This window comes from Hemiscyllium ocellatum, chromosome 4 (assembly GCF_020745735.1).
Source record: "Hemiscyllium ocellatum isolate sHemOce1 chromosome 4, sHemOce1.pat.X.cur, whole genome shotgun sequence".
Classification (NCBI taxonomy): Eukaryota; Metazoa; Chordata; class Chondrichthyes; order Orectolobiformes; family Hemiscylliidae; genus Hemiscyllium; species Hemiscyllium ocellatum.
The window spans coordinates 85,944,263-86,088,441 of NC_083404.1; the positions used below are offsets into that span (position 1 = coordinate 85,944,263).

General features: G+C 39.9%; 1 protein-coding gene across 1 annotated transcript; it reads right to left on the reverse strand.

Moving 5' to 3' along the window:
- Nucleotides 1-38,440: 38,440 nt before the first annotated feature.
- kcnk9 (potassium channel, subfamily K, member 9) lies at nt 38,441-90,361 on the reverse strand. Its single transcript, XM_060824371.1, has 2 exons — nt 90,064-90,361; nt 38,441-39,282 (listed from the first exon to the last, which is right to left on the reverse strand). Exons 1-2 carry the CDS (start codon nt 90,344-90,346, stop codon nt 38,441-38,443), a joined length of 1,125 nt encoding a protein of 374 aa, XP_060680354.1. The 5' UTR covers nt 90,347-90,361.
- Nucleotides 90,362-144,179: the final 53,818 nt, after the last annotated feature.

Consider the following 144,179-nt stretch of genomic DNA (forward strand, 5'->3'; position numbering starts at 1 on the left):
TGATGATTAAAGGAGTGTGAGGAAGGTTTACTAGATTAGTTGGCAGGACTGAGATTCAGGGAATGACTGGATCAGTTAGAACTATCTTCAAACTTCTAACATTCTAGTAGGATTACATAGGGAAGATGCCTGGGGATGTTCTCTGACCTGGAAATCCAGAACCAGGGTTCAGAGTATAAGGTTAAGGGATAGGCCTTTTAGAATAGATGAGGAGAAATTTCTTCACAGTGATGAGCCTGTGAAATTCTATCCTATAGGAAACTGTTCAGGCCAAAATATTAAACACTTTTCAGAAAGTAGTAGATGTGGTTCTTCGGACAAAAGGGATCATTGGCTTAAGGGAGAAAGCAGGAACAGATTCTCAGTTGGATGATCAGCCATGATCATATTGAATGACAGAGCAGGCACAGGGCTGAATGATCTATGCCTATTCCTATATTCTGTGTTTATATGTGTACTATGTTACCATCCTGATTTATTACCTTAGTTCAGACTTTCTATTTCTACAGACCACCAATTAAGAATACACCAAATTGCCTGAATTATTTCTGTCTGAGATGATCTAACACAATATTTCAGTGCTCTCTGAATCTGAGAGTCCACAATCTTGAGCAAAACCCATTTCCTTGTACACAATGCAATCAATTGTGCAGAAAATTGGATCTAATTGACATACATTCCAGAGCAGGAATATCACAGAGAAAGCACTTAGATATTTTGCCTGTGGACTGTTTATAATGTCTACAGCATAGAAAGCCAACCAGCCCCTCATGTCTATGCTGGCTGTCTGCAACAGCAACACAGCTATCTTCTCATCCCTTCCCCACAGCTCTGCAAATTTCTCCTCTTCAATTAGTCAAATACTTCCTTTTGAGAGCCATGACTGAATATGCCTTCACCACACTCCCGGGCAATTAATACCCACCACTGCTTAAACAAAAAATTAAATAGAAGTCATGTATAATTAACACTTCCATCCTCCCAGTGCTAAAATATTACATACGGGAATTTATCACAATTATTTTAATCGGTATATGAAAAATAGTGCAGAAAAAATGAAATTCTTGAGTATTTAAAATAAGAAGGAACTTTGTGTAGGAAGGCTGTATGCTTTGCTGTGTTAAGGTGAATCAAAGTATGTATATATTTGAGTTTGTATCCTGGATTATTGATACTTCATGCTATGTTAACCAGTTATTTCATCATGGTATAAATTTAGTTTTGATAAACTAATAATGATCTTTTACTAAAGAAACCTGGTTGATAGAGCTTTTATTTACTTTAAACCTGAAATAGATGTCAATTAATTGGCCATTTCACTATCTGAAAACTGTTTTTATTTTGTGTAGTGTAGTGGAACCAGAGGGAAATATACTCAAAGCCTTGATCATAATCTAACAAACTTTTTAATCATTATAACACCTATCCTGGTGGTTAGTGCAGAAAGAGCCTATTTGGCCCATCATGCCTGGGTTCTATTACCTAGTGCCATTCTCTTGCCTTTTCCATGTATCCCTGCATACTATTTCTATTCAAAACATAACCCAATGCCCTCTTGAATGCTCCCAATGAACCTGCCTCCACCACACTTGCAGGCAGTGCATTCCATACCTTGACTTTTTTCACACAGCAAGTAGTTCTTTCTCACATACCTTTGTTTCATTTCATATCTCAAAGTCTATGCCCTAACATTCCTTTAATATTTCTGGGTAGGGACAATTACTCCTTATTTATTAATCCAGCCTACCCATGATTTTGGAAAGCCTCTATCTAATTTCCTCTTAACTTTCTTTTCTCCAATGATTACAGTTTCAACTACTTCAATCTATTCTCATCATTGAAGTTTCTCCTTCCTAGAATCATTTTTTAAAATAGTTTCTTCATTTTCTCCAATGCATTCGCATCTTTCCTCTAATGTGGCACACACAACTGTATACACACTTCAGCTGAAATCTAGGAGTCTTAAAAAGTTCAATATATCACCTGCTTGTTCTTACTCTACGTAGGAAAAAGTGAGGGTTACAGAGTCTGGAGATCAGATGATGAAAAGCTTATGCCCAAAACGTCGATTCTACTGCTCCTCAGATGCTGCCTGACCTGCTATGCTTTTCCAGTGCCACACATTTTTGATCTATAGTTCTATGTCCCTATTAATTAAGCCAAGAGCACTATCTGTTTTATTAATTTGCTCTCCCCAACTGTCCTGGCACCTTTTAATGATCTGTGAAGGTCATCACACCAAAGTCCCTCTGATCCTACACCCACTTTAGCATTACACCCCCTGTTTTACATTATCTGTCAATGATCATTGATCAAAGTGCATCACCACATTATTTTTTGCATTGACCCCATCTGCCAAGTATCCGTCCACTCCTCCAACTTGTCTTTTTGGATTTCCACCCTGTTCTCTTTGTATTTACAATTCTTCATGTTTAGTATCATTATGAAACTTTGAAATTGTCCTTTGCACACCAAGGTAATTAATTAATCACCTTAGTTCAAAGAACCAGGCCCAAAAGTGCATCCTCTTGAGTTTGCCTAGACATATATAACTGTAATTTATTTCTGAATGGAATTGAGGAATGTTTGCCCCTCTCCACCCTTTACACTACCACTGTCACAGTCCATTTAGGATGAAGGTCCCCATTAAAACTACTCTTAATGTTGGCATCTCCCTAATTACCTCATAGATTTCTTCCTTTTCATCCTTCCCTTGTCACTAGTATTTAATATATAGATTACACTGAGCAATGTAATTCCATTATATTAATTCAATTCCAGAGACAGATAAGTCTGCCATGGTGAAATTTGTATTCAATAAAAAATCATCTGGTATTAAGAGTGATAACCATGACACTGACACTGTTATCAATTGTCAGAAAAAAAAACTTCTCATAAACAAATGTCCTCTAGGGGGGAGCTGCTGTCTTTCATGGACTGGACTTCATGTGACTCCACCCACAGCATTGTGTTTGACACAGCTAATTAAGGATAGGCAATAAATACTATTTCTGTTGCTCATTGAACTGCTGTTTTTAATGAGGAAGGTATAAGAAATCTCCCAAAACTAGAGATCCAAGTGGCTAGAGAGATTGAGAAGTTGAAGGAAATTAGTATTATAACAGTGAAATTAATTGGACTGCAAGTTGTTAAATAACCAGGACCTGATATTCTATAGCCTCTCTTTTAAAACTCTGATGTAGACTTAGTCAATGCATTAGAGAGGAATCATTCCAAAATTGTATACATAATGATTCCTACAGATGGGGAAAGTAGCAAACATGACCCCACTATTTAAGTGGGAGCAAAAGAGAAATCATGGCTGCAGACCTGTTAACCTTACATTAGTAGTAGAGAAAACTAGAATCTATTATAAAGGATGGGATTCATAAATACCTGTTTGATAATGATGTGTTAGGGTATAGTCAGTGTGGATTTACAATGGGAAATTGTGTTTGATTAACCTGGGAGATTTTTGTTCCCCACAAGATATTACAAACAAAGTTAATGGATGTAGTATAGTTAGATTTTCATAATACTTTTGATGAGAGGTAATGTATTGGCCTGGATTAATGACAGTCTAACAGACAGAAACAATAGGAATAAATGGGTCATTTTCACATTGGCAGAATGTGACTACTGGGGTCCCATAAGTACTTGGGCTCCATCTGTTCACAATATGTATCAATGGTTTAGAAGTGGGGACCAAATGTAATATTTCTAAATTTGCAGATGATACAAAGTCAAGTGGGAACTTGTATTGCAAAGAAGATGTAAAGCAGATTCTAGGGGATTTAGACTGACTTACTGAAGGGGCATGAACATGGTAGATGGAATATAATTTAGAAAAATGTGAGGTTAACCACTTTGGTAAGCTGAGCGAATATGCAGTGTATTTCTTAAATGGTAAGAGGTGAGGAAGTGTCGATGTACACAGGTGATTGGCATTACATCCGCAAACATTCATCCCTTCCACCATAAGATGTTCAGTAGCAGCAGTGTGTATTATCTACAAGATGCACTGCAGCCATTCACTAAAGCTCCTCAGAATACACTTTCCAAACCCATGGGCACTACCATCTTTCACGGACAAGAGCTGCAGATACATAGGAACACCAGCATGTATGCAAGTCCCTCTTCAAGTTACTCGCCATTCAGACTTGGAAATACATCACAGTTTCTTCAGTGTTGCTAGGGTCAAAATCATGGAACTCCCTCCCTAAAGGCTTTGTGAATGTATCTACATCAAATGTACTGCATCAGTTTGAGATAGAAGCTGTTCACCACTTTCTCATAGAATCACAAAATCCCAAGAATGCAAAAAGAGGCCATTCGGCCTATTGAGTCTGCACTAAACCTCCCACCCAGACTCAAACCCCTATCCTATCCTGTAGCCCCACATTTAACATGACTAAACTATCTATCCTGCATATCCTTGTACTCAATGGACAATTTATCATGGCCAATCCACTTAACCTGCACATCTTTGGACTGTGGGAAGAAAACAGAGGAAATCCATACAGACATGGGGAGAATGTCCGTGTGGAATTTGCAAAGTCACCCAAGGCTGGAATCAAATGCTGTGAGTCAGCAGTGCTAACCACTGAGCCATCATACTGTACATGAACAAGGGCTCAACAGTAACTGGGGGTGGGCAAAAATTCTGGTCCAGCCAGCCATGTCCGCATCCAGTAAATGATTTTTAAAAAAGGGAACTAAGTGCTTGTCAATAAGTTATTGAAGACTAGAGTAAGGTATCACATGCTATTATGAAGGCTAGTGAAATGTTAGCCTTTATTGCATGAGAATTTGAATACGGGATTAATGAAATCTTGCATCAATTGTATAAGAGTTTGGTTAGATATCACCTGGAGTACTGTGCAGTTTTGGTGTCCTTATTTCAGGAAAAATATCATTTACATCAAGAGGTTAACTGCAACAAAGGTTAACTGGACCTATTCCTGAGATGGTGGAACTCTCCTTTGAAGAGACAGATTGGACAATTTACAACTTATTAAAAGCATAGCAAGGCTATATGCAGAGAGTTGTTTCCCTGGTTGAGAAGTCTAGAACCAGTGACGCAATTTGAAAGTAAGTGAGATCCAAAGTCCACTTAGGTCCAAGGTGAGGAGTTTTTGTTTTGTTTACTCAGTGTTGTGAACCTTTGGAATTGTTTCAGAGAATTTAGCCAGAGAAGGCTATGGAAGCTTAGTCTTTGAGTCTTTGATAGATTTCTGGTTCCTGATAGGGTATAGGATAATGGAAATGAGGTGGGTAAAAGGCATTCAATTGTTCAATGAGCCATGATTACTTTGAATGGCAGGGCAGATACAACGATCTCCGGTTCCAATGTTGCTATTTCAGGAACAAAAATGACAAAATAATAGAGAAGAGCAGAAAACCAAAAGTTGTGTCCACTATTTTCTCAGTTCATAAAATAAGTGCAGTTTCAGCACACTGACTATCAAAGATCAAGAGACAGGAGTATCCTAGTTATGTGGTGACACAATTAAATATTAATGACCCACATGTCCCTTTGCCCTCAATCAGGTTGGGATTATTTCAGAGGTGAGTGAAATATGATAACTTCATAAAAAGTTGCCACATTCTTACCTTGCCAATACTAATTCATGGAATACCCACATTGTCTTCACCTGGACAGCAGACATCGCTAGAGGATACAGATGCCAATTGATCAGAGGAACTGAGCCCTTGGTTTCTTTTCCCCCTGAGTCAAGCATTTTGGAAATGTCATAATGTATTTCTGTGGACATTCTGAGGTCGTACTTTGAATAAATATGGGTAAACTCTCTTGTAGTCAGGACCCTGAACAGAGTTCGATAGTTGCCCAGCTTCAGATCAAGAAATTTTCATAAGATAGTGACTAGAACTTTTATGATTTGCAGAGCTCTGGCAAAACAATGAAGACTGTTAGCAGATGGAGAGATCGAATGGACATGGAAGAGAATGGGTGGGTTAGCTCAGTCAGCTAAATGGCCAGTTTGTGGTACTGGATAACCCCAATAGTACGGGTTCAATTCCTGCCTTGCCAAGATTAGCCTCCTTGCCTTTCCTCAAGAGCAAATTGTCACGGCAAGTTCCCCCTGACATAACAAAATTGTGAAAGGATGGCTGTATCCGCTGACAATAAGCAAAGAACCTGCCATTGACAGAGATGATGGGTGAATAAATAAATTTCAGTGAAACCAAATAAAAACAATAGAATGGATACAGTAGAACAATATGCTGTGGTTAGGTGAAGGAAAGGGGGAGAAGGTTCATGTGGGGCATGATGACATGAAGGGCTGAATGGCCTGTTTTCTGTGCCATTAATCTTCAGAAAAGCAAACCTTTCTCATGGAAGGCTTCATGGCACCTAATCTAAAGAGGAGTTGCTTCATCTAATGAGAGAGCCACAGTAAGCCCATTAATAAGAAGCATTAGACTGGTTTACAGTGTTTCAGTCCTAATGAAGGCAGCTATTAAAATGTTAGAATGAGGTACTGCTTGACTGGGTTAGGCTTTGACCTTGTTCAAAGAGGAATTTAGCAAGCTTCTGCATCTACATTGAATGCTGGGAAGATGAACTTTCTGAAATATTCCACTACCTCGTCTTTTAAAGGAAATTATAGCTATGGGCATTCAGTGGCACCAAATTGCCTTTATGTAGCCTTTTTGACACAAAATATTCCAAAGTGCTTATCAGGCTGTTATCAAACTAAGTTTGACATCGAGCCACATTATGAGACATTGACCTGGAATGAACAGACAATGGTGCAAATACTCAGCAGTTTGTGTAGAAAGAAACAGAGATAGTGGATAGAACCTTTTAAAGCCCTGAACAATCCTGAGGTGTAGATTCATAATTCTTTGAAAGTAGAGTCACAGGGACACAGCGTAGCGCTTGCCTTTGTTGGTCAGTTCATTGAGTATAGGAGTTGAGAGATCATGTTGTGGCTGTACAGGACATCGGTTAGATCACTTTTGGAATACCTGAATTCAGTTCTAGTCTCCCGGCTATAAGACAGTTGTTAAACTTGAAAGGGTGCAGAAAATATTTACAACGATGTTGTTAGGATAGAGTGTTTTAGCTATAGGGAGAAACTGAATAGACTGGGAATATTTCCCCTTGAGTGTCAGAAGCTGAGGGGTGGCGTTATAGAGAATTATAAAATCATGAGGGGCATGGATATGGTGAACAGCCAAAGTATTTTCCCCAGAGTGGGCTAGTCAAAAAGTAGTGGGCATAGGTTTAATGTGAGAAAGAAAAGATATAAAAGGGACCTGAGGGCAACTTTTTTCACAGAGGGTAGTGCATGTATGGAATGAGCTGCCAGAGGAAGTGGTAGAGGCTGTTACAATTATAACATTTAAAAGGCATTTGAGTAGGTACATGAATGGGAAGGGTTTAGATGAAAATGGTGGCAAATGGGACTAGATTGACTGAGGATATCTGGTCAGCATGGACAAATTGGGCCAAAAGGTCTGTTTCCATGCTGTCCAGCTCTACGTTCTGGGAACATGAATTCAATCTCATTGTGCCAGGTTGATTTCAATAAAATGTGGAATTAAAAGTGAATCCAATGACATCTGGTTCACTTAGAATCATAGAATTCCTATACTGTGGAAGCAGGCCATTCAGCTCATTAAGTCCACACCAAACTTCAGAAGAGCACCCTACCCAGACCCAGCCCATCCCTCTGTTCCTGCATTTCCATAGCCAATCCACCTAACCTGCACATCTTTGGACTCTTGGAGGAAACCGGAGCATTCAAAATATGCAAACTCCATACAGACAGTTGTCCATGGTTGGAACTGAAACCAGAATCCTGGCACTCTGAGGCAGTCATGCTAACCACTGTGCCACACTTAAGTTCTTCAAGGAGGGAAGTGTGGTGTTATTATCTGCTCTGGGACTCCAGATCCGCAACCATTTGGTTGACACTTAACTGCCCCCTGGGTAATTTGGGACAAGGAATAAATGCTGGGCTAGCCAGCGATACCCATTTATTTAAATGTTCACAACCTTATTATTAAAGTAATTTAATAATCCAGCACAATTAAATAAGGTGCAAAAGATTTTGTCACACTGGCCCCCTGAGAGAAATCTTACCTTGGAGAAATGCCTGGATTCTGCTGGGAGTAGAGATTTAATAGAGACAAAATGCAAGTGCTTCAGGCAATCCGCTCCAGCTCAGCAACTTCCCTATTTAGCACAATGAACTCAAATTAGTATTTCAAATTAGTTTTACATTTATGATTGTATTCAGAGGTTTCCTGGGCATTCCAGTGCCTCGCTGGTGAAAACAGGTAGAGAACAAAAAGGCAGTTGAAGAGCCTTCATGATGAAAAACATTAGTTTCATACCAGAACCTCAAGAGTCAGGAGGTAGAGGTGAATGCAGTGGCCATCACTAAGGAAAAAGAGTTGGTGAAGCTGAAAGTTCTGATGGTGGATAAATCATTTGGACACGATGGACTACACGACAGACATTTGAAGGAAATAGCTCAAGAGATTGTGAAGGCATTGGTGGTGATATTTCAGGTGCGACTGCAGTCAGGGAGAATCCCAGCAGACTGGAAGATCAATCTATGTAACAGCCATGTTAAAAAAGTTGGCGGGGTAATGGGGGGGTGGGGCGCGGGGGTGCGGGGGAAGCAGAAGACAGAAAACTATAGGCTGGTTAGCCGGCCTTGGTGATTGGTAAAATTTTAAAGTCCATTTTCAAGGCTGAGATTGTGGAGTACTTGGAAGCACATGGTAAAATAAGGTTGAGTCAGCACAGGTTTGACACAGGGAGCTGCAAATGTGTTGCTGGTCAAAGCACAGCAGGTTAGGCAGCATCTCAGGAATAGAGAATTCGACGTTTCGAGCATAAGCCCTTCATCAGGAATAAGAGAGAGAGAGCCAAGCAGGCTGAGATAAAAGGTAGGGAGGAGGGACTAGGGGGAGGGGCGATGGAGGTGGGATAGGTGGAAGGAGGTCAAGGTGAGGGTGATAGGCCGGAGTGGGGTGGGGGCGGAGAGGTCAGGAAGAGGATTGCAGGTTAGGAGGGCGGTGCTGAGTTGAAGGAACCGACTGAGACAAGGTGGGGGGAGGGGAAATGAGGAAACTGGAGAAATCTGAATTCATACCTTGTGGTTGGAGGGTTCCCAGGCGGAAGATGAGGCGCTCCTCCTCCAGCCGTCGTGTAGTTGTGTTCTGCCGGTGGAGGAGTCCAAGGACTTGCATGTCCTCGGTGGAGTGGGAGGGGGAGTTAAAGTGTTGAGCCACGGGGTGATTGGGTTGGTTGGTTCGGGCGGCCCAGAGGTGTTCTCTGAAGCGTTCCGCAAGTAAGCGGCCTGTCTCACCAATATAGAGGAGGCCACATCGGGTGCAGCGGATGCAATAGATGATGTGTGTGGAGGTACAGGTGAACTTGTGGCGGATATGGAAGGATCCCTTGGGGCCTTGGAGGGAAGTGAGTGTGGAGGTGTGGGTGCAGGGAGGTCAGGCCTGACAAATATGTTAGCATGTTTTGAAAGGATAACAAGCAAGTTAGACAAAGGAGAGCTGTTGGGCATGATCTATTTGGATTTCCAGAAAACCTTTGATAAGATGTTGCAGTGGATGCTGCTAAATGAGATAGGAGTCCATGGTGTTAGGAAGAAGGCACTGGATTAGCTAGTTGGCTGGCAGAAAGCAGAGAGTAGCAATGAAGTGGTCTTTTTCATGTTAGCAACTGGGATCAGTGGAGTTCTGCAAGAGTCCGTGTTGAGACCTCAACTATTCACAATACATGTTAACATTCTGAGGACATTGTTGCTACGTTTGCAGATGACACAAAGATAGGCGGAGGACAGATAGCTTTGAGGAAGTGGAGAGACTTTATAAGGAATTGAACAAGCTGGAAGAGTAGTCAAAAAAGTGGCAGATGGAATACAATGTGGGAAAGTGTGTGAGGTTAGTCACTTTGGCAGGAGAAAGAGGCATAGGCTATTTTCTAAATGAGGAAAAGCTTCAGAAATGTAAGAGAATCCTGAACCAGGACTTCTAAAGTTAACATGTTGATTGAGTTAACTTATTGGCAGTTAGAAAGGTAAATGCAATTTTAGCATTCATTTTGAGAAAGGTGGAATACAACAAGAGATGTATTGCTGAGGTACATAACTTTCTAGTCAGACTCCCTTTGGAATATTGAGAGCAGATTTGGGCCACATATTTAAGGAGAGATGTGTTACTGTTGGAGGTGGATCACAGGAGGTTTTTAAGAATGATTCTGGAATGAAGGGCTTGTCATATGAGAAGCAGTTAAGGACTCTGGGCCTATAGTAGTTAGAGTTCAGAAGGATGAGAGGAGAATTGAAATTTACTGAATACTGAGAGGCCTGAATACAGTAGATGTATAGGAGACACTAGGACCCAAGAGCACAGCCTCAGAATGAAGGACAACCATTTAAAAAGAGATGAAAAGGAATTTCTTCAGCCATAAGGTGGTGTATCTATGGATCGTATTGCTGCAGAAGCCTGTGGAAGCTAAGTTTTTAAGACAGAGATAGGTAGGTTTTGATTAGTAAGGGGAATCAAAGGCTATGGAAAATGGTCAGAGAATGGGGTTGAGAAATAGGTCAGTCATGATCAAATGGCAGAGCAGACTGGATGAGCTGAATGGCCCAATTCTGCTCCTATATCTTATGGTCTCTGGTCTTATGAATGAATCAAGCTCATACGAACACTGCAAAGATTCTCAGTACTCTGAATTATTGTTGGTGATTCCATTAATTGCCACACAATCTGATAAGAACACCATAGGAACCTAGAAATTGCGCTTGATTTTCTCTGCAAGGGAAAACATCCTGTCCATATCTACCTATTGGAATTCCATTAGAATCTTGAACATTTTGATAAGAAATATACCAACTGGTCTCCTCATAGCCTTCATAACAATGTTGAACAAGTTAATGTAGATATTTTTGAATCGACCTGTTCAGAGATTTTAGGACACATCTCTGGAGAAGGTGGGGTTTGAACTCATGCCTCCTAGCTCAGAGGAAGGCTTCACAGTGCCACTTGAGTCTGCAAAATAGTGTTAGTAGAAGAACACTTAACATGATTTTAAAAATCCTTCCATTCTCCTCTTTACCAATCATAATGAGCCCCCAGTGAAGTACAGATACTTTCAGTTAACCGGTTCAGTGATATTATGACACATTTCTGAGCAGCTAGGCCTCCTGGCCCAAATGTGGTGACACTATCACTGTGCCACAAAAGTTCTGTGTGGCTATATCTCGCCATCACTCGAAAGAGTCAACTGCACTTATGGCAATTTAATTGAAAGATCATTTTAGAAAGAAGGCGCTGCTGTGAAATTTGTACCTAGTTACTCCCATGCAATAAACATTGGGGCTGTTGTGGTGCAATGGTAGTGTCCCTGCCTCTGAGTCAGGTTGGAGTCCCACATGCTCCAGCCTGATTAGAAAACCTTCCTTCCCTGAAGAAGTGATGTCCTTGGATTGAGATAATTCACCTCAAACAGCTACAACCAATTGTCATCAAGTAGAATCATGCAATAAAATGCATCTTGTTAAGACATGAACTTCTTCTTATTGATAATCAATAGTGGTTGATACTGTGCTGATATAAACCAAATAGGCCGTTAGCCCCAGACGAGAAAAGAGAATCAGTAACTGCTGTATATTGCCATGATTGTATTATGGTGAGTACCCTTGGGTTGTGGTTGCAAAAGCCTTGGTTCAATGTGGCAGTACAAGGTATTGACCAGAGTAGAGCTGATTGAAAAATTACTGTCAATTAGGGAAACCACATTGCTGTAAGTGAAAAGAATCTGGCAGTAGTGTCCCTATATCTGAGCCAGAAGGCCTGGATTCAAGTTCCACCTGCATCAGAGGTGTTATAGCATTATCTGGTTTAAAATAACTACATGACAGACAAGGTTTCAGGATGGAATGCTTCTATCCATTATTTATTTATCATTCAATCAATATCACTAAAGCAGGTGATCTGATCATAATCTCACTATGGGATCTTGCTATGCACAAATTGCTAAATTCCAACAGTGTCTATCCTTCAGAACCTCTTCATTTACTGTTAAGTGTTGCAGGGTGTCCAACATTCAAAAAACCGAAAGATTTAGGAGGATTAGACCATTCATTTGTCCAACTCCACCATTTAGTAAAATCGTGGCTGATCCTATTGTAACCTTAATACCATTTTCCCTCCTGTCCTCATAGCCTTTGACTTCCTTAACAATCAAAAATTATTTGGCCTTGAAAAAATCCAATGACCCAACCTCCACTGCTCTTGTGGAGAAAATTCCAAATGCTACTGACCATCGGAGTTGAAATTCTTCCCTGTCTCCTCAAATAAGAGAGCCTGTATTTTGAAACAATGCCCCCTAGTTCTTGATTCCAATACAAGGAGAAACATTCTCTCAACATCTCCCCTCATAAACCCTACTGGAATCCTAAATGTTTCAATAAGATCAACTCTCATGGTTCTAAGCTTCCAACCTTTCCTCATAAGGCAACTTCTTCATCTCAGGAATGAGACCAGCAAACCTTCTCTGAGCTGCTATCAATGCAAATATGTCCCTGAGTAAGTAAGTGGAGCTAAACTGTGCACTGTATTGTCGATCTCATCAATGAACAGATGGAACACGTGAACAGTGAATTTTTAATGCCAGTTGGTCTGAATTTTGGCAGCATTGGAATAGTTTTTTGTCTACCCTGGATTGTTACCGTAATGACACCGCAAAGGGCTTCTTTTGTTTATCCTTCTCCTACAGAACAGTGGAGGATCAGTTAGTGGTAAAGGCTGTCATGTATATCCTTCCTCTTTGTGAAAAAGAGCCATGGGGAAGCACGGTGGCTCAGTGGTTAGTACTGCTGCTTCACAGCTTCAGGAATCCAGGTTTGATTCCAGCTTCACATAACTGTGTGGAGTTTGCACATTCTCCCTGTGTCTGTGTGGATGTCCTCCCACAGTCCAAAGATGTGCAGGTTAGGTGGATTGGCCATGTTAAATAGCCCTGTAGTATACAGGGATATACAGTCTGGATGGAAAATGGAAAATGCAGGATTTCAGGGAAGTTCTTCAGAGGGTCGTTGTGGACCTTGGCTGAATGGCCTGCTTCAACAATATAGAGATTCTATGATTCTGTAACAAAATATAAGATTTAATGTCCACGAAATGTACATTAAACTGATATGATAATTAGGTTTGCTTCATCTCTTACATTAAAAACGACAGGATGCATGACTGAAAGTTTTATATTTGCTTTCCTTGAACCTTATTAGCATTATTATCTTAAGCATTTTAAAATAATTGCATTTTAAGGAAAAATGAAAACCTGGTAGACGTCTAAAAACAGGATTTGCATTCTAGCTTGATACTAGGCAAGCAGAAATATTTGAAAGTCAAAATGAATATTTAAGTGGATATGTCAGGAGTTTTGCACTGTGTTAACCAACCAAAGCATTTCCATTGATTCAGCGGTGATCTAATCACCACCTGTCATTGAGCCATTAGTCACGGCAGTTACTGCTGCAATCTGAGGAGTAACAACACAAGCAGAAGGAAGTAATGACCCTGCATCATGCTGATTTCACACATCAAGATGAGTTCTACCTTTCATCACTGAACAAAGAAATATTAAACTTATTTGAAAAGAACGCAGGATGTCAAATGGGCAGTCGATTTACTGTCAACCATTTTATGCCTAGTGAATACATTACAATAATCCCCTTTGTTCTGGTTTTATTTTATCTCTATTTCTATAAGTCTAGTTTATTTTTCATTTGCTCCTTAAGTGCTTCTTTCCCCTTTTTTTGGTATGATTTGTGTATGAAACACCATTCTCACTAAATTCTATATCTTTATTAATCTCTCTTTTTCTTTTGGTCTCAGGGTTCTAAAGATAAAAATAATCTTATGTTGCACCAAGTGCAAAATCTCCACATTTATCCTAAACACCAACTTAATCTTCAAAATAGCACAAAAGTTATTTTAGTCAGACTGTACATCAAATATCTCCTTATTACCATCAATATCAATGAAGGCATTTCACAATTTTTGGCACCATCTAGTTAAAGACATTTATATGTGTATGGATGTGTATTTACCAATTCCTGGGGCAAATCACTTCTGACTACATTGACAGATTTTGTCTTGGACCTTAACCTTTGCTAAATCTACAAACTAATTCATCTTCTCTTTGATATGCTGGAGCAAAGTCATGGTTTTGCTGAACTATCCAAATAGCTGCTAATTTGCTGAAAGAATAATTGAGTCAGTAAACTTGCTTTAATGCTGCAATTTTCATGTTCTTCCTAGTCCTAAGATGTTTCAGCTCCAAAGGATAGAACCTTATAGGGGTCTGAGCAACATGGACCAGTTCGCTTCACTGATATTCAGTTTTGTGTCTTACCAAGTGCACCAAACAAGCCACATGTTGAAAAACACAACATGGAAACCAATGTGGGAACCTGACAGATTCAGCTGACCACATGCTTCAAAGGACCTCCATGCTACTTAAGACCAGACTACATACTACTCAGGCCAGTTCACATATAGTACAGGGCTTTACCATAATCAATTGCTCATGGTCAGCGATTCTACCCCATTGCAGTCAGGGGTATGGACAGCAGCTTTTCCTGGAGGGCCATGTCAAGCAATGAGGGGAGCTGCAAACACTGGTCAAGGCACTGGCCTGTAGTGTCTAGGGGCTAATTGTAGAAATTGGTTATAGGCACAATCCATGTGTACCAAACACTTGTATCCCTTGCCCACTAATATTCATATGCGTTATTTGCCAAACTCTAAAAATCATCACACCTCAGAATACAGGGTGCACTAGTAACTCGTATTGAATGACTACAGCTGGAGCACTTTGTACACACACAGGTAATCAACTCAAGAATTGGACCAGGCTGCACCACTGAGTTAAATAATTGCTTTAATAGAGCTTGCTCACCTAGCACCTACCTACATATGGGTAGTATCCATGCTTTGCATTGCCTGATCATGCCTGGCCTGCACTACATTAGTGTTTCAGATAGAATCGACAGCTGTCAGTGCTGCCATCCTGAGATGCTCTTTAATTCAGACACAGGTTACATATCATACTTGTCCAAAAGTGTCAAGATATCTTGACATATGGCACATCAAGATATCAATCTAACATGTAACAGTTGCCTGTGCAGAAAACACACTGCATGTTTATTCAACATAATGTGGGCGGCACGGTGGCACAGTGGTTAGCACTGCTGCCTCACAGCGCCTGTAGACCCAGGTTCAATTCCCGACTCAGGCGACTGACTGTGTGGAGTTTGCACGTTCTCCCCGTGTCTGCGTGGGTTTCCTCCGGGTGCTCCGGTTTCCTCCCACAGTCACAAAGATGTGCGGGTCAGGTGAATTGGCCAAGCTAAATTGCCCATAGTGTTAGGTAAGGGGTAAATGTAGGGGTCTGAGTGGGTTGCGCTTCGGCGGGTCGGTGTGGACTTGTTGGGCCGAAGGGCCTGTTTCCACACTGTAAGTCTAATCTAATCAATAATGACTGTCGAAACTGCTTGAAGGGCTGAATTACTTACTCCCATTCCTATTTTGTTCCTATGTCCTTGAATCAGTCAAGTGGGCAATGGGGCCACACCTGGCTGGAGCCCCAGTACCATCATTCATGAACACATCCACAAACAGTTCAGGAGCGTTGCCATAATCAGACATACATCAGAATGCTCATGGTTAGGGGTTCTGTCCCAGTACAGTCTGAGTTTGGCCAGCAATCTGTCCTATACGGCCATTGCAAGTAATCAGAGGAGTTGCAAACAGAGTGGTCAAGCCACTAGTCAGTAATGTCTAGAGGCTGCTTGTAGTAGTTGGTCATAGGTTTGGGACAAGGGCAGAGTTAGGTGAATTGTGAGGGTGGAGTAGTGGGGTCTCCAATATAGTCTGGACAGTGTGTGCCATATCAAGGAACACTGAAGTGCTGTCTCAGCAGTTGTTTAAAGAGATTGAAGCTTTGAACAGCTAAATAGTGCAGTGTAGTGGTTATGCAGTGATTAAGTGGAGAAAATGAAATCATATCTGCAAAGCTGTGTCAGCCATGTGCTATGGGTAATGTTATCTAAATGGTGATGCATTACAGAACTCTGAGATGCAGCAGGAATTGTTTGTCCGACTGCGTGCATCACAAAAGGTTTATTTTCAATTTCAGCAATAAAAACATTGTTAATGTTTATTGTGAAGGGAATTTGATACAAAGTAGAGACGTTATGCTTCAATCATAGAGCACTTATGAGTTCACATCTGATGTATTGTGTATAGTATTGAATGACTATAGCTATTTAAGGAAGTGTGTAACTCTGTTGGAGAGAAGGTTTACCAATATTGAATTTTGAATATACAATGCCCTATGTGGAAAAGTTAGTTAGGCTAGGCTTGTATCCACTGGAGTTTAAAGGAGCGAGTCACGGGGTGGATTCCAGATGGCGGCGATCTAACAGGTCTGCCTTGCTGAGCTGTGCACCATAATCCAAGCAAAGGGGTGCTTTCACCTTCCCCTTACTAGTCATTTTTGTAAATAATCGGTAAAGTCCCCAGAATCTCTAAATATTAATTTTAACTCTCAGGGAAGAAGAAGAAGATGACAAAAAGAAAGGGATTGCGTGGATCGCAACGGACAGGGCACTCCCCTATAGCAATGGACGTGTCTGCAACGCCGGCTCCCACGGAAGCGCCTTTACCAGAGCAGCAGAACTTGATCTTGGAGTTTGTCAAACCCCAAGAGAAGATTGAGTCAGCACTGGAGGAGTCTTGCACTAGACTAGAACTGATCTCTGCCATGCTACAAAAGCATGAGCAGGAGATCCAACATCTTGATCAGCGCATGGAGGAGGTCGGACAGCGAACTGTGGCATCAGAGACCTCAGCGGGGCAGATCCAGACCCTGGAAAATCAGCTGCAGGCTTTAATCCATCAGGTCAATGAACTTGAGAATTGAGGTCGAAGAAAGAATGTTCGCATAATCGGGCTCCCAGAACGAGAGGAAAGTGAGCAACTGGTCAGCTTCCTGGAGCAATGGCTCCCACAGCTCCTGGGACTGGGGGTCGAGTCAGGCCATGTACCAGTGGAGCAGGCTTACCAGATTGCAATGCGCAGGCCCAGGTCAGACTATTGCCTTTGCCCGGTTCTAGAGTGATTCCAGTGATACAAAGAGAAACAAATGGTTATGGAAACTTCCAGAACACTGGGGAAAGACTCACAGGCCCTGATGTACAAGGGGTCAAAAATCATGTTTTCTCAAGACTTTTCTGAGGTATGAGCAGAAAGAGGAAATCTTATGATGAAGTAAGCAAGAGGCTGAGAGACTTGAACATTTAATATTCTGTAAGGTACCCATCACGATTACTCTTCAGCCATGGGGGATCCATGTATAACTTCGACTGAGCAGAGAACGCAAAGGATTTCTTAAATACTTTAAAATAGACTGGTTGGGTCAAATGTTATGGACAATAGTGTATCCTTTGCTCTCTCGGTTGTTTATTTTTTTGCCTGGCTGTGGTCCGATAATATGTGGCATTTGGTTGTGTTTTCTTTCTTTCCTTTTCTTGTGATTTTTGCTAATCCCTGTTATTCCCTTCATTTTTCATGGTTTGAGATGGTCATTTGTTTTATTAATGACAAGTGGGGTTGACATATGGGAGGGATGGGTTGGATGTCCACTTTTAATTTCTATTTGTATAAGACATATGTTTTCTGTGTTTTTGTATTGCTTGGGTTTGGGCACAGCTCTCGCATGGCGGTGCTCAAGAATAGGATGAGTGCCCCCTACGGGCAAGGGAGGAAGTCTACAGTTATCTGTCATTTGCTCATTTTAGGAGTAGTCATAGAGTCATAGAGATGTACAGCATGGAAACAGACCCTTCGGTCCAACTCATCCATGCCGACCAGATATGCCAACCCAATCTAGTCCCACCTGTCAGCACCTGCCCCATATCCCTGCAAACCCTTCCTATTCATATACCCATCCAAATGCCTCTTAAATGTTGCAATTGTACCAGCCTCCACCACATCGTCTGCCAGCTAATTCCATACACGTACCACCCTCTGCGTGAAAAAGTTTCCTGTTAGGTCTCTTTTATATCTTTCCCCTCTCACCCTAAACCTATGCCCTCTAGTTCTGGACTCCCCAAACCCAGGGAAAAGACTTTGCGTATTTGTCCTATCTATGCCCCTCATAATTTTGTAAACCTCTAGAAAGTCACCCCTCAGCCTCCGATGCTCCAGGGAAAACAGCCCCAGCCTGTTCAGCCTCTCCCTGTAGCTCAGATCCTCCAACCCTGGCAACATCCTTGTAAATCTTTTCTGAACCCTTTCAAGTCTCACAACATCTTTCCAATAGGAAGGAGACAAGAATTGCATGTAATATTCCAACAGTGGCCTAACCAATGTCCTGTACAGCCGCAACATGACCTCCCAATTCCTGTACTCAATACTCTGACCAATAAAGAAAAGCATACCAAACGCTTTCTTCACTATCCTATCTACCTGCGACTCCACTTTCAAGGAGCTATGAACCTGCACTCCAAGGTCTCTTTGTTCAGCAACACTCCCTAGGACCTTACCATTAAGTGTATAAGTCCTGCTAAGATTTGCTTTCCCAAAATGCAGAACCTCGCATTTATCTGAATTAAACTCCATCTGTCACTCCTCAGCCCATTGGCCCATCTGGTCCAGATCCTGCTGTAATCTGAGGTAACCCTCTTTGCTGTCCACTACACCTCCAATTTTGGTGTCATCTGCAAACTTACTAACTGTACCTCTTATGCTCGCATTCAAATAATTTATGTAAATGACAAAAAGTAGAGGGCCCAGCACCGATCCTTGTGGCACTCCACTGGTCACAGGCCTCCAGTCTGAAAAACAACCCGCCACCACCACACTCTGTCTTCTACCTTTGAGCCAGTTCTGTAGCCAAATGGCTAGTTCTCCCTGTATTCCATGAGATCTAACCTTGCTAATCCGTCTCCCATGGGGAACCTCTTACTGAAGTCCATATAGATCATATCTACTGCTCTGCCCTCATCAATCTTCTTTGTTACTTCTTCAAAAAACTCAATCAAGTTTGTGAGACATGATTTCCCACGCACAAAGCCATGTTGACTATTTGTGAGTAGAACTATTGTTTTGTTCGTGTTTGTAGTGGTATTTTCTCGATTTTACGAATCCTTTTCTGTCTCCACTCAACACACCATGAGTGTATGTCTTCCTCTCTGGAGTCATGAACCGCTTTGGACGGTTATGGCTAGTTGTTCGTTTAGATGATGCACCTGGAACATTAAAGGGGAGTCTCTCATTGGTCAAAAGAAAGAGAGTGCTCGCAAATCTCAGAAAGGAGAAGGTTGATATTGCTTTGCAGCAAGAAACACACTTGAATGGTAAGCATCTAAAATTACAGCAGCGAGGGTCTGGCAAGGTGTTCTTTTCATCTTCTAACTCTGAAAGTAGAGGAGTGGCTATATTAATACAGAAGAACCTTCCATTCTAATTGATAGATCAAATTAAGGATAAACATGGGCAATTTGTTATCCTCAAAGCCCTAATATGTGGGGAGGAATATGGCATCATTAATGTCTAATGCCCTCTGACACACCCCCTCAAATTTTTAATTGATGCACTTTCTAGATTGATGGCTCTTGGTGTGCGCTGCATGATAAAAGGGGAAACTTTAACTGTCCTATGGATCCCGAGATGGATAGGATGCCAAGGGGTCTCTCTGGCATCTGCCCGCAGTCCAAACAGTTGGTAGACCTGTTTGGGTAGTTAGGGCTGGTGGATGTGTGGAGATGTCTTCACCCAAAAAGTAGGGATTTTACTTTCTACTTCTACCCACACAAGTGTCACATCAGGAATAATATGTTATTTGTTCCATCGATCTTTCTGAATTCAATGCTACCCTGTAGAATTGGGAATAAAGCCATTTCAGACCACGTAACAGTGTATTTGGAGTTCAAGATCAGGGGTAATGGAATTGATACACAGCATTGGCGCATGGATCCAATTTTTTTTGAAAGACAGTAAGTTTATTGAGTACTTTACAAGAAAGTTTAAGACTGTTTGGGACATTAACTTGGCTATGGTCAGTAATCCAGTGGTGCTCTGGGAGGCTGCCAAGGCTTATTTAAGGGGAATAATTATTTTGTACTCAGCAACCAGGAAGAGACAGAAGGGCGAGCAGCATCGTATACTTGAGGGCTGACTAACGGCAGCCAAGTCGGCATATTATGACAGACTGAATGAGACTAAGTTACAACGGGTTATGGCTCTCCAGGCTGCTCTGAACTCTGTACTCACTCAGGCAGCAAAGAGAGAAGTCTCCTTCATGAAGCAAAGAATATTTGAGTATGGTGATAAGCCAGGTAGATACTTGGCATATCTGGACAGGAAGAAGAGCACCTCTCTATCTATCACGACCATTAGGGAGGGTGCTGGTTCTCTCACTCGTGAATCTAAAAAGATCAACGCAGCATTTAAGAAGTTCTATGCAGAGATAGACTGGTTGTGAGGATGGGTCGGCGATGGGTCCTTTTTTGAGAAGGATTCCCAGGGATAACTGCAGAGAGGCTTCCCTTTTGAATGCCCCTCTGACAACACGAGATACAAGCAGCAGTAAGGCAACTCCAAAGTGACAAAGCACTGGATTCCTGAGCGAGTTCCATAAGGAGTTTGTAAATGTTGTTGTCTGAGTCAAGGCTGGGTATGTATAACCATTCGTAGCAGTCAGGACTGCTTCCCACCCTCTCTCAGGGAAGCTAATATCTCCCTTATTCTTAAGGGAGGGAAATATCCTGAGGACTGTACCTCCTACAGGCCAATCACGTTGCTGAATGTAGACTTTAAAATGCTGTCTAAATCATTAGCATTGATACTGGAGAAGGTACTGCCCTCAATTATAAAGGTGGACCGGACAGGTTTCATTAAGGGTCACATTTCCTCTAACAACATCAGAAGAGCATTGAATATGGTACAGGTGTGCCAGGAGAGGTCAGTCCCAGGCTTGGTGGTCTCCTTAGATGCAGAGAAAGCATTTGACCAGATGAACTGGCCATATATCTTTTATGTGCTGTAACATTTTGACCTTGGCAGGTTAGGGCCTTCACCAGGTGTGTGCAGTGTTATACAACGCAGTGGTCCTTACGAATGAGATAAAATCAGATGACTTTAGTATTGGGAGAGGCAGCTGACAAGGGTGCTCCCTTTTGTCGCTGCTATTCACTTTAGTGATCAAACCGCTGGCAGATGCTATCCGGAAGGACACGAAAATAGCTGCCGCAAAAGTGGGAATAGGGGAGCATAAAATTACTCTCCATGACTGGATGCGAGCATAAAAGGTACAGTTAGTAAGTTTGCAGATGACACCAAAATTGGAGGTGTAGTGGACAGTGAAGAGGGTTACCTCAGATTACAACAAGATCTTGACCAGATGGGGCCAATGGGCTGAGGAGTGACAGATGGAGTTTAATTCAGATAAATGCGAGGTGCTGCATATTGGGAAAGCAAATCTTAGCAGGACTTATACACTTAATGGTAAGGTCCTAGGGAGTGTTGCTGAACGAAGAGACCTTGGAGTGCAGGTACATAGCTCCTTGAAAGTGGAGTCGCAGGTAGATAGGATGGTGAAGAGGGCGTTTGGTATGCTTTCCTTTATTGGTCAGAATATTGAGTACAGAAATTGGGAGGTTGTGGTTGTACAGGACATTGGTATGGCCACTGTTGGAATATTGCGTGCAATTCTGGTCTCCTTCCTATCGGAAGGATTCAGAAAATATTTACAAGGATGTTGCCAGGGTTGGAGGATTTGAGCTATAGAGAGTGGCTGAACAGGCTGGGGCTGTTTTCTCTGGAGTGTCAGAGGCTGAGGGGTGACCTTATAGAGATTTAAAAAATTATGTGGGGCATAGATAGGGTAAATAGGCAAAGTCTTTTCCCTGGGTTCGGGGAGTTCAGAACTAAAGGGCATAGGTTTAGGGTGAGAGGGGAAAGATGAAAGAGAGACTTAAGGGGCAACTTTTTCATGAAGAGGGTCGTATGTGTATGAAATGAGCTACCAGAGGAAGTGGTGGAGGCTGGTACAATTGCAACATTTAAGAGGTATTTGGATGGATATATGAATAGAAAGGATTTGGAGGGTTATGGGCCGGGTGCTGGCAGGTGGGACTAGATTGGGTTGGTCTATCTGGTCGGCATGGATGGGTTGGACCGAACGGTCTGTTTCCATGCTGTACATCTCTCTGACTCTGTTCTTCTTTTTCTGGCTAACCCAACAATGTCTGTGCCCTGTCTAATACAAAATATTAATTAATTTTTTTTGTGTGATATAAAATTAATTTTATGAAATTGGAAGCCAAGCCCTTAGAGGGCTTTGTGGGAATAACTGACCTGAAAGATGGGACTCAATTTCATTCTGGGTGATCACAAGATGGTTTCCTGTATTTGGATATTTTCATTACACCTGCTTTTCACCAGTTGTACAGAGCTAATTTTGCACAATTATTTGACAAGATAAAACAAGACTTTTAGCGTTGGGAGGAGTTACCAATATCATGACTAGGTCGAATAGCTCTGATTCAAATGAATGTTCTTCCTCGCCTACTATACCCCATGAAAATGCTCCCGTTGTTGCTGCATAGACAAGCGCTGCAGAGGCTTAATAGCTGGCTTGGATCTTTTATTGTGTACTGTAAAAGAATGATGCAGCAGAACAAGGATAATCTACGTAAGACCTCCTCGTTTACCCCTTTAGTAGGAACACCAAGATTCAGGTCGGGATTGATAAATTCTGGTTTTTAAGATATGGGAGGCCAGGGAAGTCTCCTGTTGGGAGATCTATTTGAGGGAGAAGTTTTGATGTCTTTTGATCAGTTGAGCCATAAATACGGGTTATCTAGTAGGGACCTCTTCCCCTACTTGCAGGTCAGGGACTACATACAGAAAAGGACCATGTTTTTGGCTCAGCCATATAATTCAAGACAGAGAGAAGAGTACGTCGGTGTACGATTACCCTCTTAGTCAGTATTCCCTATCATTTACAGAGAGGAGGTGGCTCAAAAGATATGGAAAGGCTTTACAGAGCTGAAAATGTGTTGCTGGAAAAGCGCAGCAGGTCAGGCAGCATCCAAGGAGCAGGAGAATCGACATTTTGGGCATGAGCCATTCCTGAAGAAGGGCTCATGCCCGAAACGTCGATTCTCCTGCTCCTTGGATGCTGGCTGACCTGCTGCACTTTTCCAGCAACACATTTTCAGCTCTGATCTCCAGCATCTGCAGTCCTCACTTTCTCCTAAAAGGCTTTACAGAGGCTGAAATCAGCAATTGTGAACAGAAATATTGTTGGTAGCATGGGAGAATATCTGGGAGAATGTGAAAAAGATTTTGATTTGCAATAAAGCGCAGGCACGCAACTAAACATTCTCCATAGTGCCTATTTGGCCCTGGAGCAGAGAGCAAAATTTAAGAAAGAAACATCTGCAGGGTGCCCTAAATGCAAAACAGGCATCGCTATTCTCACACATTGCTTGTGGTCACGCTAGAAGATCCGTAGGTATTGTGGTGCCATAGTGAATGTGTTAGAGGGGATCTTGGGAACTGAAAAGTTAAGGCAGATCTGAGATCCCTTCTTCTGGGATTGCTGAATCTGCCTTCGCTAGATGAAGCTGGGAAGAGACAATTCAACATTCTCACATATTGCGCAATGAAGAATATTCTTATGAGCTTGATCTCGGTCACCCCCATCCCCCCCCCCGCCACCCTGGGTCTTAAGCTTTGGCATAGGTTCGTGCTGGACATGTCCTCCAGGCTTTCTTGTGACATGGTGCACCAGAAAACAAAGCTTTTTTTATAAGATGTGGCAGCCCTTTTTGAATCATTTAGACATTGACTTGTCAGCAATATAGATTAGGGCCTTTGTATTGCCATGAAGATGGGATTTGACCGTCCAGGGTTGCTGAGAGGAAGAAGCCTGAATAAATATGTGTATATTAATTGATGCTTCTGTTGATAGGAGTTACGGTGGGGGAGCGTCAAGTAGTGTAAATTAAATTAAATTAATTTAGTTTAGTTCAATTTGAGTTAATTTAATTTGTTATGTTTAATTATTTACTGAATTGTAATGTGGGAAGATTGTTCTGTGTCTTTGCGATAGTTTTGGATTGTTCTGTAATGGAGTGTAATAGGTAAATTATTGTTATTGTTGTACCATAAGATTGTTATATTGTCTTTTGTACTGTTATGATTTTGTAAAAACTAAAAACCTTTCTCAATTAAAAAATGAGCAAGTAATTGACTTGATTATAATATACAAAGATCCTGAGCAAACTTGTCAGGGAGAAAATGGAAAGGATGATACTCTAGTGGGATCATCTAGAGCTGGGGATCACTGTTTAAAACTTAAGGGTCACCCATATAAAATACAGTTTTAAGAAAGATCTTTTCTCTGCGAGTTGAGATTCTTTGGTGCCTTCTTCCTCAAAATGGTGTTGGAGGCAGAAACACTCAACATTTTTAAGGCAGAGGTAGGTAGATTCTAGATAGGCAAAGGGGTGAAAGGTTATCAGGACTAGACAGGAACATGGAAGTGAAGTTAAAATCAAATCAGCCATGATCTTAGTCAATGGTGTAGCAGCTCTTAAGGCCAAGAAGGACACTCCTAGTTTTTATGTATGTATCTTCATGTTGCATCCACTTCTAACCTCTCTTCTGTGCTCTCAAATTTTGCAACCAATGTGTTCAAACTGACTACTTCTGCACAATTATTCAAATAGATTGTATGGAATAACCAAATGGTTATATGCATTTCTGCATTAATATGGTTTATGCTTCGTATCCAAGTCACAAGTTCAACAGGAGTTGAACCCTGATGAGCACGTGGTGAGACATCTGGTATAATATTCCTGGATGAGGTCAATTAAATAGATTCTGTTTAGATCATATCAATGTATGGACTACAGACTGCCCAAGGATCAGGGGGGTTAATCAGTATTTGAAGTGAAGGACATCTAGCAGACTGACTGTGAATGTTATGTGCTGTTCACGTGGGTGGTGATAAAGAGGAAAGCAAGACTGGAGGTACCAGTCTTGGTTAAACTGTTAGCCAATTGCCAGAACCCAACATTATTAATTGGATATTTTTACAGATAAGAAATGCTTGCATTTCATAAATGAACGCCCTGAGAATTGCCAATGTTGTCCTTGAAAGTTACCACTGCAGATGAATCTCATGATGCTCTGACTTCTATTCTGCTCTTACTACGTAGCACAACAGGCATCCCATGTGTGGACTGCGAATTTCTATGAATTTCAAGATGTATCCAACTACTCATTCTTATGATTACATTATAGGTTCTCCTGCACTGCTGAAAGGGGCAGAGAGTATGGTGTTCACTGAGATTTCCCAGCTCCCCCCTGGGAAAAGTGGGACATGTCAGAGAACCAACCTGATTCTTTGTTCAAGTTTTGCTTGCCCGACTAGATGTACCCAATATCTGCTTCATCGTCAAGAGATACATTTAGGATTGAAATACCTAGAGAAGCTACATGAAGATGTGCATGATTGAATGATGCTGATTAAATCGGAATGTCTTAACAAGTGCATATTAGAATAAACTTTGACTTCACCCCCTGTCTTTACATTGTTGGAGGTAGGATCATTAAATATTTTTAACAGAGTTAGAAAGATTCACAGCAGTGAATCAAATGTTATTGGGATTGAAGGAAATGCAGTATTAAAACACGAACAGATCAGCCATGAGCTTGCTGAGTGGCAGAGTGGGCTGAGTTATCACATAGTCACGTGTTTGTATATTCACAATTTTAAAAAAAACCTTCATGGATACAAGCATTGCCGGCTGGGCCAATATTTATTGCCCATCACTAGTTTTCCTGGCTAAGAAAATGGTGAGCTTCCTTTTTGAATTGCTGCAGTCTATTCGCCAACAATGCTGTTAGGGAGGAAGTTCTAGGTTTTAAATCCAGCATCATGGAAAGAAAGGGAAGGTATTTCCACGTAGGCACTTTGACTGGTTTAGACAAGAACTTGCAGGTGTTCCTGTAAATTCACTGGTTTTGACGTTTTAGATTAGCCAACATGGATATAGAAAGTGCTGAGGAGCCATGGTGAATTTCTGCAGCACATCTTGCTCATAATACTGAATGGTTGGTGGAGAGAATGAATGTTTGTGGAAATGGTGCCAATCAAACAGGTTGCTTAGTCTTAGATGGTGTCAAGCTTTTTTGAGTGTTGTTGTTTGAGTGCAGTCAGCTAGGCAAATGAAGAATATTGAATCATTCTCCTGTCTTCTGCCTTGTAAATTGGATAGACTCTGCAGATTTAGGAGGACAATAACGTGCTGCCAGATTCCTAGTCTCTGACTACTCATTTAAGCCATTGTATTTACATGGTTCTGAGTGGCCCTGACAGAACCCAAGTTGAGTATCAGTGAGTTATTTTCCAGGAAGTGCTACTTTATAGCACCTTTGATGACTCTTACCATTGCTTTTCTGATGATTGAGAATAACCTAATAAGACACTAATTGGCTGGGTTGCATATGTCTTGCTTTTTGTGCGAAGGACATAGGTTGCAAATTTCTCACATTGTTGAGTAAACAACATTATTGTAGCTGTGTTGGCACAGCTTGGATAGAAACACAGCAAGTTCTGGAGCACATCCTCAGTGCAATTGCCAGAATGTTATCAGGCCCCTTAGCCTTTTTTGGTAGCCAGTGCCTTCTGTCATGTCATGATGTCATACAGAATAAATCAAATCGTCTGAAGACCAACATCTGTGATACTGGGGACCTTACAGTCAGAAACAGGGTAAATGTATTATTAGAAATAGCTGACCAACTAATTACACACTTTAGTTCTCTGTTCACAATGGAAGACATATGTAACTTAGCAGAAATGTTGAAGAACACAGGGTTCAATGAAAAGGAAGTACTGGAGTAACCTGTATTAGTAGGGAAATTGTATTGGTGGATTTGATGGGATTAAAGGCCAGTAAATCCCCAAAGCCCTGATAATCTAAATCCCAGAGTACTTAACAAAGTAGCTCAAGAAATAATGGATGCAGTGGTGGTCATCATTCAAGATTCTATCGAGTCTGAAACAGTTACTACAGATTGAAAGGTAGCTAATGTAGCACCTCTCTATTTATGAAGGGATGCAGAGAGAAAACCAAGAATTATTGATTAGTCACCTTGACATTAACAGTGGGGAAAATGCTAGAGTCCATTATAAAGAAATTAATAACTTTGCATTTGGACAACAGTGACGTGATCAGATAGTCAGCATGGATTCATGAAAGGAAAATTGTGCTTGACAAATCTACGAGAATTCTTGTAGGATGTTACTAGTAGAGATGATGAAGAGGAGCCACTGGATGTGGTTTATTTGGTTCATTTAAGAAGATTTTTGACATATTCCCACATAAGAGATTATTGAGAAAAATTAAAGTGCATAGGATTGGAGTTAGTGAACTAACATGGACAGAAAACTGGTTGGCAGACAAGAGTTAATGAATGCAAATAAATGGGTATTTATCCGATTTTCATTATTCAGGTCAGGGTTGACAAGGCTGAATTTACTGTTGTCATTTCTGGTGCTTAGGTCAATTCTCAATGGTCCATCTCTTCTTCATATTTTGAGGTTTTTAAGTAGTTTTGATACAAATATCAGGCTCTTTCAGAGTTAAAAGTTAAACACATTGTTATGAATCTAGAGTCAGCAGTATAGATGTTTCTATGCATCAGAGATTGTGAAGAATTCCCATGACATTTTGATCCAGAAGCTAGTCAGATAATGGTCTGGACTTACTAATAGTGAGATAAAAGGGAATGCGATTGCATCTCGGGAAGAGATTCAATGCAGTTCTGTCAGCTTTTGTCATTGTTCCAACAAATATGAAGTACTTGTAACTGGTGTGGCAAGAATACACACTGCAGGGAGTAAGAGCAAATTGACCATAGCTCAATGGCACAGAAGGCCATTCAAGTGAGAAAAGAAAAATTAATTTGGCAGTTATAATGTCGTCAGGGGCTGAATATTGACCTTTGCAGTCATAGCTAGGCCTTTTAGTTGGTGTCACAAACTTGTTGAGGAAGGGGCAAATATTTCAATGTCACGGTTTACGTAGAAATCAATGAAACAGGTAGATCTAGGAACAATATTCTCCTGAGAGAATTTGAGAAGTTAGGATACAAATACAAAAGCAAATCCTCAAATGATGATAATCTGTGGCTTACGACCTGTGGCATGCCTAAAATGGCAAAGGGAGAGACAGATTAAAGTTTAAACTTTAGTTTGAAAGAATAGAGTTGAATGCAAGCTTTACAATTCATATGGTACTGGCATGAGTGCTGAGGAAGAGGGAGCTGCTCCCAAGGGGTGAACACCCTTAAACTGGAATGACCCTACTGCTATGAAGAATCAAATGAGTGAAGATGTTAAATCAGATTTTAAACAAATAAGGGCCAGGGAGTATTCAGGTAAGAACAAACATGTGAGGTTGAACAGAAAATTTCAGTCTATAAAGAATCCTTATGCTTTGGGTAAAATCAGGCAGTTTGTTAAACTTTTGTTCTTTTCTGACACAGTTGTACTAAAACATTTGTAACTTAGGCCACTTCAGGGAAAAGAAAATGTTTTAATAAAGTTATAAAATTAATAAGGTGCTATATACGAAAGCAGTGAGCACTCTCAACTTTCATGAAGTAACTGTAGAATTGAGACAAATAGGTTTGTTCCAGTAGTCACATAAAATGCTCCCTGCACTGGAGGCCTGATAAATATTGTGAGCAATAAGAAGGAACAAAGAGGAATCCAGCACCAATTTTCAATTGGATTTTATGAAGACATTGTAGTCTGAACTTTTGTAGTCAAAACAATTGTTTTGTTGTCTGAAATATCAACTGTCTTTGCGAAAACATTCCATATAATAGTATCTGTCATGATTCAAACTTGCCTGTGAACCCTTACAATTAAACTTCAAAATTATAAAAATTTCAACATTGACTTATCAAAATTTATTAAAATAATTTACAAGACAATGGAATGAGACACTACAGTTGTAATAGTTCATATTCCGTTCTGTAGAGGTTGATCGGCAATCATTAATGCTTATCACATCAATAAAGGACATGGTTCTAATTACTTGTAACTACAATACTAAATATCCGTGGCAGATTTCATCCATGAAAATACCCCAAATTAATGGCATTTAATGCATGTCAATCCTGAGGAAGACATCAGAGCATCAAAACAACATCTTTTGGATATTCACAATGAATATTCTGCTCTTTTCCTTACTGCACCATTAGCCTCACCATTATTTTGAGAGTAAAATGTGGCCAATAACAGTTTTCAGCAACATAAATCATTAAAAGTTAGTACTTCTATTTAAAAAGGATAATTGAACTTGAAGGTGAACCTCCTTAACTGTGAAATGATTTTGCTTTGCTAATATTGCAAAACACAGTGATAATAGAAGAGGAAGCAGATGTGCAGCACTTTGAAGGTCATTAAGGAATTAATAAAAACTGATTGAGAATCTCATCATCAAGAGTCAATTGGCAGATCAGTTATAATGAATTATAACTTAGTTAATCCTTTTTATTGCTTGAAGATTATTTTTGGTGAGACATAGTGACATAATTGTAGCTAACTGGTTTGCACATATGTAGTCAGCACTGAGTCATCCCCAAGTTTATGACTCTATCTCTACTCAGGTTATTTAGCATCCTTGCAATTAGTGTCAGTAAATGCTTCAAGTCAGTACTCAATGGTGATATCATTACCAGTTACTGCTCAGCAGAAATAATTGAAGGAAAAAAAACTGTCAGAAATAGTCAGAACTATTGCATATCATGCTTCATTATAATTTTGTACTTATTTGACTTTTGAAAGAATCTCAAGTGGTGTGATTTAAACATTACTAAAAAGAGACAAACTGAAACTTTTTGTCTTGCACTCATCAGAACTAGAATGCAAAAAACAAACTTGGAATGTAATTTTATATAAAATGCTGTGTGATTTCCACTTCGATTATTTTGTTTAATCCTAGTCATTTTGTCTGGCAAAACTTTATTAGACCAAGAATCACATATAAACACTGTTACAATTTTAAATCCTTTATACAAGTTGCTTGGACCCATTGGTCTTGTTGACCTATAATTTATAACATAGAGGCCCTGCGCTTCTGATAGGAAGATAGCTGTTGTGGACAGGAGATGCACATCTGACCACACTAATATTCCACGATACCTAACTATACAATATTTACTCAAGAAATTAAAACTTCTGATGAGCAATTATTCAACAACAGGACCCACTGAAAATACCTTTAAGGTTGATTCCAAAATTTCAGACTGTCTGACTCACTTTATCAACAGTTAGCCATTGAGCCCCTGACTCACACTGATATCCCTGACACCACTCTGACTCAATGTCACCCCACCCTGACATCATCCCCAATCTTGCCCAGCAGCTCCTGACCTGACCTCACCCTATTTCAACTTAACATCATTTCCCTAGCTCTACCCCAGACTCTCCCTTCCTCCACCAAAACAAAAATCTCCATTTGACACCTGCTATCCTTCCTATCATTATTCCACCCAGATACCTGACTGTCAAGTTGCCACCTTACCCAGATCTTTCTCAATGCTCCTCCCAATATCCCCCGCCCCCAACAATTTGACTTGCCTGATGATGTCCCTGACCTGATCACCCAATTCTACTTTACCTATACTCAACTCACCATCACCCACCTGTCAACCCACCAGCCTATCATATAACACCCTACTTAATTGCCAACCTACCATATTATCCATTTATCACCCTTGCAACCTGCCACCTTACCCATCTATTACCCTACTACTCTAGCAATGTACCATCTTACTCATGATTTCCCTACCCAGGTGCCTGCCTTCTCAGATGTCACCCTCTCTTGATGCCATCTACTTACCTCACTCACCAAGAACTGTGAAATAGCATTGAATCTTGAATAAGAAAAAAGTAGTTACATTTAAACATAGTGGCATTCTTATTTAATGAACAGGAATATTGAACAATAATATAAAAATGTTTAAACAAAAGAGAATGTAATTATTACAATGGCTTTAAGTAACTTAAAATGGTATGGAAGTTTCATTAAACTCATCTTACAGTTTAAATCTGCTGCTATCTTTAGGGCTCTTCCCAGTTCCTCTGTATTAAAGGGGGAGCCTTACTTTCCAATTGCTGCATCAATGTCCACAGGCATTAAGAGGCAGCCAGCATGGAAAGCCCAGTTGTGAATAGTATGGACAAGTAAGTGGGTAGTTTTTAAGATCTGAACCTCCAGGGGATCTCTTGGTTTCACGATCAGTCAATAAACACACCTGTAAACGACTCTTTGTCAATCACACAAGCCATCGTTTATTCTTTGATATGGTCAGGTCGGTAGGCTCTGATCTGCCCAGACGTATGAGTACTTCTAGATCACCAAAACAATCAAACAACTTACAGAGTTTGCATAGGGTTTATATACGTTGTTCATAGTCAGGCATGAAGCATGATCGCATAGTAACAATCAATCAAATTCTCCAACGTCTGCATACACGTTTGCGTTAGCCTATCATGATTTCTTGTAAACAACCTGTTCTCAGAATTATATTCATCCTACCTTGTAGTTAGGGTTAAAACGTTACTTCTGCAATTAATCAGATCTACATCAGTCTGCGGATTCTTGTTTCTGTCTGGTTCACTGCAATTTAACAATGCAGAAGTCATTTTGTGCAGCTCCTTCATCCATTTTATCCTACCTTCCAGATGCCCAGATCCTCAGTTTTTCCTACAATTCTGGGTCAAAGTCTTTTGGTTTCGATTGATATTCCCAGTACTGTGAAGACACAGCTGGAGGTAACCGAACTGAGAAAATAACAAGGAGCCACATTGCTGTGCTTCTCCAATACAATTTTGCCACTGAGAAGATTCTGCAGGTGTGGGTTGAGAAGAAGAGAATCTGCCCATAACATGGAGGCAGACAGCCAATTCAGGTGATTGAGCTCCCAGTTGAGGTTGATTTTGCAGCCTCACCAACGTCTAGCTGCTGGTGCCTGCCAGTGGAACCCACCTAGTTTTAGATAGTAGTACTGTCAGGGTGTCAGAAATGTTATGTTGGACCTTTGATTAAGTTTGCAGAATTGACAACCCTGCTGCTTTTCTTAATAAGACAGTGAACTCAGAGGCCCCTAATTAATAACTGCCTCCCATGATGGGATTGCTGAGCCAGACTTGTTGCTGGCAACTGTGAGCTTGGAAGCCACTATTGGTTTTAACATTATGGCCCTAAAACCACGGAAAATCCCAGCGGTAAAGTAACAAACATCATCTATTTCAATGCAGTTGTCACTTAAATTATAATAAAGCTGACTAGGGCAAAACAGTGATTTTTTTTTCATCAGCTATGTTTCTGCACAAGCAATGCAATTATACTCATTTTCCACTAAACACAGACCTTTTGAAGATTGAGAGTTTGTTGCAATGGCTGTGGTGTTCAGGATATTTCTATAATTGAATATTTGCACTAAAGCAGGCATATGTAAAATGTGATTTTTGAACTGGAATGCATTACATTGACATTGTTCTGTCAATTCAGTGGCTATCGCATTGAACATACACATCTAGCAGAAAGTATATAAATTTAACAGTAGCAATCTACAGGAGTGTGAATCTGGATGCAATGGATGAAACATTAGCACATTGCTGATTTACTGCTGCTGCACAAGTATAATTTTTGTATAGAAATCCAGAGGAATAAATCACAAATATCAGAATATGACACTGAATTTGTATAGAGCATTGATGAAATACTCAACAGAAACTATAGACTTATGGTCAATTGTACTGCACTGGGGAGATCTGTATCCCAAATTTCCTGTCAGACTGTGCCATCTGGACAAGACAGTAAAACTTACAGGACCAAAGTACAGTGTCCCAAACACCTTTAATTTTTACATTTTCTATTGGAAAATATCAGGCATAAAATACATCCCCCAAATTTTATAAATAGAAGTTAATTTGTCAGTTGCATCAAGAAGGTCACCATAATCAATAATAAGAAGAATGTTTTCCTTAAATAACTGTAGAGACTCTAGGATAAAGGTGAGCTGCAAAACAGGATTTTGGATTTGGGGAAGGCAGATTTTATTAAAATAAGTCAGGATCTGGACAAGCAAGCTACTTTTGGATAAATCACATCAGGACAGTGGGCAGCGATGGCATTCCAAATGGAATTGATGAGAGTACAGTTCCATCATTTTTCTTTACGGTGAAATGTTGGAACAACAAGCCCAAAAAATCTCAATACCCATGAATATTGGGTAGCAGGTACAAGGGGAGAAAAACAACAGGGGCTCTACTGGAGTACAGAAAGTGCAGACAAAAATTTAAGAAAGCAATTAGGTCAGCAAAGATGGGGCATGAATAAACACTGGTGGGCAAGGTTAAGGAGAATTCCAGGATATTTTGTAAGTATATTAAGGGAACGAGGATAACCAAGGAAATAGTAGGATCTGTTAGGGACCAAGAGAATAATCTATGCATGGAGCCAGCGGACATTGGTAGGGTGTTAAATAAGGACTTCATGTCAGTCTTTACTTTGGAGAAGGAAGGTATACATACAGAATTCAAGAAGAGAGATTGTGATTTTCTTGAGCAGATGGACATAGGGAATGAGGAGTTATTGGAGCTTTGGCAAGCTTAAAAATCTCCAGTTCCACATAAGTTGTTTTCCAGTCTGCTGAGGGAACAGAGAGAGAAAATTGCAGGAGCTTTGACCCAATTTTTTAAATTCTTCTCTAGTCACATGGGTAGTACCCTGAGGACTAAAATACAGCTAATGTTGTTCCACTTCTCAAATTGTGGCCGAGCTAAACCGGGGAATTACACTAATCAGTATCACACCAGTGGGAGGGAAACTATTAGAGGTAATTATTATGGAGTTAATTAATCTGCATTTGGAAAGGCAAGGTTTGATCAGAGATAGTCAATATGGTTTTGTTAGAAAGAGGTCATGCCAAACGAATTTGGTTGAATTTTTCAACGAGGTGATCAGATATTTCAATGAGGTTTGTGCTGTTGCTTAAGTTTATAGGCCTTATAATCCAAGGTCCCACATGGGAGACTGATAAAGAAGATAAATGGAATCCAGAGTAACTTGGGAAGTTGGATCTAAAATTAGCTTAGGAGACAGAGGCTGGTAGTTGAAGGATGTTTGTGACTCAAGGCCAGTTTCCAGTCACATGCCACAGGGATCAGTGTTGGGTCACTTATTGTTCAAGATATATAAATACTACAGAAGAAACAAAGCAAGGGACATTCAGTAAATTTGTGGATGACATGAAGATTGGTTAGGTGGTTGACAGTGAAGGAGAAAGTATTAGGTTATAGAAGAACATATTGATCAGATGGTCAGATCAGTGTAAAATGGAATTAACCCTGATAAGTGTGAGCTGATGCACTTTAGACGAAGTGGAAAGACAAGGGAGTTCTCATTGAATGGCAAGACACTTAGAAGCTCAGAGGAACTGAGCAATCTTGTGTGTTTGTTCCACAGATCCCTGAAGGCTGTAGGACACATTATTATGGTTATTACGAAGGCATATGTGACAATTGCTTGGGATGGTAGTTGAGGCAGGAATCCTCACAACCTATAAAAAGTACTTGAATGAGCACTTGAAGTGTCATAACATTCAAGGTTATGGGCCAAGTGCTGGAAAGGGGAACTAGTGTAGTAGTTTAGAGTAATTTCTTTCATTCATGCAGACTCAAAAGGATGAAGGGCCCTTTCTGTACTATGTAATTCTATGAGAGTACACTTTTCCAAGATAATGCAATGATTGCTTTCCCTCTTATCTGAGGTAGATAGTACAGGGCATTGTTAATGGCCCAGTCACACTGATCTCCTTCCCATCCATCCACCACCTAAACCCACTCCTGATCTCTTCTCCAGAAAATTTCAATCATCCTCTCTCCAGGACTATACAACATTTCAACCTTCCTCTTGCTTGCTCAACATCCCCATCAAGTTTTACTCCTCAACTAGTTCTGGCCTCCAGTGTAAAATTGGGAGAGCTGCCTCACAAACTAGTCAAGCAATAGTGCATAGTGGCAGCAGTGTATCAACCACAAGATGCACAACAGTAACTGACCAAGACTCCTTCCAAACCAGCAACTTCCATCATTAGAAGGACAAGGCAGCATTCTTTCACTGTTAATGGGTGAAAATCCTGGAAGTCCCTATCTAATGTTATTGTGAATGTTCCTAGACCCCAAGAACCTCAGTGGTTTAAGAAGGCAGTTCCTTATCACCTTTTTCGTGGCAATGGCCCAGTGGTATTATCACTAACTTGTAGTCTAGAGACCCAGGTAATGTTCTGGGTTTGAATCCCACCATGCCAAATTGGTGGAATTTGAATTCAATAAAAATCTGGAATTAAAGCCTAATAATGACCATTGTCAATTGTCAAGAAAAAAAAACATCTGGAGTTCACTGATGCCCTTTAGGGTAGGAAATTGCTGCCCCTCTCTGGTCTGACCTATATGTGACTCCATTGACTCGCAACTGCTGCCTGGGCAATTTGTGTGGACATAGCCAAAGATACCCGTCTCCCATGAACAAATGAAAAACACTAACTTTACGTCTCAAACTGCCTAGGTTTGTTACTTAAGTATCAATCAAAGCATAATTTGATAATACAAATGGAATTCAAGATTTTAAATGAACACAATATGTAATATGGCCCTGACCTTCTGCAGACTTTGTCACTGTTGTTGTGCCCGCGATTGTAATTTTGCATAAACCTACCTTCACTGAATATCTCTCCAATGAAGTTATGGTAATTGAGTAAGAACCTGCAGCAATTCAGGGCAATATACCTTCATAAAAATCATACTTCAGTATATATCAGTCCAACTCTCTCTGTTCTGTATCTCCACAACACTGACAACCGTCCTTGGACTGAGCATCCTCGCATTGACCATTCCATCTTCTTATTTGGCAACACCAGAGAGATTGACTAGTGATGATTGTGTTCACTGTCAGGATATTTTAACAGAGGTGTTAACACATTCATTTTAACCGTTTAATGCCTCCATTAAAATAGCAGACAGAAGTATTAGACAGTCAGGTATTCAACCACTGACATCACAAATGCCAAAAATGTTTAGCTCAAAATGGGAAAGATGAAGATACATTTTTAAATGAAATTATTTTACATACAGGATAGGGAAGTTATGAAATAGAAGGCTGTGGTATATTTAAACTCATTTGACCAGGTACTAGTGAAGGAAATGAGTAATAGAGATAAGAGATAGATTTGTGGATAATATTTCATAATCTTTCAGAATGATTTGAAGCTTTTTGACCAATAGGGCTCAGCTGTACATTGGGCCATCAAAGGAATAATATAAGGTTAATTTATTGAAGCACAGACAGCAGTAAATAATAGAAAGGTGTATAGTAATATCTGAAGTTCATCATTTCAAATCTTTTATGAAACAAATCTTTGATGTAGTATATGATGGCTGATTAGATTAAGAAATGTGACTTAATATCTTTAGGCCATTACTATGAACTGTAAGTGTATGGCAATCTATGTATGTTACAATAAGCTTAGAAATCTAATTGCAATCAATCCTTTGTGCAAATGAAGCTAACAGAGGTTCACTTTGACTTCATTGTGAGGCCCTTATTGATTGTATTATGTTATTGCACTCAGGTGGAGAAGAAAATGCAGATTTTCTCTAAAACCAGCTGTCACTAGTCACCTATTGTTAAACAATTAAACAAAAACATTATGTAACGCATTAATAATTTTAAATATCAAACTCTCTAGACTGGTTTCATTTGGTGACACCAATGCTGCTACTATATTGCATAGAAGGGTGGGTTCAGCATGAGAACAGTTTATTGTTACCAACATGTGTATTTGTCCAGCATAGTAAGTTTTTATTTAATTAACTATAAGTCTGATTTGGAAAATGTTGTGAATGTCACTTTGCACATAAGAGTTGTCAAAAATGTAATTTTTATTGCATGCAAAATATTTGGCATTTATAACATCTCTTTATACGTAAATTCATCCGTTAAATCTTCTCTGTACATTTTCATTCAAATTTGAATATATTATGTATTCATAAATCTCTATAGATGTCTGTACTTCTGTACAAAATATGACCACTGAAGTTAGCTTCTGTGATACAAATTTACATGATTTTCCCCTAACCATGTACATTTGTTATAAAAGCAACAATGTACATTTTGAAACGTGCCATATTTTAATGAAAAATATAGAAAAGTGCATTATTTTACAACACTGCAGTAATTGTAAAGACAATGTAAAATATATACATGTTAGTGCAATCATTACAAAAAAGAAGCAACCCCATTAATTACATTTTGTACATGAGCATAAAAGCTTCCTTGAGTTGTAAACATTTTGTTACAGCTTCCTGTCACTTGAATTATGTCATAGAACAGCAAAAAAAAATGGTTTTTGGAAATAACAGTTAAAATCACTTAAACTGTTAGATCTTCTGAAGAGGAAAATCTTTTTTGTTGCTGATTTTCTAGACTTTTTGTCCTTATCCAGGCATTCACAAACTAATTCCATGTCATGCCAATTATAACTGCACTTAAGTTATGAAATGCAACCTAGCCATTCATTTTTACTCTTCTTCCCTCTGTCAAAATAACCACAGAAGCCAAGAAAGAACAAATGGCCAGAATTGCTGCAAAAGCATAAATACTATTCATAAATCAATAAATATGAATCGTTTTATTAATTTTGTTGCTAATTAATTTATGTTCTCAAGTAAGTTATAATGCATACCAGTTGTACAAAGCGCATGCAGTTAAACTGGCATGCTAAAATTATCTTTCAGCATTTTACAATCCAGTAATAAAGAGCCAGCTGTTGAAAGTACAATGGCACATCCAGTATACCAACTGCTTCATTTACTAATGCGCATGCTGTTTTGGCAATAGGATTTGGGTTCTTCTGTTTGTCAGATTTGAAACTCAGTTAAATGATTTTACAAAATTAATACCTGATGCATTGTATGCCACACACATCCCCACTTTCACCAATAACACTTCCTCATTCTAACAGTTTACAATCACTTCCAAGCAGAATACTGCCAATAATACCAGTCCTCTTGCTTAAGTAGTTCCAATGGATGCCCAGCATTTTGCTTGTTCCTAAAATTCCATTTGCCGTCGGTAAGGCATATTGTCGCTGATGTAGAGCTTTTATTAACCATGCTTCATGCTTGGTTTCTGAGTCCCAGAGAAAGATTACTGTATTTTCCTCATCTTCTCCAGCACGCTCAAAAACAATGAAAAAAAATATTTCAAATAGACTTTCTCCTTCTCATGAGCCTGTGGTTCTCGTTGAAGCTGTGTAAACCCGGTGACACAGAGCTCACGGGGGATGGGAACAGACTGTTCTTCAATGTGCTTGGTGAAATCTCTTCTATCTTGTAAGATACAGAGTGAAAGTACTGGGGATTAAGTTGAGAGCTGAACGAATTCTGGTGCGATACCACCTGATTGGTGTATTCGTGAGACCTGTAGCACATGCAGGAACAAACAGACTGCAAATCTGTCACTTCGGTTTTGTACCGCTGACGGCCTTGTTGGGGATCCTCCTGGATGTGAATAATCATGCTGTTCCTATTCCCTGCCAAAGAAGCTCTCTCTTCGGCATCCCGTCGCTCATCTTCACTGTTCATGGTCAAAAACCTGAGAACCACCAGGTTGAGGAAAGCTCCAATAACCGTCAAACCCACTAAAATATACATAAAGCTAAAGGCTACATACAGTGGTCTTTTCTGCAGAGCCTTATCTTTTTGGAGGGCAACAAAATCTCCAAACCCTATTGTAGTCAATGTAATGAAGCAGTAGTAATATGCATGAAAAAAGTTCCAGTCTTCATAATGTGCAAAGGCAGCTGCTCCAATGCACAGGGTGCCCATGCAAGAGAAGAATCCCACGGTCACCATGTTCTCCATAGACACGTCTGTGCTTTTCATGCCGAGGCATTTCTTTATTCTTTTCAAAAGGTATTTGACAAATGTGTTCATCCGTTCTCCCAGACTCTGGAACATAACTAGGGTCAGTGGTATTCCCAGCACAGCATAAAACATGCAAAAAGCTTTACCTGCATCAGTGTCTGGAGCAGCATGGCCATATCCTGCAAAGCAAAAAGAAGCACTCATCAATCAAATTGCTGCCAGAATCTGCAAGTATTTATCAAAAATACGCAGGATAATAAGTATCCTCCCTTTCTGACTGAGTTTTCTATTTGAAAATATTTAACATTATTATTTCACATTGCCCTTTGGCATCTAAAACAGATATTTTGCTATCTACCTTGTAACTTGTTTGCTTTTAAAAATAGTTAAAATGTACACACAATCATCACAGAGAAACATGGGGTTGGGCAATGCTCAGATATATCTTTCATTAAAGCAGGAAATAACAAAAGTTGTTCATTAAAGTAAGAGAAGCAGAGTCACATTGTTTCTCTCAGATGCTGCCAAACCCATTGCAGTTGTCCAGAATTTTGTTTTGCTTTTTATCTATAATTTCTAAATAAGTTCATCAATTTTGAATGGCAATGGCAAAAGAAAACATAGAATTATTGTAAGTTGAAGCAATCCAGTGTTATGAAGATGTGGGTGTACTGTCCCTTTAAGAGAGTTAAAAGCTGGCAGGGCTATTAGACAGCACCAAGTGTTCTCAGTAAGGTAACAATGTAACAATTGGTCAAAAGCTAACTTAGCTGGTTGCCTGGAAACAACAAAACAGATTCAAATTAGGCCAATCAGTTTAAATTATACCCTGAAAAATACCAAATTCCAAACAAGTTTGAATTGATTATACCGAGAATCTTGAAAGCCAATGACACAATCTGATGCTTTGGGAGTATTAGTCCAGGGAAAATCAAACAGTTGAGAGGAGAACTGCCCAGCTACCATCATGTAAAAAGACAATATCACGATACTTTTAAACATGTACTCTTCAATCCTTATAAATATATAACTGAATTGCCAATATTTGAACTGGGATTTCTATATGGCAGAGATAAAAATAGCCTCCAATTATACTTTCATTCAGTCTGCAATTCAAATATATGTGGCAGAAAATGCTAAACCAAAAATATTTCTGCTTCTAAACTCTGGTGCCAATTCTGGGTTAAATGTAACCTATGAACTTGTAATAAGGTGAGAGAGAAATTTATTTCTGTTTTGTCTTGTTTGGTTATTCCAAACAATAGCAAAATTGAACAGGTTTTGATAGAAGTATATTTTGAAGTTAGATCCTCTACAGTGAACAAAGGTTATACAAGTTCTAATAATACTAGAACAACCATGCCAGAATACATTGATTGTTAGAGAGTCAACCTGTCCCATTCTACTAATTAAAACAGAAAGTCTAGTTGGTGTGTGGGATGGGAGAGGGAATACACAGTAAAATCTGCATTAGGAATTCCTTAAATGAAGACAAAGTTACTTTGAAGAAGTTTGAGTCCTTCACTTTGTGGGATTCCAACATCGAAAAGTAATACACTGGCCAGAAATTTCCTGAAAAGATTTGTTATAAATACAGCATGAAGCAACTATATTTGAAAGCTGTATCTTGGACAGTTGCATTTTACTGATATGCTAGTTTTTAAATGATTATTTGTATCACTCGTTAGTTATATGTGCCAAAGTCCCAGTTACAGCCCAGGAACAGGCCCCTCGGCCCTCCAAACCTGAGTCAATCCAAATCGACTGTCTAAGCCTGTCGCCCAATTCCTAAGCATCTGTATCCCTCTGCTCCCCACCTACTCATGCATCTGTCCAGCTGCATCTTAAATTAATCGACCATGCCTGCCTCTATCACCTCTGCTGGCAATGCATTCAAGACACCCACCATCCTCTGTGTAAAGTAACTCATGGACATGGATAATCCTGTTCAAATATCCAGAGAATGCAGGTTTTTCTGTAGTTGTACTGAATGAGCATACATTTCTTCCAAAGGTTTACATGCAACAGGACTTGTAGTCACATTTGCTGGTGTTTTTTTTCTAATTTCTCCATGCTGAGACCTGCACTGCATGTTGTAAATCTTTTGAATGTTTTTATTCAGAATGTTTAACTTCAGAATCTGTAACAAGAGAAAATGTTACACTATTGCATTTTCTTAGATATGCAATGCTTAAAATGTGCTTAAGTGATTGTGATAGTTTCAAACTTTATTGTTCATCACATTAGTAAGATAAACTAGGAACTTAAGCAATGAAAGGCACCTATATTCTGCACTTTCCCTTGAGAAACAATTGCTTACACACCTGTCTGCCTACGTTTTACCATTTTGAAATTGTACCAATGAGATTTCTGAGGAAAGTTTGGCATAATTTGATTTCTTCGACCTCAGCATAATTGCTGCATGAGACAATGAAGGAAATTCACAGCCATTAGGTAGCTGTTCATCTGATTGGTGTTTGAGGGATCCTCATCTGTGTGAACTAGCTGCAGAATTTGTCTACATAACAATTAAAAACTTAGCCATTAGTTTTACTACATCAACAGCTTTTAATAAATCAACATTACCATTGCAGATATTCTACTTCACATGAAGTCAATGTTTGAAATATTTAAAGAAATGTCAGGAGCTTGAGTGGGCGGCACAGTGGCACAGTGGTTAGCACTGCTGCCTCACAGCGCCTGAGACCTGGGTTCAATTCCCGCCTCAGGCGACTGACTGTGTGGAGTTTGCATGTTCTCCCCGTGTCTGTGTGGGTTTCTTCCGGGTGCTCCGGTTTCCTCCCACAGTCCAAAGATGTGCGGGTTAGGCGAATTGGCCATGCTAAATTGCCCATAGTGTTAGGTTAGGGGTATGGGTGGGTTGCGCTTCGGTGGGTTGGTGTGGACTTGTTGGGCCGAAGGGCCTGTTTCCACACTGTAAGTAATCTAAAAATCACTCTTTATCTTTCAGCAAGATAAGTTTTCCCTCCTCATATCTGTCAAAATAAATATAGAATGAGATTCTACCATTTGCTAAACATTTTTTATTTGTAATAGGAATGTAGAGCAGAATCTTCCAGGCCCGATGAGACAAAGAAAGAAGCAAGCCGCCTGGAAAATTAAGTGGGTTATTTTCAGGACAGACCCCTAAAGCCTTGCCACCTCTGTCCCAAGTAATTTCTGGGCAGGAAGGTCAATGGCCTATCTTCCTCTCCAGTCTTCACTCAAGTCCCTTAAGTGGTCAACTGATGATCATTAATTGTGAAATCACTCCAAGAGGGCCTGTATCCTGTCACCAAGTCATCTTTTTATTTGTGCATGGAAAGTCCTTTACAATGATTCAACTTTCTCAGTACCAGCTCTCAGAGTGAACAGGATATCTGACATTCTTATTTTTATCTGTCAGCCAGGGTTTCTTGATTGGGGATGTTAATCTGGACTGATCAGATCCACCTGGCTGACCTCATTGATATAACTACAAATTGAGTTGTAATTTTTTTTATCCATTTGAGGGCACCGCTGGCTAAACCAGCATTCATTACTCTTGGTAAATCGTCCAGAGGGTGGATGAGAGACAAACACGTTAGTGTAGGTCTAGCGTCATATGTTGGCCATATCAGGTAAGGATGGCACTTTCCTTCACTAAAAGGACATTAGTGAACCGGATGGTATTTTTTTCCTGACAATCAGCCATCATTAGACCCACTTTTTTAAAAAATTCAAATTCTACCATGGACATGAAATCTGTGCTGTTGACAATGGGATCCAAAACTGAATGCACAGAACATTACCTTGCTCTTGGGATTAATAGTCTTGTGATAGTAGATAGTTAGTTGTTAATTATAAATCTGAGACAGATATGTTTTTGTTAACAAAGGTATTCAGAGATATGGTCCAAAGGTAGGCATACGGAGTTGTATCAGAGATTAAGTATGATCTCATTGAACAGTGGAACAGACTCAAGGTTCCAGTGTTCCTATCACACTTTTAGGTTGTCAGGTCCCCAGAATGATCACGACTCCAGCCAAGATAAATGGTGCAGCCCTCAACCTGCACTACAAATGTCCATGCCCTTAAATGTGCACTAAGATGTGGCAACAGGGTGATCTCTGATTTCTATGGTGCCCCTCCAACTATGAACTCATTTTGTGTGACTACCCTAAAGCAATGCCTACCTTTGGCCCAAGTTGTTCCTCCACCTGAGAGCCCACAGGCTCCTCATGGCACTGCCAAGTTCTGAAGATGTTGGCTTGAGCGGCCAGCAGATGAGTCAGACATGACATTTTATCATAAGGTCTTCAGCTGGGAGGAAGACCTGCCACTGTTGACCCAAGCACTTGGTGGTCACTATATATGGTAGCCTTCTAAGAGTCAATAAAGATGTCTCGGATCTTTTGCAGGCAGCACACCAAACATCTGCCTAACTCAAAAGATTCTGCTCATAAAAACAGGCATCGGTAATTCAGCTGCTCAAATCTGTTCTATCATTTGAAGAGATCCTGACTATTCTTCTACTCAATTTCATTAGCATGCTTTCCACATGCACTTTGTCAAGGCTTTTCAGGATGTCAGAGAGGGTTTGCCAGACCAATATCTAGAATGGGTAAGTCGTCTTATGAAGAATTGAACAGCCATGCATCTGCTACAGTCTAAAATAAGTGGTAACTTGATTGAAACATAAAATTCTGAAGGGCCTTAACAGGTTGCACATAGAAATCATTCTTCTTCTTGTAGAAGAATCTGTAACTAGAATTCACTGTTTAAACATAACATAGAGATAAGAATTACAATTTTTCCTCATCAGCCATAAGTCTTTGGAACTCTGTTCCACAAAATGGTACAAGCAGCGTCTTTGAATATTTTTAAGGCAGAAATTATTGATAAGCAAGGGATGATCAGCTGGACAGGAATGTGGAATAATCAGAGCAGCCATGACCTTACTGAATGGCAGAGCAGGCTTGAGAGGCAGAGTGATCTCCTGCTGTTTCTAATTTGTATATTCAAAAGACAGGCAGGTAATTGGTCGACTTGGTTTTGTCCAGCTAAAAATGGTTGTCTTCAAACAAATTGATTGGTAGTTTATAAATCCTTCCAATAAGCCTATGGCGGGCAGGAATGTTTTCTGTTTTGCCAGAACCATGTGGTAACTGCAGAACAATACACTCCTGTATCAAACAATGCCACATGAGATCTTTCCAAGTGCAAGTATCATCCTCATTCCAAGGGACAACCATATGCATTCATAGAAGGATTGCACTTAAGTAACGTAAATAGCAAAGAAGGTAAATTGTCTCAAATTGCAATATGTTTGTAGTCCAGTAAGAAAGATGACAATGACAGATCTAGTTCTATGAAATTAATTAGAGAACTTTTTAATATAAAGGAATGATGAGCATCTAGAAATTAATAAACAAAATATAAATAGGAAATGGGCCAGTAAACTCAGTCATTTGGACAGCTAGCATATTGTTCAGATTAACATCAACAGCACATTGCGGCTAAGGTAGATTTAAGATTTGCCACATCATATAGCTAAAGTGGAATGCAGATACTTTGGATGACACTTCAGACAATCAGCCAAAACCCTGGAGCAGATGAATAAGCAATACAATTAGGTTCGAGATAAAAATTGAAAATAAAATTTGGAAAGAGACAGTTTTAATGAGAAATGTTGAATTTATTTTGATAAAGCATTGGCGGGTAAGGTAGTGATTAAACTATGGGAGGCTGTCAAACAGGAAATACTTGCTGTACAGATCAAATGTATTTCCAAATGGAGCAATGAAATCTGCAACTTTAAATTCTCATTCATTTTTGAAATGATAATCAAGGTGTGGTTGACGGTGTGGAGGTGGATGGAGAGAGAGAGAGATTCAGGTGGTAAAGCCATACCAAACAGTCTATTCTTGTCTTGATTTATTTGAAATGAAACAAAAATGGAGATCATCCAGATTAAGAAATAGAAGTTATATCTCGATAATCAGGCAGTCTCAGGGCCATCAACTGTCAAGAAATTTGACACCATCCAGGAGAAAGCAGCTTACTGGATTGATACCCCATCCATCATATTTAGTAATCACTTCCTTCACCACCAACACAGAGTGATGTAACTTACCGAAGCACCTTCAATATCACCTTCCAAACCTACAATTTCTACCCCATAGAAGGAGAATGGTAACTGATGCATGGGAACACCAGCACCTGCAATTTTGCCTCCAAGCCACACGCCATCTTCACTTCAAAATATACTTGCCTTTCATTCACAGTCGCTTGGTCAAAGTTATGGAATGACAGTACTGTCGATGTCTGTACTTCCTAAGGATGGCAGCAATTCAAAAAGGAGGCTCAATTATTTCCAAATTATGATATTAGAGATATGTGGGTACACATGTCAAGAAAAGAATCAACAGATTTGGTTTCTTTCTGTGTTGGGATGGGGAGCTCTCAGGGTGCCTATAACCATGAGTCCCTTCATGTTTCTGGTTTGTTTCAATGGCTGTGCACCTTGCAAAGATGGTTTTTGGGAGACCAGGGCTAACATTCACAACTATGGCTGATGACTCCATTACAGAATGAGGTTAAATGTAGATACAATGCAATCCATTCTTTGATCCTGGCCATCATGGAACAGACAATAGGTTTGCTGAAGAGGGGTTTCTAATATTTGGATCAGTTTGGAGTGGGAGCATTGCATTGTGGCTCAAACAAAGTGTGCTGCATAATCCTAGCATTCTGTGCTCTGCACAAATGGACAAGGAATGAGAGGTAGTGATGGACTCTGAATAACTGAGAGAGCAGAAGTAGTATCCTAAGAAGGAAGATGAGTACACTGGAGGAACAATACCTTCTGTGTGATAAAGCACTTCAACGTCAATTGTAGCAAGCCAGACAGGACTCAATTGACAACGCGTTCCAATAGAAGTGAGCTAGATGCAATGATCACACATTTAATGTAAACCTATGTGTCTCAAAAGGCAAGCAATCTCCTTCTGTGTCCAGTGGTGAACACAGATTTGTTTGTATATTCTCCTTTTTTGTTGCTGATCAAAAGTGAGAGTTTTTAACCATTTGATGGTTTTCCTTTATGTGACAGCCCCACATTGAATAGTGAGAAGGTGTGAGGCTCCACTACCTATTTGGAAAGGAGGAGCACTCCCTTAGTATCATGCCATTTTTGAATCCTGTCTAAGGATGTGTATGGTGCACAGATTGGTATTACATTGCAACCAATTTACAAAAGTGAACTTCCAATGAAGCGACAGCATTTGTTTTTGGTTCCCCTCCACCCTGTACAGAGTGAAGGGCAACTTCCGGCTGGCAACATTTCACTGATTTCATGGCTGGGTTTTAAAAATAGTGCCAGCATCAGAGATCCTGGAAGGTTTTGGCAGCAACAGGACTTCCATCTCTGAGAGAGAAGATTGAATGAGTGAAGTATCATCGAGGCATGGTGCATAGGAATAAGGAAATAGTGTGAGAAATCTCACTAGGCCTCAGGGAGACAAACCTTCCATGAAACATGCCAAGATTGAGATTTGGCCAATTTCTGGTTAAATTTAGCCATAATATTTAACCCTCTAAATAATCCCAAACATAGACACACATGCATATTTCAGAAAAAGGCAAAATAAAACTCAGCAGAATGGCTTCTGAAAAAAAAACCACTTTGACCAATGGATTATTCTTGAATGAACAGAGTGTAGCATGTCTTGACATTTGTCACACGTTCCAGCATATGTGGTCAAGTTACTGATCATGTACAGATCTTCTGCAATCTTGAAGACAGATCTTGCTTAAGAAATTTAAGATGTGAAGATCCTGCAATCCCTCTTTTAGAAGAATGAAAAGTTACACCCTGTACTCAACAGAAGGGTTGTCTTTTCAGAAATAGGTGTGATGAGCTGAGCAGCTGTTCCTCAGGTGAATCTTGTCCCTCAATCTAAGACACACATAACTTGAACATCACCAAACTGATATCGATTCAAGCAACTCCAGCAGGAGTCTATAGCAAAGCAAGCAGTTATCATGAGTAACATGATTCTTTTTTTACTTGTTCATGGGATATAGGTGTTGCTGGATGCATCACATTTATTACCCGTGAGATAAAAACAATGACTGCAGACGCTGGAAACCAGATTCTGGATCAGTGGTGCTGGAAGAGCACAGCAGTTCAGGCAGCATCCAAAGTGCAGCAAAATCAACATTTTGGGCAAAAGCCTTCATTTATTACCCATGTCTATTTGCACTGGGGAAAGTAGAAAATTCTTGACTGGATTTTTTGGTGACTATCTTACATTAATTGGCCTTAGATAATTAGCCCCACCCCCCCCACATCCCCACTCACTGACTACTCACTCTATCAAAGTCTTCCATAAATTTGCAAATCTCTCCTTCAAATATCATTACAGCCTTCACGTTCCTCCACACCTGCACAGGTTTCTAGGGTTTGGAATCAATGATCATTGAGAACTTGTGCATTGATGGAGTCCAACCCTTTGCTCATGATGGGGTTAGCTGTTATGACATGACACTCTCAATGCCAAGTGTACAGGCTATAGGAAAGCCAGCTATGATGGCGAAACCTACTGCAGCACTGATCTCGTCACAGGAAATGAAGCAGTTTAATCAGGCACAAATCAGTTACAGTCATAATACACTAATGGATCAAGGGTTGTGAGATCCCACTCAGTCCGCATTGGCCTCTTGGAGGTAGCCAGCTGTTTAAAGTTTTAGCATAGCTGTCTCCTTGACAGTCATTGGGAAAGGATAGACCCCCCACCCCTTCATACCACAGGCCCTAATCCAGCAGTCGCCATAGTTTTGTGGCATTTCCCCAGGATGTCCTCGGTCTGCAGTGACACTGCACCTCATTCAGCCAGAGGAAACAGCATTGAGGATGATAGACTCTGGGTATCCCACACATCCTGAGGGGACATTCAGCTGTAACTCCTTCATAGAGTTAATGGATGTTGTCTTTTCCCTTGATTAGAAGATTCAAGACCGGGGGCACGCTTTTAAGGTGAGAGGAGAGAGAATTTAAAAAGAGATAAGAGACAAAATTTTTACACAGAGGGTGGGTTCACGAGTGAAATAAACTCTAAGGAAGTGGTGGATGTGGGTACATTTACAATGTTTAAAAGACATTGGGACAAAAATATGAATATGAAAGGCTTGGAGGGATATGGGCCAGGGTAGGTGGGTGAGCTAGTTTAGTTTGGGAGTATTTTTGGCATGGACTGGTTGGACCGAAGGGTCTGTTTCCGTGCTATATGACTCCATGATTCTATGTGAATGTTTTCGGCTCATGCTTGGGGTTGCTTCTGGCACCTCTGTTCTTCCTCAGTTTCTCTGTGCCTTTGTTGCACTGCAGCAACAGTGAACTAACCTGACTATGGCTGGATCCATTGGTTATGCTTTCAATAAACCTATGTAGCAATTATAAGAAGCAGAATAGATCCTTAATAATGAGTAGTCAGCATTCATGTCACCCACAAATGATGATTTAATATACTCCTCCATACAGTCGGACGTGGAACACTCCAACAGAGAGGACTGTGGAATGCCTCAATATGGACTTTTGAAATAGATACCTTATTACAGTGAACACAGCACAATCTATATCATACACATACTGTAGAAGATTGTAAGTGTTGTATGAGTATTGAAATCATGACCCCCCCCCTCCCTTTCTGTTCCCTACATCACCCAGGAAAGGCAGAATTGCATACAGCAACGTGTTAGCAAATACTTACAGTTCAAGGTGAGAGGGAATCAGCTTCAGGTCCTTGTACAGCTTATGAAGTCTTGGAGTATCTTTGTGAATAGTGGCCTGCAGGTGCTACTTTTAAGGTCGCCTGTGATTACTTCTGCTTCACAGAGATGACTATCTTCAATCTGCAATGACCAATGACATGGTCAAGGTTGCTTATGGCCAGGAATAGTATCTGACTCAGTTGGACACTGAATGAATTTCACATACAGGGTGCTATTTTAACAGCTGACTTCAACCTATACTGTGCAAGTGCCTGATTAATGTAGTTGCCCCTTTAAGTGTGTCACATCACTCACAAGTGGAGCATCCATGCTCAGAGACACCATCACTTTCCTCAGGGCAATTATTGAGCAGCAAATTGGCAATAAAACATTAGCCTCACCAGTAATGCTCACAGTAATGCTTGGAAATCACTATCTCCCAAGTTGACCCACCATTTTCAATATTACCAAGTTGCATGAATATCAACACCTAATTCAGCCAAGCTATCCCTCCACTTTAACAGACACAGACTGAATTTTAAGTGGTGCTAGCCAACCACAATATTGATCTTGCGATAATATATTCAGCCACTCAAAGCCTGGTTAGTTCTGAAATGACTGGCAGCACAAGGTTGACATTGCATTTAACAAGCAAGAATTTATCACTGACTAGCATTCCACACCTAATTTTTGAGATCCATCAACTTAAGTTTCCAAGAATTATGGCCTTCACCTTTACAGCTGAAGAATATGCTAATAGTCACTGTTTAGGTTATACATACAATTAAGGATAGATTGGTATATGTATACAAGGACAGTACTTTATCAAAATCATAAAAGCCAATGTCTTCTAGGCAAGAAGGAAGCTGATATTTGATTTGGAGTGAATTCTAAAAAAACAGTTTTTTTTTAATGCTCCAGAAATTTATCAAGTGCAAACCACAATATGTGGTTAATTAAAAGAAAAAATGTTTTTCTTCCCCTATGTCATAATACGAAGACATGACATGCTAAAGATATCAATGGCAAAATTAATTTAGAACTCTTCTTGCTTAATATTGTTCTGTATACTGTCCAATTTCAAAATTGATCGCAAGTTACTGTTATAATAATATTTATCTTTCAAGTGGGATGAAACTGGACACCATTTATTTATGCAGAAACAGAAGAGAAAGAATATACGCTTAATATTATTGAACAGGATTGTATAGATGGCAAGTACTTCAATCTGTTGTAATGTTGCTTCAAAATAAACATATCAAATCACGTAAATAAAGAGGTCATTTTTCTTTGTAGTTCAATTTAATTGCACTCACTGCCAATATATGCACTATATTTTATCGTAATGTTTCTTGTAAGTGCAATGGCAATTCAGGTTCAATACATTGTGGTCTGCAATTTAACTAACAGCCTGATCTGATGTAATCAAAAATCTGTGTCCATTTCCCACATGTATATCATCAACATAGTTGTCACAGCAAGAGAGTTTTCAAGTTGAACCATGATCCAAGTAATGTGGCACATTTTACAGATAATATGTTATTCTGAATTGGTTGCAGTGGTGTAAATGCACCATGTCTGCAGCTGCACTGTGTCTTATTCTGTAGCACATGACCAGCGGATAAGGAAGTCTCAAGACCTGACAGATCCACTGAAGCAAGAGAAAGAAAGAGCAGTGTTGAAGTGAAATAAAATGACAAGGCAAAAAGCTAGACAGTTCCAGATATAAATAAGGAAAAATGAGAAGTGTCAATACTTTTAAAAGTAAGGCTCAACTTAAAATACAAAGTAAAAGGAATATTGTAGAAAAGTATTTGGGACCATGGAAAGTTTTTTTCCTCTTACCAACTAAACTAAAAAACATTGTTGTGCTTGTTTAGAAGGTAGCTACCACACTCAAGCATTACTAGCCAATATACAGAAAAAAAATTACCTTAAAAGTTCAGTCTCTAAATTAGAAATAATTCAAATATTTGATGGTTTTTCTTGGTTTGGATTTTGAGATCATTTGAACCAAACTAAAAACAAAAGGATAAAATAAGACCTTTACAATAGAAATGCAAAGCTAGCAAAATTAGAAAAGGAGCAAAATCTAAACAGTATTTTTATATGAGAAATACTTGAAGACTAGCTGCCTTTTACCAAGCCAAATAATGGGCAAGATTTCACCCTCCGCTAAGTCAAAATATTTCAGATTTTAAGCTGAAATTTCTATTTTTAAATCTGTTCACTTAAAAAAACAGAAATGATCCTTCCTTCACTGCCTTAAAAGGATTATTTCTGATGTTTACAAATACAAATTCAGACCTCATTACATTTTGTTCATGAGGTGAGGAAAGAATTTCTTCACCATTATCTTTGACCTTCATTTACAACAGTTATTCCCTTGTGAGGTCTCTAGACTGTTTAAATAGAACTTGCAGTATAGAAACAAGATATTTGTTCCAAGTTCCATATGGAATTTTTGTCTTCTGTACATAGATTTGTAAAATTCTTACATAAAGTATTATAGTATCAGAAACAACTTGAATGGCTTGAGTTCACAGACATCATATTTTTTAATGTCTATCTATAAATACCATTTTCCTAAGAAATAAGGTATGCAAACAGATGACTTTATCACTTTGTTTGTTACTAAAATCCTATATAAATCAATTCTGTCATAACTCTCCTACACCTTTCTAATCGTCTCTCTGAGTAAAACAAAAATCATTTTGTTCTATGGTACACAGTGGAACTGCGAATGACATATAACTGACAATGAAGTCAGATCACCTGTTGCCAATTACTAATTCAGCACCATGTTCACATTATAAATATTACAAGCTAGCCATCAATTTGCTTAAGATACCAATCTAGTCAAGGGATTTAAATGGCTTGTCAATTGTTTCACTTTATTGCATTCTCTTAACTGTTCCTTTGGGTCCGTTGTCTTATTCAGCAACAGGTGATTTGGATCATTCCCACAATTTTAACATAAAGATATTTAATTGAGATTACTGACTGATTGCATGTTATTTTAACTTATTTCCCAAATCCAATGAATTATTAATGCTTAAAACAAATTATACAGCACCTCTTACAAATGCAATTTGTACCAAGGGAGTATTCTTAAAATTAATGAGTTTGTGAACTATGTCAGCATTTATTGCCCAGCCCCAACAGTGAACTCTATTGCTGTAGGTGTCACATGTAGGCCAGACCAGTTTACGATGGTAGATTTATTTCTATGGATAATTACATCATTTTTGACTATATATCATAGCAAAGTTATGCCTAAAGAGGTTGCAGCCATATCTTTATACTGGATAAAATGCTATTAATTGACAAACAAACAAACAATGATTGATTGTTTACAATAATGGCAATGGAAGTCCAGAACAAAAGTTATGCACTTTGAAACCATGGGATTGATTTTAACTCTCAGATAAAAGGTAAACCAGCAAGCACTTTGTATATTCAAATATGATACTTGGGAAGTCTACCTAGTTCACTTTAATGATTAGGCCTCATTTACATTCTGTAGAATATTTTTTCACCCAAGTTAAGTGGGAATGATGAAGAAGTAGGCCAAAGAATGAAATTAACACCAAGGACCCAAGGAACTAATCTCCAACATTCGGTAAGTAAGATCCAGAGGCAGTGATGTGAAGGAAATCAAAGAACTATGGTTTCACTCCAAGCCCCAGAGAAACATTTCTGATTTTCCTTGGCCAAATGGAAATAATTTTGTTTCAAAAATCAACCTTGCTGGATCATCTCTGATCCTAATTCTGTTTGTGGCAGGTTTGGTCCAATAAGGAAACTGTACGATTTCCTCACATAGAGAAGGAAAACCAGAAAAACTTGCAAGTAACACAGACTGATCTGACACATCTTGTATACTTCAAAATGGAGTGCCAGTATGACCAGTACATTCATTTTGATGTGTTACCATTTTACTGATATGCAAGTGTTGAGTTAATGTTGACTTAATTGGAACCCAATCTGTAAATTTAAACCAGGACAAATATAGGAACTCTCACAGTCAGAGAGAAATAGAAGAGCAAACCAGTAGGCACATTTCAAAGAAGTGTAAAATTAATAGGGTAGTGATAGGGGAGAATTTTATAATTTCCCCAACATTAACTGGAATAGTCAAAGTATGAAAGCTTTAAAGAGAGCAGAATTCTTAATATGCATCCAGGGGAGCTTTTCATATCAATATGTAAAAGGCTTTACAAGTGTGGGGATGATCCTAGACTTAATGTTAGGTAATAAAGCCAGGACATAGTTGAATTATCATTGGGAGAGCAATTTTCAGACAGTGATTGTAATTTAATTAGATTCATGATTCTTGTGCAAAAGAACAAGGATTGGTCTAAAATCAAAGTTCTCAACTAGGGTAAGGCCAATTTCAATATGATCAGATATAATTTGGTCAAAGTGTACTGGGAGTAGATAATATTAGGAAAGTCTGTGACAGAGCAGAGGGAGATACAGAGTTGACAATTCCAAAGCAGAAAGGGTGGGACCAATAAATCCAGTGAACCCTGGATATCGAGGGATGTACAGGATTGGATAAAGAGAAAAAGAGACGCTTGTGGCTGATACCAAAGCTCAAAACAGCAGAAACGTTAGAGGAGTATAGAATGCGCAAAAGGAAACTTAATAAGGAAATTAAGAGAGCATAAAAATGGGGCATAAGAGGATAATGACAAATAAAATAAAGGAAAATCCAATGTTATTTTTCATTCATGTTAAGAATAAAGGATAATAAGAATAGAGTTCGTGAAGGATCACAAAGATAATTAGTGTGTGAAGCTGGAGGACATGGGTAGAAATCTAAAAGAATAGCATGGTGGTCCAGTGGTTAGCACTGCTGCCTCACAGTGCCAGGAGAACCGGGTTTGATTCCAGCAGGCAACTGCCTATGTGGAGTTTGCACATTCTCACCACATTTGGGTGGGTTTCCTCTGGATTCTCCGGTTTTCTCCCACAGTCCAAAAATGTGCAGGTTAGGTCAATTGGCCATATTAAATTGCCCATAGTGTTCAGGAATGTGTAGTTTAGTTGCATTAGCCATGGGAAATGCAGAGTAATAGGTAAGGGAATGGGTCTGGGTGGGTTACCTTTCGGAGGGTTGGTGTGGACTTGTTGCGCCACATGGCTTGTTTCCACACTATAGGGATTCTATCAAATTCTTCTATGAATACTTTGTCTCAGCGCTCACTAGTAAGAGAGATGATGTCAGGGAGAAGGACTGCAAGACAATTAAAGAAATTAGAATAATTAGCAAAGAGGTGATCTGAATGATCTGGCAGACTTAATAATAGATAAATCTCCAGAACTGGATGAAATATATTCCAAATTTTGACTGAGGCAAGGGAAGAAATAACAAAAGTGCTGGCAACTATTTTCAATTCCTCTTTGGACACAAGAGAGATGCTGGAGGTCTGAATGACAGCCAATATACTACCATTCTTCAAAAAATGAGGAAGGGATAAACCAGAAAATTACAAGCCAGTGAGTCTGACCTGGAAAAGTACTGGGAAAGCTTTTGGAAGCTATTCTAAGGGACAGAATTAGTCTATATTTAAAGAGGCAGGGATTAACCAGGAACAGTCAGCATGGTTTTGTTTAGGGAAGGCCACGTCTGACTAATTTTTCAGAGGTGACTAGTTGTATGGACGAGTGCAATAAATTTCACATAGTCCACTCGGACTTCAGCAATGCTTTTGAGAAGGTCCCCCATGGGAAACTAATAGCAAAAGTAAGAGCCCATGGGATCCAAGTAAATTTAGCTACTTGGATTAAGAATTGGCTGACTAGCAGGAAGCAGAGGGTGATGGTCAAGACATACCTTTGTGACTGGAAGCCTGTATCCAATCGAGTTCCACAGGGATCAGTTTGATTGATTGATTTATTGTCACGTGTACCGAGGTACAGTGAAAAGCTTTGTTTATGAGCAGTACAGGCAGATCGTAGTGAGCAAGGATGTGTAGCTCAAAAAGACTTAGACTGAGACATATAGGTTACATTGCACAGGGTGTGCCCTAAGTGAGGTCAGTGTTAGCAAGATCAGCATTGTTTGAGGGGAGAGAGTCTATTCGCCAGTCTAATAACAGACGGGAAGAAGCTGTTCCAGAACCCGCTGGTATATGTGTTCAGGCTTCTATATCTTCTGCCTGACAGAAGAGGTTGTAAGAGATCATTACTGGGGTGTGATCAGTCTTTGATGATTTTGGCAGCCTTTCCATGGCAGTAAGCCATGTAAATAGAGACCATGGATGAAAGGTTGGCTTTCCTGATGGTCTGGGCTGTGCATACCATCTGTGGTTTTTTTGTGATCCTGGGCAGAGCAGTTGCTATATCAAGCTTTTATGCACCCAGAAAGTGTGCATCTCAATGGTGCATCTGTAGAAGCTGGTGAGCATCCTTATGGACATGCCAAATTTCCTGAGCCACCTGAGGAAGAAGAGCAATGTTGTCCCTTCTCGACTGTTGCGTCTTCGTGGGAAGTCCAGGAGAGATTGTCAGTTATCGTCACTCTTAGGAACTTGACATTCGCCACCCTCTCAACCTCCGTTCCATTAATGTAGATGGGGGCACATTCTCCTCCTTTCTTGCTGAATTCAATTATCTGTTCTTTGGTTTTGCTGACGTTGAGGGAGAGGATGTTATCATTGCACCACATCACCAAGTCCTCCATCTCCCTTCTGTTATTTGATTTGTCATTGTTAGATATCTGTCCCACTATGGTGGTGTCATCAGCGAACTTGTAGATGGTTTCATTTGGAATTTGGCAACACAGATATGGGTGTATAGAGAGTACTGTAGGGGGCTGAGGACACATTCTTGGGGGACTCCAGTGTTCTGTGTCATTGTGGATGAGGTGCAATTACCTTTCTTCACTGATTGTTGTCTGTGGGTCAGAAAGCTGAGGATCCAGTTGCAAAGGGCAGAACTGAAACCAAGGTAATGGAGTTTTGTGATCAGTCTGGAGGGGATAATGGTGTTGAAGGTGGAGCGGTAGTCAATGAACAGGAGTCTGACGGAGGTGACCGTGTTGTCCAGATGTTCCAAGGATGAGTGCAGGGCTTGGGATAAGCATCTGCTGTGAACTTGTTACATCAGCAGGAAAATTGTAGGGGATCAAGGCAGGCAGAGAGGCCAGAGTTGATGTGGGCCATGACCAGCCTTTTGAAGCATTTTATGATTATGGAGGTCAGAGCCACTTGGTGGTTGTCATTAAGACACATTGCATGTGTTTTTTTTAGGTACAGGAATATTGGTGGTCTTCTTGAAGCTGGTGGGGACTTTGGCTTGGAGGAGGGAGAGGTTGAAGATGTCAGTGAATACCTTCACCAGTTGGTATGCACAGGATCTGAGTGCTTGGCTGGGGACACCGTCCAGGCCTGGTGCTTTCCTTGGGTTGACTACCAAGAAGACCAATCTGATGGCTGCAGCAGTGACCAAGCGAATGGTTGTGTCTGGGGTTGTCGGGCATGCATCATCATGCCACTGGCATTCTGTTATTTTGCTCTCCTTCATTTTTATTCCATAATGTTGTTTTGGCCTTGCCATAGGCAGCAGGAGTCTGTTTGGGCCTCTAACTTGGTCTGGTACTGCATCTTGGCATCCCTGATAGCTTTTCAGAGGTCATATCTGGATTTCCTGTATTGGTCTGGGTCATCTGATTTGAATCTTGCAAGTTTTGGGACTCTTGCTGTTTATCATATATATAAATGATTTATACATGAATGCAGGTGAGCTGATCAATAAGTTCATATCAGATAATACAAAACTTGTTGGGCTGGTAAATAAGGAGAAATATAGCCTCAGATTGCAGGAAGATATAGACAGGATGGTCAGATGGACTGAGCAGTGACAAATGGAATTCAATCAGATGAGTGTAAGGTGATGCACTTGGCCAGGACAAATAAGGCAAGGGAACACATGATAACTGTGTGACCCCAGGAAGCACCAAGGATCAAAGGCTCTTGGTGTGCACGTCCACAGACCCCTAACGTAGTGGGATTGTTAGATAATGTGTTAGAAGGCATATGGGATAACATACCTTTATTAGTTGAAACATAGAGTTTCAGGGCAGGGACAATATGCTGGAACCATATAAAACATCTGTTAGGCCACAGCTGGAGTATTGTATGTACTTCTGGAATCTACATTTAACAATGCATGTGATTGCACTGGGGAGGGTGCAGATTTACTAGAATGTTGCTTGGGCTACAGAGTTTATTATGAAGGAAGATTGGATAGACTGGGATTGTTTTCCTTGGAGAAGAGGAGACTTTCAAGAGATATAATTGACATGTATAAAATTGTGAAGGCCATAGATAGGATGGAGAGGAAGGAACCTTTTCCCTTGGTGGAGGGGTCAATGATCAGGGGCATAGATTTAAGGTAAGAGGCAGGTGGTTTAGAGGATGTGAGGAATAATGTTTTATTCCAGACGGTAATGGGAATCTGGAACTCACTGCCTCTAAGGATAGTACAGACAGAAACCCTCATAACATCTAAGGAATATTTGGATGTACACTTGTACACAAGGCTCTGGGCCAAGTGCTGGAAAATGGGATTAGAATAGTAAGGTTCTTGTGTTTGACTGGCACTAGCTCAATGGGCCAAAGGGCCTTCTTCTGTGCTGTAAGCTGCTATGATTCTATGATATTACTCGCTCCCAATATATTCCCTTAGCATCTTCAGTTTAAATTCCAGTCTGTAGGATCTGGGCATGAAAAGCCATGGTAATATTCCTATTCTATTCTAATTGTTTAAAAATTGGGCAGAAAGGTTGAAATTTGTCCACCCATAACTCTTATTACCTTTCCTTTAAAATTACAGAATTTTCACAGTGCAAAATGAGGCAGTTTAGTAAATAACATTATTTAAGGTACCATACACACAAAAATGTCATTACCATACACTTAAAGTGCTCTTAAAATGACATACTCACACTGCTATATACAGATAATTATATTATTATGCATTTAGAACAAGTAAGTGTCATAAAAAAGAATAAGAGAAAAGTCTTGACTTAAAAATAAACAAACCTACACAGTTAAATGAATCAGTAATTGAGGCTCTCTTTTGAAGTATACAATTACTCATGATTGTTTTCATCAGTTAATGTAACTTGGATTTCAAAAGGTAATACCCAGTTGCCAATTTTAACTCATTTTTAAATACCTATTAATACACTGGAGTGCTAGCTTTAACAGAAGGCTACTTTAGTTATCTTTTGAAAGCTGAGGGAAGTGCATTTCACCAAAACTAAAATATTTTGCAAAGCCTCAATAGTTCCTTAATCACCTTACAAAGTACAGTTGAGTTTTGCTCACTAGGGGATAACCTGATTATTTTCAGAAAGTTTATTCCAATGTAATGGCCTATTTAATTGACTTCAACAATATTTCTAAATGAACAGGTTCTATAATTGTTTATGAACCACAGTTAAGGATTAAAGGAGATGACATGACTGACAAGAAAATCTTGATTATCACAGCTACTCTGTGACTAAAATTACTTGCTATCCACAATGTTTTTCAATGATTTGAGTTACACGTATCACATTACATGCCATGGCTGAGAAACCTACTTCAGGCCAACTTATAATAGCTTCAAATATATTGTTGCTAGGCTACGCTACATTAGAATCTGGATGGTATCAGTTTTTTTTACTTTAACACCAAACACTGATTTGAGTAAAGTGGCAAGTTTTGTTACAGTGAAAAAAAAGCATTGTATAAATTTATCACAACTTCTTGTATGCGAAGGCCCTATTTATAAAACCTAAAAGATGTTTCCAAGTTATGGTTTTACTTATCCTCTGTCAGGTTTTCAGGAATTGTGTACTTTCATCCTTTGCTACCTCCGCTCCTCTAAATATATCAGTGCCTTTCCATAACTGCTTTTTCCTTTTAAAATGCATTGCCTCACCATATTAAATAGCATCTACCACCAATCTATTCATTCTAATTTATCTATGACTTCCTAAAATCTGCTACCACCTTTCTCACACTAAATTTGCAACATTTGTGTTGTTCCCAGATTTCAATATGCACTTCCCAATCCAAAGGTATATTGAAGACCTAAGTGATGGCTGCATTAAACCCAAAATTACATTACATCTAACTCTTGTCCAGTTCCTAGGGCTAGGTTTCAGTTTATGATTGATATATGTGAACTGAAGTCCATTAACAAGGATCATTAAGTGATAAAAAGAAAATTATGTCAGAGGAATTGTAACATATTTTACAGAATTACTTGTAAGTATTCAGAACTACCTCTCAGCCAATTCCATCCCTACCCTGCATACATCAGAACTCGTATTAAAAGCAGTCTGTAATCATTTCAACCTTTAAAGAGTTAATTTCATTTTTAGTAGAATTTGAAACAAGGCAAAAATCTGAAGCTGAATTCCCAAACAGACTTGTGCTGATGAGTGGTTTTACTTTCTGAAATTGAAATGCAATCTTGCAGAAATTTTGTACAAAAGCCTGTGACCTATAATAATTTTTTGAAAAATGTTTTATTAATTTCCTTTTTACTCATTGCAATTGAGTTAATTGATTAAAAGCTGTTCTTAAATTACTTAAAGGATGTTTTTCTATATCTTAAGCTAAGTCCATGACTGCATAAGTGATGAGATCAAAATCTGCCCATTCTTGCATGTAGATCAGAAAATGGCCTTTCGTTATAATTTTCATGATACACATTCTAACCTTACCACTTTGTTACTTCTAAATATTAATCAATGATCATTATCTCAGTACAGAGGATATCAACAGGAATTTCCTTTTACATTTGCTGCAACACCAGTGATTGAGATGTCAACATTACGCATTAAAATGAAGCATTGCATGTCTCCATCACTGATTAAGATTATGGGTTACACTTACACTCAAATCCTGATATTCCTTTCTATGTTGTTCATTGATATAGAATTGGTGAATAATTAAATACAATTGATTTCTTTCTCTCTTTTGTACAAGTGAAAAGAGCATTTTCATCCAAAAACAAAGACATACTTCATTTTTTGTTCCATTTTCCTTTCAAAATGTGGTGTTTCACTGAGCTAACAGATCCACAGCTACCTTTATTCTCTCACCACTCAGCAAGTAGCATTAAAGGTGTTGAGGAATATGGAACAAAGGCGAGTTTATGGAGTTAGACCATAGAATCATAAGGATGTACAAAACGGAACAGACCCTTTGATCCAACTCGTCCATGCTGACCAGATATCCTGAACTAATCTAGTCCCATTTGCCAGAAGTTGGTGCATATCCCTCTAAATCTTCCTATTCATATACCCATCTAGATATCTTTTAAATATTATAATTGCACCACCCTCCAACACTTCCTCTGGCAGCTCATTCCAAACATGTACCACCCTCTGTGCGAAAAAGTTGCCACTTAGGTCCTTTTTAAATCTTTCTCCTCTCAGCTTAAGCCTTTGCCTCTCATTCTGGACTCCCCCACCCCAGGGAAAAGACCTTGTCTATTTACTCTATCACCCCTCAGCCTCCAAAATTTGAGGGAAATCAATCCCAGCCTATTCAGCCTCTCCCTATACCTCAAACCCTCCAACCCTGGCAATATCCTTGTCAATCTTTTCTGAATTCTTTCACATTTCACATCATCCTTCCTATAGGATAGAAAGGGGGGCAAGAGAGGAAGGGGAGTGTCATTTTTGAATAGGTATAACATTGCAGCTTTACTTCAGGAGGATATTCCTGGGAATATGTCCAGGGAATTTATTTGGGTGGAACTGAGAAAAAAGGAAGGGATGATCACCTTATTGGGATTGCACTATTGATCCCCCAATAGCCAATTTGAAATCGAGAAACAAATTTGTGAAGGAGATTTCAGTAATCTATAAGAATAATAGGGTGGTTATGGTCGGGGATTTTAACTTTTCAAACATAGACTGAGACTGCCATAGTGTTAAGGGCTCATATGGAAAGGAGTAAGTGTGTACAAGATCACAAATCAACCCTGATCTCACTGAATGGAGGAAGATACCTATTGCTGTTCTTTTGCTATGTAAAGAATTGTAAAGCACTTTAGACAACATTATTCAGTCAAGGATTTCAACTGCATTAGATGCTAATGATGAGATGAGTGATATTAGGATTAGAATAGGTGTTAAACATTTGGTGTTCTGGGGTCATAGATGTACTTTATGCACAGATAATTTTAATACAGTATGTGCATTATTTCTGTACAGATGTTAGGCTATTTCAAAGGAAGTCTATTTTAAGGAAGTCTCCCACGTCAGTACTTTATTATATTTCACTGCTACATAATTAAAGAGCCCTGGAATGTGTTAAATTTGTTTTTTTGTTTACTCATCTGAGTTACATAGATTTTTTAAAAAATATTGAACCAAAGTTCATGACTGATGTTCAGACATGAACCAGCCAATCATTACTTAAAAGATTGACTGATTTTACAGACACTGGCAAGGAATGGTATTTGTTCACTGTTCTTTGAGCTAACAGATGCCCGCACAGATTTTTGCAGACTTTTAAACCTTTGAGTCTAAATTAGAACTCTGCAGCCCCCGCCCGCCAAGGGAACTATAGTATATGTGAGCAGGGTGTGAAGCAGTATGACTGCAACCAATCAGAATGAAGAATACTCACTAAGCATGTTGGGTTGGATTTTCCCTGTGGATTTCTGATCCATTCTGTCAGAGTCAAATAGGTACAAAAAAGCCTGCATAGTGTGGGAAGCAATCACCGATCTGTGCTTTACCCGAGGTGGTCAATTGGATGCAGGAGAATGGGCTCAAAACCACTGGTAGTGGGCAGCTTCTGGAAGCTGAATGGTCCATCATCTTGAAAGCAGGAATAGGGTATTATGGCATTTAAAAATGGCTTCCTATTTACTAATGCTGGGAAAGAGCTGAATGCCTTTTGAGGGGTGGCCTGTAGCTAATACTGCAGTGAAGCAAGCCAGGAGGATCTCTACGCCTGCCTGAAGTGCTGGCTCCTGGACTACCACAATTAGGTCACCTCAGGCTGTTAACTTTGCCTTTACTGCATGCAGGAACCTGGAGGAAAACTGTAAAATCTTCATCAATGATCCTTAATGACTTAATTGGTTACACACCATTTAAGGGTGGCAGTCTGGCCTCACAATTTTGTCATCCAGGAAAATGACTCAGGCTTGGGATTGTGCTGGGAAACTGAATCACAGGCTTGAAGAACTCACTCATATCCATTCCTGGCTCCAACAGGGCCTAAATCCAAACCCAGCATAATCTAGTAATTATAAATTGGTTGTAATTCATAGACAGGAAATAAAATAAGGAGCAAAGGATTAGATTAAGACAGAGAAATGAAAGAGACAGATAATGTTTTTAAAAATCACTCACTTTATATAAACTCACTGAACGAATGGGGCTCCAGACATGTAAAATTATGCTTTCGTAACCAGGGAAGTTGTTTGTTAGTCATTATGACTTAGCACACTATTGAAAACAAATTTATTCTTGAATGCAATAGCTTGTCTTTTTCAGCAATGTTGAGTAATTAGCAACTGGCTATGAGCCATAACTTCTCACCCTTACATTGATATCAGTGCCAAATCTATTGGAAATGTATTGTTACAGTGCAGCCAATAAGATAGCAGGATGATTAGTCAAAGATAACGATGAAGTGATAATGCCACTGGCTCATAATCCAGAGTCGAAAAGTGTGGTGCTGGAAAGGCACAGCAGGTCAGGCAGCATCCGTGAGGCAGGAGAATAGTTGTTTCAGACATAAGCCCTTCATCAGGAATGTAATGGGGGAAGGGGGCTCAGAGATAAATAGGAAGGTTGGGGTTGGGCTGGGAGGAAGGTAGCTGGGAATGCGATAGATAGGTGAAGGTGGGAAGTGATGGTGATAGATTGGTGGGAAGGGTGGAATGTATAGGTGAGAATTAAGATGGACAGGTAGGACAGTTCAAGAGGATGAGTTGGAGGGTTGGATTTGGGATGAGATGGGGGAAGGGGAGATGAGGAAACTGGTGAAATTGACGTTGATGCCATGTAGTTGGAGGGTCCCAAGGTGAAAGATGAGGCATTCTTCCTCCAGGCATCGGGTGGCTAGGATCTGGTGGTGGAGGAGGCTCAGGACTTGTATGCCCTTGGCAGAGTGGGAGATGGCATTGAAATATGACCCACAGGGCAGTGGGGTTGTTTAGTACATGTGTCCCAGAGATGTTAGCTGAAATGTTCCACAAGTTGGTATCCTGTCTCCTCAGTGAGGAGGAGACCACATCGAGAGCAATGGAAACAGTAGATGAGGTGTTTGGATGTGCAGGAAAATCTCTGCCAGATGTGGAAGGATCCTTTGGGAACTTGGACGGAGGTGAGGAGGCGAGGTGTGGGTGCAGGTTTTACACCTCTTGCAGTGGTGAGGGCACACGCTGGGAGGGAAGGATGGGTTAGTGGGGTGAGGGTGGACCTAACGAGGGAGTTGCAGAAGGAATGGTCTCTGCAGCATGCAGATAGGAGTGGGGAGGGAAATATATCTCTAGTGGTGGGGTCTGATTGTAGGTGGCGGAGGATAATGCAATATATCAGGAGATTAGTGGGGTAGAAGGTGAAGATGAGGGGGATCCTATCCTTGTTGTGGTTGGAAGGGTGGGGTTCAAGGGCGAAAGGTGCAGGAAGTGGAGGAGATGCGCAGTAGGGCATTGTTGACCACTTCAGAGGGAAGTTGCGGTCCTTGAAATAAGAGGCCATCTGGGATGTCCTAGAGTGGAATTGCTCCTGCTGGGAGCAGATACAACAGAGGTGGAGGAATTGGGAGTAAGGGATAACTTTTTCATGAGGTGGGGGAAGTGGGAGGAGGTGTAGTCCAGGTAGCTGTGGAAGTCAGTGGGTTTGAAATAGATGTCTGTGTTGTGTTGGTCACCAGAGAGGGAGACAAAGAGGTCCAGGAAGAGATCTGAGATGGTCCAAGTAAACTTGAGGTCAGGGTAGAAGGTGTTTGTGAAGTGGATGAAATATTCAACCTTCTCGTCGGAGCATGAGGTGACACCAATAACGACTTTGATGTGCAGTCAGAGAGAGAGACTCACTGAGATCCTTGTGGAAGGAAGAGGAAAACATCTTCAATGTGGACATCCTTGGAAGAGATTTTGCAATAACGTTGAGCAACTAGGAGAAAGTGGGGACTGCAAATGCTGGAGATTGGAGACCAGCAACACACTTTTGGACTCTGATCTCCGGCATCTGCAGTCCTCACTTTCTCATAATCCAGACACCTAAGCTAATGTTCTGACAATTTGGGATTAAATCCCAATATTGCAATTGGTGGAATTTGAAATAATCAGAAATTGAACGTTTGTTTCTGGTCAGTAATATTGACATTATGATCAAACGTTACATAAATTCATCTGGTTTATAATGCCGTTTAGAGATATAATCTGCCATCCCTATCTGGTCTGACCTAAATGTGACCCCAGATCCACAACAATGTGGTTGACTCTTAACTATTTGTACCTGTAGTGATTGGTATGTCAATGGCTATTAATGTGCATGTGTATCCGTGAATGCGCATGGGAGTCAATAGCTTTGAAGTAAGTACATAATTATGAATGTGTTTGTACTTATTAGTCTATACATGTTATTACAATCCCAACTGATGCTATTACTGGACAAGTCAAATTCCAGACTAAAATCTGGTTTGATAGTTTTTTCTGTTGTTTTTAATTAGTTTTTTTTCCACTGCAACACAAGCATGCAAGGCTGCAGATTTAGGTATAACTATAAAACAAACAGTTTATTATACAAAGGAAATTATAAAAATCAAATAAGATGACTATTCACATACAACACAAGTTTTAAAGATTTTCAAATACATTTTAAAATTCAACCCAGTTTATCGTAACAGCACTCTTTTTAAAATATTCACACCAGAATATTCATTCCGTTCTCTGTCATATCTTTAGGACTAAATTTAGTAGTAGCTTTTATTCTTCATCTTAAGAATCTAACAACCTTTTCCTTCAACTTAGGTTTGATATTGTCCACCTTAAATAATCCCTTAAAGATTTAACCAAACACTTCTGTCTGGAACTTTATAACCAAGTTTTGAACACTATTTCTTAATAGTCTTTTAACAGTTTCTCTCCTTTTTTGGGAGCAATTGTCTTCTGTAAGATTTTTGCAAATCTCCCAGTTTGGAGCTGAAAAGCTGTTCCAAGCTATGGGTGTAACTCCTAAACCAAAATAAACCAAACCAAATTCCACTCAAAAACCTTCTAACTAATAACTAATTAAATAATTGCTTGTTCAGTTTGCTCATAAAATTCACCTAACATAAACAAATTCCAGTTAGACTCCAAGAACTAGTTTCTCAACCTTCGAAAAAAATCACCACAAGCTAATCATTAAACTCCCTCATGTACACATACAGGCCAAATCTGACTTCCCACTAGTTCAAAATTCAGAATAGGTTATAGTAAAATATATATAAATCACACAGCTTACATCACAATATTAACAACTATGAATGTGTTTCCATCCTGTATATTTGCATGTATTTTACTATTTACTAATGTGTCTGCATTTGTGATATGCATTTCAATATCCATGAATATTTGTTGATCTGTTCGTTGTTTTGTTGAGGACATGCTTAAGAGAGAAAGACAAAGGAAACGAATGCACAGTCTGGAGAATAAAGGGAATGAAAATATTTGACATTTTTCTATTAGCAACCTGTTATTTTAAATTATAATTTAAACTAGATATTTTCTGACATTTCTAAAGGGCAGTGAATTATTGTTTTGATTTAAAAACTGTTTTGTTTCACATATCCAAATGAGAATTTCCATTACATAAGGCAATGTTACTGAAAATAATGTAACATAGGATACACAATTTCATTGTACAGGATTTGACACGATCATGCTCCACCTTATTTTTGTTGCATCTTGTACATTTATTGTAAATTAGAAACTATTTAGTCAAGAAATTAACCACATAAAAAGCAATTTTAACACAACACCATTTGTTTTAGTGATTTTCCATTTTAATATTAATGTTCTAATTTAATTGTTTTATGTTACAAAGATTGCCTGAGATCATTCTCACTAATCATCACTTTTAAATTAGTTGTAACAACATTTTTAATTTTAATAGCTATTTGATTCCTGCACATTTAGATTTTTCTCATTCAAACTTGGACAAAGTCTGGACCAGCCATATAAATATTGTAGCTTTCACAACAGGTCAGAGGGTAATAATTCTGCAGTGAGGCACTCTCTTCCTGACTCCTTAATTCTGTCTACAAATCAAGGGTGCCATAGAATACTTTTCATGAGGAATGCAGCTTCAAAAGCATTGGAGATGCTTGACATAATCCAGGACAAAGCAGTCCACTTAATTGGAATCCCATCAAAAACCTTCAACAATCATTCCCTCAATAGTACACACTGCTGCCTTTGTACATCTACAAGATGCACTGCAACAATTCAAAGTTCCTTAGACATCACTTCCTAACTTTGTCCTCATTGAGAAAGTCTTCCTAGAATTCTGCTAAGTTAATAAACATAGTATTCACGATAACCACACATGCAGTGTATTTATCTTTTTCCTCCTCCCTCTTCCACCCTTTCATGAAGCATGCCGCTGTTCAGATAGATGATAGAATTGCTTTGATGTTGATCAACAGGACATCTGATTCTGTTGTTTTAGTTGGAGAAATTAAGTCAGCATCAAAGGCCACATTGGTTCACCTCACAATAAGACAATTCAATGATAAAATGTAATGAAATCAAAACAAGCAGCCAAGGATTCTGTACATTGGTACCTTTGTACCTAAGATGGCGCTGTAAGTGGCAACTTATAAACTTGTCACTGTACCCATGTGATTACATGTGACAATAAATCTAATTCAAAGATAGGAGCTTTCCACATTATCATATTCAGATTGTGTTATGAAAATAGTATAGTATCATACTGTACAAATGAAGGCCATTTGACCTATTGTATTAGTGCTAGTAATTTGCAAGAACTATCCAATTAGATACGTTACTGTTTCTGTATAATCCTGAAAACATTTCCTCTCCAAGTATTTAGTTAATTACTTTGTGACAGTTTTGAAAGCATAATAATAATGCGATTGTGTTTTTCATTGTATGATTGTAAGGAACCTGTGAATAATCTGTGAGCATTGGGAAATATTCAAGTAAAGATCTGTCAATTCTAGAAACAATACATCTATCTCTAGCTCATCTAATACACCCCTTACAATGTAATGCACAGAAAGACAATCTGTACCATTACTTTTCATGGGACTGCAGTTTTATTGGGCCCTACATGGCCGTTACCCTACCAAGCAATCTTGTGGTTCACTAACGGTTTCTAAGGGACAATAGTTCTCAGAATGATGGTATAAAATAACATTATTAATGTGAACATTATCTATGTTGGTTCTTTAATTAAGTTTGTAATAAATCTAGTCCTTTGAGTTGTTAGTAAAGTTTTTATTTCATTAGCCTGCTGCATGACATATTATTTCATTTAATTTTGTCTAAAAATCCACAAGTTTAAAATTGATTTGGCCGTTCTATCATGATGAAATGTTATTACGATACCACAGAGTATTTTCAGCTATTAAAAAATAAATTAGAGAATAGAAAAGTATATAACAATAGTGCAGAGAAAAAAATATGAAATTGTACGAACAGATTACCAGTATACTGTGAAATGAAGAAGTCATAAATTGGTTTTGTGCCTTAATTTTCTGTATACATCATGACTTCAAGGATACTTATGCAATTTTTAAATTTGCAACATCATTATAGAGCAGTTATTTCACAATTTTTCAGACAATATTATTCATAACTATCAGCTAGAGTCTGTTGCCGAAATTGTAATGTAATTTATGATGTATCAAAAGTTCATCATTAATTTTTTCAGCTGAGACTTGTGAATTATCCAAGAAAGAGAAACATTAGTACTGAAAGACCAGATTTGATTTGACTGAAATTGGAATTTACAGATTGTTTAGTAACTAACATACGTCTCCAATGTCTATATCATGGATCAGGTCTCAGCCAAGCTCTCACAGATTTTTTTTGACCAGTTATAAAGAAAGGCTGGATAGACTGGGACTTTTTCACTGGAGCGTAGGATGTTCTTATGGAAATTCATAAATACATGAGAGGTAGATATAGGATTAATGGTAATTATGTTTTCCTGAGGATGTGGAATTTCAAGACTAGGAGGCACATTTTTAAGGTGAGAGGAGAGAAACTTAAAAAAGACATGAAGTGCAAATTGTTTTTACACAGAGGGTAGTTTGCATATAGAATAAACTTCCTGAGGAAGTGATGGATATATGTATAATAACAATGTTTAAAAGACATTTGGATAAGAACATAAATGCTAAATGTTTGGAGGGATGAGAGCCAGGAACGGGCAGGTGGGACCAGCTTAGTTTAGATTATGTTAGACATGGACTGGTTGGACTGAAGGGTCTGTGTCAGTGCTCTATGATTCTATGACTCTATGGCTCTATGAAGGCAGCAATAGGCCTTCAAGGAGAGATTTGGTCCAGCATGCTTTGGAACATTGGTTTCACTCGAATCTAACTCAGATTAGTTTGTCATGTAGATCCTTTATTTCTGCCTGCCCATAAGAATTATTTGGAGGTAAAATTGATGTATAGGATGCCTTTTCTCATAGTTCAAATTTTGCAGTCCCTAGTAGGCCAACCTTTTGAGAATTCCGTTGGCACTTCTTCAGTGCAATACAATGCTAACATTGTCTTGTATGCGGCAGTTATGGAGATTCTGTGAATGCGATTGTGCAGTCTTTACAATGCATGACAATGATTTTGCTCTTGCAAATTTTTCAATATTGATAATATTAAAATCTGTGTTCAAACCTCTGACCTGTCCTCTTACATTTAAAAAAAGATTTAAGTCTAGTTACAAAGCATTTTTCAAGTTTAATGTGATTTTTCTGTCATGAAAGTGAACAGAATGTTCAGGATCCAACTGTCTAGTGGTGGGAGTTGCTAGGGATTAGGCAAAGAGTTCAGGGATCATCAAGGTGGCATTCAGAGAATATCAATGGATTTTGGAGAAAGTTTGAAACTTGGTGGTAGCAGCATAGGTCATACTGATTGAGGCGAAAGTGATTTGTAGAAAAGTAGAAACTGGCTCTTGTAAAATACTTTGTTTTATTTCGTGCACCCAGATTAATATCAGGAACCACAAAACACACAGATTAGATTCATGTTTATTACTGAACGCAAAAAAAATTAATTATGTTCCCACAGTGATGAAACACATCTGCACTTCTATCTCTATACACAAGCATAGAACTGAGGCACTTGTTTCATTCAAATCCCAACACCAAGAGATAGTGTTTTACCTCTATCTGGGACTACAGAAATATCAAGTCCATTAATTAGAAAGCTTCCAGTTGGCTTTCCCACTTCCCAAACAATCAAATTGCTCAGATAATAGATTGCAGATCATTAGGCAGGGGCAATAACCCTAACTAATGTCACTACTTACAAGCAATTGCCCAGCAATATGAACAGTTCATAATTTACATGATCTCTTTCTCACAATAAGACTTTGGCTGATTCCATCAGAAACCACAGTGTACATCATTCTTTTTTTTCAGCAAATTCTGGGCAAGTTTTTACGTATCAGGCTAGTCAACAAGATAGACCATTCATATAATTAGCCTCAGGGAAGTTGTCATCTAAAACAACAATGAAGGATAATTATAAAGCACCTTAAATGTAATGAAATGTCATAAATTACTTCACAAGAGCAGTATAAAATAGAGTAAAATACAGAGCCATATTCCGACAGAGGTCAGTTTTATGGAGTTTCTTAAAGGAGAAAAGTGATTTAAAGCACACAGATGTAGGAAGGGAATTGCAGATCTTGGGACCTAGGCAAATAAAAGTATGGTCACCAAGATTGAAATGATTAAAGTTAGGGCAGCTCAGAATTAGAATACAGACGTCATTAAGAAGTGTGGATATTTTTTGGTATGCCTACTGCTGCTCCTGGCATGCCCTCCTGTATTCTTCATTGAAGAGTAGTAAGGTCATAGAAGAATGCAATTTTCTGTGAGTTAAGCCATGGGCATTTGGATAACATCATATTTATGGAGTGTAGAGTGGGAAACAAGAATGCATAGAAATAGTCAAATCTAGGGTCAGCAAAGGCATGAATGAAGATCATAGCAGCAGATGACCCGAGATAGGGTAACAAGAACATAAGTCACAGAAGTAGAGGTAGGTAGACCAAATTGCTAATTGAACCTACTCCACCATTCGGTATGATGATGGCTGATCTTGGGCTTCAACTCCACTTGGCAGTCATGTCCTTGTATCCCTTGACTCCCTTAGAAACTAATGACTGTCTATTCCAGCATAAAATGCATTCAATAATGGAGTATCCGAATCCCCTCTGAGGCAGAGATTTTCAAAATTTCACAAGCCTTTGAGTGAGATAATTTCTCCTCATCCCAATGGCAAACAATCAACCCTTTATCCTGAGACTTTGATCCTGTATTTTAAATTCCATGGCCATTAGAAACAACCTTTCAGTATTTGCCTTACTATGTCCCTTCAGAATCTTGAAAGTTTCAGTAACATTGCCTCTCCTTCTTTTAACCTCCATAAAATATAATCCAATTTATTCAGTCTTTCATTGTAGGATAATCCCTTCATCTTTGGCACCAATTTAGTGACCCCTCACTATACCACCTCAAATGTAATATTTTCTTAAAATGTGGAGACAGAAACTGCACACAATGCTCCAAATTGAACTTACCAGAGTCCTGTATGATTGGTAATAAGACTTTTTAATTCCTCTACAGCAACCCCCTTGCATTGAAGGCTAACATACCATTTGTCTTCCTAATTGTTTGCTGTAACTGCATACTAACTTTGTGCTCTTCCACATGTACAACTAAATCTCTTTTTGTGATAAGTGTCACAGCTTTTAAGAAGTATTCTGCACTTCTATTCTTACAATCAAAGTGAATAATTTCATAAATCCATTACAATCCATCTGTGAATTTGTTGCCCTATCTATGTCTCTTTTCAGCCTCTCCTTGTCCACTTTAAAGGTTATCTTTACAATTAGCTTTGTATCACCTGCAGACTTTGATGCATTGCACTCTGTCTGTTAATCTCATTCAATAATGTTGATTTTAAATTGATGAAACCCTAGCATTGATCCTTGCAGCATTCCACTGATCAAAATATTGCGGATGATATAACCAGAGTATAAATAGATGGTCTTACTGATAGCAAGAAATAGGATCAGAAACTTGTCTTAGAACCAAATGTGAAACCAAGGGTACAGTAACACAGTTTAAGTACTGTAATTACTTAATAACAGTAGAGGGCTCAAGTGATGGGTGATGAGGTACAGCTCGGTGTTGTCAGTATATAAATGAAAGCTAACACCGTGCTTGCAAGTCATGTCAAAATGAGGAAGCAAGTAGATGAGAAAGCGGATAAAGCCAAACTTCTTCTTTGTGAGTAGTTACTGATTCTACAGAAGCCAAACTGATTTTGGAGAAGGGAGAAATTGAATATAATATAAAAGAACAAAATTATAAAATGGTACAGTATTTTCATCAAACATCAGGGAATGTGTCAACAGTGTATTTGTACAAATTGAGAAAAGGACATATCTGTTTTTAAAAAAATCAATTTTTCCCTCATTTCAAACACAATAAGCAGACAATGGCATAGAACTGCTATGTTTTCAGTTAAATGCAAGACATAAGGCAAATGATAAATATTTTGAATCACTATTAAAGAACTCAAATTCAATCATTGAAAGTATTATTCAGAAAAGGCATTTTTGTTTGCTTAGCTTTGAGGATTTTTTTTGAATACTAGTGATTAGTTATAATGGTGGAGTTGACAATCCTTAATGTTGGATTTTTTTTTACTCTGAAAGCAAAATCTTTCCAAGCAGGTGCCTCCATTGTTGTATTCTTCTTAAGCTTAACTTCTATAAAATATTTCTGATGTTCCAAAATGAAATTACACTTGACACAATTTACTTTACCAATTTAATTACAAATTGGTCTGTTAAATATGCTTATCGAGGTGAACTGTGTTTCATATTAAGCTTTAAAGTCTTATTTTTATTAAACATTGATGTAGTATAGATGGAAATAATCAATGATAATCCACCATGACATGAAAAACATTTGGCAGTGAGGTTGACTCTGTTTTTGTTGCAATGTAATACAGAATTGCAGTTATCCTACCAGAGAAACTAATTCTTCCCCAGTTGTCAACTTTATCAGTTGGTGCTACCTTACACTAACTCTTTCTATAGTTATTTGGAAACACTGGCTGAATTTTAGCAACTTGATGAAAGGCTCCATAAAATGGCAAAGGAAAGCATCAAAAGAGGAAGCTGATTTCTTTTGACTATCTCAGAATAATTTCAATAATGGCTCCTGCCAGTTGAATTCACGTAATTTTTTTTAAACCAATTAATCCAGAATCATGGAATTGTTGCATAGCAGAAGGATGTCATTTGGTCCATCATGTCTGCACTGGCTCTCTGAGCATTTTAGCTTATTGCCAAAATCCTACCTTTTCCCTGTAACACAACACATTGTTTCTATTTAAATGACCATCCAAAGCCATCTTGAATGCCACAATTTAGCTTGCTTCCATCACAATTGCAGGCAATGCATTCCAGAACCAAACTGCTCATTGTTCGAAATGTATATTTGCAAACCACACATTTGCTTCTTTTGCAAAATATTTTAAAACTTTCTCTCTATCCACTCTGTCCAGACCCCTCATGACTTTGAATGCTTACATTGGATCTTCTCTTAGCATTCTTCTCCCCAAGGGAGATAGTTCCAGCTTCTCCAATGTTTCTAAGTGTCCAAGTGTCTCATCCCTGGAACCATATTCAAATTTTTTTTGCACTCTGTCTAATGCATTCACAATCTTCCTATAGTGTGGATCCCAGACTGTATGCAATACTCCAGTCTAACTAATGTTTTATATAAGTTCATCGTAAATAATACACTAAATACCTATTCATGAATCCTAGACTAGTGTGTACTTTATTAACAGATCTCTGTATTGTGTCTTTCCCTCATTTTATTCTGTGGTTGAGTATCTTTACTATCTTCAATGAGATCTCCATTTCCCTTATCATTTGAGGATTTCTTTTCTCCAATTTCTATTCTTCACAGATTGAAATTATTGTCATGAACCATAACAGTCTGTCATTTCTGCTGCTAATAGAGTCATAGAGTCAGAGAAATGTACAGCATGGAAACAGATCCTTCAATCCAACTCATCCATGCCAACCAGATATCCTAAACTGATCTAGTTCCATTTGGCAGCCCTTGACCCATTTCTCTCTAAACCTTTCAAATCCATATATCCATCCAGATGCCTTTTAAATGTTGTAATTGTACCATCGTTCGCCACTTCCTCTGGCACTTCATTCAATACATGCACCAACTTTTGCATGAAGAATTTGCACCTTAGGTCCCTTTTAAATTTTTTCCCTCTCAACCTAAATTCATGCCCTTTAGTTCTGGACTCCCCCACGCAATGGAAAAGACTTGTCTATTTACCCTGTCCATGCCCCTCATGATTTTACAAACCTTTATAAGGTCACCTCTCAGCTTCCAAAGCTCTAAAGAAAACAGTCCCTTCATTAGGAAGGGCTTATGCCCGAAACATCAATTCTCCTGCTCCTCAGATGCTGCGTGAACTGCTGTGCTTTTCCAGCACAACACTCTTGACTCTGAGCTCTAGCATCTGCAGTCTTCACTTTGTCCTCAAACTCTTTAACCCTGGCAACAGTCTTGTAAATCTTTTCTGAATGTTTTCAAGTTTCACAACATTTTCCGATAAGAGGGAGATCAGAATTGCACACAATATTACAAAAGTGGCCTAAACAATGTCCTGCACAACCAATCAATGCCCTGACAAATAAAGGAATACATAACAAATGCCTTCTTCATGATACCATCTACCTGCGACTCCACTTTCAAAGAACTATGAATCTGCACTACAAGGTCTCTTTCTTCAGCAACCATCCCCGTCCCCCCAACCTCCCAGTGACAATTCCACTGACAATGGACCTTACCATTAACTGTATAAGTCCTGCCCGGATTTGCCTTTCCAAAATGCAGCACCTTGCATTTACCTAAATTAATCTCCATCTGCCACTCCTTGGCCCATTGGCTCATCTGATCAAGATCCTTTTGAACTCTGAGATAACCTTCTTTACTGTCCACTACACATCCAATTTTGGTGTCATCTGTAAACTTGTTAACTATACTTCCTATGTTCACATCCAAATCATTTATATAAATGACGAAAAGCAGTGGACCCAGCATCGATCTTGCAATCAAACTTTGCTCTTCCACATGAGTTCTCACTACTTCAGGAAGCTAATTTTTTAATTCCTCCAAAATAATTGTCTCTCTAAGCATATCATATGTTTGATCTATGTTCAATGCCCTTCTCCACCTATCAAAATTACCTTGTTTGATCATTTCAATATACGTTTGACCAGGTTTCCTCATTAAATCTGTAAAACATCTGTAGGCTTTAGTACTGGGACATATGTACTTAATGTTTTCACCTTATTACGTTTTCACCTTATTGTACTCCACAGACATCTCTTCTGATAGTGGTAACAAATGCCTCACTAAATCGATCGACCAACTTAGTTTGGATCAACAATACCCACATCGTTACTGGCCACTTTATCTGTTTAGCCACTTTGACAAATGAAAAAGGCTTCCACATCCTTCTCAATGACATTTTGCAACATTTGGACATATTTAAACAGATCCCCACCAGACCTTAGCTTCAATGGGATTGTCCTCATCATTACTCCTACCTTTCACCTCTACCTTTGCCATTTTAAGTCAACTTTGAGTTTTCAGTTCCAATGTCTGAAGTTCAAAAACACTGTCTTTCTCCCATTCTTCTGCAAAGGTCTTCCTTTCCTTGTCTTCTTATTCTGCCAGGTCTATTCTTTCCTTATCTTTTTCCTCTGATACAGCTATTCTTTCTTCCTGCTTTTCTTCCGCTTTCAATCATAATTCATTCTGTTTAATTTCCTTTTCATATTCAAGATCCTTCATTTGTCATTGAATTTTAGCCATTTCCAATTATTCTGATGGCATTTCTGGCAATCTAAGTGTAGAGCTATTGCTGCTATTACCTCCCCTTTTCACATGGACAAAGGCAACCGGCTTGTCTATCAATTCCAAAATCTTTGCCTTTCTCATTTTCTGTAAACCTCCCGAAGTGATTTCTTCTATCCCTGGAAATTCTTAGTGATTGAAAGAACCATTATTACACAAGGCGCACCCTATTTAAACCAACCAAGTTCAATACCCAGAAAGAAATCACAAGCATTCACCACTCTCAGATTTTGCTTCTAATAATCTTAATCCCAATCTGGAAGTAGAGATTTTGATCCCAACAAGAGCTCCCAATTTGTTATGGACTGGACCAATTCCTCTCAAAATATATTAAAATAATATATATGTGTATGTCTGTGTGTGTACAATATATATTATATATATATATGCATTGCATTCGCGATGCAGTTTGATTGGTCAAATGACTCAACTTTAAATAAAACACTCTAGTTTTATGCTACAGTTAAAATATAGACAAAATAAAACTAAATGAAACGAATTGGCTTAACTGTAACTTAATAAAATACTTAAAGAAATAATATTTATGTTAACTGCTACTAATTTACTATTCCAATATAACAATATCCTATAATCACACCTTTGGCAAAGACAAATTCTGTAAAATAGACTGCCTCACATGCAATTCTAGCAGCAGGAAGACAAAACCAGCTCAAATAGAGAGAGACTTAAGAGCTTCCACATCCAGTTTCAATACCTCAGCAACTATAGAAATGTCAGCTAAAACTTAAACTTTTAGTTCTGTAGGAGATTGACCCCACCCATTCAGGGTTCTTCTATTATCCCAACTTTAAAAATAACTACCCTAAGGCCTCACAAGCTGTTTACTCTATTGTCTTTGACCAGACCACTCAGTACATCTATCTGAACCTTTCTTCACAAAGAAAAGATATACTTCTTAAAGCCATTATATCATCATAGATGTTCTACACAATGATCACTATCTAAAATCCTCCCAAATTCTGTGGAAAGTTTGAAATTGTCTGCTGCACATCAAAGTCTAGATCATTTTTATATATCAGTGAAAGCAAGGATCCAAACTTCAACCCAGTGGAACTCCATTACAAGCCTTCTTCCAACCTGAAAAAATCCCCATTAACCACCATTCTCTGTTTCCTATACCTCAATCAATTTTATAACAATGTTACACTGTCTCCCTTATTGCATGACCTGTAATTTTCTTCACAGGTTTGTTGTGTGGCTCTGTTTGGAATTTGGAACACATTTTATCTGTCCAGAAATATCACTCCAACAGGCTTTCTTTATCTCTTTAAGAAATTGCAGCAAATTAGTTAGACATAATTTTCCCTCCATTATATCTGTGTTGACTTTACTGAGTCAATCCACATAGTTACCATGTGATTATTAATTCTATCCCAAATAATTGTTTATATAAATTTGCCTACCATCATAGTTAAGCTCACTAATCTGTAATAGCTGGGATAATCTTTACAAACATTTTTGAAAAAGGCACATGTTGCTAATCCACTGGCATCACCCCAAAGTCCAGGAAAAATTGAAAGATAATTGCCAGTGCTTTTGAATTTCCACTTACACTTTTCTCAATATCCTTAGCTGCATCTCGTGCAGTCCCACTGCCTCATAAACCAAGTGCCGACTGTATCTTCTTTGTATCCGGGGAGCTCTGGATTTGTTTGCTGTACTTTTCCTTTTGTGGGAAATGTACCTTAACTCTGCTGAAATAATCTCTTCTTTAAATTTTCAAAAACTTTTTTTATCACCAACTTTTGATTTCAATCTATCCAACCCAGCTGTTCTTGCCCCATTAAGTCCACTGGTTGATCATTCTTACCAATGTCATTTTTCACCATCATCCTTAGCCTTACGATACCAAACGTTCCAGTATTGTCTCATGGGGATCTACTTGATTACCTTATTCCCACGAATCTGGGATAGCAGATTTCTTGTTGAGCTAGATATGTACTGCTTTAGAAGATTTTCTTGAATACAATCTAAAAGTGTATGCTCCTCACTGCACCTTAATCCACTACTATTCTAATTTGTTTGTGCCATTGTAACTACTCAATGATGTTTACACATCTTCATAATTTCCTTATAGAATTGTTTCTCTGCATCATTTCCATTAGCTGATGCTCTGTGTGTTACACAGCAAAATGTAACTGAACACCATTTATTCCTTAGCTCCAGCTAAATTCCTTCTGCCCTTGAACCCTCTAAAACATCCTCTTTCTCTAATATTATAATGCTGTCCTTATCCAAACATGACACCTCCTCATTTTTAATCTTTTCCTATCTTTTCTGAACACCTTGGAACACGGAATATTTAACAGATAGATCAGCCCTTCCGAAGGACTGTTCTTTGCTGATGCTATAACATTATAATCCCACAAAGCAATCCATACCTTTACTTACCAATCTTATTAACTTTACTCCATGCAGTAACTTACATGCAGTGTAACCCTTTCATTACTTTCATTTCATTACATTTTCCCTTATCCAACTGCACCTATTAACTCTATATTAATGCTATTTCTCTCTCCAGTATTTCATGCACCATGGTATGGCTTGCTGAGTTGATTTAAGCCCTCCCCGAAAACACTAACTGAATACCCACACAGAACTAAGTCCAAACCCTGTTCAGATGCAACCCTACTGGCTTGAATAGGTATTTTGCTAATTTTCCACCTAGGTTCCCAAAGTCCAATTGTAGGACCAAATGCCCCTTACTATGTCTTAAGCACAAATGTCAATCACGACCTCTGGTGGTTCACCCTCCTCCAGAAGATTGGCCAATTGGCAACAACTTTATGCCCCTACCATTTTACAAGCATCAGGATGAACCCGGACTATGTAGTTGCCAGCCTTATTGGCTGATCTATGGTCAATGAAGAGAACTGTTGCTTTAGTCATCCTCATGGCTCCAAATTTGCCACTGGAAGTTTCAGCCTCCCTGTTTCAGACCCTGCCTTCCTTACTCCAGCACACTAAAATGATCTTGCATGACCTTCAAGGATTCGTGAAAATACAGAAGGTGCTGGAACAGTTCCCTCAGTGGTTGCTTTTACAGCTGATGATGAATGCTTGGTTAGGATGCCAGCCAAAAGGCAATCTGTAACCAACCCTTAGCACACTTTATATGCCACAAGATGATTGATTTGGTGATGTTTTGATGACCCTGAAGGATAGAAAGATATGAAAAATGCAATAAATACAATTGTGCATCAGCAGCAGCTACTTCTATCAATGGCATTGCCAAGGCAGCTAAGGTGGCAAACTTTGGTATCAGTTAAGGTGGATCAGCAGATCTCTGTTTTAAATAGTAGTCCACTTCATGAGCATTCTTAATTGATCAGTGTCAGTAAAGTTATTCCCCAGTTCCTACCATCCATCCTGACAGATTTGAGATTCATTTTGAGCTTGATGGCAAGACAACCTGTGATTTGGTTACATTCCAGCCACTTATTTAGAAGTTTCCTAAGAACAAGAGGATAACTAGAAACCTGATGGTGATACTGGCAAGTTTCTTGGGTTATTGAGCTACTGAGCATTACAACATACTTATCTTAAATCATGACAACCAATGTGGTATTCTTTGAAGGAGTTTTTATCATCATAGAATATATACTTTAAAACATTTATTTTCTTAGGTGCTTTTAGGTTGATTAGAAATCAATGTTGTGTGCCAACAAGCTGCTTCTGTTTACGCATAACCATGAAGTAATTTTCCTTTTTTAGCAAATGCCTTAACTGTTCTTCAAACATGGGACTTCTTTTTATAAGCAAAAGCACAATTAAAATGCACATATCACATTCTTACACATGCCCTTTGTTTTCAGAAAGAGAAATGCTTCATGAATGATTGCAATTTTGCAAAGATATGTCATGAAGATGAGAAGTAATTCATTCATCCCATTTATTAAACATCAGAAATTAACATTGGTATATAATAACCACAGAATCCACCACTGCAAGACAATATATGTCACAGCCTGACACCTAAATATTCTATGATTTATAATAATGTTGCATATTAAAAGAAAAGTTTGAAAACATTTGAGTGATACAATGATGTTGGAGCTTAAAAATGTCAATGAGTGGTGGCATAAATTAGTAGCTGCACAAGATTTGCCAAAATTACCGAGTTTCTGATTTTAACCTGACCAAAGTAAGGAGGATTCTACGCAATCATATATACCAGAGCAGTGTTCACAACAACATTGCATTCTAAATATCCTCTTATGCTGTTGTGAACATAAATTAGAATATAACAGTAGTAACAGCTGACAGCAGGAACCAAGTGGTTGTGATGAATTATGCACACACATCAACATGTTACAATTATGAGGCACTGTGTTAACATTTACAATATCACGGAGCCTTTCAAGTCTACCCTCTTCCATGACTACAGCAACTCAAATGAATTGAGTAGCTGGATTTTATGCCCCCTACTGGCATATTTGAAAGCTGAGGGGTGGGATGTGTTCAACATTATTCTGTACAAATTACTCCCATCTCTGTTTGTTACTTCCACATCCTCCCCACTGGAGCTTCCACCTATTGCCCTTGCTGGGGTCTGGCTGACTTTCTTCCAACCTGACAAGAGTGCCTCACTTAATTTGGTGTCCAGTCTCCACAAATGTTCCTCATTTGGGATTACCTACACTCTTAGCAGTGGCCACTCTTCCCATGCAGCCATCTAGACAACAACTAGCCATTTGACTGAGGCAAGTAATGGCAACAACAAAAATATCCACTTGGATTTCCTTTGAAGGCTGGGTCACTCCCAACTTTTAGTTAGGTCGTGGGATATCACATCCACTCAGAATTACAGCCAAGGCTTCTGTGGAGTAAAGGAGGAAAGATTAGATAGTGCCCCTTTGACTCCCATATACCAACGATCAGTTATAAAATCAACAGTGAATCTTCCCATGTTATAGCTAAGGGTAATTTGTTAAGGTTTCACAGAGGGCTTCTCTCCATGAGGCATAGTGAGGTTTTTCAAGATTGTCCTAAAGTCACTTCATTCACCACCTACCATGTAGCTACAGCATATCTCGTCCAATGCAGTACTGATTCTCCAACATGTCATAGCTGCAAGTAATCACCTTTGTCAGAGTATGAGCATATGCTTCCCTCAGTTGAGTAAAAAATTGAAATTTAAAACTAATTTTAACAAAATCCCTGATTTGCCAGCTGTGACACTAGTTCAGAAAGAACAACTTAGGCTGCTTGATTATATCTATGTTGTTGGATGTCTGTTAATTCCCTTGACCTGCGTTAGAATCAAACGATATCAGGAAAGGAAAAATCCACACCATTGCGGTAGATGTATCCGTGGACAGTTTTCCTACATGTGTGCATTTAACACCATCATTTCACTATTAAATTGTTCAAATTTGGATGGATTTTTCAACAACATTTGTTTTGTATTGGGTCAAAAAGGATGAGATGGTAACTTACTATACTTACGTGCATGTTCAATAAATGATAAAAATGATGAATGCTCAAACATCAAAGATTAGATATTCCACAATGAATTCTTATTACTGAACCTATAAGCAATGGAATTATAGTACTGCAAATTCTTTACTGTCATACTCCATTAATCATTATATTTCAACAAATTCTGTGCTCCAGAACTTTGCACACCCCTAGCCAAGCTGTTCCAGAAAAGCTATGACACTGACACCTACCTAGCCACATGGGAAAATGCCCAGCTATGTCCTGTACAGAAAAAGCAGGGCACACACAATCCAGCGCATTACCAGCCCACCTGCCACTCTGAATCATTGGTAAAGTGACAGCAAGGGTCATCAACAGAGCTATCAAGCATCACTTGCTTAACATTAACCTGCTCACTGACATTCTGTTTGAGTTCTGCCAGGACACTCCGCTCCTAACATCATTAGTGGACAGCATGGTGGCACAGTGGTTAGCACTGCTGCCTCACAGCACCAGAGACCTGGGTTTAATTCCCGCCTCAGGCGACTGACTGTGTGGAATTTGCACATTCTCCCCGTGCCTGTGTGGGTTTCCTCCTGGTGCTCTGGTTTCCTCCCACAGTCCAAAAATGTGCAGGTTAGGTGAATTGGCCATGCTAAATTGCCCATAGTGTTACGTGAAGGGGTAAATGTAGGGGAATGGGTCTGGGTGGGTTGCACTTTGGCCGAAGGGTCTGTTTCCACACTGTAAGTAATCTAAATCTAAATCATTAAAGTCTTAGTCAAAACATGTTCAGAAAATCTAAATTCCAGAGGTGAGTTGAGAGTGCCTTCCTTTGATATAAAGGCCTCATTTGACCAAATGTGATATCAGGGAGTTCAAACAAAATTGAGTCAATGGGAATTGGGGAAAACTGCCCTGGTTGGAGTTGGAGTTGGCACAAAGGAAGATGCTTGTTGTTGGAGGTCATTTCCAGTACATCTCTGCAGGAATCCCTCATGTCCTAGACCCAACAACCTTCAACTGCTTCCTCCTTCATATGGGTAGAAGTGGGGATATTCGCTCATGGTTGCTCAATGCTCAGCACCATTCACAGCTCTTCAGTTACAGATGCACCAATCTGCTACAAGATCTGGAACATATTCAGGCTTTAGCTGACAAGTGGCAGGTAACATTCATGCCATGCAAATGCTCGGCAATGACCATTTCCAATCCATGGTCTGCCCCCATTATCAACAAGGTACAAGTCGGTAATGCAATGGTAAACTCCCCACTTGCCCAGTGAGTGCAGTTCCAACAACACTGATGCTTGACACCATCCAGGTCAAATTAGCCACTTTATTGGCACCACATCAACGTTCAGTGCCTCTACCACTGATGCTCAATAGCAGCAGTGTGTACCATTTACAAGATGCAGTGCGTACCATCTACAAGATGCAGTGCAGGCATTCGGCAAGGTTCCTTAGGCAATCACCTGTAATTTACCATGACCACTCCCACTGAGAAGGGCAAAGACAGAAAGGGCAAGCCATCATCTGCAATTTTCTCTCCAATCTACTCACCACCCTGACTTGGGAAAAATATTGTTGTTTCTTCAGTATTGCTGAATCAAAATCCTGGAATCCCCTCCATTATAGCTTTGTGAATGTATCTACAGCAAATTGACTGCAGTGGTTCATGAAGGATGCTCACCATTAACTTTCAAGGGCAGCTAGAAATAGGCAATAATTGCTGGCCCAGCCACAATGCCCATATCTTGTAAGTGAATGCAAAAGTAATGCTTGGCATTCGCCATGGTAGAGAATCTGAGCCTGAAACCTTCTGTTCAAGGAGCAACCACTAATGTTTTCAATTATGCTACAAGCAACAGAGATGAAATAGCAGCAAATATATCTGGGTTGGGCAGGGTAAGTGCTCTATTCAATGAGAGAGAAGGCTTTGATTTCAAACAATATGAGGCCCTACAATTGACAACACCATTACCTGTGAAACATATGCATACATGCTTTGAGAATCTTAGACATGTGTGGTCCAAATCCTAGCATTATACACTTTTGAGCATGTCATCCAAGGTAACAATGATAAACTGTAAAGCCTGTCAAGCTGAAAAGATGGAGTCTACTTCCCAAAGTAGCAATTGCCTGTGATATGCCATTACCTGCACATAGTGCAGGAGCTCTTCACTTCACACCTTGTCTATTTGAGTGTTGTGTAATTCTAATGATGGGTGAGATCTATATCTTCAACGATGCAGTTGTGGCTGGACAGAATTTTGCACTTGCACTTAATCGTTAAAAAAGGACATAAATTTTAAAAAGCTGGAAATTTACTTTCACAGATATTTCATCCAAACCACCTATATCTCAGAAGGTTAAAATTAATTTTTATTTCATCCACTGTGTCTTGGTGCATTCCTGTGTTCTGCAGATAGGTGGAGGAAACCTGCTCTCTAGTAGAACTTATTGGCCTTGTAAGTTTTATTGCACAACTCCAAGGGTAAGGAGGGGAGCGATTCTGTCCAGAGGGCCATATATGCCAAATGTATCCTGCCCAGAGGTTTGAACTCTCACAGGCCTGAATATAGCAGATAAAGTGAAGATGGAAAGCCTACCATCTTTGGTGTGTCTAGAGAGGAGACTTATGGGCAGTGTGTGGTTTCTCTTTCACCTGGGTGCCTACTGGCACCACCCTGTCTCTTATTGAGCAATGGGCACTAAGAGGCAAGGTCATGGTCCTACATCTCCCTGTGAGCTTGCCATTCCTGCTGACGTGTGTTCGAGTCCCAGACTGGGTGCCTTCTTTTAGAAACTCACTTTCCAAGGTGGATCCCTGCTCTTCATTCCGCTGGCAGTGTCACCACTCAAAACAGGGTATCTCTCTCTCTCTCTCTCTGTTGTGTGTGTGTGTGTGTGGACATCCAGCAAGATTTTGAGATTATTGGACCTAGTTCTTCATGACAGCTGTCAACCTGTCCATGGAGGCACCCATTCAACAGCGTGCCTGATGCGCAATCCGGAGTCCCTTGTGTTAAGTTGTCCGGTGACTTTGACAACCTTCATGCTGCTCCTGCGTCACCTGATGCAAATGTAGGAAGTCTCTAATTGCTGACACCATGAGGTACTCTCCTGCCTGGGGCTGAGTAGGTGCCTCATCTTAATAGTCATAACAAGGGCATTTCTCCCGAGGCGAGCCATGGAGTACGGCAGTGAGGAGATCAGGGCCAAGGGCCTTTGACTCTAAACTTAAAACAATGCCCATCTAGCTGTCAGTGCCTGAGATGATGGAGAAGCAGAAGGTAGCCTTGCCTGGGCTTCCATTGACGACATCTTTAGATCGTCAACCATGAAAAGATTATCTTAAGAATGCGATTCTTTTTCATCACAATGGGGAAATTTGACATTTCACGAATATAAATTACATTATCAGGGTCACTGACGCTATTGAGCGGTAAAAATCCACTTGTATCTAAATAATCAATATATGGGGGTTATAAGATCAACTGCATAGAAAGGTGATTTCTTCTCAACTTATTTTATTTTAGTACAGCCTGCAGTGACTCCGACGGCACACCATTGCTTATGAACAACGAGTGCAGGAATCCACCTGTGCACAGTTAAACATAGAATTTCGAGATCGCCTTTTTATATTTAACTGTGCATGTGCGGCTTCCAGGACTTGTTGATTGTTGTGAAAGAGTAATTACTATGAATAGAGTTTCACCATTATTACTTGGAACCATTGAAGAATATGGCTGCTGAGGCCTAAAAAAATTGCAGAGATGAACGTGTGCAAATGAAAGGAGACACAAGCTGCGTGTAGTGTGCAAGCATTTAAAATGTATGTGAATGAGATCGAGATAGAAGTATAGTGTGTATGCATCCGTGTATCCGGCGAGAGAGTTGTGCATAGGCAGTGTATGTATTTGCAAGTGTTTCTTATTTCCAATTCATAAGAAAAATAGATTAGAACAGAAAACCATTCGAGTGCCCTTTCCTAGCATGAACTGGGAGGCACCGTAATCAAAGTATTTCAACTATAATGACCAGAGCGGGAGATACCTGGGAATGACGAGGCTATCCCAGATCACAAGCAATGGAAGTTTGAAGAAGTCCTAAGTTCCAACTGGAAACCAGTGCATTTTAATGCTTTTAGTGGTGGTGGGTGCGGGGGGGGGGGGCAGAGATGGGTGCGCAAATGTACATGACGTTTATGCTTCTGATTGTGAAGTGAGATTTGTCACCGTTTTGTTCAAACGCTTTCTTTGTCACCTAGATAGATATGAAGATAAGGCAAGGAACATTAGTTTAGCGATGCATGTACTTTTCAGATGAGTTGGAGAAGACCCGCTATTCCAGTTAAAACTGTCCAACAATTACTCGGTAATGTAAATTCAGCCTTTCTTTCGACCAGTCTCCGCTATTTTGCTCTGAGAGTGGCAATTGTATGTTTTTTATACATTCTGAAACACTACCATTTTCTGCTGAAAATGAAAAACGAGCAAGATTTATGACAAAACACAATCACGAGATGGAGTGACTTAATTTGAAGATTGTATAACAGAACGAAGAGGAACGCGGAGAGATAAGGACGAGATAAGTCAGGAAAGAGGAGGAAAAGAATGTATAAGGATGAGAGGGAATAGGAAGAGACGTGTAAGATTGCAAAAAAACACTGGCTGAAATGGGATGAGGGTGATGGATGAGAAGATCGCAAAGAAAGACAATTTATTGGGTTCGAGTTGAGATGAATCCACTGGATCAGCCAGAAACCAATTCAAACAAAAGTTCAGGAGAGTATTATGCAAAACGCCTGCGTTTAACTCCTCCTTGGCTACGTTTATGGAAAAAAAAATAAGCACAAGCCATAAGTCATTTTACAGGTCTCCATCCCCAAGTAATGAAGTTCTGTTGGAACTCAGAGAGCTTCCATCCCAAACCGAAAATCCTCAATCAGAGCACGACGGAAAGTCTCCTCATCCTAAACCAATAGGGATACAGATCGACTTGAAAGCATGTCCCAATAAAGATAGCTTTTGAACGTATCACACTGGAGTGTTTATTTGTATTCAACGTATTAACTGTATGACAATGCCAGTGGGTTTAGAAGATTGGGAAACGAATCTCACCTGTGATCATGTTCAATTGAACTATTAGAATGAATCTGCTTTTCTAAATATTTAATCTAAGATAAGTTGACAGGAGTGATACTGAGATAGGACAAAATATAGAAAGAGGAAAAGAATTGTTAACCATCGACCACAATATAAACGAGGAATGGAAACTATTCTTGGATTGCCAGCATCAGAGGAAGCGATTGCGCCAAGTTAAAACGCAAAATTGGCTGGTGTTGGGAACCGGACCATTAGTTGAAGGTGAAAAAAAAGTTACGCATGATTTCAGGTAATAAGCGAGCACTTGCTAAATTGTTCTTGCAGAGAGTATAGATCCGTCAGACTTAAGGGTCTCCTCTTGTGCTGAAACCATTCTATGGTTTCATTGTAATATGAGTGTTCGTAAATCGGGGCAAAATTAAGAACCTACGCTGTCAGTTCCGGGATAAGAAGGACATGGTGACATCTGAAGGAATTCAAAAATCTGAAATGATAAAACTAATGGAGATGTATCCCTGTGCGCGCAGTTGTACCTTTAAGTGGAAAAGTACCTCTCACTTTACAGTCACCATCTTCTAATTTCAAATTTGTTGCTTTCTGCTTGTTTGATAAAGTCAAATCGTTAAACTAAAATCAAAGAAAGAATTGCGGATGCTGAAGATCTTTCTCTGTCCCACTGGGCTGTATCTCCGCCTATCCGCTCACCTTCCATTCTATCACAACCCATTCTTCAGCGTAAATACCACTTCTTCCTAGCTGCTATCAGTTCTGATGAAGAGTCAGCGGACTCGAAACTTTAACTCTGCTTTCTCCCCACAGATACAGCCAGAGCTGCTGAGTTTTTCCAGCAATTTCTGCTTTTGTTTCGAATTGTCAATTGCTACCTGATGATATGAAATAGGAGTTCTGCGAAATGTCTCCCTACCTTCCAGAACAATCGTACAAAAATCCAGGCTATCAATTTAATATTGCAATTTGCATTCTTCAAGACTGTTCGTTGGTGGAATCTTCATGTGCAGCATGGAAATCACCCTCTTCCCACTATCCTTAATCATCTATCTTCCTAACTTCCAGTTCCCTTCTTGAACAGATATTTATCTAGCTCTTTAACAAACCTATCAGCAGATAAAGTCATCAAAAGCTTACTCTAGGAATCGAGTTCACATATTTACTAAATCTTCAGTCTTCCTTTTCAATGCCTCCTGCTTTAATGATTTGGGGAGATGACGTTGAATTAGAAAAAATGCCCAGGGAACAAATTGACGTGTTAGGTCTTCTCAAAATCTGCAGTGCAGTCATATTTTCTGTATGTCTTTAGGAAGCGAGGCATTTGTCCCTGGATCTGTCCCTTTTTCATCTATTTATCAGGTCTCTTCAGCAGTTACTAGAAAAGGTTATTTATTACATAATTTCTCACGCCTAACACTTATTTGCAGCTAGCTTGAATGAGATATGGTTCAAAAAACAAAGTTAACAACGTTCCAACTAACTCTAACATTGCTCTGACAAACTGTATTATCGACAAGATACACTGCAGCAACTCAACAAGGCTGCTGCAACAGTAACTTCCAAATCATGGCTCCTGCCACCTAGTAGGAGAAGGGCAGCACATAACGCGGAAATATCACCGCCTACAAGTTCTTCTCCAGGTTACACATCATCCTGCATTGGAACTATATCGTTGTTCTTTCGTTTCCATTAGTTTAAAAACATTTGGAAAAGCACTGTACGTGTCCCAACAGCCCAAGCATCGCTGTAGTTTAAGAAGGGGGGTGGCTAATATATTTTAAAGACAATTAGAGATGGGCGAGCCATATCCTGTGAAAGAATAAAAGTGCAAGTCAGTTTTGAGATTAAAGAGAACGAGGAGAAACAGAAGTTGTCTGTCTCGAGAAGAAACAAAAGTTTCCTGAAGTTTATTAGTTCTAATCGATATCATATTTGAAATAGAAAGAGCATTTAAGATATGGGGGCTGGTGGAGGACGGTGGTTGCGGGGGGGGGGGGGGGGGGGTACATTTTAAATGTTAAATGTTCTCATACGAGGGCGCTACAGTTTTCTTACCACTCAGGTTGACACCTCTGAACCGCTTGCATTCACAAGCATTAATCATGCACGAGAATACAATCCAGGTAATTACAGTTTGTTTCTATCCTAACCTGGTTTAAATAACTAAATACGCTGATTATAGCCATGAGTTTTCAAGCGCAAGATAGTTTCTAATTTAAGTAACTGAATCAATATCTATTGAACTCTTAATCAAGTATGAAAGTAATTCTGAAACTCTCAGCTTCGTGCAGTGTATTCCAAGCAAGAAAGCATGCAACATCTATTCGATACACAGAAAAAATTAAAAAGTGCACATTGCAAGTGCGACTATTTGGTACAATGGATACACCCCCAAATCCAATAATTCTAGACGTACAAGGATCTCCAAGGTGATGAGGATACTAGAAGTCTCTAGTCAAATAATCAGCACCTGGACGTGCCTGGAAACCCCGCCGAGCTCTGACACTGTTGTGATTATGACTTAACTGCATTGCTAAGCCTCGGCTTGTTGTCGGTAATTCAATAAGCAGCGTCGGTGGAAACATTTAAAGTAATTAGGAAAAGTCAGTGGATCGAGTGACGGGCAGTCAGGAAGAAATGTCAGTTCAGACGCATAGGGTTCAGCAAAGAGGGGCAGCTGTCAGAGCAAAGACGATTCACAGGAGCTTCGGAACAAATTCCAAGAAAGATATTCATTCAGTTGGGGTTCCATCTTTCATATTCCTCAAAAAAGTATTAAAAATGTAAAATGTAACTTGCAGTGAAACAACACGAAGTGTTTATAATGTATTGCTCTGGAAGTCATAGGGAAATAAAGAACTATAACAAAATGGCTAGAATGGCCCAAATGGATGTTAAGTTGGTGCGAACACATTAAATCCAATCTAACATAAGGAAGTCAATATGTGAGATTTATATTTTTTATTGCAGTTTTATTTCACAGAAGTTGTTTCCCTGTCTGTTTATGAGATCACGGATGATATGACCGTGAATCACCTCATCCTATCACCAACCTATACCACCCACACCTTCCTCTATTCTGGTGCTTTTTAGCAAAATGTTTATTGTTGTAATTCAAGAGGCGAAATGCATATCTGATGTATCCCAGGTACTGGATATCACTGCAATACTTTATCCCAAACACTGAAGCACTGCATTTGGTGCAGTACGACGTTGATCTACCCGACTCTGGGCCTATTATTAACAAACACCTCCTTTAAATCTAAACATATCTCGCTCTAATCTATAAAAAAATGTTACTTACTCAATATCTTTCTTCTCTTATGGTTCTATCAGCAATTAGTAGGAGTTAAATGTTCAGTTTCTTTGTACAAACTCTGCAACTGTATCTTAACTAAAAACTATGTTGTGCACCTCATTGAATATCCTACTACGTGGAAGTCTATTTCCTCCTTTTCCATAGCACGTCATCTTTCGCGTTTGCTGCACTGCACACGCGGGAAGCAGTTTTATTCTATTTTGCTCACATTGCGGTTTTCTTGAAAGCGTTGCAAATCCATTTGGCTTGTCATTTTGGACTTTGCGAAGCAACAAATTTCGCAGCCAGTCAACATACTAAATGGAACTTCCCCTACCACCACAACCTGTGTCTCCCCTCTATCCTATACCGCACCGTCTCGTCTTACACTTTACAAACACGTTTGTAATCTCCTATCTGGATCTTCAAAAGACAACACGCACTCCTGCTGCGTTAAGTGCCACCAGATGGTTTAGTACTCTGAATGCAACAGGACTCAAGTTCCGTGCAAAGACTGGATGGAACAGATACGAGTGTAGTTTCGATTTGATTAGGAGTCCTGGTGCCACAAGGACTATCCATGCAGAATCACTCAACAATGTGTGTGATGACCTTATGATCTGAATGCGTTTAAACATGCACTGATGTAAATTAGGCATGATCTTATCAAGCGAATCACATTTTAGTAATCAAGAAGCCGAAAGTCAGGGTGAAAGCCAGAGTGTCTGGCTCTATAACTGAAGTAGTGAGTCTGTTAAGCAGTCTTTCAGTGAAATTGTACTCGCTGTTCATTTACAGACAATGCACAAAGACAATGAGCTCTGTTTGTAACTGCATTCAGTGCACTATCCCTATGGACACTGTTTACACCAGATTTGGAGTTTAGAGTTTGAGTAAGGTCGTATTTATCATCGGTTCCATTACGAGACAGACTTTAAATAGATTTGTATTTCTGTCGAACATTATCTTCAAAAAAAGCCTCATCCCCGTGAGAAGACTTCTGTTGCTACCCTCAGAAGTGCCAAGCTATCAAACCCCATTTTGGTTTTAGGGGTTTCCCTCCCAGTTTGTCGCTGTTCTTTCAGCACTAAGGACAGCGTCGGTCTGTATGTATGTGTGTTTCAAAGTGAAATCACAAAGCACATCCTTACCTATAGTTGTGATCACTGTAATAGCAAAATAAAAGGAACCGGCGAATTTCCATTGAACTCCTGCTCTGTGGGGCTCCGCTTGCATGATGATCACTTCCAGTTGCTTGTAATCTTCATCGCTAATGTTATACTTGCCCTTGAGCCCGATCTGCTGTTCTTTCAGCTTTCCACCCTGCTCCATTTCAAACTCGGACTCGAGGGCATCGAAGACAGCGGCTCCCACCAGCAGGTAAGTGAACGTGCAGATGATCAAGGATAGAGTTCGCACGTTCTGCCGCTTCATGGCCTCCAAAAAGCGGCTTGTGAGCGGCTCATGTCCGCTCTCCCTGCTATTCTCCAAACGGGCGAGGTCCACCGAGAAAGCCCGGGTACAGCAGCCAGGATCCCGGCAGCGGCTGGCTAAGTTATCCGCGATGTACTGGTCCTCGTCGATGGCTTTGTCGGGGGCGGACAAGCAGAGCAAGCTGCTCGATCGCCGGGACCAGGATCCCTGCAATCTAACTCTGCGCAAGACCTGACCAAACCAAGTCGTCCCAGTGCGCAGGGCCATCAAAACAGCACGCTTTAGGTGGGGGGAGAATGCTTTTCTTTCAGCGATCTGTTCACAAAGGATGCGATCGGGTGCTGGAAAGCCGTGCAATCTGCGTCAAAGCCCGCTGGTGACAGTGGAGAAATGCTGACGGGGCTTTGCACTGAGTGGGTTTGGCGGAGTCCTCAGCGATCTGGGTGGGATGCCCACCAAGTTAGGGTGGGTGTGATTGCTGGAGAGCTTTACCTCCCCCGGGTCGCCTGTGCTCGCTAACCACACCCAGTGGGATCCCAGCCACCGCACATCAGGGTGCTTGTCTTTATTTATTTATTTATTTGTTAATCTGATTTTTCCAGATGGATTTTTATAATGCAGAACCACAGCTCGCCGACCGGCTGATGTCATCCTCGTATTTGCACCATCAAACCTGAAAGATGAGAATGAAATAACCCGCTGAAGGGGAGATTAAAGCCAGGTGAATCCGAAAGAACAAGGGCGGGCACAAGCTGAGCGGAAGGCCAGCAACGGGAACTTTCTTACAAAAATTGTCAAATCTTTCAGTTCATAACTTACCCTCCCCCATCTATTTCTGATTTGACTAGGGCCCCGCAGGGATAGCTTGGGTTAAACGCTCAGGCTAACTTGATATTGATTATAATGGTAATGGGGCAGAATTAGTAGGTTTCTTTTCCATATCGTATTTAATGTGCAGTCGAGGTTGTGTCATTTCTGCTTTGAATTGTAGGGCTGCAACTGTCGCCCTCAAGCATGATTTATTTTATGAATGCACGGTCAACTGGACAGGATGTGTGTTACACTGAGCACGGCTTTGATTACCTGGTCCAAACGTATATCTATATCTATGTGCTATTAAATGGTTTTAAACATAAGTACATGGGAATCATCAGTCTCGGTAGTTTGATTCCTACAAACATGTGATTTTGATTCCCTGGCATATCATTTCGACTGAAGGAAAAACAAATATGGAATGAAACAGCAGTAAAACTGAGCCCAAAGCGGCGCGGTACCTCATTGAATTGAACAACTGGCAAGGACCTGGCTTTGGATCACAGATAAACACCAACCCAAATAAGACGTTAATGTTAGTTCAATGATAATATATAGAAGAATCCGGCAAGCAAAACCTCAGAAACATTTTGGGATGGTTGGAGAGAGCGGGGAATGATCCTAAAGTGTTGCACATAATTACTCTTAATCTGACTTCAGACTGGTGTCAATGTAACTCCTGTTCTACCAGTTTCTCCCCCGAGGTTACTTTGTTCATTTAATCTCATAGGGAAGTGAGCGAAGTCAACTTGTTCAAAAGCTACAAACTATTTTAAAAGTATGATACTTCTTTTTGTGAGAAAATAAATCTTCTTAAGACGATGTTAGATAATAGATAATTCAGTCTATGTTTTGTGTACACTCATAGAATGAAATGTAATCTCGATTCATGCTTCGCGTTCATTAGTCGCGTAATGTCTGAGAGGATGAAACAACGTTGTAGCTGATAAACTTGGTGGAACACATCTGTTGTAAATAAGGATCCAGTTTTTGCATTTGACTATTTTTACAGGAGTCATGATTCGTGCAAGATCAAAATGCAGTCTCAAAATGGCGCTGATATTTTGGAACCATGTGTGGGAACAGGTAATTAGTCTAATAATAAATTGCAGTCTAAAAAGAGTAGAAACCACGTTGTATCTTTGTTGTCTCTGAACTGTCCATGGTGCCGAAATACAGCGAAAGTCCGAGCTCCAGGGCGGGGCTTTCCTACTGCGCGTCATCGGCAGCGGAAAAATTGACATCATGGCTGGGTTAGATGAAAATGAAAAGATACAGGAAGAGGGTCGGGAAATGGTGTAGCCGAGTCAGCCTTCTCTCTGCTGAGTCAGCGGCTGCACAACGGCATTAGCCGCTAAAACTTCAACCAGTTTTAAACAGTTCGCTTCATCAGGGCAGGCTCGTTTAGGGACGCGCTGTAGATTAACAAGTTACCGTCTCCACCACCAAGGCTTTCTCTTTCTTAAAAAATGTCAGCAAACCATTCAAAATACAGCGCGCTGCGCTGTTACTTTTAAAGTGCATCTTGTGTTGGAGGGGATTGTTTGATTTCAGGTGAACAGTTCTACTTAGTTTATTGGACGCAACAGCTATTTGAAGTTGTAAAATGATCATTCTCTAGCCTAACCCACGAACAAGACCATATCCCATACTGATACTAGGTACATTTGTTCCCACATCGTTTGAATATCATTTAAGCTGAATCCATGGAGAATATATATTGACCAACATTAACAAGCGTGATCAACAAGATTTCTGTTACCACAATCATATTACTTCAAGCTAAGATTGAAATAGTCTATGCCGAGGAGTTAAATACATTTAAGTGCCTTACTGGCGGAGATATAAGACGTCCCTTTCCTTGCGTTCAGATAGCAATCCGTGCTCGCAGTGATTGTCCTTTGACTTTTCAAGGCAAGGTGAATAACTTCCAATAGCCAACGACACGGTGAGATTGATCTGCTTTTAGTTTGCTCTAGGCTGGGAAACTAAAAAAAAGCACTGCAATGAAAATTCTAAATTCCTCGTCTATCTTTGTAATCGATTGATCCATTTGCCCTTAAAAGGCTGAATTTGAAACAAATGCGGGTTTGAGTTAAAGGAATTGCAATGTTCATTAATCTGCTTGCTGATGACTATTCTGAGACCCACTCAGTCAAGTGTGGGAGAAGAGTTGTTATTTATGCATTTACAAACATGCACACGTTCTCGCAATGACCGGAGTAGATGGTGCGGCATGCAGTTTGGTATCATTGTTATTATTATATTTTCTGTGAGGCGCTTGACCTAAGGATAATTCAATTCATTTTGAATCGGATGTGTTTTTTTTACGCGCCAATGGACAGTTGCTGTGAAACATTATATAAATGCAAACGATCTCCCTTGCACCCAGGATTCAGCCCGTAGCTCCGCAAAACAAAACGGAAAAAAAAAGCGGTGTTTGTAGGGAATAATAACTGTGTGTTTTGTCTATTCAAATTACAAGATGAGAACAAATTAATAATTTTGTTTGATGAGAAGGGAGAGTTGTGTTATGTGCATTAGAGGTGCAAGGTAATCATGAGCCTGGAGGACGTCCATAGTTTTTCTCACCTTGCAAGTGCCCCTTTTTAAAAATACAGTTGTGTCAAGGAGCAATTATGCCCACACCATTGGGCGGTTTAAGGGAAGGCTTGTCTAAACATAACAAGTAAGGGGGCACATCACCCCATAACAGAAAACAAAGCTACGTATACAGGTCGAGGGGAAGTCCAGGAAGAACAATCCCCAATTTAGCAAAATTCACAACTGGCAAGTTGTTTTCAAGCTTAAGCAACTCCGTGGATTTACATCTTTTACTCTGCTGCTCATCATTTTTAAAATAGAAAGTGTGATTACATATTACCATGATGCGGGGCGTTTGAACAGATCATAGAATCCCTTACAGTGTGGAAGCAAACCATTTGGCCCATCGAGCACACACCGACCCTCTCAAGAGCATCTCACCCAGACCCACTCCCCTACTCTACATTTCCCACGGCTAATCCACTTAGCCGAGAATTTCTTAGACACCGTGGGCAATTTAGCGTGACCAATCCACCTAACCGCCTATCTTTAGACGAAATAAATTCATTCCTACAGCCAGAGCAATCAGTGAGTTAACTGCTGTAAGATGTGCGGTCAACAATGGTTAACTTGATACTTTGACTTTACATCACCAGTGTAAAATATCGGGTCGTCTTATGCATTATTTCGGGTTTGGTTGAAATAGGGGTTGGGAAGGTCTGTGCCAGGAACGAGTTACCTCAAAATCACTTGCCATGTCTTAGATTGGATAACAAAACGTGTTATAAATGTTTCTCAACATGTGTTGCTCGGGATCTCCTTATAAAGGAAGCATTTGAGGTAGGGGCAGGAATTAGTTGAGGAGGTGTATGCACTTAAGTATTTGTGGCCCAGATCTCCTTATATATAGCTAGATTAACTTTTTCTGCAAATAGAGGTAGTTCAGGGAATGTTAATAGATTGATACCTAGAATGGGGGAGGGGGAAGGGCTGTTTTATGAGGAAAGATTGGTCAGGGTAAGCTTATAAAGTCTTGAGGGTTCTTGGCTGTATGGATATGGAGAGGATGATTCCTCTTATGGGAGAATCTAGAATTAGGGGTCACTGTTTAAAAATCAGGAGCCTACTTTTAAAACAGAAAAGGTGAATTTTATCTCACAAAGGATAATGAATCTTTGGAATCCTGAAAAGGTGATGGAAGCAAATTCCATGATTATTTTTAAGGTAGAGGTAGATGGATTCTTGTTAATCAAAGGGGGTTAAAAGCTTATAAGAGTTAGGTGGGAATGTGGATTTGAGGTTACAATCAAATCCGCCGTGATCTCATTCAAAGGCAGAGTTGACTTGAGGGGTGTATTCTTGCTTCGAATTCGTATGCTTGCAAGGAGAACTTTTCCAGCGGTGTGTGTATTTAAGCAACAATTGCCTCCAACCATTCTCAAGCATATGGCAGACTGAGTAAAGTTATGATCTGTTTAAAGGCAATGATGACTTTATACCAGATTTGCAACTCTTTCATCCTGTTACATTTAAAAATTCAATGGGCCCACCATCAGTTCCCTCCCAGAAAATTTCCGAGACCTTGCATTTTACACGTATCGTTTTAAGCATACATATTGCATTTACAATATGTATTATTTTCTAATTAATTTCTAATTCAAAGATCTTTGGAGCAGCTGGAACTTAAAGCCAGACCTCCTGCTCCAGACACTACCACTGCACCACAAAGGCCCAGATATTTACAATAAATATTTTGTCTTATCTGTGGGCCTAGAAATGCAAGAGGCGGAAGATAATCATTTTCAATTTTCCAGATTAGGACTAGGCTTGTAGTCGTTAGTTTGGAAAGCTGAAGAGGAGTATGGAATTGAACCAAGAGCGCGGCTTTGTTTCTTGTACCGTCTGTGTAGACCTTGGGATTTGCTTGGGGCATTAATATAGCATCAACCGTTACCTAATATTACTCTCACTTGTTTTCCTATCTGAATTACTTTTGCTCTCAATTCACCCTTTCACGAGTTGACCAAATAACTCCAATACTAAAATAGCCAATACCAATGCGCACAGATATCTGTGAAAACAATCGATTTCCTAGTGCCCTAGTGCACATTGAGGAAATGATGTTCCTTTCTAACTTGCTGTCCTTATATTGGGTGTTGTAAACTTAACATGTAGTCTCACAATAATTTATTCTGATTGGATATGTGTATTACATCGGAAAGTGTTCCTATTATCAAATTGGTCAAAAGCGTCCTTCAAATTCTGGCGAAGAACCTTTATGGATCTTTCAATTTGTTGTGTTTTCGGAACTTTGTCTTTATATTGAATCAGAAAATTTATGCACTGGGAATTAAAATGAAACTAGATTTAATAACAGTTGTCTTTATCATCAGTTACCGGCATATAACATCATCCAGGGCTTTGCTACATGGACAATCTTAATACACAGCCTGAGGCAAAGTCTCCTCATATACTTTCGGCAAATGTTCATCCCTCAACGGGAACATCGAGATTAGTTGGAGTCCTTTCAGATGATTCAGCTGAACATAATATAAAACAGCAACAGGTCAAAGGATTTGCAGCCTTCGAAGGAGGAGCCACCTGGGAACTAAGCCGATTATTCTGACTCGTACCAGTAGGCAGCAAGATTGCATGATATTATGTTTGCATGGAATGCAACTGTGTTATTTGATGGTAGCATACACTAAAATTCTCCTCGAGCTTCTTTGTTAGTTACATGGTTATTATGTGTTTTGCTATTTGCTAACTGCCCTTCTTAAGATGCCCTGGCCAACGAGAAGAGGGTTGTGAAATACTGTACCTGCATCCTGTATGCCTACGAATACTTGGGAAGAACTTGATTTCATTTCATAGTATATAGTTTGAAGTTACGGGTCCTCTCTGACAGTAGGAAATGATTTAATGAGAAACTTTCGGAAATCATAAAGATAATTAGAAAGGAATATAGTTTGCTACTATTTGGAATAGATTTGTGGGAGAACATTCACGTTGAAGACATTTATCTAATAATAGCAATTGGAAGGTAGATTAATTGACCCATTACATTGTTCGGAGTGAGTTATTCGGTAAAATTCCATGTGAGCAAGTTATGAGATATATTGCGTTTGTAAGTAAATGATGAAACACTAGATTGGTTATGTGGAGGGGAAACTATCTCAGAGCGGGCGGCATGCTGCAAATATAGTATTTTGTCTTTACTAAAGAAGTTAACTTGGTAGAAAAATGCCTATAATCGATTTTACAAACATTGGAAAAGTAATTAGTGGGTTGCAGGTGTACTTCCTGCTAAAACGAGGTCCTCCACATATTCCAGAGGTTGTAAGGAAAACGGTAAGCCGCTTTGTTCCGATAAGTAACCGGAATACTCCAGTCAGTAGGTCATCCTTCAGGGTAACTAAAGTTATCCCAGATACTCAATTTAAATTTCAGAATGCGCCCTGGGAAATTATCAAAATGTTATACTGACTTTTGTCAAAGACTACGAAAGTCCATGTCTCCGAATAGATTCACATATTTTAGAGGTACCAGAAATACTTCAAAGGTCTATGCAAAGGAGCAAAGATTATGACAAATTTCGACTGCCGGCTTGTTAGTTAAATTATGACCATAGGGAATCGTTGGCCAAATAATGGCTATGGTCCATGTTGTTTCTTTTTATCCATCTTTTATTTATTCAAAAAGGAAGTGCAGCGGACGCTAGAGACCTGAAATAAAAACAGGAAAGGCGAGAGCTATTGGCCTGTCAGCAAGTCGGAGGAGATAATTAGAGCTAATGTTCTAGGAATGTAGCCTTCCCTTCGAACACTTGTCCCAGTACCCTCTCTTTGCCTGACGCATCGTCTTGTTTGACATTTTCAGCAGTTCACCCGACCCCGAACTTCTCGTCTATTCTTTACCCCTGCCCCAACTTTTTCCAACTCTGTAGCTCCTTAAAGTTGGTTACTTCTCCAACTTTTTCTCAAGTCCTGACGTAGGCCATCGATCTGAATCGTTAACCCTTTTCTTTGTCGTTGATGCTGCCTGGCTTGTTGAATATCTCCAGATGTTTTTTTTTCACATCAGATTTACAGCGACTTCAGTATTTTGCCCACTGTATTACTTTCTATCCAGCTTTCCTCATGGCCTAGAGAAGAAATAGTGAAAATTGTTATCCCAGTGCTACATAACTTGAGGTATTCTTGCAACAATCGACCTACCTGTATATTTTGATGGCATCAGAATGGTTGATTTCCGTTTTAGAATTTAACCAGTAGTTGCAATTAATTAAAGGCTATTCTCCAAACTAGATTTTAAGTGATCCAATATAACGTTCCCATTACGCGCATTTGTCAGAGAAAACAAAAATGTTCGGTAAGAAAATTGTACCATAGGAAGTTTGTGGGCTCGTCTACATCTTAATTTGTTCTCAAGAATTTATTGCTATATGCCAAACTACCTCGATTACACAACAAGTGAGAAATGTGTAAAACATTATCAGAAGCAGTTTTTGCTTGTAACCAGCGTGCGCTTTTGCGAGATGCTGTGGTGCTCTGGCCTAACTGATCTGCTCCTCAAATAAGTAAACTGTATTAATTTGATATTTCACTCAAACACTGTATTGAAGAAATTATTTTCTTTCCCTCCTTATTAAGCCTTTTTTCAGCTTCAAGAAGACGGCAAATCGATGGGCTTCAAAACAAAAGTGGCGTCTGCACACCCGCCAATGGCAAAGCGACAATCACAAGGAAATTCCTGCTTTGGCTCATCCCCATTCATCTATGAAAGACGACCATAGTAGAGCATTCAATGATTCTCAAATTAATCAGGTGTTTTGACTATCATAACGCTAATAATCTTTTCCGCATTGATGACTCTGGCTACTGTTTTAAAATTGTCACTCCATGATCTATTTTAGCAATAAACTTTACAATAATTGTCAGAATTGACCTTTTCTATGTTTGTCCACTGTTTTTCATAGTTCTAAAACCACCTCTTAGAAGTTTTCTTCATAGCGAAGGAACTCAAGGCTAGCTGTTTACTTATAACCTCTTCGGCAGGGATCAGTCTTGCCTTCTTTGTACCATCTCCAGGTAGTGAATACAAACCAAACCAAACCATCCCTCATTTCGTGTCTTGGTGTCCAGAGTTTGAGCAATGCACTTTACAATTTAATCACAATTTCCTCTAAGTTGTATTTTGATGTTTTAACGAGCTAGTACAATATTTCATCAGTTTTGCTGATTACTGCTTTTGGAGTTGCAGTGGTGAGATGTTTTTGAGCATTGATTCTACTAATCCTCTTGTTTGTGTTCGACTTCTTTTGATTAATTAAGCCATTTAATGTTATTTTTAATGTGTAGATGTGCACATATTGAGAGTTGAAAATTTTCACTTCAAAGAAATGTTTTTGACCAGTCTCTTCCAATTGATTCATTTGTCTGTTTGAAATTCATTATTTTATTTCTAGATCCAAGAACATTTTCAATATTATCAGCATCGACACCCTGCCTTGCCACGTTTTATAGTTTTGGATCATTAATAAATATCAGGTCTTGATGAGCCTAGCCACTCTCAGTTTTTATAACATGCTGAACCATGAATTAGTTCTCCATTGACCAGCTGTCAGGAAAGATCCCTTTAGTTTGATTAAGGCACTTGTGAAAATATATTTTCAGTTTTCACATTATCCTCTAATCTATTGATAAAGCTAACTAATCTTTTTCTTAAGCTCGCATAGATGCTGAGAGAAAACTTTGAATTTAAGTAAAGGTTTTCATGATGGACATTTCTACTCAGAGTAGTCTATTTTGCATATATTTCACTGACATAATTGGCACATCTCCTCATGTTCTGTCTTCTCTAGTTTTTCTGTTTTGTTATTTTCATAGAATGTGAATTTATCAGCAACACAGCAATTTTTACTCATTCTTAAATGCCTTCAGATGGTGGTGGTCAGCTATCTTCTTAAAATATTAGACTCCTCATGTTAGAGACCCACCCATTGTGTTTTTAGACGCTGAGTTCTAGAAATTTTGATACAATAACAACAGAAGAATAGCAATATAGTTCCAGGTTGAAGTTTGGAGCTCTCTTCCATAAAAGGCAGTAAATGCTGGATCAGTTATTAATTTTAAATCTGATGTAGATAAATTGATGCTAAACAAAGGTATTATGGGATATGTGACAAAGGCAGGTATACAGAATTAGACCATAGATCAGCCATGACCTCATTGAGACATAGAACAGGCCTGAGAGATTGAATAGACTCCTCCTGATCGTATGTTCCTATGTCAGCATGCTGTGTAACTTGGAGAGAAGTCACAAGTGTTGGTGTTGCTGAGTCTGCTCCTCTTGTCCTTCTAGGTGGTGGCTTGTGAGGCAATGGGTTACCTTGATGGTGCGGCAAAGAGCAAAAGTCTGAAGAGCAATTTGCAGTTGGGATGAAGGGGGAATCCAGTCATTGTGGTCCAGTGGTACCAATGAATCACAGGAGAAGGAAATAGGTTCTGCATAGACAGTATTCTGAGCTAGAAAAGCAGAACCTCAAAGCTAATAATGTTTAGATTAATGCCTGAGCCACAAATAAATTGGCATAGGAAAATAAGATTCGAGAAATGACTGGTGTGGGAAAAGTGGTTTCTAACTTAACGGGCGTTAGTATCTGTATTGGGAAAGTGGAATCTGACACTTTGGATAGTATACAACTGAACCATGCTGGGGCTGATGTTCTAGCAAGCCACATAATAGGAGGAGTAGAGAAAGCTTTAAATGAAATAATGGAAGCAAGGGATTAAATTTGGGAAGATATGTAAGTCAAACAGTATAGATAAGGCAAGGAAGAAAGCAATAATATGGGAGTGAATAAACAGATTATGACAGCAAGGGATAGACAGTACAAGTCTAAGGATAAATCAACAGATAAGGCTAGAAGTTACAAAAATAATAAATGAATAAAAAGGCCTTGCATCTGAATACATGCAACATTTTGCAATAAAATAGATGAACTGATAGCACAAATAGTAATATATAAGTATGATCTGATGGCATTGCAGAAATACTACTTCAGAATGACATAGATTGGGACCTGAATATTGAAGGATACCTGACAATTAGGAAGGACTGAAAGCCAGGAAAAGATAATAGGGTGTCTATGGTAATTGACAAATCCCTCCATGATTGGACACTATTTGCATAATCATCCTAACTTTGCGAGAAACTTTTGCTGGTAACTAAATTAGGATTGTCAGTCAGGCTTGCATTATGGTGGATGTGTATGTATTGTAAACTATTGTATGTATATTAATAAACAGGACCCTATTCTTTGCAGACAGAAAGAACATGTATTCATTCTGCAATTATTTCATCTCAACAAAATAGATGATAGGCCATTGTCTGATTCATTCATCAGGACAATTCTTTGACCCATCAGGTTCAACCTACTTCATTTAAAATTTAAGCAAATCTTGGCAGTTAACTATCAGTCTTAAACTAACTGGTACACTCTCCAGGCTACACTTGTACCATTTGGAGTCCACTTGCTAACCAATCAGTACCCTCCTCTGATACAGGATAAGGGTTAATTTCCTATTACAATGGTATTTCTTGTAAATTGTCTTAATGATTGCAAGACCAAAAACTTTGACAAAATGTGTCCTTTCTTTTGGCAATACTCAAGTTATGGTTTATCAAATTGCTAAAATTCTAATAACCAGGGAAGTGGTACTGAGAAAATTGTTGGAGCTCCAGGGTAAGAAGTCCCCCGAGTGACTTGGGTCTTAGAAGCAAAATTGCTTAGTTTTTGAAAAGGTTCTATCAAAATGGAAAATAGTGAATCTACTCCTTTACTCAAAACAGGAATGATTCAGAAAGGAAATATCTAAAGACAGCTGTCATAGGTAAGTTTGTTTTATGCATTTGGATGGTGTGGGCATTGTTGGCTGGCCCAGCATTTGTTGCCCTTAAGAAGATTGTGATGAGCTACCTTCTCGAACTGTTGCAGTTAATTTGGTGTAAGTATATCCATAACACAATTAAGGAGGAAGTTCCAGGATGATATATTTCCAAGTTCCAATTGTGAATGGTTTGGGAAGGAACTTTAAGGTGATGGTATTGCCATGTATGTGCTGCTTCTTGTCCTTCTACATGATTGTGGTCCTAGGTTCAATAGTACTGTCTAAGAAGCCTTGGTGAATTAGAAGCAATTATTAAATATCTTATAGCAGGGCACCTAGAAAAAGTCACAATAATTAGGCAGGTCAACATGTTTTTGTGAAAGGGAAATCACGATTAACCAATTCAAGGAAGTAACATGTGATATGGATAAAAAGAGATCTTGTGGATTTACTGTACTTAGATTTTCAGAAAGCATTTGAGAAATGCCAGATAAAAGGTTACTGTGAAAACCAAAAGCTTATGCTGTAGGGTAAACATATGGTATAGATAAATATTGTCTAGCTAACAGGAAACGGAGAGTAGTCATAAATTGATAATTTTCTGGTGGGTATGATGTGACAAGTGATATAACTACATGGGTCAGTGCTGGAGTCTCAGCCTTTTACAATTCATATAAATTACTTAGATGAAGGGACCAGCAGTGTGGCTTTCAAGTTTGCCGATGGCTTAAGGAAGGATGGGAAAGTAAGTTGTGAAGAAGAGATAAGGAGATATATGCAAATATCTAGTAAATGGTGTATAATGTTGTAAAATGTGAAGTTGTCCACTTTGCCAGAAAGGTTAAAAGGTAAGTATAACATCTAAATGCTGACAGATTGCACAGCTTTGAGATGCAGGGGAATTTGGGTCTCCAAAGTGCCTGATTCACGAAGGGTTAGTAAGCAGGTAAAGTCAGTGATTAGGAAAGCTAATAGAATGGTATTGTTTATTGAAAGATGATTTGACAGTAAAAGTAGTGAGATTAAACTTCAAATATGTAAGACGTTGGTGTTCCAGTCAAAATTTATTCCTCAAGTAACATTGCAAAACAAATGATATGGTCAGTTACCTCATTGCTGTTTGTGGAACTTCACTGAATACAATTGGCTGCTGTGTTTGTCTACATTATAAAAGTAATGACGTATTAAAAGTAATTCACTGGCTGCAAATGTATTGACACAACCTGGGTAGTGAAAGTTTCTATACTGTTGCAAATTCACTCAATATTTCTTTTCCCAGGTCATTTGGAAGATCTAGTCCTAAGGTATGAATGGGGTTTGTGACAAATAATCCACTAGCAAAGTAAGGCTTCAGCATACATTATCCCAACACTGAGCATCCTGGAAGCACGGTTAGCTTTATATTAGGTGAGGATTTTTTTTTCAAAGACACTGTGTGTAGCATCTGGATTAATCAGCTATTGTTGATTAAACATGCTTTGAGATGTTGGACTAGAATATTCAGAACAAAATCTTCGAGTAAAAAATGAGGTCTGCAGATGCTGGAGATCACAGCTGCAAATGTGTTGCTGGTCAAAGCACAGCAGGTTAGGCAGCATCTCAGGAATAGAGAATTCGACGTTTCGAGCATAAGCCCTTCATCAGGAATAAGAGAGAGAGAGCCAAGCCGGCTGAGATAAAAGGTAGGGAGGAGGGACTAGGGGGAGGGGCGATGGAGGTGGGATAGGTGGAAGGAGGTCAAGGTGAGGGTGATAGGCCGGAGTGGGGTGGGGGCGGAGAGGTCAGGAAGAGGATTGCAGGTTAGGAGGGCGGTGCTGAGTTGAGGGAACCGACTGAGACAAGGTGGGGGGAGGGGAAATGAGGAAGCTGGAGAAATCTGAATTCATACCTTGTGGTTGGAGGGTTCCCAGGCGGAAGATGAGGCGCTCCTCCTCCAGCCGTCGTGTAGTTGTGTTCTGCCGGTGGAGGAGTCCAAGGACCTGCATGTCCTCGGTGGAGCCAAACGCCAGCTCGCGGAAACCATCCACCTGGACACCCCGTGCAGGCCTCCTACCCGCCCTCGACCTCTTTATAGCCAACTGCCGCCGTGACATCAACCGACTCAACCTGTCCACCCCTCTCACCCACTCCAACCTCTCACCCTCAGAACGTGCAGCCCTCCACTCCCTCCGCTCCAATCCCAACCTCACCATCAAACCCGCAGACAAGGGAGGCGCGGTGGTAGTTTGGCGCACTGACCTGTACACCGCTGAAGCCAAACGCCAGCTCGCGGACGCCTCCTCTTATCGCCCCCTTGACCACGACCCCACCTCCCACCACCAAACCATCATCTCCCAGACCATCCAGGACCTCATCACCTCAGGGGATCTCCCATCCACCGCCTCCAACCTCATAGTCCCACAACCCCGCACCGCCCGTTTCTACCTCCTGCCCAAAATCCACAAACCTGCCTGCCCCGGCCGACCCATTGTCTCAGCCTGCTCCTGCCCCACCGAACTCATCTCCCAATACCTCGACACGGTCCTGTCCCCTTTAGTCCAAGAACTCCCCACCTACGTTCGGGACACCACCCACGCCCTCCACCTCCTCCAGGATTTTCGCTTCCCCGGTCCCCAACGCCTTATTTTCACTATGGACATCCAGTCCCTGTACACCTCCATCCCCCATCACGAAGGACTCAAAGCCCTCCGCTTCTTCCTTTCCCGCCGCACTAACCAGTACCCTTCCACTGACACCCTCCTTCGACTGACTGAACTGGTCCTCACCCTGAATAACTTCTCTTTTCAATCCTCCCACTTCCTCCAAACTAAAGGAGTTGCCATGGGCACCCGCATGGGCCCCAGCTATGCCTGCCTCTTCGTAGGATATGTGGAACAGTCCATCTTCCGCAACTACACTGGCACCACCCCCCACCTTTTCCTCCGCTACATCGATGACTGTATCGGCGCTGCCTCGTGCTCCCACGAGGAGGTTGAACAGTTCATCAACTTTACTAACACCTTCCATCCCGACCTGAAATTCACCTGGACTGTCTCAGACTCCTCCCTCCCCTTCCTAGACCTTTCCATTTCTATCTCGGGCGACCGACTCAACACAGACATCTATTATAAACCGACTGACTCCCACAGCTACCTGGACTACACCTCCTCCCACCCTGCCCCCTGTAAAAACGCCATCCCATATTCCCAATTCCTTCGTCTCCGCCGCATCTGCTCCCAGGAGGACCAATTCCAACACCGCACAACCCAGATGGCCTCCTTCTTCAAGGACCGCAGATTCCCCCCAGACGTGATCGACGATGCCCTCCACCGCATCTCCTCCACTTCCCGCTCCTCCGCCCTTGAGCCCCGCTCCTCCAACCGCCACCAAGACAGAACCCCACTGGTTCTCACCTACCACCCCACCAACCTGCGCATACAACGTATTATCCGCCGCCATTTCCGCCACCTCCAAACGGACCCCACCACCAAGGATATATTTCCCTCCCCTCCCCTATCAGCGTTCCGCAAGGACCACTCCCTTCGTGACTCCCTTGTCAGATCCACACCCCCCACCAACCCAACCTCCACCCCCGGCACCTTCCCCTGCAACCGCAGGAAATGTAAAACTTGCGCCCACACCTCCACACTCACTTCCCTCCAAGGCCCCAAGGGATCCTTCCATATCCGCCACAAGTTCACCTGTACCTCCACACACATCATCTATTGCATCCGCTGCACCCGATGTGGCCTCCTCTATATTGGTGAGACAGGCCGCTTACTTGCGGAACGCTTCAGAGAACACCTCTGGGCCGCCCGAACCAACCAACCCAATCACCCCGTGGCTCAACACTTTAACTCCCCCTCCCACTCCACCGAGGACATGCAGGTCCTTGGACTCCTCCACCGGCAGAACACAACTACACGACGGCTGGAGGAGGAGCGCCTCATCTTCCGCCTGGGAACCCTCCAACCACAAGGTATGAATTCAGATTTCTCCAGCTTCCTCATTTCCCCTCCCCCCACCTTGTCTCAGTCGGTTCCCTCAACTCAGCACCGCCCTCCTAACCTGCAATCCTCTTCCTGACCTCTCCGCCCCCACCCCACTCCGGCCTATCACCCTCACCTTGACCTCCTTCCACCTATCCCACCTCCATCGCCCCTCCCCCTAGTCCCTCCTCCCTACCTTTTATCTCAGCCGGCTTGGCTCTCTCTCTCTTATTCCTGATGAAGGGCTTATGCTCGAAACGTCGAATTCTCTATTCCTGAGATGCTGCCTAACCTGCTGTGCTTTGACCAGCAACACATTTGCAGCTAGAATATTCAGAACATTAACTTACAAACTTAAATATTCAGAGCAGGAGTAGGCCCCTTGAGTCTGCTTTACCATTAAATAAGATCATACCTTATCTGATTAATCCACATTCCTGCACACCCCTGATAATCCTTCCTTTCTTGACCTACCAAAGATCTACCAATGTCTGCCTTGAAAACATCTAAAGACATTGCTTTCATCACTTATTGAGGAAGAGATTTACAAAAACTTATCACCCTCTGTGAGAAAAAGAATTCTCATCTCTGTCCCAAATTCCCCTGCATCTCAGGGCTGTGCAATCTGTTTTATTTTTAAGAAGCGATCTCTTGTTCTAGCATCTCCCACAAGAAGAAAGGTTCTGTTGACATTCCTCCTGTCAAGTTCCTGGAGGATATTTTACATCTCCATCAAGTTACCTCTTGACCTGCCAGCAGATACAAGCCAATCCAAATTTTTTACATAAAACAACCCACCATTAAAGGTATTAATCTTGCATATGTTCTCCAAACAGCTTCCAATGCATTTAAATCCTTTTTTAAAATAAAATAGCAATACTAGAGAGTATAGGGTTTGTGACCATATAATGTGGAGCACGGAGAGAAAAAAGAACAAAACAGTGTGTAAACAAAATACTAAAGTCAGGAATTTGTTTCAAGAAAAAAAAAATGAATGCAGGAGAAGGAGGTACCACTATTTATTCTTTTTGTTTGACTGCTAGTAACTGATGACTGTTTTTGTTTTGTTTTCATATTAATATGCTCAAGTTGCATTATTCCACAATTCTTCAATTTTAAACTCCATCTTTCTTTTATTGAATCAAATGATGTAGGCACCCCTCCCTGGACCAAGAGTAGCAGCAGTATGTCCACAAAATACAAGATGTAATGCAGAATGGATGCAAGCATAAGAGGTACAGTTAGTAAGTTTGCAGATGACATCAAAATTAGAGGTGTAGTGGACAGCGAAGAGGGTTACCTCAGATTACAATAGGATGTGGATCAGATGGGCCAATGGGCTGAGAAGTGGCAGATGGAGCTTAATTTAGATAAATGCGAGGTGCTGCATTTTGGGAAAGCAAATCTTAGCAGGACTTATACACTTAATGGTAAGGTCCGAGGGAGTGTTGCTGAACAAAGAGACCTTGGAGTGCAGGTTCATAGCTCCTTGAAAGTGGAGTCGCAGGTAGCTAGGATAGTGAAAAAGGCATTCGGTGTGCTTTCCTTTTTTAGTCAGAGTATTGAGTACAGGAGTTGGGAGGTCATGTTGTGGCTGTACAGGACAGTGGTTAGGCCACTGTTGGAATATTGCATGAAATTCTGGTCTCTTTCCTATCGGAAAGATGTTGTGAAACTTGAAAGGGTTCAGAAAAGATTTACAAGGGTGTTGCCAGGGTTGGAGGATTTGAACTATAGGGAGAGGCTGAACAGGCTGGGGCTGTTTACCTGCAGTTCAGGCTGCCTGAACTGCTGTGCTCTTCCAGCACCACTAATCCAGAATCTGGTTTCCAGCATCTGCAGTCATTGTTTTTACCTGGGGCTGTTTACTGTAGAGCGTCGGAGGCTGAGGGGTGACCTTATAGAGGTTTACAAAATTATGAGGGGCATGGATAGAATAAATAGATGAAGTCTTTTCGCTGGGGTCAGGGAGTCCAGAACTAGAGGGCATAGGTTTAGGGTGAGAGGAGAAAGGTATAAAAGAGACCTAAGGGGCAACTTTTTCACACAGAGGGTGGTACATGTATGGAATGAGCTGCCAGAGGATGTGGTGGAGGCTGGTACAATTGCAACATTTAAGAGGCATTTGGATGGATGAATAGGAAGGGTTTGGAGTGATATGGGCCGAGTGCTGGCAGGTGGGACTAGATTGGGTTGGGATATCTAGTCGGCATGGACAGGTTGGACCAAAGGGTCTGCTTCCATGCTGTACATCTTTATGACTATGACTCTAAGTTAACCAAAGGCCCTTTGACAGTATCTTCCAAACACATGACCACTTCCATCTAGAAGGATGGTATATCAGTAACTAGCGTTCAGGTTACAATTTCAAGATTGTCAGCAATTGAACTAGGAGTGAGATGAGGATGTTTAGTCAGAGAGATGTTAGGGTATCGAATGTGCTGCTTGGGAGCGTGGTGAAAACTAATTCCATAAAAGTTTTCAAAAGAGAGCTGAATGAACATTTAAAAATGATGGATATAGAGGGCTGCGGAGGTTGGTGTGGAGAATAAAATTAGCTGGGTAACATTTATGGGAACCATAGAACAATTGTCTAAATGTCTTCCTTTTGTATTGTATATTTCTACAATTCTATAACAAGGAAAGAAAATACATGGGAACATCATCATCTGCAAATTCCTCTTCAAGTCACTCACCATTTTGACTTAGAAATATTTTGCCAATCCTTCACTGGGTCAAAATCCTGGAATCCTTTCCATAACAGCATTGTGGGTGTGGGTACAGCATGTGGAATGTATCAAGAAGGCAGCTCACCACCATTACTCAAGGGAAACCAGGGACGAGCAACAAATGCCAGCCAAACAGTGATATCCACATCCCATGAATTAATAAAGTTGTGTTCGGCTGCCTTTTGAACTGCTGAAATCCACACGGTGTACATATACATAGTGTTGTCAGGAAGGCAGTTACAATATTTTGACACAGCTACAAGTGAAATAATGATGATATATTTCTGAGTCAGATGTTGAGTGGCATGCAGGGGATCACCTTTGTCTCTGACTTTACGATTAATGTAATGTCCCCACTGCTGACTTTATGATTGAGAGGAAGTTATTGCTGAAGCAGCTTGAGGTGGTTGGGCCTAGGACATGACTCAGGGTAACTCCTGCAGAGATGGGTTGGGTTAGGGTTATTTGATAGTCAGAGATGGCTGCGTTGATTGACTTCTAACAACAGTAACCTTCTTCCTTTATCCATGATAGGCTCCAACCTTCGCCAATGCTTCTTTTATTTCACCATTCTGCCTGCATCCTGAAGCCTGTAACTGTTGTCATCAACAATTACTGCATTGCCATGTTTGGATTACTCAATGCTTATAAAAATTTAAAAGAGTGAAATACTGAAAATAAAACCTTATGAAACAACACTCGCAGCCTAAAAAAATTCAACCATCATTACCTTCTACCTTCCATACCTGAGTCGATTTTATATGCATACTATTACTTTTCATTTAATTCCAAGGGCTTCCATTTGCTAATACTTGTCATTTTTTCAAATAACTTTCAAAGGTTCACGCATGCATCTTTTGATCAACCTTCAATATTCTCTCATCAAGGGATTTAATTCAGTTGGTCAAACATGATTTATCTTTATTAGGTCTATGCATTCTCTCCCTGATTAATTTGTCTTTCCACATGAAAGTCTATTTGTCCCTGATAGTGATTTCCAATAATTATCCCACTATCAATGTTAGATAATCGAACTGTGGCTTGCACCATAGAGGATTTGCATAATGTATTTTGCATTACTGCCATCACTACAAGAAATACCACAGCGTGTAACACACAATGTGTGGACATTGCATCAGACATCTTTCAGTGGAGGAGAGAAAGTTTCATGTGATTCACACTAGTAGTTTTTACTATATTGGATTCTATCTACATATGCCATATACCACTGTTATGTCCAGATATTCCAGTTTGGGTCAAATGTTTAATTTCCCTGATTAGTTTAAAAATTACTCACTAACCTTTAGACATTTTCTGCACTGATGGTTCTTGAACAGGGAACTGCTGTTATCAACTTACCCATGAATCCAGAAATCTAACATTGAAGAGCATCAATCATTGAAACAATGCTACTTGACTCACACTGCAATTAGAAATTGCATCCTTACTGTAATATATATTGCACCATGTCTCTACTAATGGTACAACATCTGCCTAATAATGTAATGGATATGAAAACATATCCCTGCAGTGTGCTGAAAACTGTTGAATGGTTAAATTGCTGAAGCAAGTATTCAAATGTGAGTGAACTGTAATAAAATGCATCATGTGTCTCACTGTATTAGGCAATATTCACACACGGGTCCAGATAACATCTCAATGATAGTACTAAAAACTTACTTGTACTCCACAATTAGCTGCACCCGTCAACACGCTGTTCCAGTACAGTTAAAACACAAGCATCTACTTGGAAAATTGAAAATAACCTGTATTTCAAAAGGTTAATGTTAATAAATAAATAAATAAAAGTCTACATCATCAATGACAAAAGAGGACATCACTGTTAGACTACTGGGAGATAGTTCACAGCTGAAGCTGTATAAAGCTTATCCTGTAAATAATTTGCAGATAATATTCAACAAAATGTATTGTCTACCAAGAGCTAGTCTCCTTTGAATGCTATCAATCCCAATCCTGAATGTAACTAGATGACAATCACAGATGGTGATAACAAATGACAATATAACACGGAAAGGGTACTTTGCAAGCGTAGCAGACCTGACTCAGATTGAAAATGCCTGTCAAGAGTGTGGTGCTGGAAAAGCACAGCAGATTAGGCAGTATCTGAAAAGCAGGCAAATCAATGTCTCAGGCAAAAGCCCTTCATCAGGAATGAGGCTGGGAGCCGAAGGGGTGGAGAGATAAATGGGAGGAAGAGTGGGGCTGGAGGGAAGGTAGCTGAGAGTGCAATAGGTGGATGGATGCGGGGGTAAAGGTGATAGATTAGATTAGATTACTTACAGTGTGGAAACAGGCCCTTCGGCCCAACAAGTCCACACCAACCTGCCGAAGCGCAACCCACCTATTCCCCTACATTTACCTCACACTACGGGCAATTTAGCATGGCCAATTCACCTGGCCCGCACATCTTTGGACTGTGGGAGGAAACTGGAGCACCCGGAGGAAACCCACGCAGACACGGGGAGAACGTGCAAACTCCACACTGTCAGTCGCCTGAGGCGGGAAGTGAACCCGGGTCTCTGGCGCTGTGAGGTAGCAGTGCTAACCATTGTGCCACTGTGCCGCCCACTCAGTGGGGAGAGTGGTGCAGATAGGTGGGAAGAAAGATGGACAGATGGGACAGGTCATGAGGACGATGCTGAGCTGGAAGGTTGGAACTGGGGTTAGGTGGGGGGAGGGGAAATGAGGAAACTGGTGAAATCCACATTGATGCCATCTGGTTGGAGGGTCCCTAGGTGGAAAATGAGGCGTTCTTCCTCTAGGAATCAAGTGGTAAGGGAGTGGCGATGGAGGAGACCCAGGACCTGCACGCCCTTGGCAGAAGAGGGGGAGTTGAAGTGTGCAGCCACGGGACGGTGGGGTTGGTTGGTGCGGGTGTCCTGGAGACAATCTTTCTGAGACAGTATGGTCCTCAGTTGAGGCAGGGCTGACTGTAGAGAGATATGGTGGCGGTGCATGGCTACAAGTGTGGAGCGAAGGATTCGGAAGGAGAATCGTTGTTGGAGATTTTGAATTTGTAGTCTGTACTGGTTGTCCTGTTCAGATCCAAACTGTGATGGTCTGAATGTGGTTCAGAGTCCATGTGGATGTGACAAAACTGGAAAGCTTATTATCTGTCCCATTGGTTGTGGATTTGCCTAACTGCATCTAAACTGTTACTAAATCTGCTATCTGGCTTGCAGATAGGCCTGTGTTGGAGCTTCATCAGGTAAAAGCTTCATTAATTTCTAAGTATATCTGATAGGACTTAGAGGACATATTATCAGGTTTTCTGTAGTTGGGGGAAGGTTTAAGGTTATTGAAGATGATATAATTATCCAGGCAGGCAGAAAGGAGAAGGCAAAATCGAGTATTCAGGGCAAAGCATCTTAGTCAAGAAAATTACTGATACTATGCAGTTTATGGGATACTAGAATGCAAGTGCACCTACAAGGAAACAAAGAAAGTACAAAACTGTTGGAGCGCAAAAATTTTGCTCAGTGGACATAATACAAATTTCAAATTAGGTACCACAGCAGGAGTTTCAATTTTTACTGGTGCATAACCATGGTTAAAGCAAGACTTCCTCCATCCATCATCTATATAGTTCCATGGTCCAGGGGTCTTGCAACTTAAAATAAAAAATACAATTGACTGCTGAACATTGAAACAAAGAAACACAAATCTCAGAAATCCCAGATATGACTCAGTTCTTCATTGTTAAGTATAAGATTTTGCACTCATCGACAATACATCTTTGAAGAGGAATTCAGAAGCCAAGACAACTTAAAGAATTCAAAACTGAAGTTCCACAATTATTTAAAGGCTTCAGGAAACTGAAAACAGCTTATCACATCAAATTAGTTAGCTGTCCAGCCAGTGTGTCTGTTGATGCCTCAATGAAAGATTTTGAATCACTTATGCAGAAGTTAAAGCAAAGAATTGAATAAATGTGGCAATATAGGGTTATCTTACCTATATAAAAAAATCTACATGTTGGTGTTTAGGTAAGGTTCCAGTCCTGAAAGCAAATGAGAATTGATGAATCTGTGTTGATGACATACAGTTGAGCAAAGTTATGAAGAAAGAGACTGATCCACTAGTTTCTATGGATGATAATCTGCCAAATTTACAAAGAGTATAATCCTTGAATGAGTAATCCAATTTGCTTCTGACCTTCATCAGTCTATTTGGGAGATATTGTTTGAATGAACAACCTGTAGATACCATACCTGCCCCATAGAATTTTCATGAAGGATTGGAAAGAATTATTTGCCACATGAATGGTATCCTTTTCCATGGTTCCACTACAGAAGAGCATGATGCCAGAATGACAATAATGTTAAATGTACAAAAAACAAGCCTACCCCTCAAAAATAGATGTCAATTCTTGTAGAGACCATTAGATTTCTAGGTTGCATTGTGCATGTATCAGAAATCTGAGCAGATCCTTGAAAAACTGTTGAAAACATTGTATAACTTCAAGTTGAAATTATTTTTTGTATTTTGCATGTTAAGAACAGGAAGACAGGGTCAGTCATTTGCATGCCTGGGGCTGCACCAATGAGAAGTCTGGACGTTTATTTGGTTTACATACATTTTGTTGAGGTGTTAAACCCTTGAGGATAATGCTTCAGTGCATTTAAAAAAAAAGTGGATTTTTTTTTAAAAGCTGTTGCCTCATAACAAGAATCTAATGATAAACAGAGCAAGATAGAACAATCCAAAAAGTCAGTCAATGTGAACGAATGCTGGGATTAGATTTAGGGAATTCATGTTAATGCTTTGAAATTCAAGTAATAGTGAGTTTAGCTTTAAGTGTTTCAGGAAAAGATGCCACATGAAGGGAAAAAGCATCTAATTCACTGAAAGGAAGGCAGATTCAGCTGCAAAAGGTTTGAGTTTGAGCAAAAAGCCTTAATGTTGGGTCAGTAGAAATTTTTCACTGAAGTTTGGATATTTGAAAGGAGATTGTTGGATTAAAAGAAATTATGTGAATAGAAATCTTTTTCTAATATCTATAATGAAATATTTCATTTTGTCTAGTGTAATATACAATATAAATGTTTTATTTGTGGTGTTAAGAGTACACCAGCAGCCTCTTGTGAATGTGCTCTGTAATTGACATTCACATGTAAGAAAAACAAAGTTTGGCTCTAACAATCTAGATTGCATTCTGGGATATGACTTGTCCAATATTAATGACAGTTGAGATCATAACAAAACCAAGACATTAAAATATGTCTACCGCTTTGCTATGTCACAGAGCTTCAGGAGTGGCATGGTGGCTCAGTGGTTAGCGCTGTTACCTCATAGCACCAAGGACCCAGGTACGATTCCAGCCTCGAACGCCTGCTTGTGTGGAGTTTGCACATTTTTCCTGTGTTTGCATGGAAAGTGTTCCAATTTCCTCCCATAGTCTAAAGATGTGCAGGTTAGGTGAATTGGTCATGCCAAATTGCCCATAGTGTTCAGGGATATGTAGGCTAGGGGTATTAGTCAGGGGAAAATGTAGGTTTGGTGAATGCATCTGGGTGGGATACTGTTCGGAGGGTCGGTGTGGACTTGTTGGGCCAGATGCTCTATTTCCAAACTGTAGGGATTCTATGATTGTATGATTCAGTGATTTACCAGGATGGTCAATCAAGTAGAAAACATCTTATATAACTTGAAATGATTATTGGTAATGCAAGCTTCAAGCATGGTGCTGAGACGCAATCCAACATATTTCAATCAAAAGTATAAAAAACATAATTCATTTCACCAGATATATTTGCTCATTATGATTCAGAACTCCTTGCTCTGATTTCTATAATTTTGTTATCAACTAGGCTATTCCAGATTTAAAGAGTTGGTAAACATTGACTAGTGTTCTATACTTCTCATACTTTGACTGAAATAGGCCAAAGTAATTGAAAAGGATGCATCAGCTTGGGCCTTTCAGAAGCTTGTAGACTCTCCTTATAATTTCCTTTTACCATTGAAATAGACCATAAAATGATACTTATTTTATTAAACGCTAAAGAATTAGCCAAAATACTGTCAAGAGTGGAAATGCTTCACTTCAGATTACTAGGACACAATTGAATATGTCCAAAGGGAAAAAGAGACTACAATGGGTACACTGTTCTGCATTCCTGTAGCCTGAGTACAAAATTCTATTCTGTGGCTGAGTTCTCAAAATCTTTGGAACAAAATACGTTATGTAGATGTTGCATTTATGATGATACTGCTCTTTTAACAAGGTTATGTTGTCCTTGGGATTTTTCAAGGGGAGTTGTAAAAGGCAAAGTTTCTGATTTGTCTGTGTCTAGGCCACTTTGATTATAGAATGTAGAACATTAGAGCACAGTACAGGCCCTTTGGCCCTTGATGTTGCGCCAAACTGTGGAATCAATCTAAAGTCCATCTGTCCTACACTATTCCCATTTTATCCATATGTGTCTATCCAATGACCGTTTAAATGTCCTTAAAATTGGCAGGTCTACTACTATTGCAGGCAGTGTGTTCCCCGCCCCAACTACTCTCTGAGTAATATAACTACCTCTGACATCTATCCTATATCTATCATCCCTCAATTTAACGTTATGTCCTCTCATGCTAGCCATCACCATCCAAGGAAAAAGGCTCTCACTGTCCACCCTATCTAACACTCTGATTATCTTGTATGCCTCAATTAAGTCACCTCTCAATTTTTTTCTCTGTAACGAAAACAGCCTCAAGTCCCTCCGCCTCTCCTCATAAGACCTTCCCAGGCAGCATCCCAGTAAATTTCCTCTGAATCCTCTCCAAATCTTTTACATCCTTCTTATAATGCGGTGACCAGAACTGTACGCAATGCTCCAACTGCGGCTGCACCAGAGGTTTGTACAGCTACAGCTTGACCTTGTAGCTCCAAAATTCAATCCCATTACCAATAAAAGCTAACACACTGTATGCCTTCTTAACAATCCTATCAACCTGGGTGGCAACTTTCAGAGATCTATGTACATGGACACCAAGATCTCTCTGCTCATCTACATTGCCAAGAGTTTTACCATGAGCCCAGTACTCTTTACTCCTGTTGCACCTTCCAAAGTATATCACCTCACACTTTTCCACATTAAACTCCATTTGCCACCTCTCAGTCCAGCTTTGCAGCTTATTTATGTCCCTCTGTAACCTGCAGCATCCTTCAGCACTATCCACAACTCCACCGACCTTAGTGTCATCAGCAAATTTACTGATGCATCCTTCCACACCCTCATCTAGGTCATTTATAAAAATGACAAACAGCAGTGGCCCCAAAATAGATCCTTGTGGTACACCGCTAGTAAATGAACTCTAGAATGAACATTTCCCATCAACCATCACCCTTTGTCTTCTTTCAGTTAGTCAACGGCTGATCAAAACCACTAAATCACCCTCAATCCTATGCTTCTGTATTTTGTGCAGTAGCCTACCAAGGGGAACCTTATCAACTACCTTACCGCAATCCATATACACCACATCAATGGCTTTACCCTCATCCACCTGCTTGGTCCCCATTTTAAAGAACTCAATAAGATTTGTAAGGCACGACCTACCCTTCACAAAACCACGTTGACTTTTCCCTAATCAAGCTATTCCTATCGAGATTATTATAAATCCTTTCTCTTTTAACCTTTTCCTACACTTTACCCACAATTGAAGTAAGGCTCACTGGTCTATAATTACCAGGGTTGTCTCTATTCCCCTTCTTGAACAAGAGGACAACGTTTGCTATCCTCCAGACTTCTGGCATTATTCCTGTAGACAATGCTGACATAAAGATCAAAGCCAAAGGTTCTGCAATCTCCTCCCTGGCTTCCCAGAGAATCATAGGATATTGGCTAACAGATACTGCCAAAGACAACAATCAGGGAAAAGAGCTTTGAGGGTTTTTTTGAAACACGTGTACAATGAAAGGGGAGTGGCTAGTTCTCCCAGTTCAGGGATTTTTATAGTTTGGTTTAATTTTTAACAGGGAGTCAGAAAACTGCTGATACCAGAGAAGCAGCTACAGTGAAACAAATTTCCATGCTTCCATGTTTTCTTGCCTTACTCTACTGTCTGAAATCTCTCCTGCCTAATAACCTTGATAAGGTTCCACATGGTAGGCTGCTCTGGAAGGTTAGATCACATAGAATCCAGGGGGACCTGTCAAATTGGTTATACAATTGGCTTGATGGTAAGAAGCAGAGGGTAATAATGGAAGGATGCCTAAACCTAGTGGAGTGCGTCAGGCGTTGGTGTTGGGGCTATTGTTATTTGTTATCTATATCAATGACTTGGATGAGAATGGAAAAAGCCATGATTAGTAAGTTTGCAGGTGGTACTAAAATAGGAGGTATCATGGGCAGTGAGGAAGTTTCTCAGAAATTACAGTAGGACCTTGATCAGCTGGGGAAGTGGACTGAGAAATGGCAAATGGAGTTTAATATAGATAAGTAGGAGGTCTTGCGTTTTGGAAAGTGAAATCAAGAAAGGAGTTTCATGGTGAATGGTAGGGCCTTAAGTAATGTAGTGGAACAGAGGGACCTTGAAGTTCAGGTGCACGTTCTCTGTAAGTGGATTCAAAGGGAGACAGAGCAGTGAAGACGGCTTTTGGCACACTGGCCTTCATCAGCCAGGGCATTTAATATAGAAGTTGGGAAGTTACCTTGCAATTGTACAGGATGTTGGTGAGGCCACACTTCAAGAATTGTGTTCAGTTTTGGTCAGCTTACTATAAGAAGGATGTTATGAAATTGGGAAGAGTGCAGAAGAAATTTACAAAGATGTTGCTAGGACTCAAGGGTCTGAATTATAGAGAGAAGTTGGACAAGCTGGGACTTTTTCTTTAGAGTGTAGGAGATTGAGGGGGCATCTTATAGAAGCATATAATATCATGAGAGGCAGTGATAGTGAGAATGCACTCAGTCTTTTGCCTCGGATTTGGGAATCAAGGAATAGAGGGCATCAGTTTAAGGTTAGTGGGGAAAGAATAAAAGGAAACCTGAGGGGCAACTTTTTTGCACAGGGGTGGTACCCATATGGAATGAACTGCTAATAGAAGTGGTTGAGATAGGTACATTAACAATATTTAAAAGGCATTTGGACAAATACATGGATAGGAAAGATTTAGAAGGATATGAGCCAACTATGGGAAATGTGGTTAAGCTTTGATGGACATTTTGGTCAGCATGGATCAGTCTGGGCCAAAGGACCTGTCGGACTCTATGACTTTATGACCTATGTTTGACTTTACCTTTTTGCCAAGGGCTATGTTTGTGGGATGTTTCAGGAAAATGGAACGCCTCTGTGTTTTGTTGCTGGGGATACTGTGTCACTCAGGTTTTCAAATCATTTTCTTTTGTTTGTGTTTCCTTTGGTGGTGTGTAAATATAATTTTTTGTTTGAAGCCAAGTGGTTTGACCAGCCGCATCACTTCTGGGATATCCACCTTACATCTGTTTGAAACAATTAGCAATATCAGGTTCTGGGCTACCTTCTTAAAATGTTTTCAGGGCGTCTGGCCTTGTCCATAACAGACTGGAGGCTCTTTGGGATTAGAGTTGTTGGACTCAAAGGCAGCAAGTGGTAGCTGTTGGTGTCTGTTGTTTCAGTTGCTGAATTTGGTTGGTTTAAACAGTGCTCATTATAGTAATGGTTCTTTCAGTCACTAAGAGTTTTCTGGGGGTGAAAGAGGTGACTTTGTGGGCTTTACAAAAGGTGAACAAGGAAAAGCTGCTGGAATTGGTAAATTAGCTGGATTTGAAATTGTCTGCGTCTCTGAAAAAAGATGTGGCTATCACAGCAATAGCTCAGCATGTAAATTTGCTGGAAATCAGAATTTTTGGAGATGGCTAAAACTCAATTGAAAATGAAGCAGCTTGAATTAGAGGCAAAAGAAAAAGAAAGAGATAAAGTATTACAATTAAAAGCAGAGAAAACATAAAAAGAGAGAGAATAAGAAGGCAGAGAGAGAAGAAAAGGAAAAAGAGAGAGAGTTTGTGCTTCATAAATTGGCGGTGAAACAGGAAAGTCAGCCTAAAAGGAATTGAGATGAAGGTGGAAGAATGAGGACGAGTAAAACCATCATAGCCAAAGGCCTGGTGGGGCTCTGTTTAAATATATCCAAGCATTGCTTCCATTTGATGAGAAGGATGTAGAAGCATTTTTCATTTCATTTGAGAAGGTGAATAAACAAATGACGTGGCCAGTGACCATGTGGGTTTTGTTGATCCAAACAAAATTTGCAGGTAGAGCTAATGAGATGCTTGCATCACTATCAGAGGAAGTATCTGGGGCGTATGAGGGGGTGAAGAAAGCCATCTTAAATGAATACAAGTTGTGCCTAAAGCCTAGATATTGCATTTCTGGAATCTAGGGACGGACCCTGGTCAAACCTGCATTGACTTTGAAAAGATCAAATAAAGTAATTTTGATAGGTGGATAAGGGCATTAAAAATAGAACAAACCTATGACGCTCTTTGAGAGACAAGTATTTTGGAGGAGTTCAAAAATTCAGTTCATGAGGTAGTGAGAGCTCATGTGGAAGAGCAGAGAGTTAAAACAGCAAGATTAGCAGCGAAAATAGTTGATGGTTATGAGTTGTTCCATAACTTCAAGTTTGATTGTCAACATCAATTTCAATCCATGAGGGATACAGGTTGGGGAAAAGAGTAATTCTCATGTGATAAGGGAAAAGTAGATCTTAGTGAAGATCATAAGGATAAATTACCACAGGGTAAAAAGGAAACACATAAAGAGAAAAGAGAAGTTAAAAAGCTCCAGTGTTTTCACTGCAATAAAGGAGGCCACAGGTGTCGGTGGGTTAGAAAAAACAATGGGAACAGGGATGTTGGAAAATAGGATAATCCGATGAATTTTGTTGGACTGGTAATGGAAAGCACCATGGAGGTTAAAAAGTTGCACCAGAATGAACAAGCTGGTTGGAGGTTAGTTAAGGAGGAAGTGCCAAATCTTCTTAAACTATATACTTGCAAAGGTAAAGTTTACTTGCACAGGCCAAAAGCTGCAGGTAAAGAAGTTACAATATTAAGAGATATTGGATCATGTCAAACTTTGATGTTGAAAGATGAGGAGATATGTACCTCCAAAGGACTATTACAGAAAACAGTGCTCGTAAGTGGAATTCACAGTGAGACAAGAAGTGGTCAACTATGTAGAATAAGGTTTGAGTGTCCAGTAAAAAGTGGAGAAGTGGTAGTAGGAGTACTGAAAAAACTCTCAACTCTAGGAGTACAAGTTGTTCTTGCTAATGATATAGTTGGTTCACTTTTAGGAGTGCTGCCTATTTGGTTGACAAGCCAGTGGAAAATCAGTCAACTGAGCTATTACAGGAAGCATATTTCCTGACAGTGTGGTAACGAGGTCACAAAGTCACCAGTTGAAACAGGAGAGATCAAAGAGTACAGATAAGAAAGTTGAAGTGGAATTTTCAGAGACCCCATTTGATCAGATGGTTGAGACAAACAAGGAGCAGATGGATGGCAAAGTAGATACCTTTAGCTCAGAGAAATTATCTGAGTTACAGCAGAAATATGAAAAACTAAAGCAATTACATCAAAAAGCATACACAGAAGAAGAATCTGAATGTATCCCTGAGTGCTATTATCGCAAATATGATGTCTTAATGAGGAAATTGAGACTATCACATATTTAGGCACATGAAAAATATGCAGAAGCTCATCAATTCATATCACCAGCGAGTTATAGAAAGGAGGTGTTGCAGGTGGCGCATAAACTACCTGTCGGTCATCATTTAGGGGTAAGACAGATTCAAGCTAAAACACAAAAACATTTTTACTGGCCTGGACTGCACAAAGATGTAGTCATACATGTTAGGTAATTGGAAAACCACAGGCAGTAATAAAACTTATAGCTTTAATACCCATTCCTGCATTTGAGGAACTTTTTACAAACATCTTAATCGATTGTGCAGGACCCCTACCTAAGCAAACATTTTGAATTAATATTTATTAACAATAATGGATGGGTCCACTAGATTTCCAAAGGCCATTCTACTATGCAATATCACAGCTAAAAGGATTGTAGAAGAATTACTCAGATTTTTCACTACATACAGATTACCCACAGAGACACACTCAGATCAAGTGTCAAACTTCACATTGAAATTTTTACGGGAAGTAATGGATAGCCAAGGAATAAAACAATTCAAATCTGCTGTGTACCATCCAGAATCACAGGCAATTCTAGGAAGGTGGCATCAGACATTAAAGACCATGTTAAGGGCTTATAGTCAAGACTATCCAGATGATTGGGATAAAGGAATTCCATTTGTACTGCTTGCCATCAGAGATGCACCAAATGAATCAACCAAATTTAGTCCATTTGTACTAGCTTTTGGCCATGAGGTGAGTAGCACATTTTCAGCTCTGATCTCCAGCATCTGCAGACCTCACTTTCTCCATGAGGTGAGTGGACCACTAAAATTAATTAAGGAGAAATTGGTGAGTCAGAATTCAGAGACAGCATATTTGGACTATGTGTCAGATTTTAGGGAACAATTAAATAGAGTGGGGGAGTTAGCTAGGCAACATTTAAAAGTGTCACAGCAAACAATGAAAAGGAAGCAGACAAGAAATCAAAGGCTTGCAATTTTGCTATCAGAGAGAAAGTGTTAGTGTTACTTCCAGTGATAAGTGAATGTTTAAAAACAAGGTTTAGTGGACCTTGTCAAGTTGAAAGTGAGCGATTGAGTAAGGTGAACTATTTGATAAGGACTCAAGACAGAAAGAAACCTCACAGAGTGTGTCACGTGAATATGCTTAAAAGATATTTTGATAGGAAAGGAAAGCAAAAGGAGACTGTGTTACTGATTACAACAGAGAATGTAGCACCAAGTTCAGAGGATTCTAAATTGGTCATTCCTCAAATTAAATTGGACAGTGAGGAAGTATCAAAAATTGGGATACATTATTGAGTTACCTTCCAGAGGAAAATCAAAATGACCTGGAAGAGTTATTGCTATCATGTGGGGAAATATATGAAAATAAGCTGGGAAGTAATGACCAAATCATGCATGATGTACTTATAGGAAATGCTGTTCCAATTAAGCAACATCCTTATCGGCTTAATCCTCTATAGTTGGCACACGTTCAAAGTAAGATTGAACACATGCTCCAAGATGTCATAATCGAAGTGAGTTGCAGTGACTGGAGTTCATCCATAGTAATGGTTCCAAAACCAGATGTTACTCAATGGTTACATGTGGACTATCGCAAAGTCAATGCAGTTACAAAGTCTGATTCATATCCAATTCCACATTTGGAAGACTGTGTTGAAAAGTGCAACAAACTACTTATATTTCTAAGTTGGACTTACTTAGAGGATATTGGCAGGTACCTTTGTCCGAAAGAGTGAAGACAATTTCAGCTTTCATAATGCAAATGGACTATATCAATTTAAAGGCATGCCATTTGGTATGAAAAATGCGCCAGCCACATTTCAAAGACTAACCAATAAGGTCATTTCAGATTACCCAATTATGTGGTATATATTGATGACCTGGTGATTTTTAGTTAGACATGGAAGGAACATATGCGGGATTTATCAGAATTGTTCGATTGACTTCAGGAGACAGGCTTAGTGATAAGCCTGGCTAAGAGTGATTTTGCCAAAGCACAAGTCACCTTTCTGGGCCATGTTATCGGAAATCAGAAAATGGCCCCATTGGAATGCAAAAACAAAGGTAACTGGGGAGTTTTCCATGCCATTGATGAAAAGAGCAGTGTTACAATTCCTGAGATGGAGACAAAAGAGTAACTAGGGAGAGAATAGGACCCCTCAAAGATCAGCAAGGCAGCCTTTGTGTGGAGCTGCAGGAGATGGGGGAGATACTAAACGAGTATTTTGCATCAGTGTTTACTGTGGAAAAGGACATGGAAAATACAGATATATAGAAATAGATAGTGACCTTGAAAAATGTCCATAATACAGAGGAGGAAGTATTGAATGTCTTGAAATGCATAAAAGTGGATAAATCCCCAGGATCTGATCAGATGTACCTTAGAACTCTGTGGGAAGCTAGGGAAGTGATTGCTGGGCCTTGTGCTGAGATATATGTATGATCGATAGTCACAGGTGAGCTGCCGGAAGACTGAAGTTTGGCTAACATGGTGTCACTATTTAAGGAAGGTGGTAAGGACAAGCCAGGGAAATATAGACCAGTGAAACTGACATCAGTGGTGGGCAAGTTGTTGGAAGGAATCCTGAGGGACAGGATGTACATGTATTTGGAAAGGCAAGGGCTGATTAGGGATAGTCAACATGGCTTTATGTGTGGGAAATCATGTCTCACAAACTTGATGGAGTTTTTTGAAGAAGTAATAAAGAGGATTGATGAGGGCAGAGTGGTAGACATAGAGTCATAGAGACGTAAAGCATGAAAACAGACCCTTCGGTCCAACCCGTCCATGCCAACCAGATATCCCAATCCAATCTAGTCCCACCTGCCAGCACCTGGCCCATATCCCTCCAAACCCTTCCTGTTCATATGCTCATCCAAATGCCTTGTAAATGTTGCAATTGTACCAGCCTCCACCACTTCCTCTGTCAGCTCATTCCACATATGGACCACCCTCTGTGTTAAAAATTTACCCCTTAGGTCTCTTTTATACCTTTCCCCTCTCACCCTAAACCTATGCCCTCTAGTTCTGGACTCCTCGATCCCAGCGAAAAGACTTTGTCTATTTATCCTATCCTTCAGTAAGGCATTCGACAAGGTTTTCCATTGGAGACTGGTTAGCATGGTTAGATGTCATGGAATACAAAAAGAATTAACCACCTGGATACAGAACTATTGGAGACCTATGACCAGGAATGCCATTAGGATCGGTGCTGGGATCATTGCTTTTTGTCATTTATATAAATGATTTGGATGTGAGCTTAAAAGATTTAGTTAGTAAGTTTGCAGATGACACCAAAATTGGAGGTGTAGTGGACATCGAAGGAGGTTTCCTTGGATTACAACAGGTTGATCAGGTGAACCAACGGGCTGAGGAGTGGCAGATAGAGTTTAATTTAGATAAATGCAAGGTGCTGCATTTTGGGAAGCAAATCTTAGCAGAACTTATATACTTAATGATAAGGTCCTAGGGAGTGTTGCTGAACAAAGAGATCTTGAAGTGCAGGTTCATATCTCCTTGAAAGTAGAGTCGCAGATAGATAGATTAGTGAAGAAGGTGTTTAGTATGGTTTTCTTTATTGGTCAGAGTATTGAGTACAGGAGTTGGGAGGTCATGTTGTAGCTGTACAGGACATTGGTTGGGCCACTGTTGGAATATTGCGTGAAATTCTGATCTCCTTGCTATCGGAAGGATGTTGTGAAACTTGAAAGGGTTCAGAAAAGATTTACAAGAATGTTGCCAGGGTTGGAGGATTTGAGCTATAGGGAGAGGTTGAATAGGCCAGGGCTGTTTTCCCTGGAGCGTTGGAGACTGAGGGTGATCATGAGGGGCATGGATAGGACAAATAGACAAAGTATTTTCCCTAGGGTGGGGGAGTCCAGAACTAGATGGCATAGGTTTAGGGTGAGAGAGGAAAGATATAAAAGAGACGTAAGGGGCAACATTTTCACGCAGAGGGTGGTACATGAATGGAATGGGCTGCCAAAGGAAGTGATGGAGGCTAGTGCAATTGCAACATTTAAAAGGCATTTGGATGGGTATAAGAATTGGACGGGTTTGGAGGGATTTGGGCCGGGTGTTGGCAGGTGGGACTAGATTGAGTTGGAGTGGACGAGGTGGACCAAAAGATCTGTTACCTTGCTGTACATCTCCAAGATTCTATGGCTCTATGAGTGTGTTTACTGGAAACTGGTACCAAATGTTAACAGTGTGGCTGCTCCACTCACTGAATTAAGAAAGGCAAGAAGTTTCAGTGGATGCAGACTGTCAGACGCCATTTGACAGCCTGAAAGCTGTGAGAACCACTGACGCAGTGTTAGCCACATCTAATTACGCAAAGCCATTCAAGGTGGCTATTGATGCGAGTAATGTGGGTGTTGGTGTTGTGCTCTTACAGGAAGACAACGAGAAGATAGAAAGACCTATCAGGTATTATTCCTGGAAATTGAACATTCATCAACAGAAATATTCAACAGTTGAGAAGGAGACTTTGAGCGTGGTGTTGGCGTTACAACATTTCAACATTTATGTTGCCAGTAATGTACCTGAGACAATCATATATAATGATCATATCCCGTTGAAACTTTTGGAGCAATTTACGGACAAAAGTTCCAGACTATTTAGTTGGAACTTATTATCATAACCATTCAATTTAAAAATTATGCAAATGGTAGGTCAAGAAAATGTGATTGCTGACACATTTTTGAGATTTGGATGTGAAAAGGCAACATTTGGTGGCAGGAGTAAACAGACTGAAATAGAATGTAGTAGTGCATATTTGCAATGTTATAGTCAATGTGACATCTTTGTATTGTAGTGTACTAACAGAGTAAGATTAAGAGATTTTAAAATGGAGCCATCTTTGGATATTGATGGTTCTTTTTTAAAAGTGGGGGGAGGTGTGACAATGTTGCTCCTTTAACAAGGTTATGTTGTCCTTGGGTATTTTCCTTTGGGGGATTTTAAAAGGCAGAGATTCCAATTTGTGTGGGATTAGGCCACTTTGATTACACTTCGGCTAACAGATACTGCCGAAGTCAACAATGAGGGAAAAGGGCCTTAGTTTTTTTTTAAAAAACACTTGTATAATAAAAGGGGAATAGCCAGTTCTCCCGTTTAGCAGGGAGTCAGAAAACTGCTGGTAGCAGAGAAGCAGCTACAGTGAAACAAAGTTCCATGTTTCAACAGATGTTTTCTTGCCTGACTCTACTGTCTGAAATCTCTCCTGCCTGTAAGGACCTATGTTTGAATTTACCTTTTTGCCAAGAGATGTATTTATGGGATATTGCAGGAAATTGGAGTGACTTTGAGGTAAATTATGGGGGATATTGTGTTTCCACATCATTGTTATTCTGAATTCTGTTTTATTTTATTTGTTTTTGGTTATGTCTAAATAAATTCTGTTTTATATGAAGTCAAGTGGTTCGACCAGCTGCATCACTCCTGGGATCTGCTTGAAACAATTAGAAAAGTTAGGGTCTGGGCTACCTTCTTAAGATGCTTTGAGAGGGTCTGGTCTGGTCCATAACACAATGTGTGTGCAATCCATTCCCAAAAACAAACAGGGTCCACTGATGCTACTTTCCCCAAACAGGGGAAGTTATACTGGAGAACAAAGAGGTAGCGGACCAACCAAATGCATATTTTGTTTCTATCTTCACAAATACAACAGAAATAACATCCCAAAAATATTTGAGAACATAAAGTTCAGAGAAGGCAAGGAACTGAAGGAAATCAGTATGAGCCGATATGATTTGTCAAAATAGTTTGATGGCACTTGATGGGATAAAAGGTTGATAAACTCCAGGGTCTGATAATCACCTCCCAGAATACTTAAGGAAGTACGTAGAAAAAGTGGATGCGTTGGTGGTCATCTTTCAAGATTCCAGACTATGGAACAGTTCCAATGGATTTGGAGCTAATATAATCCATTATGTAAAAAAATGGAGGCAGAGAGAAAACAGGGAATTACAGACTGATTAACCTGAGATTGTATGGAAACTGCTACAGTCCATTACAAAAGATTTAATACAGAGCTTTTGGGAAAAAGTGACTGGATCTGACATAGCCAGCATGGGTTTTATGAAAAGGAAATCATGTTTAACAAATCTCATGGAATATATTGGAGATGCAACTCATAGAGTTGATTTGGCAGAAAACCAGTGGATGTGGTTTACTTCGACTTTCAGAAGGCTATTAATAAGGTTCATGAGAGACGGGCATGTATATTGATAGTGCATGGGATTTGGGGTAGTGCAGTGACATGGATAGAGACCTGATTGGCTAACAGGAAACAAAATGTAGGGGAAAACGGGTCTTTTTCACAGAGGCAGACAGTGACGAGTGGAGCACCACAGTGACCAGTGATTGGCCCTCAAATATTCACACTATATAGTAATGATTTAGATGTGGAAATTAAATGTAATATTTCCAAGTTTGCAGATTACACAAAGCTGGGTGGATGAGTGAGCTGTGGGGAAATACTTCAGTGTGATTTGGACAAATTGAGTGAGTTAGCAAATGCATGCCAGATGAAGTATAATGTGGATAAATATGAGGATTCCCACTTTGGAGACAAAAGCAGGAAGGCAAATTATCTTAATGGCAATATAGTTGTAAATGAGAAGATCCAACAAGACCTGGGTGTCCTTGAACACCAGCTACTGAAAGTAAGCACACTGGTGCAGCAGGTAGTGAAGAAGGCAAATAGTACGATGGCTTTCATAACGAGGGGATTTGAGAACTGCTTCAACTGTACAGGGCCATGGTGAAACCACACCTGGAGTATCATATGCTTTTTGATTTCTTTACTTGAGGAAGAATGTCCAGGCTATGGAGGGAATGCAACAAAGATTTATTAGATTCCTGGGATGACAGGTCTGAAATATGAAGGAAGACCAGATCAGTCTGGAATATCTCTGCTGGAGTTTATAAGAATGAGGAGGGATCCCATAGAAACCTGTAACATTATAACAGGATTAGACTAGTAAACATAGAAAGGGTGTTCCTGATGAGTGGGAGCTCTGAAGCAGGGCTCAATTTTTAAGGCTATAGTGTAAGCCATTAGGAACTGAGATGAAAATAAATTTCTTCACCTAGAAAGTGGTGAACCTGTGGAATTCTCTGCCACAGAAAATGGTTGAGGCAAAACCATCACATGTTTTCAGGAAAGTGATACTGTTCTTAGAGATAAAGGAATCAAAGAATATGGAGAGAAAGCAGAAGCAGCTATGATCATGTTGAATGCCAGAGCAGGGTCAAAGGGCCAAATCGTCTACTTTTTAAGTTTCCTTTCTGAAGGGAGTAAATGTGAAGGAGAAAGACTAGATTCTTGATAAGGTATAACATATGTGATCTTACCCAGTGGGGAGTGAAAAGAAATGGTGAGAAGAAACCAAAGGGCACAGTCTCTGTGAGAAGGAGACTAGCCACAGATTGAACAGTATTCAGGTGACCTGGAAGATGTTCTGCATAGTGAGCTGGGAACTTCTGATGATTGCAATCTACTGAATCCGACAGAAAACACAGAGAGCTCAATTTCTCTACATTCTCTGAGGAGTTAAGAACAAGATTGGCTCCACTGGAGAAACCATCATAGTGTTTATTTCTGTGAACCAGAGATGAGGTCAGAGACCTACTGGGATGAGGAACAAAAGAAGATGCTGTTAATAATGTACCAAATAGAGACCCAGGATGTGGGGGCGAGGGGGTTCAGTGAAAGATTAAGGTTAATGTGTATATAAGCATCAGCATTACATGGAAAGATTACCACAACTACACGTTCTTGGTATCTCAGAGAATCAAAGATTGTGGGGAATGGGCAGAAAGTGGAGTTGAAATCTAACATCAACCGTGATAATATTGAAAGGCAGAGCAGGTTCAATGGGCCATATGGTCTGCTGCTACTTCTTATGCTCTTAGAAATGCCATTGTGAAGGCTTTTGTGGGACAGCAGTTGTGCTCCTTAATGCAAAATCAAAAGACTCAGATCCCATCTTCTTGATGTGCAGAACACATTGGAAAAAACTTGATTAAAAATATCCAGAAATTTCATTGCAACGCACCATTTTGAATGTTATACTATGTGTCTCATGTTGTGCAGGAGACTCAGTTTACACAGTATTGCACTTATCTCACTGCAGTTGAAATTGGAGTGAATTTCTACATAATCTATAGAAAATTATGGAACCACTGTTTATGTTGTGTATCTCTATTTTGTGAGCCTTTTGACAATATTACAGCCAAATAGGAAAACCCCCAAGGAAATTCCAAGTGCTTAACTGTTTCACACTGCAATAGATGTTGAACCATCTGTCTCATGTTGCAGCACATATTTAAACACTGTGTAAATATTGCACTATGCAGTCCACACTGAAGTAGATATTAAAACATATGAATTGCACTACAAATCATTATTGCATATTGCAGCACATGAATCAATGTGGGGCAGATACTTAACTGTGCAGTATTTAACACTGTCAGACAGTCGTCAATAAATCACATAACTCACTGTAGTAGGAATTTCACTATGTAAACTTGTATTTGCTGAATGTGATCCAAATTCCAGTTGTTAAGGCACCATTTCTTTTCTTGCAGCTCATAGTGTGATTTGAATTGCACTTCATTGAACATTGCTATATATGCCTCACACTACACTTTTCATTGTATGTCTCAAATTCAATGGAAATTGTCTCATATAATCTGTTAAATTTACCATTTCCTTCCCACTACAAGAGTTTCAGCCATCTCTGTTCCCAGTTAAGCACCTCTGCTGCCATACCATCATCTCTCCCCTTGATACTCTAGAGTCAACAGTTCTAGCCTCTCACTTTGCACACTTTCTAAGTCAAAGTTCATCTGTAGTTCTGCTGCTGGTATTATAAATCAAATCTAGTTCCTTTAAGTCATCACCACTCTCCTTGTTGATGAATATTGACTCCTAGCCTAGTGGTACCTCGATTTTCAACTTCTTACCCTCAATTTCAATGTCTTTTCTACCTCTGAAACCTTCTCCAGCCCTTCAAGTCTCCAAAGGCTCTGTACTCCTCCAATCCTGGCCTCTTGTCTTTCTCTGACATTCATTAGTCCATCAATGGTACCCAATCCTGTCTTGATCCTCTGCTTTGCATGTACAGAGTTTAAAATGTTTTATGAGTAGTCAAGGGAATACTACAGTTGTTTCCCTACTTTTCTCATTTTTTTGCTTAAGGGACTGATTCCTGCTAAGGGCTGATGTCATAGGCGCTGACAGTCCAGGGCTTTTTATTAAATGCAATGTAGATACTGCTGGCTACACCAGCATTTATTGTTCATTCTTAATTGCCCAGTATTTGAAGTCTAAGTAAAGAGAAGCAAGCAATTGCATTGCTAACATTGAGTCACGATGACATGAAAAGGAGGGTGTGTTGGTCTTGTGTTGTATGTTAATCATAAGAAACTGGGTATGATTTGAGATAATTATCCCAATAAAGGATTTATGGTTGTGTTTACCAAGATTTACCTTCCTTGCAATTTTTTGTATCTTGAGTACTTATGGCCAGCCCCTTGTAGAATTTCCATGTCCAGCTTCAATGGAATGGTTTTCCCAGACCTTCTTGTCCTCTACCACTTTCGTATGATACTGGATAAACATACTACGTTGATCAAACTTTTCCTCATCTGTTTTAATTTCCCCTGACACAGTTTGTTGCTAAATTCTGTTTGATAACACGACTGGAAAGCTTCTTAGGATGAGATACTGCAAGTAACTATCGTTAGTACATTTTTCAATATGTGTCTCATAATACAGGAAGATTTCCTTAAGTAGTAATCAATTAAAAATATATATTGAGTAACATCTTGTGAGTCTTTGTAAACATCAAATTGCAGACTGTTTCAGTTTAGAAATAAAATACATTTTACATTTATTATGTGTTTAGCATATGGAAATATAAAGCAAAGTGGCATCTAGGATAAAATAAATTGGCCACACAATTTGCTTGCTGTCAGAAAAATAAGCTTGCTAGCTCATTGTATTTTATCCAAAAACCAACCTGGGTTATTGGCTTGTCATACCCTCCAACCTTCAACTACTTATACTAAATTACAATCAAGATCTTTCATAGTGATGAACTGAAGAACATCTTCCATACGTTTTGAGTAAAAATTGGGCACTCATCCACGGACAAGTGTCCAATGCATAACACGGACAAGTGTCCAGTGCATAATTCACATTCATTCTTATGTAGACAACTTGATCAAACAAGCATAGGTCAATAGATTAGATCAAATGTGAGTAGAAATCAAAAAGCTCCAATGTAAAATATCTCAGTGGAACTTAATCCGTACGGCTAACAATGACTTCTCTATTATTTTCTGTAATTAGTGAATAGATTTACAAAAGATACCTATTTCAATATCCAGGCTTTCAAATATTCTTTGTAAATAGTGTAGGAACACCCATGGGATCTCCAATATCAGGGTTCTTAGCAGAGACAGCGATGCAGAGGCTCGAACAAACAATTCTGCCAACCAACCCAAATTTTTGGTCCGCTATGTGGATGACACCTTTGTCATCATTAAATGAAACAAATTGGAGGAAATCTTCAAGACCATCAATAATACCCTTATTGGCATAAAATTCACAAAAGAGGTGGAACAAAACAACGAACTGCCATTCCTAGATGTCACAGTAGAGTAAACAGCCAATGGGGAACTTCAAACCAGTATCTACAGGAAAACAACACATATGAACCAAATGCTGAACTACAGAAGCAATCATCTCAACAAATGAAGACATTAGAACATTATTTCAACAAGCCATCACACACTGCAGCACAGAGGAACTACAAAAAGCAGAGGAAAATCACCAATACAATGTATTCAAAAATAACAGTCTACAGATATCTCAGCAACAAACTCAAACAAGCAGACAAAACACATCCAGAAACCCTACCCACCCTCTCCTACATCAAAGACATCTCAGAAATGATTGCCAGACTACTCAGACCCCTTGGCATCATGGTAGCCCATAAACCCACCAACACACTAAAACAGCAGCTAATGAACTTGAAAGACCCCGTACAGACAAGTAAAACTAACATCATTTTCAAAATATCTTGCAAGAATTGTAACAAACACTACATTGGACAAATAGGCAGAAAACTCGCTACCAGGATACATGAATATTAACTAACCACAAAAAGACATGGCCTACCCTCATTAGTATCCTTACATATAGATGAGGAAGGTCACCACTTGGACTGGGACAACACATCAATCTGAGGACAAGCCAGAAACAGACATGAGAATTCCTAGAAGCATGGCATCCAACTAAAGCTCTATCAATAAACACATTCACTTGAATCCCATTTACCATCCTCTGAGAAAAAATAACAGGAAATGACATCACCAACCCAAGGAAACCTAAATACATAAAGAAAAAATGGATCAGTAACACCAGTGCTTTCACCAGAGGCTCACTGATGCTGTTACCTAGTATGGTGATGAAATGTCTCAAACTGAACCTTCCAGCTCAGAGAGCAAACTTACCTCCACAATTATATATGTGTATAATTCAAACTCTTTTATCACATTTATATAAAATGATCCCATGTTCTGTCTCTAAACCTACGAAAATGGTTTGAACCTAATGTATAGTGAACACAAGTTGCATTTGCCATATATTAGTCATCTCAGTTTTGGAGGGTTTTTAAATGCTGAGGAAAAAAAATCACAATTAGTCTTCTGAGGTCAACTTAATTAGGTAGATGTTTACTCTGAATCTATCTGTGCTATAGCTCCCCAAGAAAGATTGATATTGATATTGGGTGCAAACAATTATTGGTCTGATTTTGCTCTTATTTTAAACGATGTGTAAACATGTAAAGTGGCTGTGACATTTTCAACCATTTGTTCTGATGGGCATTCTATGACCCAAGTAATTCCTTCAACATTACCAGGACTGTCTTTCTAGTACATCAATTATTAACTCACTAGAAATAAGTGAAGAGAAAGGCTGATTGCAGAGAAATATACAAACGTTATATCACTGGAACAGACAGATCATGTGGCATTCGTGTTCAGCCTTCAAGCAAGTAGTTGGGACCTCATGATGAGGTTGTGAGGTCTCTTCTGGAGAACTGTGTATAGTTCTGGTCACCCTGACCTAGGAAGGGCAGCATTAAGTTGGCGAAGGTTCAGAAAAAAATTATCAGGATGTTGCCAGGAATGGAGGGGTTGAGTTATAAAAATAGGCTCTATAGGCTGAGTACTTTTTTCACTAGAGTATAGGAAGTTAAGGGGTGACCTTAAAGAGGCTTATAAAATCATGAGGGGCATAGATAAAATAAATAGCGAGTGTCTTTTCTTTCGGGTGGAGCAGTTCAAAAACTAAGGAACATATCTTTAAGGTTAAAGAAGAAGAATGTTATAAAAGGACCTTTTTTACATAGTTTCATGTGTGAAATGAACTAGCAGAGGAAGGTTCAGTGTAGGTACAGTTACAGTATTTAAAAAGCATTTAGGTAAGTATGTGAATAGGAACAGTTTGGAGAGCTATGGGCCAAATGCAGGCTAATGGGACAAGTTTAGTTTGGGAACATGGTCAATGTGGATTAGTTGGACCAAATGGTCTGTTTCCGTGCTGTATGACTTTACAAACCTAAATCGTTCTAATTTTACACACATACCCTGTTCCCATATTCCTTCAAGCCATGCTTCAACCATCCATCCAATTTTCATTTGGATGTTGACATAATTTCTACCTCTGAAAATGTGTTGCTGGAAAAGCACAGCAGGTCAGGCAGTATCCAAGGAACAGGAGATTCGATGTTTTGAGCATAAGCCCTTCTTCAGGAAACATAATTTCTACCTCAACTACTAATCTTGGGAATGTCTTAAAATGTCAAGGAAACTTCAAGCAGATTAGACTATGATCTCTTATCATGATAAATATAATGAGGTGTTGAAGACCCTTGCTCAACAATAAAGTATTCCCGATGGATTACATCCCAAACTGAGGCAAGTTTTGGGTTTTCCCCTATGAAGAATATATAAGCCCAATGATCAAGAAAATCAGTTTCAACTCTGCTGGAGTGAACTAATGGGATTGAACACTTTCATGTGTACCCACTCAGATTTGAGCATTAGTCTGTTGTGAAGGTTACAGTTGAAGAATTATCCTTTCATTACTCCTGCATTGTGGACAAAGATGTTCTCTTTTTCAGAATGTTACAAATTAATTGAAGAAATATAGCAGGACAAAGGAACTTCAATGATCCTACAAAACCAAGAACCTCAGTAAACTGGCTATTCAACTACCAATATGACCTCTCTCCAATTTGCTTAACATTCACCTAACTGCTTTTCATAAACAATTCAGAGCATGATTAGAATATAGGATTTTTAAATTCTTTTTGAACTCACATTGTATTTCTAATTTGCATGCCTGTGTGTTGTTATTAATTATTTTCATGGTTAGGATTGAATAAACTCACATTTCTTTGTTGATTCACAAAAGCCTGATTAAATTAGCTCCTTTTAAAACATAAATTGACTTAAGTCTGGGAGAAAAGTATCACTATGGAAAGAATCCTTTGTAAATTAAACTTGTTGCAATCAACCAAGAAAGCTGGTGAGTAGGGCAAGGGAACAAGTTAATCTCTCCTCACCCAGGAGATTAACAAAAAACAGTATACCACTAGAACAGGTCTTTCAGCCCATAAAGCATGTGACTCCTTTCTAAACTAAAAACTTTTTGCCTCTATGTGGTCTGTATCTCTCTATTCCTTGCCTATTTATGTAGCTGTCAAGATACCTCTTAAATATTGATTTATATCTGCTTCTACCATCTTCTTTAGCAGCACATTCCAGACACTGACCACCCTCTGTGCAAAAGAAAATTGCCTTTTGCAGCTCCTTTAAACTTTCCCCCATTTATCCTAAACCAATGTCCTATAATAATTTAAATTTTTACACTGGGAACAAGACTGAGATAAATATGCCTGTGAGGGTGAAATGAAAGGCTGGTAGGTATAGGGAATGCTGGATGACTAAAGAAATTGAGGATTTGTTAAAGAAAAAGAAGGAAGCGTATGTCAGGTATGAACAGGATAGATCGAGGGAATCCTTAAAAGAGTATAAAGGCAGTAGGAGTACACTGAAGAGGGATATCAGGAGGGCAAAAAGGGGATATGAGATAGCTTTGGCAAATAGAGTTAAGGATAATCCAAAAGGTCTTTACAAATACAATAAGGACAAAAGGGTAACTAGGGAGAGAATAGGTCCCCTCAAAGATCAGCAAGGCTGTCTTTGTGTGGTGCTTCAGGAGATGGGGGAGATACGAAGTGAGTTTTTTGCATCAGTGTTTACTGTGGAAAAGGACATGGAAGATATAGAATGTACGAAAATCTTGAAAAATGTCCATATTTCAGAGGAGGAAGTGCTGGATATCTTGAAACGCATAAAGGTGGTTAAGGTGACCTAATCATGGGTGCCCTCGAACTCTGTGGGAAGCTAGAGACGTGATTGCTGGGCCTATTGCTGAGATATTTGTATCATCGATAGTCACAGGTCAGATGCAGAAGACTGGAGGTTGTCATTATTTAAGAAAGGTGGTAAGGACAATCCAGGAAACTATAGACCAATAAGCCTGATATCAGTGGTGGGCAAGTTATTGGAGGGAAATCTGAGGGACAGGATGTACATGTAATTGAAAAGGCAAGGACTGATTAGGGATAGTCAACATGGCTTTGCGCGTAGGAAATCATGTCTCACAAACTTGATTGGGTTTTTTGAAGAAGTAACAAAAAGGATTGATTAGAGCAGAGAGGTAGATCTATATGGACTTCAATAAGACATTTGAGAAGATTCCCTATGGGAGACTGGCGAGCAAGGTGACATCTCCTGGAATATAAGAAGAACTAGCCATTTGGATACAGAACTGGCTCAAAGGTAGAAGACAGAGGGTGGTGGTGGAGAGTTGTTTTTCAGACTGGAGGCCTGTGACCAGTGGAGTGCCACAAGGATCAGTGCTGGGTCCACTCCTTTTCATCATTTATATAAATGATTTGGATGCAAGCATAAGAGGAATAGTTAGTAAGTTTGCAGATGACACAAAAATTGGAGGTGTCGTGGACAGCAAAAAAGGTTACTTCGGATTACAACAGGATCTGGACCAGATGGGCCAATGGGCTGATAAGTGGCATGAAGTTTAATTTAGATAAATAGGAGGTGGTGCATTTTGGGAAATCAAATCTTGGCAGGACTTATACACTTAATGGTAAGGTCCTCCAGAGTGTTGCTGAACAAAGAGACCTTGGAGTACAGGTTCATAGCTCCTTGAAAATGGAGTATCATGGAGATAGGATAGTGAAGAAGGCATTTGGTATGGTTTCCTTTATTGGTCAGAGTAATGAGTACAGGAGTTGGGAGGTCATGTTGTGGCTGTACAGGACATTGGTTAGGCCACTGTTGGAACATTGCATGCAATTCTGGTCTCCTTCCTATTGGAAAGATGTTGTGAAACTTGACAGGATTCAGAAAAGGTTTACAAGGATGTTGCCAGAGTTGGAGGATTTTAACTATAGGGAGAGGTTGAATAGGCTAGGGCTGTCAGAGCTTTGAAGTTTGAGGGGTGACCTTATAGAGGTTTATAAAAACATGAGGGCATGAATGTCATAAATATACAATGTGTTTTCCCTGGGATGCGGGAGTCCAGAACGAGAGGGCGTAGGGAAAGATGTCTCTTTTATAACTAAGGAACAGCTTTTTCACGCAGAGGGTAGAACATGCATGGAATGAGCTGACAGACGAAGTGGTGGATACTAGTACGATTGGAACATTTAAAAGGTATCTGGATGGGTATATGAATAGGAAGGGCTTGGAGGGATATGGGCCAGGTGTTGGCAGGTGGGACTAGATTGGGTTGGGATATCTGGTCGGCCATGAACAAGTTGGACTGAAGGGTCTTTTTCCATGTTGTACATCTCTATGACTAATACATGCTATCTGCACCTCTACTAATTTTGTAAACTTCTATCATGGTGCCCGTTAGCCTCTGACATTCAAATGAAAATAAACTAACTTTGTCCAATCTTTCCTCATAGCTAATACCCTCCAAACTGGGCAACTTCTGGTAAACGGTTTCTGTACCGTCTTGAAAGCCTCCACATCCACCTGGTGGTGTTGTGACTGGAACTATATGCAATATTCCAAATGTGGCCTAACTAAAGTTCTATACAGTTGCAACATGACATACCAGTTTTTACATTCTATGCCCTGACTGATGAAGTCAATCATGCCAGATGGCTTTTGACCACCACTTTATCAACTTGTGTTGCCACTTTGAGGGAACCTGTATGCCTAAATCCATCTGTATGTTAATGCTTCTAAGGGTTCTGCCATTTACTGTATACTTCTGTCCTGTAATAGACCTTTCAAATTACACCACATCACATTTGTCAGGATTAAGTTCTATCTGTTTTTCTCCACCCAAGTTTCCAGTCTATCTATATTTTGCTGTCTGCTCTGGCAATCTTCCTTACTATCTGCAGCTCTGCCAATCTTTGTGTTGTCTGCAAACTTACTAATTGGACCATCTAAATTCTCCTCCAAAATATATATATATCACAGTTCCCAGCACTAACCCCTGAAGAACATTGATCACAGACTTCCAGTCAGAAAAATCCTTCCACTGTTACTCTGTCTTCTATGATTAAGCCAGCTCTGTATCCAGCTTACCAGCTCACCACAGATCCTTTGTGAACTTCATCTTTGCACCTGTCTTCCACGAAGGGCCTTGGCAAAGGCCTAGTTAAAGTTCATATAGACAACATCTATGACTCTTCTCTCAACAATCATCATTGCCAATTCCTCAAAAATCTCAATCAAGTTTGTCAGACATTACTTTCCCCACGCAAAGCCTTGTGGCCTGTCACTAGTAAGTCTATATTTTTTCAAATGTGAGTAAATTCCATCATTAAGAGACTTCTCCAATAATTTCCCTTAACTGGCCTAAGGCTCACCACATTTTAATTTCCCGGATTATCCATGTTGCTCTTCTTAAACAGAGGACCAGCGTTGGCAATTCTTCAGTACTCTGGGACCTCTCTTGTGACTAAAGAACATACAAAAAATTTGTACAAGCCCCCAGCAATTTCCTTCCTCATTCCCCAGTTTTCTGGGATAGATCCCATCAGATCCTGGGGACTTGTGCATGTTAATGTTTTTGAAGTCACCCTTGTTCCTCCTTTTTTTATTTTGTCATGCCATGGAATATCAGTGTTCCCCTTTCTAGGTTTGCCATCCACCAAGTCATTTTCTTTTGTGAATAACAATATAAAGTATTCTTGAAGGACCTCAGCCACTTCCTCTGGCTCCAAGGATAAATTCCCTCCTTTTCCTTGAGTTAACTTATCTTTTCCCTAGCTACACACTTGTCACTTGTATATGCATAAAAAGCCTTGGGACTGTCTTTAATCCTGTTTGACAAGGGCCCTTTTTAGCTCTTCTAACTCATTGTTTATGTTCTTTCCTGATTTCTTTATATTCTTTAACGGCTCTGTTTGTCTTCAATTTCCTAAACCTTATGTGCGCCTCCTCTCAATTTTCGACTAAGCAAAGAATTTTTCTTTGCATGTGAGGTTCCTGAATCATGCCTTCCTTATCTTTCATTTTCACAGGAACATACTGGCCCTCTACTTAAATCAGCTGGCCTTTAAATGATTCCCACATGACATGGATTTACCCTCAAACAGCCACCCCAAATCTACTTTCCTGAGTTATTGCCTAATATGGTTGTAGTTAGCCTTCTTCCGATTTAGTACTTTCATGCAAGGTATACTCTTATCCTTAACCATAGATTAAATTAGATTCCCTACAGTGTGGAACCAGGCCCTTCGATCCAACAAGTCCACACCAACCCTCCGAAGAGTAATGACTAATGCATCCAACACTATGGACAACTTAGCATGGCCAATTCACCTGACCTTCACATCTTTGGAATGTGGGAGGAAACTGGAACACCCGGAGGAAAGCCATGCAGACAGGGGGAGAATGTGCAAACTCCACATAGACGGTCAATCAAGACTGGAATTGAACCTGGGATCCTGGTGCTGTTAGGTAGCAGTACTAACCACTGATCCACCCTAAGTAACTTAAACCTTGTGGAAATTATGATCATTATGCCCAAAATGCTCCCCCACTGAAACTTGATCACCTGGATGGGCTCATTGCTTAATAATGGGTCTCTTTCCTGTGTGGAATATAGCAAATTTATTTTAACAGATACCTGAATTAACCAGCAAAAGCTTTGTAGCTCAAATATCAGAAGTTTACAGTATTATCATGATATCCATGATATCTGTGTAGTCAGTTGGGATGCGAGTGAGAAGGCTCTCTGCCAGTAACTTTTAATTAAGGCAAAGCTGTATTATTAGTTAAGCAATTTTCACGTAAATAAAGTTAAACAGTGATGTGTATACCCTTGCATTGTGTTTCTATTACTTAGTGAGTGTTTTTACATTGAATATGTGATATTTGATCAATCAGCACCCTCCTTGCCCCATAGACGCTGGTGAATAAAAAGCTTGATGTGTTCACATTTTACTTCAAAAAGCCTTTCTTGGATGCATTTAGCAAACTCCTTCATCCAATCCCCTGACACTAGGAGTGACAGTCAATAGAGGGGAAGTCAAAATCACCCAACACAACAACACTGTTGTTTTTATGTTTTTCCATAATCTGTCTACATATCTGTTCCTCTATCTCTTGCTGATTGTTGGGAAGCCTATGGTACAATCAATTAATGTGATTTCACCCTTCCTGTTCCTCAGCTTTATCCAAATGGCCGCACTAGATAAGCCATCCAAGACATCCTCCCTCAGGACAGCTGAGAGATTCTACCTAATCAGCAATGTGACTTGACCACCTCTTTTACATCCCTATCTTACCTGAAACATTTAAATTCTAGAACATTAAACTGTGTCTCTCAAACAAGTATCTGCAATAGTTACAATATTATAATTATATGTAATAATCCAAGCTCTAAGTTCATCTATCTTACTTGTCATAATCCTTGTGTTAAAACAAATACATTTCAAATTGCCAGTCCCAATGCGTTTAGTAACTCCCATTAATTTTTTTCTCTTAGCCTTACTGGCCTTAGTCTCAGAGTCCTCCTCGGACATTTCACTTGCTAACCTATTGCCCTGGTTCCTACCACACCACCCTCCCAACACACTAGTTTAAACCTTTCCAAGTGACATTAACAAATGTGGCTGCAGGATATTGGTTCCTGTCCAGGTTAGCTGCAGCCTGTCCTTCTTGTGCAGGTCTCTCATGCCCAGGAACTCAAATGGTGCATATCTAAAGCCCTCCCTCTTACACCAGCACTTTAGCCACATATTTAACTCTACTCTCTTCCTTTTCCTTATCTCAATGGCATGCAGCATGAGGAGTAATCCTGAGATTAAAACCCTGGAAAGGTCCTGCTTTTCAACTTCCTAAACTCCCTTTGCAGTACCTTGTCATTCTTCCTACCTATGTCATTAGTACCAATGTGTACTACAATCTCTGGCTGCTCACTCTCCTAGTGCCTGCTCAGAAATATCCTTGATCCTAACACCAGAGAGGTAACACAGAGTCTTGGAGTCTCTTTTGCAGGTACAGGAATGCCTATGACCTTAACAATAGAGTCGCTATTACTCTTGCACTTTGACCCTCTTGCTGTATAACAGAGCTAGTTTAATACCATTGCTCTGGCTGTTGCTGTCACCATCTCCTGATAGGCAATCCCCCAAAACAATATCCAGAAAGGTATACTTGTTAAGGAGGGGAATAGCCACAGGAGACTCCTGCACTGTCTGCCTGCCCCTTCTAGTGTACACCCATCTAGCTGCCTGAACCTTGTGTATAACGTTTCTAAAACACCTGCTTCAGACACTTTCTGCTTCCACCATGCTCCAATCAATCAATGCAGTCTGATGGGAGCTGCAATTGGACATACTTCCTTCAGATGTGATCATTAGGGATGCTTGACCTATCTGTAATTTCCCAATTTCCAAAGGAGAAGCATACCACCACACTGCCTGCCATTTTTACCCTCTAGCAATTATATAATTCAAAGTACATTTCCATTAAAATAACTTACAGCTAACTAGATGACCCTAGGGTTAATATCATCTACTAAATACACTATTCTGTAAACAACTATGAGTTTCAGCTAGAGGGAGAGCCTGAATAGGCTGGAGCTGTTTTCCCTGGAGCATCAGAGGCTGAGGTGGTGACCTTATAGTGGTTTATAAAATCATGAGGGGCATGGATAGGATAAATAGACAGGTCTTTTCCATGGGGTTGGGGGGAGTCCAGATCTAGAGGGCATAGGTTTAGAGTGCGAGGGGAAAGATTTAAAAGGCACATAAGGGGCAATATTTTCACACAGTGTGGTGCATGCATGGAATGAGCTGCCGGAGGAAGTGGTGGAGACTGGTATGATTACAACATTTAAAAGGCATCTGGATGTGTATATGAATAGGAAACACTTACAGGGATATGGACCAAGTGCTGGCAAATGGGATAGATTAATTTAGATTATCTGGTTGGCATGGATGAATTGGACTAATGGGTCTATTTCTGCATTGTACATCTTTATGACTCTACAACTCCACTACTATTATACCACTAGCCAAAATCCTGCTCCTCTAAAACTGTCTGGATATGAAAAGGTTAATGGAATTGAAGGTAAGAGAAAGGAATCACCTGTACACTACTAACCAATCAGGATCTCTTCTGTCGAAGACATCACTTTTGAGCTTGTGATGTCACCAAGTGCTGTGTCCATGATCCTTGTCGTGAAATAGATCAAGGTAGGGCTGCTACTCAGAACTAGTCCCAAAATGCCCCATGCACAAGGTTTTATCTGACCCAGTTACTGTCCCCTCCCTTCGGCCTCTTTGGGTCTGGTTTCCAGCTACTGATCAAAGTAAGGCTGCTACTCAAAACTAGCCACCATTGTGACTGTGTTGACTTCTTCCAGAATCATCCTCAATCACTTACAATGAACACACGATGTTGGATGCTCTTTATCCAGCTGAGCACCGGTGCTTACGATCCTCTTCTCAGTCATAGTAACTAAGCCAACTTTTCCCAAGATCCTCCTTGGTTGTTTCTGACTGGCACTGCCTGCTTTGATTTAACTTATTATCATCACGTACTGAGATACAGTGAAAAGTATTGTTTTGTGTCCTATCTAGACAAATCATACCTTACATAAATACATCAGGGTAATAGAATAAAATGTAGCATTTAAGTGTTCCAGCTACAGAGATGGTGCAGAGAAAGATCAATTCTCATATATGAGGGATCAATTTATAAGTCTGATAACAGCAGGGAAGTAACTGTTCTTGGTACATGTTTTCTAACGTTTGTATCTTCTGCCTGATGGAAGAGGGGGAAAGAGGGTATAATTGGGTTAAGAGGGGTCATTGATTATGTTGGCTGCTTTTCCTGAGGCAGCAGAAGTTGGAGACAGAGTCAATGGAAGGAGTCTGATTTTCATGAATGGATTGGGCTGTGTTGGCAATTTTTGCAGTCTTTGACACAGTGTTTGCCATACCAAGCTGTGGCAGATCAGGATAGGATGCTTTCTATGGTGCATCTATAAAAATTGCTAAGAGTGATAGTGGACATACAGATATCCTATCTGGAACCACGACAAATTGGGGAACATAGCCTAGGGTCAGGTCACTACAACTGAATCTTGTATCTATGGCTTCCTGTTCATGAGCCCTCAACAATTAGTAAATCTATAGTATCTATCTTGTTTCATTCTACTATATCCTCATCAATTAACAGAGATCTGACTACAAATCCATTATCAAGCTCTCAGCTCTTAGATCTAGATGTAATGACAACATATGGTAATATCTAATAGATCATTTAGATTCATTAGTCACTGTTTAAGTGTGTTGGTAGATTTGTGGGCGACCATGATGCCAAGCCTTTTGCTGAGATTTTTTTTATTATCGATAGTCAAAGGTGAGGTGCCTGAAGACGAGAGGTTGGCGAATGTGGTGCCACTGTTTAAGGAGGGTGGTAAGGACAAGCCAGGGAACTACAGACCAGTGAGCCTGACATCGGTGATGGGCAAGTTGGTGGAGGGAATCCTGAGGGGCAGGATGTACATGTGTTTGGAAAGGCAAGGACTGATTAGGGATAGTCAACATGGCTGTGTGTGTGGGAAATCATGTCTCTCAAACTTGATTGAGTTTTTTGAGGAAGTAACAAAGAGGATTAATGAGGGCAGAGCAGTAGATGTGATCTATATGGATTTCAGTAAGGTGTTCAACAAAGTTCCCCATGGGAGATTGATTAGCAATATTACATCTCACAGAATACAGGGAGAACTAGCCATTTGAATATAGAACTGGCTCAAAGGTAGAAGACAGAGGGTGGTGGTGGAGGGTAGTTTTTCAGACTGGAGGCCTGTGACCAATGGAGTGCCACAAGAATTGGTACTGGGTTCACTACTTTTCATCATTTATATAAATGATTTGGATGCGAGCATAAGAGGTACAGTTAGTAAGTTTGCAGATGACACCAAAAGAGGAGGTGCAGTAGACAACGAAGAGGGTTACCCCAGATTACAACAGGATCTTGATCAGATGGGCCAATGGGCAGAGAAGTGGCAGATGGAGTTTAATTTAGATAAATACGAGGTGTGCATTTTGGGAAAGCAAATATTAGCAGGACTTATACACTTAATGGTAAGGTCCTAGGGAGTGTTGCTGAACAGAGACCTTGGAGTGCAGGTACATAGCTCCTTGAAAGTGGAGTCGCAGGTAGATAGGACAGTGAAGGCGGCATTTGGTATGCTTTCCTTTATTGGTCAAAGTATTGTACAGGACAGTGGTTAGACCACTGTTGGAATATTGCGTGCAATTCTGGTCTCCTTCCTATTGGAAAGATGTTGTGAAACTTGAAAGGGTTCAGAAAAGATTTACAAGAATGTTGCCAGGGTTGGAGGATTTGAGCTACAGGGAGAGGCTGAACAGGCTGGGGCTGTTTTCCCTGGATGCTCGGAGGCTGAGGGGTGACATTATAGAGGTTTAAAAAGTTATGGGGGGGGATCCAAGATGGCGGCAACCCAGCAAGTCTGAGTCTATAGTGCTCTTCCCAAGACTTGGGTGAAGTGGGTCACCCACCCCACCACACTCACCAAGTCATTCATAATAGCTGTTAAATTTAAATAGCTGCTTAGTATTACATTATTAGCTGCAGCAGAGGCGTCCACAGCCACGCCGGGGGACTTACCGACAGTAACAAGCCTTGTGGAGATGATCACCAAGCTGGACACGAAGATCGACGCATTTATCGAGGAGTCTTGAAATTGATGGGAATCACTCTCGGCCGCGCTGCAGAAGCACGGCCGAGACATCCAGGAACTCGAGCGCCGAGTCGGAGGGGCGGAGTTAAAGGCCGCGACCTCCGAAACTGCAGCTCAATCGGCCGTGGATCAGGTCCAGTCTCTCGAGCAGCGAGTCCGGACCTTAGAAAATCATATTGACGACCTCGATAATCGAGGTCATCGAAAAAATATTCGTTTGCTGGGCTTTCCCGAACGGGAAGAGGAAGGCCAGCTTACAGCATTCCTGGAGCAGTGGCTGCCACAGCTTTTGAATCTGCATGCTGGATCAGGCCTGGTAAGGGTGGAATGGGCCTACCGAGTCGCAACACGTGGGCCCGGCTCGAACCAGTGCCCATGCCCGGTCCTGTTCCGGCTGCATAGCTATAGGTAGAGGCAGATGCTCCTAGAAGCCTCTAGAAATCTTGGAAAAGATCCCCAAGCCATGATCTATAAAGGATCCAAGATCATGCTATTCCAGGACTTTTCCCCAGCTCTGGTCCGAAAGAGGAAGGCATTCGATGAGGCGAAGAAGTGTTTAAGGGGCTTAAATATTCAGTACTCCTTACGCTATCCAGCGACGCTACGCTTTAACCACGAAAGATCCATATATAACTTCGGATCATCAGAGAAGGCTAAGGAATTCTTGGACTCTCTTAGATAAACTGTAAGAGATAGTGGATGTTTGGTTTGCCTTTCCCCACACTTTGGTCTATATCCCCCCCCTCTTTTGTTTCTCTTTTTTCTTACCTTATTGTTTAATATTATCATGGGGGACAGGGAGAGGATTTGATTTTCTCCCCCCCCCCCCCTTGGGGTTGTTTTCTTTTATTACTTTATGTATATATGTGGG

Bases quoted from the DNA above. Each gene is read 5' to 3' on its own strand.
- kcnk9 (XM_060824371.1), bottom strand. From the start codon at position 90,346: ATGAAGCGGCAGAACGTGCGAACTCTATCCTTGATCATCTGCACGTTC. The intron at 39,283-90,063 runs GTAAGGATGTGC...TTTGCTTTGCAG, and splicing joins TACAGTGATCACAACTATAG to GATATGGCCATGCTGCTCCA.